The sequence below is a fragment of the Mastacembelus armatus genome, chromosome 20 (assembly GCF_900324485.2).
Source record: "Mastacembelus armatus chromosome 20, fMasArm1.2, whole genome shotgun sequence".
In the NCBI taxonomy this organism is placed as follows: Eukaryota; Metazoa; Chordata; class Actinopteri; order Synbranchiformes; family Mastacembelidae; genus Mastacembelus; species Mastacembelus armatus.
The window spans coordinates 16,690,865-16,835,043 of record NC_046652.1 but is presented as its reverse complement, the minus strand read 5'-3'; the positions used below and the strand labels follow the sequence as shown (position 1 = coordinate 16,835,043).

Genomic DNA, 144,179 nt, shown 5'->3' with positions numbered 1-144,179 from the left:
GCCCCTTTGAGTAAACACGCAGAAAGACATTTTTTTTGTAATGACCGTGGGCCACATAGAGGAAAGAGGACTGACTCAGATCCTATGGGCTCGACCCTCACAGCACTTTCAGTATGAGAGGGAGTCAAATCACATTGTGAATCTTTAGAAAAGCTGTAGTGAAAGAAATTTAATGACTTGAGTGTTCACAGATCAGTTTCTTTTTATTACTGATGTAACTGCACTTCAACCTTTGACTTGTTGAATGTACTTTAAAGTGGTCCTGTCTGTTTCTAACACCAAAGGCACACAAGCTTAACAGTTTGGGCTAGTGCTTACAGATTTATACAAGCACTCTGTGATTATGTTAGGCTTGTGATTATTTGACTATGGATGTAGATGAGAAACAGTTTTGGACTGAAGACAAACAGGATGTTTTGGACTGTTTATCGGGTGGACGGCTTTCATAGCTCCTTTCATGTCTAAACAGTCTCCTATACTGGCTTGTCGCTGAGTTCGGGTCATAAAGAGGTTATAAAACCTATTACGCTCTCAAAATCAAGTGGGCAGGCCTTCACGGACCACACCAGTTCCCATTTGACCCGTCTCTACCAGATGTCCTAAACACTTTCTAGGCTCGGTTTGAGGACTCTAACATCACCAGAGAACTGTATTTCATTTGGAAATGATAATAAAGGATCTTGGATTCCTATAGGGCAGCACATCTCAGTACAACAGCTGCATCATGAGGTGGACATCATAGAAAAAAAAACAAAAAGAATCAGTCGCTAAAATTGAAGATATGGTTAGAAAAAGGAATGAGCTAAAGATTTTACACTCAGATTGCAACAAATTCAGAATTTCCTACATCTCAGACTGAGTCTGAGTCACACTCTGAATTTAATGTAATTATATACCCAGTTATCTCTGGACTGTTATAGATATTTACAAATCAGACACAGGAAAAACATTATGGACATTTCTAGTGTAGAACAGTCTTTTCAATCTTTTCAATATCTGCAGGATGGTAAAAAGGGAACTCACTAATTATGAAAATTAAACTTTTGATCAAAAATATTTTTGGAAGAAGATGAAGATGAAAATATAGTTATTACTAACAACAGACAGTTTTAGCTGAGAGGCAGGGTGCACCCTGGGAAGATCACCAGTCTATAAACCCTCACACTTACATTCACACTTATGGGCAATTTAACCTAACCCCAAACTGTATGTCTTTGGACTGTGGGAGGGAACCAGAGTACCTGGAGAACCTATGCAGACCATCCAGTCTCCACACAGAGAGGACCAGGTTCACTCAGGTCCAAACCCAGAAGCCTTTTTGTGGCGAGGCGACAGTATTGACCACAGTGCGGGCTCTTCCTGAAACAAAGTCATTAGCCTCTAGACATCTCATCCTCTCATCATGCTGAGTGCTGTACATTCCTGCAGAGCACAGCCGCTCATCCTTTTCCCACATCCTCCTCGGGAAATCCACAGAAAGCGAGAGCAAAAAGAGCAGATCACATCGACAATTATTTCTCTGTATCTGGCTCTGAGCAAATTAGACTGAACGAGCTGGAAAACAAGTCACATCAATCCAATTAGGGTATGAGCAGCCAGTGGTACTGGGTAGCAGAGGCCACAATGTGGGCCCCTTTGTGCTGTACTGTAGATACAGTAGAGACGGAAACAGAGTCGCAGGCGAGACAAGCCTGGTGCTGATATCGGCACTAACTCAATATAGATGCTGCCTGTCTGTTTTGGCTGGCTGCTCTCACTCTGCTCTGATATGTCGCAGCTGGGTCTCACATCGATCTTAGTTTATTAATCATCTGAATCCCAAATTTAACAAGAACAAACTGCAGTGACATTTGCAGCAGCATGTTACGTCTGTGTCTGAGCATGCTCAAGAATCCCTGTCTGATATTCCCTGCTGAGTCCCCTGATGTAGTCTTGGTAAAGCCTGGGCACCCTCTGCCCCGCCGTCTCTCTCCACCATAATGTGAATAGCAGAGTAATTATAGGAAACAAGGCCCAACCACCAAACATTTTCCTAACCAGAAGATCTGGGAAACGGATTCTTAATTTGAAGAGAGAGAAGAAAATTAATGAAAGAGTGAAAGAGGGGCAGCTGAAAAGGAAGTCTGCCTCTAATTCTCAATATGTGGATTAAACAAACACTAATTCCTCTGTACCAGAGTTATGCACTTTATGTTTGTGTGTATTTGTGTGCGAATGCCTGGAAAGAAAGTCATAAAAATGAAAACATGTCCCTCTGCTCTAGGTGTCAGAGTGTCTTCTTTATTCTTAGCTCCTCTATATCAGATTGTTTTATGTGTCTCCAGCATTTTCTGTGCATGACTGTTTGTCTGCAACCAGACCTGAGAACCTGACCTCACTTAACTCACTGATTAATAAACTATACACATATACTTCCCACCACATTCACCTGGAGAAAGCTGTGTCCTTTGACTTCTCTAACCTCTGCCCTGGTCCCACTTGTTTCTGGACTGGGGTACTGGCCTACCATCTACTAATGGGAAATGGGAAAATCTTAGCCTCTACTAAAAAAATTCCCTCACCCTGCACCATAGAATATTTTTACTAGTCCCTCACTTTTCATATGCTGGTTCTGGAGAATGTGGAGAACCAGTGTATCAAACTGACCAGGGACTGTGGAGCATGTGTAAGTGTGTTTATCCACCAAAAACCTACTGCTAACGCTGGAATCTAAAAAGCTAGCACCCTTCTTTATGGGGTCATTACCCAACTCCAAGGTCATCAATGTGGCTGCTGCCTCTCTGCACCCACATTTCCTGAGTCAAGCCTGTCCACACAGTTCTGTTGATTTGGAAGTGACGAAATGTGTTTTCTGGCCTTGACTCCCAGTTTGAAACTGTAACAAAAGCAGGTTTTCCTGGGGCAGGAGACAGACCAGGGCCAGGTCTATCTTTGGAAAGAAAACCTACCTAACTCCATTCATACATGCACCAGTGAAACCTCACTATCAACCTATTGGAAACAAACACTGCTCTGTGCGTTTGTTCGCTAATGTTAAAACCTTGTGTTTTAAAAACATTAGGAAACAAATACAGCAACATTTTACTACCTTTGCACAGGAAGTTATTTATAGGACATCTTGACTGGACCGGGTCCATCGGGTGTAACCAGTTGACCCTTTATCAGGACAAGAACCACATATGGTAACTTCACTGACTCACCCACGGTGAAGTATGAGCCTGTGCAGCATGGTCATTGCATTATGATTAGAAATGTCAGCCGAAGCATTAACATACAGTTGTAGTGGTTCAAAACACGTCAGCCTGTGTCTGGACGCACAAACATACAAATACAGATAAATCATTTATGATCTGTTACGCTGAGTTCCATGTGTCTACACAAAGATCTAATAAACTTGGAGAACAACCGGTGATGGTCAGGGAGGATGGTGAAAGTGTCACACTGACACCAGGCCGAACTCTGCTCCAGCATTAAGACTGAAGTCAGTTTTCTTCTTATTAATTGTTTTTCCACAGATGACAGAAGAGAACCGGCACAATCACCAGTGTTAAATCAGAAGTGATGTGTTTACGAGGTACAGCGGCAGCGTAAGTGTAAGTGAGGGCCACCAAGTCCTAAAGCGCTCCCTCAGCCACACCCAGTGTATTTTTAAACAGTGAGGATTTTTCAGAAAGTTCCTCTCTAATGTATAATGAGGTCAGACAAATATTCAGATTTGACATCCAGTGCCCTGATCTGATAAACGCTCAAAGGAAGTTGTCTCTCCCCATTACCCCAATTTATTTTCTGAGCTGACACAGCTCAAACAACATGGCTTACTATTTCCATTTGACCACTTCATATAAACACAGATAGTAAAAAAAACAATGCTGTTTCCTGATGAGCAAGCAAATTTGCCAGTTCAACAACTATGTAATGGGCTTTAAGAAAAACAAAGAGTGCAAATGTGTGAGTCAACTATTGGCTCCAGCAGAGCCATGGACGGGAACACGCCTGTATGGATGTGAAAGTATTGCCCCATGCTCTATATCCTGTGAAAAAGTGGGGAGCAGGGTTTGATAGTTATCTGCAGTGTAGAATTACAGCTGGAGGTAGAAGGGTGTTGGAGGGTGGTGGCCGCTTTGCTTTCTTCTGTTCACAGAGGGAGCCACTGTTCCTCCAAGGGTCCATGGTTCCTGCTTTAGCAGCCTCCTTTCAACCCCCCACCCCCACCCTGCCCTGCAATGCAGCCAGTCTGCTCTAGGGAAAAAAGGAATCTACACCAGTTGCTACCTCAAACTGAGTCTCTCCACTTATCTCACACACACACACACTCACACACACACGCACGCACGCGCACGCACACCCTGGACAGATTACCAGTCTATCAGCTGACAAACACTCACCTTTACATTCACACCTACAGGACAATATGACTGAACTGGGGATGTTCACCTGTGTATTCATGTTAACTATTGACTAACTTATTTATTCTCACGTATGTGAACATGTTTTTTATTATTATACCTTGACATACTGTGTCCCTTCCTATCACAGGACCACAGGTCAGCAGGAACTGAGATAAAGGGAAGACAGTAAATTATTTACTGAGCTTCTTCTTCTGGTTATTACTCAGTGTGTGGGGAACTTGGTGGCTACAGGACTACACTCAAATGTTTTCCTGTCTCTGAGCGAGGCAAATAAAGGAACGCAAACAGGAAGTGGAAAGAAGCACGTAGTGCTTGGGAGACATTTCTCAGATGGGTCTCAGCTGGTTGGACTGGTAGGTTAAAAGGTTCAGCACATGGAGAGGATAGAGACGTCCTGATAACTTAGATGACACTAACGTGTCTTTGCTGATATGACAGCTGGACTGCCACTCGCACCGAGAACAATCCTAGTTGTTTAAAAGAGACAGTTATTGTGATGTTTGTTTTAACTGGGGCTGACTGACCCAAGCCAGTTTCTAAGGCAGACCAAGGAGCTATTCTCTTTTCCTTTTCTGTATTCTGTGTGCCATCCCGGGCTCCTAAATTAGATGCTTCAGGCTGGTTTTACTGAAGCCTGTCATCTCTTCTTGGCATTGTAGCAGACGTCAGAGCTCGTGGCCCCTGTTCTCACAGAATGAGGCGTTGCCTTCTGAGGATTCTCTCTCTCCCTATCTCTCTCACTTAAACTTTATCATTCTTTTGGTTCTGAAGCCGCAGCAGCTTTTCAGTAGATCTGTTTCAGATTGGATTTCTGCGGCTGAAGTGGACTTCCAGGATATGGTCTACACACCAAGAGATATTTTCTTTATATGACATACAAAGAACAAACCCTTGCTTTGGTATTGTTCCCATTTATAATAGCTCATCTGTCATGTCTAAGTGGTAGTTTGGAGCTGGCAGTGAAGAATGAGCTAGAAAACAAAGCGGGCAAAAGGGAACTTCCATGCTACTGTGTGAGCACGGTGATTATAACCTGTCATAAACTATAACAACAGCAAAACAACAATTAAAGTTTGTGCATAAATTAGCTGCATGCTAAAGGCTCCAGCAGGAGATTCTAGTTTTTACTCAGTGAGGCACAAAGTTATAGAGGCTGAAAAGGCAGAGGTAGAGAGCAGAGTGATAATGACGGCTGATAGAAGAACAGAAGGAACGAGGCACACGATGCAGAGGAGACGGAGTTAGAAAGCTGCGGCTAGAAAAGGAGTAGAGTGCTGGGTAAAGAAGGCGAGACAGGAACATGAGGAGGAGGTGATGGCAAACAGAAGACAGCAGGATGTTTGCTGCTACTGCCAGTCTGTAAAAGCTCCATAACACCTCCATCAGAGAGCCTTTATCTCCAGACCCCCAAACCTGATAAAGACAGCTGCTACTTTCAGACATATACTTCCCTCTCTGCAGGCATCAAACGCACAAACATGCATGGATATGGGCGTGTAAACACCACGCATCATACTGCACTGTGCCAAAACGCTCGCACTGAAGTCAAAGAAGAAGAATCACGGCCCATGCATGTATCTTCCTAACGGAACACAAGAGCCTAAGGTTTCTAAGTGTTTACAAGGTGTTGTGTGTTTCAACAAGACGCTCGTTACAGCTGTATCTTGGTATTTGGATGTTTGAAATAAAACAAAACAGGAAGGTTTGTTCATGTGGTGTGGAAAACACACCAAACATGGACGTAACCTAAACATTTCAAAAGCCATTTCCATTCTGCCCTTCCCATATTTTACACACTTGCGTCTAACACTGAGGTTTCTCATTTAGGAGCAGCTAGAAACCACCTGTGGTGAGACAGATGTTTGAATCTTTTCTTGATCTTTTCTTCATCACTGTCTCTTTCGTGTCACTCGATGAACAGGGTGCAGGAAATCCCCTGGACTGTCCTGGACTGTCCTGGATGGGACTGAACCATGTCTTTAATGAAGAACTTGACTTGACAAAAGGCCTATTTCCTGTTTACCGATGGGCAGAGAGTAACGTTAACAGTAAACACACTTCTCCTAACCCTCCCTTCCTTCCACCCTAGCCCTCCTTGCCCTCAGGCTGTTCTGGCCTCTCACAGGGATATCCTGGTTTGTCCCTGGATAGGACTGTAGTCAACAAACCCACTCCCCATAAAGACACCTCTGCATCTAAGGGATAAAGACAAGCACGTGCAGTTAAGAGTTCTTGAGCTAAAAAGCAAACACATTTATTTATTCAGGTTAGAGGATAATAAACAAGCAGGAGTCATGTGGTGGTGCAGAATGCATACTTTCATGGATTTATATTTAGCTGCCCAACCAACTCCTCCCCCTCCCGTAGTCTAACCCTAGGAAACCAAAATCCCTCAGAATGAAAATTATTGTTGGTGCTGTGTCCAGTTCTAACAGGCGTCGCTGACACAGTCTTATCACAAGGAAGAGAATAGTGGCTCACAGAAAGGGGAAGCTATGTTGTAACTGTGTTAACATCCCTGGCACAGCTCTATCGTGAGGCAGACACATTTAAGGCACAAGGAAATGAAGCATCCACATTTAACTGAAATGGATGCCAGAGCCTTTGTATCAGGTTTCAACCAGACAGTTTTATGTGTCTATGAAATGTGTTGTATTGGTTAGGAGTCCTTTTTGTACATATACAGTACTTTTAGGCATTTTAGATGTTTTAGATTCTTACCACACAATCAGACACCATCAGGTGGACAATAGGCCCACAAAGAACCCACTGGAGTCCATGAAGAACTATTTTCAGAGTCCTGCAGCAGATGGTCTGACCCCCCACAGACCCCTGATCTGGGCAGTGTGAAGTCAGTCTGGGATCACATGAAGAGACAGAAACACTGGGACAGCCTGAATCTGCAGAAGAACTGCAGCAGGTTCTCCAAGGTGCTGCAAAGTACCAGGAGAACCTGTGTGCAGGTCAAACCAGAGAGACCCGCTGCTGTTTTAAAAGGGAAGGGCTGCAGATACTGATTCAGATTCAGGTTTGGGTCCTTTACTGCACTTTGGATGAAGTTAACTGATAAATGAAAACCTATTTAAGTCATTTATGTTAAAAGCATCTCCTGTGTGTTTTCTTTCCCAGCAGTACTGAACAGGATGACAATGTCTTTTGCAGATTTCATGCCTGAGAACATTTCCATGGCTTTTTAGCTGAAACATGATCTGCTCTGCCTGGCATATGTCTTGAACCCTGACACACTAATGTGACACTGAACATGTCTTTACTTTGTTTTGTGTACATTAAAAGTATTTTCTCTGTAAGACACAAGATTAATGGTTATGGGACAGAGCGTTTAGGGCATGGGGTTTGACAAGACAATACACAGGGCTCCAAACTCTGGGGGGGGGTGTATGAAACCTGTCAGAAGTTAAAATCAGTCAAAGCTTATCAAAGGCCTGTTCCTGTATATTTCAAATGTTTCTAGTTTTATTATCGTGTTTTGTGGTTATGGCTGTAAAACTGCATTATTAATTGAAGCAGGTATAATTACACATATTTACGTTACAACTGAACAACTTCCCATCGCAGAAAAAAAAAAAAGATGAGCTGAGAAACACGTCATCAGAGACTCGGGGATGGGGTGTGGGAGGCTGATGATCTAGATGCTTTGACCATTTAACACTCACTCACTTTAACACACACTCCAGCTTTTCACCAGCAGAACCAACAGCGTGTAGTGAACTGGGAGTGGTGGTGGTGATGGCACGCTGGATGGAAGGGAAGAACTTATTACAGAGTTGAGAGAGTAGAGCCTGATGACAAGGCTGCTGAGACGTTCAGAAGATGGTTCTAACTAGAGCCTCGGTGCAGCTCCGGCCAAACCTCTCATCACCGCACCACATTTTCTAAGGCTGCATATTAGCTGTGTGTGTGTGTGCACGTGTGTGTGTGTGTCTGAGTGTGTGCTGCGGAGCGTGCAGACTTCAGTATGTGTTAAACACTTCAGAACAGTCTTTCATTAACTTGTGTTTATCTCTTATTTAAACATAAATGTGTGTTGTGCATTTATGTTTTTCAGCTCGTGTGTGTGTGTGTGTGTGTGTGTGTGTGTGTGTGTGTGTGTGTGTGTGTGTGTGAGAGTTTCACTATCCGCCAGGCACCAGAGGAAAACAACGAATTGTCCCCGATGTTGGTAAAACAACAACTTTCTATTAACCACCAGTAGCTGCTTGTTTTCATTGATGGGTGATGTTTATTCTTTACCTCATGTCTTCACAGCTCATGTTTGATGACACTTGTGTTACTGACACTATTTCACTTTCTGTCAGAGATTTACTGAATCCCAGCACAAGCTTTGTTCATCTGAAACATGTGTTTCCTTTGAATGAATGAAAACACATAAGCAGACAATTACTTTTCTATTTATAGAGCAAGGCCTGTATCAAAAAGCTTCACTCTTCAGATGCATTGGTGTTTTCCTGTTTAGTGTGGCTTGGCAAAACCAAATCAGCCATGTAATATACATTTTACAGTTTTTTGTTTTTCAGATTGATTGATTAAATGTCAAATAAAACATGAGAGTGCCTCAGATCCTAACCAGTGCTGCCACATTTGAAAACCAAACCACGATTAATATTTTATTTGCTTTAATTATGTTTTGGTTATTATTTCTTTGACAATGAGCCCTGACCCACAGGTATCAAACACAAACATTCTGCCTTCTGAACACTTTCACTTCTGAATGTTGACGGGGTCAGACTTAAAAATGTCTTCTCTCCACAGAGACAGTGAGCTCATAGCTGGGCAGATCTGCGTTATACTAGTCATTGCAAACTAAAGATGAACAGTGTGGTCAGACAACATGCATTAAGTATCTGTTGACCTGCTGAGGAAAAGCCCCTGGCAGCCAGGCTGTCTGGGGCTGAAGTTTCATTATCATCTGCTATCAAGTGTCTTCCATTGAGCCAGATGAATCACAGAATTACAAGGGAAACAGCGTATTGTTGTCTGAAGGCGTCAGTGCCTGTAATACATGTCTCTCCCTCCACCCGACCCCGCTCCCCTTTGCCTGCCCTGGTCATAAACCCAGGCAGTCTCGTCTGCGTTTCGTTCTCTCAGCCTTGTTTTATCTTATCTACCACTGGTTCTTCTGTGTCTCTCATGAGGTCTGCCCCATGCTAGAGTGAATGAATCTCCTATGATAGATCATGGGCTGCAGCGTCACACTGACACACACTGGACTGACCTCTGTGCTGGCACCCAGGCTTTAATTAAAGGCATATATCAGCACTTTTTTTTCCTTTCCTGCCAGGGTCTCCACTACATGGACTGACAGCCTCACAGTAAAATCACCAGTGTTAAAAAAACAACAACTCAGTGTTGACACTTTACGACACATGATTCCTACTTCAACCTCAAAGTGCAGCTTCAAACAGGTGTAGGTGTTAGGCCTTTGTTTTCATACGTGGGTTGGAAAAGCTGAAACTTCATTCATTCAAAAAGTTTGTTAAATCAGAAAATAAGAAACAGACTATGTGTACATGCACTGAGTGCTGTGTGTGTGAGTGTAAGCTGAGCGCCACCTATAGGCACTATACTGAAACGCAGGTGGTGCTACAGCACAAACTGATTGAACCACTGCTGCTGGAAGCTCTTTGTAAAGTTTAAGTTAGTACGACAAGTTTTCGTTGTTTTATTTTTACTCAGCCTCTTTTCTTTCTTTCTTTGTTTATTTGAATGACATTTTGCTGCATTCGGTTGTTTACAAGAGGCTCAAGAGGTTAAACAGGATTATTGTTGTTTGGTGATAACACTAGAGCGAGATCTGGGTGTCATCTGCATACCTGTGATAAGCAAGGAAGAAACTATGACACCAAAAATCTGACACCACAATAATACTGCAACCAGAGGGTGAGACATGTATTTGTTTCTAGTAGTGAGTACTATACATTGAAGTAGTAGACATACTGTACTGTGCAATTGTTTTAGGCACTTTGGATGTTTTAAATTCTTCACACACAGGTTTTAGTGAAAAGTCAGAGGAGTTTATCCCTGAGTTGAGGGAAACAGAAACCATTTAAACTCATGGTAACTGACTCTGTGAAACTAACCTGATCTCTGGCAGGTTTTCTTCCAGAAACTCTCAGTTTCTGTCTCCTCCCTCCTGCAGAAACTGTCAGACAGGCCATTTCATTATAGGGGGACACAGGAGCTCAGTCCATGACGGAGAGTCCTCAGGCAGTCTAGGCCTATAGCAGCATAACTAAGGGATGGTTCAGGGTCACCTGAGCCAGCCCCAACTATAAGGCAGGTTTTAAGTCTAGCCTTAAAAGTACAGAGGGTGTCTGCCCCCTGAACCCAGGCTGGGAGCTGGTTCCACCGTTAAATGAAAAACTAATTTTCTAATTTTTATCAAAAGCATAAATTATTGCACAGTATTGTAACAATAGTCGACAACAAATTGTACGTGCCTTTTCCTTTGAAATGGTACAGAGCAGTGAGTCATGTGACTGCTTTCGCATAAAAATATGCTTTAAGTTGTGATTATATGCACAAAACACACATGTACAGTACAGTCCTAAAACACTTAATGCACTGCATGATATACCAAAACAGAAAGGACAAATACAGAAACATGCTGCAAATAGAAATGTTTCCAGGAGCGAATGAATATAAATCTATATTTCTCACTGTCGGTCGATTTGTAGTGAAGCACTGAAGAAGTTTTCATGCTGCTATCTGCTGTTAGCTCAGTGTTAGCATGTTGATAATCATTCATATTCTCTTTCTGAAGATCGCTCTGTGATGTCAAATTGAAGTAGTTTCCTTCATCTGCATGTGTTTTGTTTATTTGCATGTGTTTTCTTGGTTTACAGCGTGTTGAGCTTACGTACAAGTGATACGTAAACTGACACATGAGCCGAAATGCAAACACTGATCAAACAAGACTTCAGTGTAAGTCAAATATTTACTCTTCTTTTAGTGTTGTTGCTCCTGAGGCATCTGTCACTGCTGAATGCTGCTATGAGATAATATCAGCTAATCGCTAACTTTATTTTACTGGTTGCTCCTGGACAGGTAAAACAGCTGCTCAGTGTTATATAGGCAAAATAGTTAGAGGATAAAAGAGTCCAAAGTACTGAGGGTCAGGTTTTCAGTTTCACATGAAAACAGTGTCAGAAAGATCTATTTGGTGAATTTGCTGTATGTACTCACATTCTGTCACCCAGCCAGTTTTGGTGTACATAAAATCTGAGCATAAAGCACAGGCTTGTCAAAGGAGGCTGGTAAATGGAGGTGCTCTGTTTCATGAACCGGGGCTGAACTTGTTTGAAATGGGTAGAAACGTTAGACAAATATGGTGCCTGAAAACCTCAGAAACGTCGTTCTTCCGCCCTTGTTTCAATCTCACCCCCTCTTCCCACCCCTGCTCGCCCACAGCCCTTCATCCTCTGCCAGTCCACAGCCTGACATTTTCCAAAGCTGCCAGGACAGGGCCCTTGGAAAGGGGGGCTCCTAAAACTAGAATTGCAGTATGCTGGAGATTTTTTCTTTCCCTGAGAATTGCCACATTGCATGGTTCAGTAAAGTCATGAGTGGGCGCCTCACTTTCCCGTTCTTTTTTTGTTTTGTTTTTGTTACTGACTTGCTTTTTTCCACTTTCCCTACTCAGTCCAGGCATTAAGACCTCAGCCAATATAGAGAGACATGTGTCTACTTTTTAAAATAGAAATTAGACAAAATCATAAATCGAAAACCGACTTCATCTTCAGATTAATTCTCATTTTTGTTCAAGCATTAAACCCAATTAAATAATGTTTTAAAATGCCATGTACATACGTAACAGTGGATATAAAGCTAAAAGTACATAATAATATGGATTGTTAAAGCTACAGTAGTATCTAGCCAAGAGAGGACACCATTGATGAAAATCAGGCAGATAAATATGGTAAATCCCTTTATTATAATCTCTAGATTATTGTTGTTGTTTGCCTTCAATGATGGTAGAAACACCCTCTTTCTCTACATAACTATTCCTCCCGTCCTCACACTGTCTCCTGACAGAGACGTCCATTTTATGTGAAACGTTTGACTTGATAAGAGGCAAACCTGAGTAATGGGACGCCTCAGAGACAACAAGGGGAAAAAGGGCAGAGGGCAATTATGACTGAGGGACTTCCATGGAGTTGCAGTGAGAAGGGAGTGTCTGTTTATAGAGAACAGAGTCAAATTGAGATAACTGTCTCTTGTCTCATATTTAATTATAAGACAAAGATGTGATTTTTCCAAGGATGTGGATCAGTCCTGCCTGAGGCCTCGTCACGTGTAAAGGATAGCATGCAATGGACTTCAGCTGTGGATGTTTAAATATGAACTTTTAGAGGAAGCAGAATTCACACGGAAAGTTAAACCATGATTACTGAGTCCTGACTGGACCACAAGTCTTTTTGATGGACTTTTGTTCAAGTGGAATCTGAAATCAAACCAGAGCTCTAGAAAAAGATGACTAACCCAATTGGGAACATAACTAGACCATATTTCTCAGAAACTGTGAACTGAATGTACTGAAATCATCTACAGTCTTTATCTTCACTCACTACAAGCTCTCTGATACCAAAATGTTCTAAAATGCCTTGGATGGCTGTTTAATATAAGTTTATTCTGTTAATCAAAGAACACAACTAGTCATCATGCATCAATGCAAAGAGGAGGCCCTCACAGCCACAATAAATAATAATCAGTTACGTGGTGGTGGTGAGGAAACTAAAAATATGCTTTAAATATTGTGGCACTACAAACAGTGGCACTAGAAACCTGCAGGATGAGAGTGATGACCCTGCACTGGCTGATCTCCAGGTTGTCATACACTTACAGATAAAAGCTCATGGCGTCTGCAGCTTCCTGACAAAAAAGTTTCAGTGACTCTAATGTTGACTTTTCCAGACAGGAGTTTGCAGCCCATATAAACAACGCCACCATTTAAGTCCAGACATGTTTCAGCCTCTTTCACCTACAGCCCCTCTGACATCGGAGATGACATGGAGAAGATAACTGCCAACAGGCTTCACATCTCAATGGATGTGCTATATACTGAGTGTGTCACCCTATAGCCCCCAGCAGCACCCAGCACCCTATAGCCCCCCCAGCACCCTATAGCCCCCCGCAGCACCCAGCACCCTATAGCCCCCCCAGCACCCTATAGCCCCTCGCAGCACCCTATAGCCCCCCGCAGCACCCAGCACCCTATAGCCCCCCCAGCACCCTATAGCCCCCCGCAGCACCCAGCACCCTATAGCCCCCCGCAGCACCCAGCACCCTATAGCCCCCCGCAGCACCCAGCACCCTATAGCCCCCCCAGCACCCTATAGCCCCTCGCAGCACCCTATAACCCCTCGCAGCCCTCCATGGATCACCACAGCACCCTATAGCCCCACCCTATAACCCCTTGCAGCACCCTGTAGCCCCTCACAGCATATCAGCGGTGGGTATCCGCTCCTGGGGTGGGTCAACTGAATGGTAGTGGGCAGTTCTCCTGGCAGCTGACCCCCCCAGACGTCCTGACTGTGGTGTATTTTATCCTTAACAGCCCATCTTTCTTGGATATGTGGAACAAATTTTCTATTGCCTTAATGAAAAGTGAGCAGACTGTTACTCAGTTTTACCATGCAGCTCTGGGGGATTCACAACTGCAGAGATCAGAAAAAATAGGCCTGACTTTACCGGTTGTTCATTATTTTATCCAGTCTAACATGTTTTTACACTTTATCTAGTTTGGCTTTACTCAAAAGAAAAAAACTGATTCCAGTAGGTTTATATTCTATGTTCTTTTAGATTGTTCTTAAAATGCAATTCTGTTTATTGTAGCTCATCGTAGTAAATCCCATTAACTGCATTGCTCCCATGTTTAAACCACAAAGCCATTTGTGTTGATTTCTTTATTCAAAATTGAATTGGCTTCACTGAGGACAGATCTCATCATGGACGTGACTGATAAACACACAACTTCAATAACGTCTCTGAGAAAACTGCACAGGACGTCAGACAGCTCCTGTAGTCACACCCTGAACACACACACACACGCGCGCGCGCGCACACACACGCACACACGCACACACACACACACACGCACGCACGCACGCGCACACACCCTCACACACACACACACACACACACACACACACACACACACACACACACACACACACTGAATGTTTGCTGTCCAATCAAAACAGTCACCATATATTTCAGAGCTCATCCTATAGTCTATAGACATTTGGAGCCAGAATGATTTTTCAGTTCAGCTTTTGTTTTCAGTGCAGAAGTTTAAAGTCATTGATTTAGGCTTCAAGTGGACACTGCCTGCCATTAGACTTGTGCTGGGACCTGGATTTACATTCACATGTACATTTTCATTCATTCTTCTCTCCAGTTTTTGTAAACAACATGCAAACGATGCAGCCAGTTTGTGGTGAAGTTCATAGAAGGGGGGTTAGTTGTTTGGACTGAGCACCACAGAGGCAGAGCAGTATGTCGTCAGCACCGTCTCACCCAGCACTGGTAATAAAGCCAACAACCAAACTTACTAATGAACCACAAATGTCCGAGCGGAGCTCCAAGAAGGGTTCCTGAGAGAATCAGCAACACGCACAACCGACCACCGCAGCCGTTCTGCTGAGGAGGAAACTAAGACAAGGAGAGTGTTTCCCAGTGGAGGAAAATCAGGATCTGTGTGTGGCTCTTCCCACACATGCTCATGAGGCATGTGTGGGATGGATTTGGAGGAAGCGTGAATGGACAGGCACATAGATAGAAGCTCAAGAGAGCTGCAATTCTTCCAAGCCAGTTGCTATCAATGCATTGGCTCATTCCTCTTCACAGGCCCGGGCCCCTGTGTTCACCACAGGAACCAAGAACAAAAAACAAAACAAGTCTGTCTGACTCCTTAACATCAGCTACATAGGATCCAAATTTGTTGTCCCCAAGCCTAAAAAAATAAAGTATAAATCTATCTAAATAAAATATCTATATATCCTTAGATCAGTTTCTGCCACCAACTGTTCCACTGATCAATGGAACTGCAGAACACTGTGTTTTGCAACACTAAAGCACTAATTTCTGTATTTCTACATGAGGCCATGCCACAGCTTTTAACTGCAGGCTGGAGGACGTACACTTACTCATATACAACAAAGCCGACTTTATTAATCTAGTCATAGGACTAGGACTAGAGACTCAGTCTAAAGCGACTCTGCAGTTTCCTTGGAGCCGTCAACGCTATTTACTAATTTACCCCAGTCATAAAAATTATCATGTTCCTTGAAGCACAGGTCGAGGTGGAGGAGTAGCTGCAATCTTCCACTCAAAAGTCACTCACTCAGTCTCTCACATCCAAACTGGAAAACACAAAAACCAGTTCTACTTGTCATTGTGTACCGTCCACCTGTCCCTTACTCAGAGTTTTTAACTGAATTCCCTGACTTCCTGTCTGATTTAGTGCTTAGATCAGATAAAGTCATTATAGTGGGAGATTTTAACATGGACAGAGATTTGTTGGGTTCTTGTAAAATGTCTTGAGACAACTGTATTGTGATTTATACAAATACATTTAATTGAATATACACTGCTGTTGTTAATATGCATTGTCCCATATAATTAAATAAATGTAATAAATAAAAAAAATAAGTGTCATGATCATTTGTTAGATAAAAAAAAATACTATAAGTGCTTAGTGTGCAGAAATGTTTGTTGTTCTGTGCCACCCTTATGAGGGCCTATTCCAGTTCATGTGCTAGATATCATCCCTTTCCTTTGCCCTTATCAACATGGTTTTCACAGCAAACATGAGCCCAGGAATGATCGACTCATTTTTTTAATTAGTTAGGGCTGCTGTGACCTTACACCGACAGTGTCCAATTAATCCTGTGTTTCAGTGAGGCCAACAAGGACTGAACTAATGGCCCTGGGCTCTGGCTCTGCATCTTCACTCCCAACACACACACAAATACACACACAAACACACACCCACCCTCACACACGCACACACACACGCACACACACACGCAGACACACACGCAGACACACACACACACAGACACACACGCACACACAAGCAGAGGCACGCAGACATACCCCACATGTGCCCTCGCCACTGCGACCCGGCAGTTTGGCACCAGTGTTCACTAGGGGGAGGGAGTCTGGGAAGAAAAGGGGGGATGGAGGCGGGAATCAGCTCAGCATAAGTGCAGTTATTCTGCCCCCTCTCTCTCTTTTGTGTTTCTGTCAGTCTATATCATGTGCTGTCACTCCCAGTTCTCCCAGTTTGTCCCTGTGGACAGATTGAAACCCACAGTCGTATGGTAAAGGGGAAGTCGGACTGCTGGAGGGTGAAGAAGAATCCCTCAGTCCAGGTGTGCAAAGCTTGTTGCATCGTACTAAAAATCAGAAAATAATTAATTTAAACATTTGTAGTATCACAGGCTGCAACATAACAAAATAGAAAGAAGTAAAGGGGGGTCTGGAGTCTTTGGACACACTGTAAATCTGCCTACAAGACCCGCAGCTCTAAACCTCAAACTAGTGAGCACAGCAACGTTATGGAATAAAGGTGTGTTACTGTTTCCTGACTATCAGTCTGAAATCAGCTGTGTCAGTAAAGAAAACAGCTGCTTATCACGTTGAACTTCATTTATTTCAACATTTTTAACAGTTTTGCTCTTTCAAATCTGTTTCAAACAGTTCATAGATTTTATTCAGGGCACACGAAAACTAAACCTGAGTGGGATTTGGAAGAATGTGTTTACTTGTTTGTAATGACAGCATTAATACTCTCATGTCCTGCAGTCTGACTCAACTAGTCTGAGTGATAGTGGAAATAGGCCATAAACAATGAGGAGCGGTAGTCTCAACCAAACCCATTCATTTTCTATTTATTTTATTTCCTGTCTGACTGTGTCGGCACAGTGGGAATAAAGGGATTGGGATAATGGAGGATTCTAGTCCCTGCATCTGTGACCACTGTGGGATCTGAGCTCAAAGAGACGGGGCCGTCTGCCAAAGGCTGATATTTAGCGGTCAGCGCTGGGATTTTATTATTGCTACACTGAGGGAGAACGTTAGGATTGATAGTTTACTGAGCATGAAGTAATTATACAAATAGGTCACTTTCATACTGACGTGTTTGTCTTTTCTCATTGTAAGGACGCTGTCACTGATGGAGTCTCTAGTCCACTGCTTTAACCTTAACTCAAACCTGGCTCCTTCTCTAAAACACAACCTAAACCCACAAACAGCCCTCTGAATTTATGAGGATGCTGAAACATGCACACACACACAGGAGGGAAACCATTTCCAGGCAGGACTATTGATTCATGCTAGTAGTTAAATGAAATGAAACCGATGCCTACTGTAAGTATTTTATTTAGTTTAAGTGCTGTTTCTGTGAACTCGGCTGCATGAACACCCACATGACTCTTTAACTACTGCTGAAGTTTTCCCCTCTCTCTGTGACTCAGACCTGGTCTTTGCAGAAGTATGAACAAAGCAGAATAGATTGCCTCCTGCATATGTGCTCCCAGATTTGATTCATATGCAGACTCTGTCAGAACAGCTGGAACCCAATCTGTGGGGAACATGTTAGAATAAAAGCAGCTTTTTAGGTAAATGCCTAATTAAAACCTGTGCATGTTCAGAATGTACGGCTGAATACATGTCACTTAATGAAATATGAGGATTTTAACATTAAAGCATGAAATGTGGACGTGTCCCACGTCTAGGAAACAACAGTATATCTCCATAACGCAGAGTCACTTAGCCTTCTTTAATAAATCTGCTTTAGCTGTGACCTGTGACCTCACAGCAGTGTATCATGAATCTCTGCTTGTTACTGTATAGACAGGCTTTTTGAGGCAACTATCATCATCAGTTTAGATACATACAGGTTTACAAACTGTACTTGTGTAGTAACAGTGATCATGTTGTGTCTTAGCAGACACATATACTTTACTGTGTCTAGCAGTGTATGTGGATTTGAGCTTCATAGCTGTGTAGTATGTGAATACTTGTGTTATGTGGGTATAAATAAGAAAATGTGGCTTCGTGATTAGTCTGATTGCAAATCAACGTCAACCAGTCCAAAGTCAACACCAAATCCAAGTCCCAACACAGGGCTCAACTCGAACTCTGGGAAATCAACACCAAGTCCCAAGTCAGGTCCCAGGTTAAGTCCAGGACCACTGTGCTGACGATAAAGTGTCACACACAGTATTTTATCTAAGCGGTCTCACGATTACAGTGTGATGTTTCTACAAACACAATCAGATGACTGCAAATTCAATAATCAGAGGCAGAACTGATTAGGCCTGATGGGATATTTAAAGGTTGATAAGGACTAAAGACTCATTAAAACAATAAGTTAAAGGTTGAGCAGATTTAGGGAAGCAGAGCTCAAGCTCGTGTGTCAGGGCATGTGCAGAATCACTAGTGTAAGCAGCACACCTGCTGTATAGAGCAGTACAGGTGGACAGGCAGGCTGAGCGATACCTGCAGTGGATTCTGGGAGGTCTGTCCTGCTGCCACACCATCACTGGTCAAGCTGACAACAGCAGGCCAAGCAGCCTGCAGGCCACTGACTGGCTGTTTGTCATTGGTGATGTAAATTACAAATATCTTGTTTTATTTTCAGTTTAGCGACTAAGGAATAATTTAGGACTGAACTTATGATTTGACGCCTGATATTTATTTCAAGTTGCAGGTAACGTTTATTGACTCTGAACTCCCAAACTAATCCTTCATGTGCGACAAGGTCTCCCACCATGTAATTACTGCTTCATCAATCTGCCAAGAAAGCAACCAAACTAAATACCAGATGTTTTAATCCTGTAGAGTTTGACTAATCCTGTTTGGTGCAGAGCCCAGCTGCAGTGTGACAGCACCTCTGCAGAGTCACAGATCTCTTTGCCTCGTGTTTTTTGCTTTTTTTTTTTTTTTCTTGGAAAATGTTTTTTCTCTTGAACATGCAATCACATTCCACGGCAGGATTAGACACATTTGCACTACTGTTTTTTCATCTTGGTTCACAGACATCAGGCTGTGGGATCTCATTGATAAAAATGTTATTGTCTGTCACTGTGGGTCTCATGTTGTCTCGGGGGCCTCTGATCCTCTGAGGATCCTGGGATGGGATGGAGGTAAAGGAGGTAATGGCAGTGAAGGGAGGCTGATATGAGAAGAAGAGGAAGACAAGGTTTGAAGACCAAATGGTGTGGCTTGCGTGGATCGCACCAGATACGATCGGGGATCTTGTGCGTCTGCCAAGTTGCTGCATCACAGAGATAGTAAATCAGGGCTGTATGAGAACCATAAGATTAGAGGAGCAAAAAAAACAAAAAAACATCCCATTCCATCTGGCAGCTGATTATACTCTTCCTCCACTTGTACTCTCCAAATCATAAATCATCAATGCAGACTAATAACTAGCACAAATCTAGGATGACCTTGGATGAAAGAGAATATGAATACAGAACAGTTGGAGAACATATATTTAAAAAAAAAAAAAAAAGTATGAGAGGGCGACTGCAGGTAGCTTCAAGGGAAACGAGTCCATATCTGATTCTTTTTGCTGGCAAACATGCTGCCAGGTTGAGGCCTGTTCTTGGGCAAGACCCGCAGAAACCATCCCTCTCCCTCTCCCTGTTATTACTTGAGGATTTTCTTGGCAGTCTGCGAGCACAGGATGCAGACCATTTGCTGCAGGAAAGTATAACCACATTGTCTGAGCTTGGACGGCCGAATTGCCTCACAACAAACTGAGTGTAAACTGAGGCTGATTATAATTTGAGCCCTAGGCCTCAGCTGATTGCAGAGGTGGGCCTGCAGCGGCTGATTCATTCCCTGGGGCCATCGGACTAAAGGCCAGTGGTGCTTATGTATCTACATTACATTACATTTCTTGTGGTGTGTGGTCAAACAAGGTAAGATCCAAAAATCAAGATCTTTTTTCGTTCCTTGCAGCTCAGCAATAAGTACATAACTCAAATGTGGTGAAAGAGAACAGCTGGCATATTGCTATGCATTATGGGTATCAGCATGTACGTTTGTTTAGAACGGCTTGTTGTTTATGTAATTGAAACAGGGGCTGTGTTTCCCCCTATAAGAGACATCACTGATGACAATAAAACCTGGCCCAGTGCTGAGAAGACATCACTATCCAGTCAGAAGCTTTGCTCTGTTCCCCCCCCCCCCGTTCTCCTGGGGGCTATTACTGTTAATCATCTCATTACTGGAGCTGGAGTAAATCCTGCAGTAGGTCCAGGGCAGACGACAGGTCAGCTGCTGAGCTCTGCAGACACGCAGCTGTCAACAGATCAAAGCTGATGCTCTCAGATGATCTGACCCCGTTTGGCTTTGATACCGTAGCACACAAAGAAGGGAAGACCTTGGCCAGCTCTCAAGGTCTGATGGTACTTTTAAACTGATACTTTTACCCTCCAGTGTCACAGTCTTGATTACACACACACACACACACACACACACACACACACTTTATGAGTTGATGTTTTGTTGGATGATGCACGTCACTTGGCTTGAAATACATTGTTCTGAAAGAGTCGGTTTATACTTTTGTTGGTGTGAAGCTTTTGAAGTCAGTACTGCAATTACAAAGACTAAACAGATTTATCAGACTGTTACTGTAAAACAGAAGCTTTAAATTCTCCTGTAAAGTTTGGGATGTATCCAATGCCAATTCAGAGGATTAAATATATGAGCTGTGCTGGTTTTATCACTCTAAGGTTGGTATTGTCTTTCTCTGTTGGTCCAGCACTTTGGTCTATAATAAAATATCTCATCAGCTGTTAGATATATTGCTCTGAGCTGTAGAGATGTTCACTGTTGCTGACGAACTACTACTACGAACTACTACTATTCCATCCGAACAAACTGTTTCCACACTGAGACCAGTTTCTTTGATAAAGTCTAACTTGTAGCTTGGTGTCTTACTACAGGTGGAACATGAATATTTGTCTAACTCATCTAATCCTGTCACCTCTATGTTGCCATTAAACTAGTACCAGACCACTAGTTGAGTATTATTATTACTGTGTTTTCCTTATTCCAGTTTAAAGACCACATATTATGGATTATGTGTTAACATATCTCACAAAGCTCTCTGAGGTCCCCAAAAGGTGTCTGTTAACCTTCCAGCTGAAATACTGCTGAGATCATACTTTCCTGCATGCCTGAAAACCATCCCTCTTCCAAACACGCTGTTATCACGGGAAACCGCAAAGTCTCACATGGACTCCGAAAAACCAGCAGAAGCACCACAGTCGCTGGAAAAGCTTGGTCCAGAAACTGACTTAGGAGAAGTTCTTTGTAAAGTCTAGCATGAGCAGAAAGACACAGAAGCAAAGACTGGGTTGGATATAACTAAACACTGGTGATGTAACAGCCAACACCTGGATTATTAAACTTCTTCTAACGTCACGTGACCAAGCAAATCTGAACACAGCGTTTCAGCACAGAAGGAAAAAGTAAAAGAGGGAAGGGGCATCTTGTCTCACATTTCGTGCATGTCTACAGACACTGAAGACCCATATTTTGGTCCAAATGTGATTAACAAGTCAATTTTATATCAATAATATGATAATAGGATAAAGGAAAACTCAGGTGGTTAATTTGATACTTTATGTACACACACAGGCACAAATGCACATTTACACACGCACGCACACACACACACACACACACACACACACACGCACGCACGCACGCACGCACGCACGCACGCACACACACACACACACACACACACACGAGAGTAGCCGTTACTGGCTGTAAAGGCTGAGGTGTCCCAGCTGCCACGGCCCGTGTTGGGGTGAAGAGGTCAGAGACATTACACACGTTTTGTAGAGAGATTGAACATGGCCAATAAGTCCCACCTGCCACCATATTTCTAAAATGACTCCATGCAGCGTCTGGCTTACATCAGACCTGACAGAAGAAACCCCAAACTACCATTTGCTGCCGAGTACATAACATACAGTAGATTTTTAGTTGCCTGTTCCTAAGAAATGACGCTGATAAAAGAAGTAGAACTGCAACAACACCAAAATACAGTATGATATAATACTTCTTATGGGTTATTGCAGTGAGGTAGTATTTATTTGATTCATTTATAATGTAAAACGACTCATTTATGCAGCTTCAGACGTAGAAACCAAGACAGTGTTTGTGAACCAGCATAGTAAGGGAACAATGGTTGTCTGGAAATCACAAACAGCATCTGAAAAGTCTTGTCCTTGGATGATGATGGTTTTGGAATATTACAATCCTGCTCGATTATTTCTACTTTGTTTGGACTATTCTGGGTTAATTTCAGAGGAGGTACATGGAAATAGCTACACATGTATGAAACAAGAAAAGCAGCTCAGGCATTTTCTAAAGAAGCTCCAGAAAAAGTTATATTTAAAATATTATAAACATACGAGTTTCAGAATATTGGACTTTAGACTGAAATGAGGTAACGAACAAGCTCGTCCCAGAACAAGTGAGGTCAAGATGCAGATCGAGATTTTACAAAAATGCAAACAAGCCTGAGCCGAGTGTTGATGGACTGTTGGAAGATGTATTTTTTGCTAAATACTTCCTGGACTGATCTTTCGACTGAACGCAGAGATGCAACTGATATTAATCTTCCAATCTCCCACCTGGCAAAAAAAAAAAAAAAAAATGTATTTTTCTGAAAACACTGGGTAAATTTGTGCATATGAGCCTCACTGATAAATTCCACAAATGCAGGAGCAGCCAAAGTGGGTGGGTCCACCCCCCTCCCTCAACAGGCTGATCCTCTTTCAGCTCTGGTTAATTTAACTGAATCACAAAACACCTCTCTCACATGTACAACCACACACAGTCGCACAGATGTAGCCGTGGCTCTTTTCACACCATATATTCAGATGTGTTCTCCTGTGGGAAGCCCGCAGCGAACGGCCCGGCTCAAAGACCCCCGGCCGTGTCGACAATAAGGGAGACTTATTGAAACAAGGCTGGCACTGAGAGCCCAGCGGTGGGGGGATTTATTTGGACAGCAGTGGGGTTCTGGCTAAACTTTGATCAATACTCATGCTTTACCTCCCCCTTTCTCTTTTTCCCCCCAACTACAGACGGGCCAGTGAACACCGCTGCCCATAGGGGGTGACCTGGTGTCCTAGCAACAGGGCCAAACCTGACTCCAGCTCCCGTTTGTGCAGAGGGCCCCTCTCTTTCATTACACTCTAAATTCATTGACCATGAAATACCTACATATAGAAAATCATTACTTTTCTGTTGTAAGGGACAGTACTTGTGAAGTAAGAGGCAGAGGTAACTCATAAGATTTATCCCACAATGCAACTTGCAGCAAGAACAAGGTCCGTTATCTTTTCTCTGCAAAGATTAGAATAAGCTTCGGACAATGAACCGACCCGTCACTGGACTGTGACCCTTATAAGTTGCTCCAAAACAATTACACAACAAATTCCACATTTCAGTAAATTACACAGATACAGTGGGTGAAACCCATCCCTTCCCTGACAGTCGACTCCTGATCTCAGGATCATGTTTTCCTTCCACACCTGTAATGTCTTAAGCTCCTCTATGTCCCAAAATGCACTGGTTTCTGTTTAGTACTCACCACATTTGTTTTATACCAGCTTCTTCTGCTTCTTCTTCTTCTCTTGCACATGTTGTTCAACTTCTGGATCAAATCCCAGAGCAGGACCTGTGGAGCACGAACAGAGCATTTTGGTCCGTTTGTGTCCGACTAGACGTGCTAGTCCAACTTACACAAGAGATGCAAGTATTTTAAGTTCAGTTCTAGTTGGACCAACACATCACATAGACATCCTGATTTACATTACCTTTAGTCAACATTTAGTCAGGTGATCAGGTGACTGCCCCTCCAGGCAATGGGTAAAAGTTTTGCTTTAATGAACAGATAATATTTCAGCATTTGCTGCACTATGGTGTTTATTGTGTGTATGTCAGCTTTTATATAATCTATAAATTAGATTACTCTGAATGTTGCACTAACTTCAAGTTTAAACAAGTTTAAAATTATTTTATTAACCTCCCACAAAAAGGCCTATGTGTAAACATGACCACTTCTCTAATGCAGATAACCCATTTCTTGGCTGTGAGGCAAAAGTAGTGGTGAGACGAAGAAGAAGAAGAAGAGAGGCATAGGTCAAAGTTAGAGCACTCCCCGAGATCCTAGTCCCAGCAACAGATGAAAGTTAGTCTAAACAATCCTGTAAAGTGCTCCTGAGGGGGGTCCCCAGGGTGACCTCCTCCACCTCTCTATGGTCTTTGTCACCCCCCCCCCCAGCATGAACAACTACAAACACTTGAGTTCACATCCATTAGGCAAATTAGCAACAGGAGGAGGTCAATGGAAGCACAGCAGTGTTAGTAGAGACTGGGAACGGTGGTGAATGGTGGGTGTGTCGCAGCCAAGAGGTTTGTTATGACATTTCAAACAGGACGGCTTGTTACAGATAGACGTCTGTGAGCTGTGTTTTGTTTGGCCCCTCTCTCTTCCCTTCCTTCTCACCGTCCTAGTCAACAGTCAGATAAACACTCTCGGGCATATAAAAGCCCAATTTAAGAGTCTAATGGAGCTAAAAGCCCAATGAAAAGAAAAAGCGAGGTAATAAATGTCAAGTTTAAATCAGCTGAACAAACAAAGATCCAAGAACAGTGCGGTTGTTTACTCACTCCTTCTTAAGTACATGAGGATGCATTTAGTTCCTTAAAAAAACCGCCTGAAAGGTTTAATTTCAGGATAAGTGTGTTTTCTTTTTCATCCTTTTTTCCATCTGGACAATCCAACCACACAAGTGCTGTTTGGGTGAGTGAACCCTGTACCTGCCCAAGCTGGCATGTTTTTAAAGGTTTTACATCAGTCACGACAAAAGTGTCACTTTACCACACTTATATTTTTCACATGGTTGGAAGAATCCACCTTAGGAAACACTGGCCTGCACACCTCACAGAGCACCTCCACACCAGCCTGAGCTATGTCCATCTGGGGCCAGAGCCTTCACACAAAAGGACACAGCCTTTGACCCCAGTAGCCAAAACAACTATTCTGTGGTGTCTGGCAGGTTCTGTCCCTGAGGACCTGAGCCTCAGTTCAGAGAAAGGAGCTCATCTCTGTCCTACAGTGGTTCTCTCCCAGTTGGGAACACCAGGAACAAAATGAATCAAAGTGGCCTCTCAGACTGGGTGTGTGGTTCATGGAAACCTGGTTATGACAGCATCAGCCTGGTTGATCCACTTCAAAGATGTAAAGATGAGCTCCTGGGCACCACTGTGTTTATTATCCCAGCACCTCTTTGGCCATTAAAACAACTTCCCATACTAAGTCTCATGTGAAGAACCTTAGCATTCAGGGCTCCACTCCACAGTAAAGACAGGCTGTGGAGGTTTTTCTGGGGAAACAAACAAACAAGGTGAAAAATTAATATCTGAGATTGAAGAGTCAACTGTGACAGGGCAGAGCTCTGAGAAATTCAAGGGTTCACATGTCAAATCTTAAATGTCGGCAGGCTTGAGTATTAAGTTCCCCTGGTTCGTAAGGAGCCAGGCCTCTGGATTTACTGAAATCAAGTTTTACTAATGGACACCATGCACCAAAGAAGACTGCAGAGTATTCCAGAGGAAGACTGGGAGTTAAGTGAATATAAAGACATTTATGCTTCATGAAGATGATTTTAAGACTATTCAGCACATTCAGTCCTTCTGCAGACTCATCCTCTTTGACTTGACACATTTAATGAACACTACAGGTGTATCACAGATGTAGCTGTGGCTCTTTTCACACCGTATATTCAGACATGCTTTTCTGTGGGCAGCCCACAGCGAACGGCTCGGCTCAAAGACCCCCGGCCGTGTCGACAATAAGGGACCAGTGGTGCCTGGAGTGACCACTCATGGCTTCTCAGTATCTGTCATGTTGAGCTATTAAAGTTTAAAATTAAAGCTGGACTCAAGCTGGCAGACAAAGAACTTTATTAATACAAGACGAGGAGGATAATTCAAACCGAGGCATTTACAGAACCAAGAAAACAAGGACCAACTAAGGAACAGGTGAGTATCCACATGGGGAGGACTGGTATGATCCAGGAGACAGGCAACCAGGAAACACAAATGACAGGGGAGAACAAACGACGAGACCAGGAACCAGGACTCACACAGAGAAAGGTGAGTAACAAACTCTGGAGACCTTCACTTACAGGACACACAGGGAAGCAGGTGAGTACAGGGATCCAGGAGGAGAAACTGAAGGCCACACAGTCAAGAGGAACCATACAAAGTCCAAAGGGAACACATGAAGGGTGGCAGGACAACTGTGATCAATGAAGGCTGTAGTGTGAGCTGATCTGGTCTAAAGGCCTAATGAGCATCAGGTGTGGCTCACCTAGTTGCCCAGCACACGCACACACACGCACGCACACACTGGGAGAGAGACAAAGGGGAGGAGAAACCAGGAAACAAAGAGCAACAAGTGAAAGCAATGAGTGAGAACATAAAGCTAAGGGAAACCAACACAGGAAATAGTACAAAATAAAAGTCCCAGACAGGAAGCAGGGCAGGGACCCTGTGCCCAATCTAGGATCTTCCTCACTGGATTTTTTCCCAGTGGTCCCAACCAGGAGAGGATCCTTGTGTGAGGGGAAATGTTCATATAGATGCCACCTCTGTTTGTGAGCCATATAAATAAAACTGTACTTATTTTCCATGAAAGCAACAGACACGAATGGAGACCTGCCACATAGTGACCAAACGATTTAACTGATAGAGACAAACTATATACTCAAAGACCGTCCTCACTAAATCAAAACATTTGAAATCACAGCAACACAGCTCTGACTTCTCTTCTCCTACAAAGTACCTACACAATGAGCACTTTCTGTGGATCAAAGCAGAGCCAGGGCTATGTGGGTTAAGGGTCGGGGGTGAGATCAAGACAAGGGGATGACAGTGCTGCTCTGAGTGTCGGAGTCGAGGCACCGCTGAGGGACAGAGCTCAGGCCTGTGTGTTCGGCACTTTGATTGTGGATTGTGTTACACTGTACACACCTCCCTCAGAGTTCAGAGAACAGGTCATTTATTTTGTGGATATAATGAATATCACTTTTCATGTGGAGCGGTACCGGGATGTTTCTGCTCCTTTTTCCACACAGGGGGAGGCTTTTCGTTTTGTCATAGGGAAACAATGAGATTCATCATTCTGCAAGTTAACGTTCGCTGCTGAAGAAACTTTTACAGTGTCAAATGTGTAAACTAGTCTGTAAAGCATGATATTAATATGATTTATCATTTCTATAAGGATGTCCGAGTATCTCCATTAAAAAGCCTCCAGTTAATCCAGAATGCTGCAGTCAGAGTCCTGACAGGAACCAGCAAGCGAGATCATATTTCTCCTATTTTAGCTTCTCTTCATTGGCTCCCTGTAAAATCCAGAACAGGATTTAAAATCCTTCTCCTCACATTCATCTTAAGAACAGGCAGAAATCACACTCACTAAGAACCACGATTACAGTGAGCTCTGAAATCATTTCTACAGTTAGAGCTAGAGCTCTATAAGGGATAGTTATAGCTTGTTATTTTTAATTAAGATTATTTTGCCCCATTTTACAGTCTACAGTTGGTTTAGTATTCAACATAAACCAAAACAGTCAACTAAAACAGTGTTGTAAGATCTATTATATGACATATTTACAGTATTTGCTGTTTAAATCTAGTGTACTCTTGTATAAAAAACAAAAAGCATTTAAAGATTTCAATCCTCTCCTTCAACCTTTAAATATTTCTTTTAATAGGCTGGACAGATTTTGCATTTCTCCTTCAGTATTTTGGCTCTTAAAAATATTAGTAGAACCAGAGAAATAGTTCTCTCTAGTTTTGTTGGAACATAAATCCATCATGCACAGCCTCACATAGACCCCGGCTGTTTGCATGCAGAGAGGAGACAATGAGCTCTGTGTTTTAAAATGTGTGTGCACGTCTCTGAAGAGTGTAAAGGAAAGTCTTCTCAGTGAGGGCATTATGAAACTGCTCATGCCTGAAGAAAAGCCAGAGCACAGCATTGTTAGGTGAGGTCACAGTCCCAGCTCAGAAAGGAGTCATGTAGAGGAGTGTGCAACACAAGGGGAGACGCATGGGGAGACATCACTGGACTCAGGATGCTGTGTGTCTTCTTGCTCGTTCCCTTTCAAAACAAACGAAATATATCACCGTGCTGCCCTTATAATATAATTTAATAAGATCTAAAGATTTTCTGACACAGCACTGGGATCAGCTGGTCATGTGACTTGGGCTCATTATTTTGTACCAAGCTGCTTAATCCAAAATCAGTGTAATTTAGATTACAAGACGAGTTAGTGCTGTAGCTTCTAAATACTTGTTTTACTTCCAGCTGTGCAGAGATGTGCATAGAAAATACAGAAAACATGCTGTATAGTTTTCTTTTCTTAGTGCACCACCCAGTGGACCTTTCCTGAATCAGATACCTCCTCTAAAGAGGGTGTTCGGTCTCTGATGTGAAAACAGAGCGAAATCCAGAATTTCTAGCAGCATAGATCTACTGTTCATTCCAGCTGCCCACAGTCCCAGCAGGCAGTAATAATTCAAAACAGCAGGGTGGTGAAAAACCCTCAGTGGTGTTTATAGATTTTAGCTAAAGGAAATAACATGAATCCTAAATTAAACCTAATCTTCCTGTGATAACAGTCACAGTAATGGCCCTGGGTCCAAATGAAGACCTCATAGTAGAAACCCCCACAAGTATGTATGGTCTCAGTGAGGTGGGAGCAGAGTGAATGCAAAAGAGAGGGGCACCACAGACCAAACTGATCTGCAAGATAAGCCAGTCAGCAGGAAGGCACCAGAGCCCTGCAGTCCCCAACAGGACAGAGCCACTATTCATTTTCCAGGAAGAAAGAAATCAGATAAAAAAGAGAGAAAGATTTGGACGGTTGGCAACTTGACTTCATTAAGAACAATGATTATATTTTTCCATCCATGCTTCAAATATAACCTGTGCATAGACAGCTCCTTTGCATTTTGTAATCAAACAAACACTGATAGAGTCAGCGCCTCTGGGCTGCAGCTGATTGCACTGGATAAAGCAGCACAGTGGCGCCACTGAGACCCAAAAACCTGTTGTCCCTACACACATCAATCATTCTCTTCATTGCCATGACCAACAGCAGGTAAACAGAGAGTAGAAGAAGAGTCTGTTTCCTTAGCACTGTCCTCTCCCACATACATTCCTAACAGTCTGTGTGATAAACGGCTTGTGACACCACATGTCAGCACAGAGTAAACATGCTGGACAGATCAGGATCTCTCACACACACACACACACACACACACACACACACACATTTAAACAGTAAATACGAGTGTACAGACACACACACACACACACAACCATATGGACGCTGGTCCAATCTATGAAGGAACATAAGGCTGTGACACAAACTCACCTCCTTTTAGTTGGTCTGTGTGACAGAAGACGTGAATCCGTTGGATGATAGTTTTTCTACATGAAACTGCACCACTGAAAGTAGCAGCAGCCACTACCAGTCGCCACAACAGCAAGAAACTACTACATCAACTAGACTGACAAATAATTTACGCCCATTATTATTGCATTACTTTAATTTTTATTCCTACAACTTGAGATTTTTAAGATTTTATTTATAAAGAAACTCACAAAAACCATCACTGCTCTTCTCTGATTTCGAGACCATACACATGAATTCATGTAACCACTGTTGTAACACTGTTGTCCATGAGGTGGCGCCATTGCTTTGCTTTGCTTTGCTGCTGTGCAGTTTTCCAGCTAACACTTTGATGACATGGTGACAAAGGTGCAAGAAATGCTCATATTTTTTTTCTCAAACTGTAACAATCCCACACTTTAAAAATACTTTATGACAATTAGAAACGCTTAATCCACATCCTGCTTAAATAAAAGTTTCTAAAATTAAATAAAATAAAATGTACTTGCAGTACTTGAGTGTATCGTGAGCGAAGGGTTGGGGAGGTCAGAAAGATAAGCTGGAGACAAACTATGGATCATTTTACAAGGTAGAACTTTAAAACTTGCTCTCAGGTGAACAGGAAGTGAGTGCAGGGACGGTGAGAAAGATGAGACGTGGTCTAATTTAATTTAATTCGTTAGAATAAAAGATAAACCAGAACAGAAGACACAGTCCTGAGGGGATCTTACAGAGCAGTTCTTAAACTTTCTGTGTCCAAGACACACAATAAGGAACCACTGCTGAGGCACAGCAGCCTCAGTGCCCACATACAGGGATTATTAGAGCTCAATAAAAAGACTTGCAGGGTTTTTCTTACCTTTGATATTTCTCAGATGAAGATTTGACAAGGTTGCTGCACCATTTTCAGCCTCACTCCAGTTATTTAGGTCCTGTGTCAGTTCGTTAGCAGACGTATCCAAACACACACTTTGACTTTACACTCTAACCAAGAGGCAGCGTGTGAATTTCACTTTCTAAATTTACATTTTATTTGGATTTGCTAATCCGAAGCTTATTATTGGGAAAGACAACATGTTTCCTAAGGAAATAACCCTGTTTTTCCAAAAGGTAATATAACATAATACTGATATTATTTAAACTGATCCAATTAGTGTATTCAATAGAGTAGTTTAGTTCAGGTCTGAACATACACAGTGATGTCCTCGCACTCAGTTTGTATCTGTTCATCTATATTTAGGGTCAGCTGGTTGACCAGAGGTAAATCAACTGCATTTTGATCAGAAGAGGAGCTTTGCAATGAGATTTGTAGGCTCCCTGATGGTCCATCTCTTTTCCAACAGGTCACAATGGCTGATGGATTCACACATAGAACAGTGACTAGTAGTCCCAACCAATCATTCCCAGTTAAACACACTGGGGTCTCCTTTTCCTGTCAGGACTCAAAAACAAAGTGTTATGAACTTTATCCTGCAAGAATCACAGAACTGTGACTCAATTGGAGTAAATTTAAAAAAATGTTGTTCATCAAGTCGATCAGCAGTTTGCATTTGGTTTACTGTCACTTTTGGCACAACACCTGGACCTTGTCCTGATCCTGGATCTTCTCCTTAACTGTGACCTCACCTGTCTCCAATAGCTATAAAAAGGCTGCATGCATGTGACAATAATCAGACGTGACAGTCCTTTTGAAAATCTGTCTCTGGTTCACTGTGTTAATCAAATCACCACAGGCTTTGTGCACCATGGCCTAAACAATGGGAGATAATAAGGTTATTATCAAAGTATTAAGGGTGGACCTTCCTCCTAACAAACACGTTCATATCTATTACATCATATATTTATAGGTGTCATTAGTCTTTGCATCAGTGAATACAAGAAATAAACATGAAATAATTATATACAAATGAGCTGAAACAAAATGTTTCATGCAGTCTTTTATTTATTAATAATCTGAAATACTGAACAATAGCACACACTTGTATCTTAGGACCTTTTTTTAATGGTCATAGCAAATTCAGACAAATATGATGCCTTCAAAAACAGCTCCCTTTCATAGTAATCTAAAAATACCTTCTATTTTAAATACGCAGCTTAACTATTGAAAATAAAATATACATTATATGAAATATAACAGTTGTTTATTGGATAGACTATATAGTACCAAATGCAGTTATATGCAAAAACATGTTCTCTCTGTGACTCCTTATGCATTTCATGCACAAAAAAAGAGGAAGAAGAAAGAGATGCTGCACGTAAAAAAGAAGTTATACATACTTCAGTATGAAAATAGAAAATATCAAAGCAAGATGTGCACCAATACTTGATAGAGAAGTTGCAGTACAAAAAGACCTATGAGAATGACCAGATAACACATTACCTGGAACACAGAGGTACAGGTACTGGGTTGGTAAGAAGACAAACCTTTGGACTGAGCTTCCACTAATAAACTCAAGTCGCAGCCACTTCCATGCAAACCTACAACCAGATCCAAGAGGTTCGGCTTCATATAGAGCTGGATCAAAAGTGACAATGTCAAAAAAACAGTTTGAACTTTGAATTTTGGTATTAAATCCAGTGAATGCTGATGTCCAATGCATAGCACAAAGTTTGGTTTGGTATGTTTTGAATTTCATGTATTGCTACCCCATAAGTGAAGTGAGTGTAAACCAATTGCCAGTTATGCCCACAATTTCTAAAGCACTGATATGTCAATGTTAAATTATTGCACACGCTCAGATACTGTGATTAGCATTGCAACAGTAAGGTTCTGTACAGCATCAATATTATTTAGTATTATTGCCAAAACACCTCCAAAAGTTTATCTTTCTTTAAAGTGAAATGAGCGAGGGTTTGGAAACTAACAATAATACATGTGCTACACACAAATTAAAGTTCTCCACAGAAACAGTGTGTGCAAGGCACACTGTGATCAACGTAGCTACATCTGTCATTTTCTGCAAGAAACACCTGAAATCACACAGAAACTAATGTGAAGAAAACTCCAAAGTTAGATATAGACTTACGCTAACGCCACAAAATATGGATCTGGGTTTCGAACACTTTAACAAAAAGACGCTTGATTATAAATTGGACATTTCAGATACATGTGACTGCTGATGCTGAGTCTGATGGCACCAGAGAACAGGGAGGGTGCAAGTGTAATCTCTGAGAATTTGAAGAGACTATCAGGTGCTCGCTGGCAATAATCTCAGCAGTGCAAATCTAACACTTGTACTAAAAGGCAGAGCTTTAAAGCAAATGTTTCAATGAGATCAGCTCTTTGAAATTAGCACTTACTTCAATCATGTTACAACTATATTGCTCTTGACTCAAACTATTCAAGGACCACAGTGTTTCTCATTGCAACCTAGGCTCTCTGAGTGTTTTCTCCATGACAGTATAAGTATAAGAATAAAGAGCTGGGACTTTCATTATTAGTAATATGCTCAAAGACTACACTTCCAAAAAAATCTTAGCTTTTCTTAACGCAGGTAAGAAAATATACATATTTGCAGTAATTCAATGTCTTAAAGTGAATTATTATATTCTTAACAAAATCTTATAACTCTTTCTTATTTACATTTGGTGTAATACTGATTGTTATGCAATACTGTTTCCTTATTTTTTCACTTACATTTCTTTTGTTTCTTGAATAGATGGACTTTTACATTCATATTGCACACTCTAACTCACAAAGGAGTCCAAGTGCAGACGGGGAATAATGACATGCATTTTTCCCAGAACAGAATAGCACAACAAAAGAAACATATCAAAAGGAGGAAGTCCACTTGCTTGAGCAAATGCTCCTTTTGAGAGGTGAAGGGAATGGAAGGATGAAGAGGTTAAAAAGGCCTGGAGAACTGGCTCCAGCTGTGCCTTTATTTGGCTGTAAAAATGCTCTAGCAGCACCAGGATAGTCAGTCAGTTTTGTGAGAAGCACAAATATTGCAGGGATCACAGCTCTCCAAGCCATGAGGTGAGATGAAAGCCTTTGTTGCTGAAAAAGCTGTTAACTTGAGAAAGACAGATTTCCACAGTGGTGAGGGCAGTGTCAGAGGTTACACTCTCTCCACTCGACTGGGGTCGTAGGAGTCTGCTGAGGAAAGAGCAAAGAAACGATGAGACGACACTCACAGTCGATAAGATACGATCTGCTCACTGTAGTGGGCATCAAGGGAAACTTTTTTCTCTCTCTCTCTTCTAAAGCCAAAGACTGGAACCAGGAGGAAACTGTTTTTTGGGATCTTCAAATAAAAAGGCTCTCTGGGCATTTTAAGCCTCATACACACAACTGAAGATACAGAACTTTGTGTTTAAACTATTTGTTGATCAAAGAGCTGCATGATTTCACCAACGTGTATGGATGAAGGGCTGCTACTGTATTATAGTTATCATGGTTCTTCTATATGTTCTTATATGTTAGGCTAAGCTAGTCATGGCCTGAGATAACATAAAGACATGAAAGTCATGTAGAAAAGCAGATCATCTTATACATAATTATATGATGCAGAATCCAAAGGACCATAATGTCTTAATTCCTTCATACCCACCTGAGACAGACAGCTTCTCCTCATCCTCTGTATTTGAGGGGGCACAGGTCTCAGTGCTGAGGCTGAGGGGGAGAGTTATTTCTCTCCTAGGAACACTGCGGGGTTTAGGAAGCAGAGGAGGTTTCTGGAGCCTAGTGCGCTGCTTTGGTTTGGGCAGCTTTTCTCCTTCTCCCTCGGTAGTTGATTCAGCTGTGCTGACAGTTTCTGCATTCGGCTCATCTCTGACCTCGTCCAAAGGCTTTTCTTTGTTGTTCTCCACAGTTTTCAGCCCCATCTCTGCTTCAGGGTCTTCTGTTCTTGACAATTCAGCATCTTCTTTGCTCCCTTCATTACCTGCTGTCTTAATCTCAGTCTTAATCTCTTTTGCCTCTTCTTGTCTTTGCTCCTCCGTACATATCTCTTCAGTCACTTCTCCTTTAGGTGTACAATCCTCATGATCTCCCAGCACGTCATGTGTTTCATGTGCATTCACATGTGCGTCTGGGCTCTCCTCCCCTTTCCTTCCGTCCTCCTCCTGTTTTTGATCCTCTTCTCCTTGTTGTCTCTCCTCAACTTCCTCCACAGCTTCTTCTGAAACCTCACTTTGCTCTCTGCCTCCATTTCTCTCCCCAGACTCCAGAGCTGCAGGACTGAAGCAGCTTATTATAGACACAGAGTCCACCTCTGTCAAATGTGCCATTCTGTTTGTGGTTGACCTGTTCACACATGTAGCAGATAACAACGTGGAAGTATTCAGCTGATCTTGGAGAGATCTGCTTAGTTTGCACGCCACACCTCGTCCCATCTTCTCGCCATTGCACATGCTCAGTGCTAGCTTCTCATCGGGAGTGGCAGGCAGGGAGAGGGGAAGCTTACTGGGTGGGAACTCAGGCAGGTCCAGTACTATCACTGACTGACTCTCAGTACCCTGGTTGTCTTCATCATCACTGTGGTTGCTACTGTGCTTATGTCTGTCACCTTTTTGACCTGGTCCTGTCCCCATGACCTCCTCTGTCTCCACCTCCTGGACAACCAGGGACTCCTCTCTGACTTCCTCACACTCTCCTATCACCTGCTGTACATCTTCACCTAAACTCAGTGGTTTCTCGGGTGTGGTGCTCTCTGTTTTGCCCTGAATGTACTCGGATTGTTTGTCATCAACCCCCAAGGCCTCAACTGGAACTGCTATGCCCAGGATTCGTGCTGCTCTCTGCTCAATGGACTCATTTTCAGGGATACCGTGTGCACATTTGACCTCATACAGGTTGCTGAGATCCTCTGCAGGTAAAGCATTGGCTTTCTCCTGAATCAGTAAGTTCTCCAGATGCTTATCTGCAATAGTTGACTCATTCTTATATGTCAGAGGCTCAGAAAGGGCATACCTCTTATTGCCATCATCATCTTCGAATGCAAAGGAAACCTCCCTAGTCAGCCTTGTTGTATATGGTCGACCTTCTTTCTGAGGTGACCTGCTGCCTTCACTCCTGCTTCTACAGATGCTCAAATTTGCATCACAACTGAAATGTAGAACATTGTCTGATATAGCTTTTCCCTTTTCATCTACTTCAGCTGGAAGCTCTTTACTTGTATTGTGCTTGAGGATACCACTACTATTTACTAGAGCTGCCCTGCTCTTCCCCCCGGACTGCAGGGACTGACCAGGTTCCTTGTGACTAAGTGGAGACAGGACTGAGAGTGAGCGTTGCACTGGCTTGCCAGCACCAGCAGGAGTCTCTGTGTATACAGTGAGTCCCACATCCCTCAGCATGGACTCCTGAGGGACTGGGATGTCCTGTCTATACAGCTGGTTTGACTGATCGTGAGGGGGTAGTGAGGAGCAGAGGCAATGGTCTCTGGGGCCTGGGTTGGGGGGTACAGAGAGCTCATTTGTTGGTGGCATGTTGTTGGAGAAAACCCTCCTCATGTCCACACAGTCCAGATTACTGGTAGAGTTCGATCTGACTTTTATTTTGGTGACTTTTTCTATGTGAATTGGTGGAAGACTTATTGCTTCCCTACCTGGTTCTGGACAAATAGGGAAATGTGCTCTGGAATTAAACTGGTCTGCTGTCTTATCCACCCCGTCAACATGATCAGTGCACTGATCCACAGTGGGTCTCTTGCTAATTGTGTCTTCCATCTCCTTATTAATGCTCTCCAGTTCACCAATGGCGTCACAGGGTCGTCGGTTCACTGGCTTTAAGAGAAACTGACCGAAGGTCACTTGCTCTCCACTCTCTGGGGGAGTGGAGCTGCTCTTTCTGGGAGAGGATCCCTGTTGGTCTCCTTTGTCCCAGGCCTTGGACGGGGAGTGTGGTTCTTGTTGTGAGCATTGCAATGGCGGCAGTTTTATCTGACTGAGGTTAAGACGAGAGAAGGCGCTGTTGCTGGAGGGATGAAGGTTTTTCTGGCCTGCCATAGGATAGCCATATGCAGTGCTACTCTCAGTCCCTACACCACTGTCTGTGGTCCTGTCTGAGGCAGACTGAACAGGCTCTTGTCCCCCAGGAGGACTCTGGGGTTCTGGACTTTTTACCACCGTCAAAGGTGAGCCAGTCTGTGTTTCCTGATTACGGTACTGGTTTCCAGGCCAGGATCCAGCATAATACGACTCTTTGTCTTCACTGGCTTGGAGTGCCCAGGCATCTATTATTTCCTTTCTTAAAGGAGCCCTCTTGTAATTCCTTAAGGAGGCTGTGCTACTTGTGTGAAAGTGAGAGTAGTGAGGTTTGATGGGCATTTCATTGACAGACTTGTTTTGAATATTCGGGCGCTCTTTGAGACCAACAGCAAATGTTTCCGTGTTAATGACAGTCAGGCTTGTCTCATTATTGTTCTGATCTGCCACTAAGTCTTTGTTAGTCGGTGTGTGAACTGGTACAGACACAAGGCAGAAGATGGTCTCACTAACCCTTCCCTTAGTATTCCTGTTGCTCTCTGACCCTAAATCTGGGACAATTTTCTTCACTTGGGTGATGGTTTCTGCAAAGACTTTGTCTGAGCTTGGCCCCTGGTGTGAAGCTGTTCTTGTTAATGGGGCTTGAAAGGTTGAAGAGAGAGATGGAGGACGTTGGTTTTTAGGATATCTGTTGCAGTTTTGGTCAGTTGCTGGGAAGTTGTCAATAATCTCTTTGTGCAAATTGTTGCGCCACCTGTTATTGTCATTGTTGAAGTTGCTAGTAGATGTCTGATTAGCATCATTGCTCACTTTGGCAGCAATGAAAGGCCCCAGTGGCGGGGGCAAAAAGGCACTGTTGTCAGATGGAGGCTCTGACACGGTAACACTGGGAAGCTCGCTGCGGATGTGGCGGATCTTGTCAGCGTCTGTCAGGGAGTTGCCACCCAGGGCTGAGGAAATATGGCGGATACGAGGGTCATCAAATGGAATATAGTGGACCCCTCCGCTGGGGTGCTCCTGGGTAGCATACACAGGGTAAAGCTGCTTCTGGCTGGACATAGTCCTCTCTCTGTGGGGATCTGGCCAGGAACCTGCAGGATGTCTGGTAAACCAGAGAGATCCATCTGAAGCCACCTGTATCTGCTGGTACATATCATCTCTGTACCTAAAAGTAGAAACACAGTTTTAACTAAGCATCAATGATTTATACAAGACATAAACTAACCAACCTAATTATACTAATGCGTAAAGGCAGTTTATTGTATATTTATTAGTATTAACAGATACTGAACAGGCAACAACAGAATAATAACTGACACGGTCTTGAATGGAAATGTTTAAGATAAAGAGATAACACTACATTACCTGTAGTCAAAAGCAATGTCGCCATATCCCTGGCGTCCCCCAGCCATTATAGGAGCTCTTTTATATGATGGTGGAGGGATATATCCCGGAGGTCGACAGTCCGGTACAAAGTAATCCAGTTGGGGATCACCTGCCTTTGATATGGGAAGTGGCGTTCTGTCTCTGGCCTGGGGAATGACTGAGTCTCGCCCTGACAACACCTCACAGCTTCCCCTGATCTGCTGGTGCATCTCATAGGAAGGAGGTCTGGGGGGTCGGGTGAAGCGAGGCTTTGGCGTCATTGACAGTTGGTTGGCACTAGCTGGCCTGCCATTCTCTGACCACCGTGGGGCCCTGTGAAGGTCATGGTATGACAGTGGTTGTCCATTGACTCTCCTGTGCAGTTCCTGACCAGACGAGGCTATGTCCACATATTGCAGACTTTCAGGCTGTAGCATCCTGGGCAGGGACTGGGATTTGGCTTTGGTCCTGGGGTGGACTACCATGCCCTCTGGTGTCCTGGCATGGACCCTCTGTTGCTCCTGCACCCAACGTTCACCTTCATTTTGTGACAGCTGGCGGCCAAAGCCCATGGCTGGATGCCATACATCTGTCCCAAGGCTCTGGCACTTCCTCTCAGTCACCATCCTCCACTGATTAAGAGACGCCTCCCTCTCTTTAGAACAAGCCTGGGGCTGGGTCTGGGTATGGTCCTGAAGCTGCGCCTGAGCTGCCCATCGCTGCCTCTCCAGAGCCGCCTTCTGACGCTCCTCTGCAGAAAACTCTTGACCTCTTGCTTGTTGAGGCACCTCCAGCGTGTCGTAACCTCCCTGTCCTCCTCCCTGGGGGTCTCTGAAACCAGTGTAATCCAGCAGCACGGTAAAATCCTGGCCTCTCCTCCTCCAGTAGGACACATCCTTTGATTGTGTTGGTTGACCCCTGATGCCAACACAGAACCTGAGCAGAAACATACACAAGTAATGGCAATGGTACCCTTCAATGAACTGTCAGGTGGCTAGACAGCATCTAAAGGCCCCTGTTCCTTTCCTAAGTTGACATGGGACAATTGCATCCAGTAATTTTTCTAACTCTTCAAAACCAACAATTTCTCAAGTATGCTCGCTTTATTCAGCAACTGGTCTCATCTGATAAGCTACACACTGAAAAATCCAAACAACGCTGTGAACACTTAAATATTTAGGCTGTCAAATAAAATACAAAAACACTGACATACACCTGTTTTTTAGGTTTATATTTCCTTTGGTGCATTTAGTTTTTTGTTTTTTTTTTTGGTGGTGTGTCTGTGAAGCTGACAATGAAAACACCACACACACACAAATCGCTGTCATAGGTCAGAGTCAATGTGGATAACATGTTTCTGTTTTCACATAAAAATTCCTGATAATATTATAAGAATCACGTCCAGAGATAGTGTGGACCCATGGGGACACAGCAGAGCTCACACAAAACGTGGACTGAAACACTGATTCAGGGAATTTGACTCCATGGAAATGCGAGGAATATTGGTGGACAAGCAGGTGAATGTTTGCTATGTGCTATGGTTGCTATGTACTATGGTCACTATGTACTATGGTTGCTATGCACTACGGTTGCTATGTGCGTCAGATTCCACTCAATGAGTGGATTCTGAGAGTCCATGAACTTATCCTGATGATATTATTCTCGCCCACAGACCATCAGGAAATGTCCCGAGGTCGTGGCGGTCTGATTGCCACTGGCTCACACCACAACACTACCTAGACTTTTTACAGGTAAGCTTTAAGGAGCAAAGTCGGCTAATATCCAGTCCATGTTCCTCAGACAATTGCGTTTTTACATGTAGCTCAGCAGGATAATGTCTGAAAGCATGTGGGTTCATAAGGGTTAATGGGCCACTCACTTTTGCTTTCAGGGTGAAACTCTAGTAAACAAGTGACTTTTTTAATGTAATAACATTTATGATCTGTTAAGACGTCATCACATATGAATATAGTTAAAGTTGGTTTCATTTTTGTTATTACATTTGTTAAGGTTTAAAGTTTGACAATAAGACATTGAAGACAGACTTCTCTATATTCTTTTGTAAAAATCTGATTAATCGATTAATCAAAAACACAATCGACCAATTAATCAATTAAATAGTTTGTCACAGCCCTACTGTGGACTGTTCCCAAGGTTCTCCAAGATGCCTACTTTGGGAACCACTGATCTAACTAACACTGTCCAATGGGTGTGTCAAGTTAGGCCTGTTTCTTATCTAGACTAAAGCTGCCAGGGGCAATAAATTTGGATTAGGGGAAACAACAAGGCTGAACAAACAGACTGAAATCACAGAACATATGTCTTCCCAATAGAATACTCTAATAGCAGTGGCAGCGTAAACACCTTAAAATGTGGATTATAAACTACTAACATTATCCAAAGTTATTTGAGTGTTTGGTATGCTCCGTCACTGGCTGGCGGCTGGAAGGGATTACATAAAAAAGTCAGCAAAATAAAATGTAATAAACAAATCTGATTAGCTTGTATGTTTGTCTCGACGCTGGAACACAGTTACAGCACACCAACAACCACAACTGATGCAAATAGTAAAATTAAAGTGCTCGTTTTTAAGGAAAAACGTATCTGCAGATATTTAATGATGTATGCATAGTGCTTCCAAAACAGTCAAAGAATGGGAAGAGGGTATACTGACAAATCTGGCAACCCATGGATATGAGACTGGGCATGCTCAGTTGAGGCACATGTTTTTCCAAATGATGTTTTGATTACAACTCTTGGGTCCCATGTGGCAGATTAAGAGTCTAGAAAACATTTCCCCACCTCCACTGAAGATTTGATTGGAGAAGTACAGAAGCAAAGTTACCCACAGGGAGAAACATAATGTGAGATGGGACTAAAACTAAAGAAATGGGTAGTTTCACTTAAAATATGACGCAAAATTCCTGACGACTTTATTTCATTAATTTCCTCCGTCAATGCAATATTGCAATAAATGACCTCATTATTAACTGATATGAACAGGCCGGTCTCATGCTATGGCTTACCCACTGTCCAATGTCAGCGACTCTCCCAGGGTGTGTGTGTCCGTTTGGCTCCGGCTCTCCCCCTCCCTTCTGGAGTGGCTCCTGTCCCGTGGTTCATTGTTGTTGTTGGAGCAGACGCTGCCGTAAGCTTGGGGCTGCCTCGTTCCGCCACTGTTCGCATAGGCCACCAAAGGTCCTCTTTCATATCCATTTAATGTCCTGGGGCCAGACCTGTTCTCCACAATTTCACGGTGTTTGCTGTAGGACGGTGGTGAGGATGAGTGAGCCTGGTGGGTCGAGGATGGGGGAGCTGGGGTCGGGGTGGAGGAGGACGTGGCATGCCTTGGCAGCTTGTATCCATGAGAGATGAGAAGGTCTTCTACGCTGTACATGGTCGCATTTGTTTATGCTGGTGTTTTTCTTTTTTTCCTCTGTGCTGTTTTAAGAGAGGAAGGTAGTTTGGTTCCTTCCTTACGTGCAGCGGCAGGATCACCAGCACAACTGGGCAGCTAAGACCATCGCTGTGAAAAAAGAAAGTGGAACAACATGAAGCAACAGGAAGAGCAACAGGAAAATCAAGGTGACGGCAAAACCATTATTCCCTCTCCACTTTTTGTTGAGAGGGAGGAAAAAAGGAAAGGACCCCTAACCAGAACTCTGACCTGCCATGACAAAACCAAGCTCATCTGCCTTCTCCAAGTCCTCTTAGCAACAACCCTCTTTCCATCTCAACCAACAATCACAGCACAGGGACGCAGTTTAATAACTCACACACTGTGTCTGAAATACTGTACATGGCAAACTATAAAGTGAGCATTAGGTGAAGAGTAAATATAATAATTCAGTCGTGTTATGCTGTTTGCATATAAAGTTACTAAACATCCATATATTGGCTGATTTAGGTAAATCCTTAATTGAAGGGCACTTGCTTTGTATCAGCACTAAATGTAGACTAAATCCATCATTGGTATCATTGGTTGAAGTAAGGATTTCCTCCTATGCCCCATCCTCCTTTCCTCTGAGGAGCTTAGTTTCCATACTCCAAATGCTGTTCTGAAATGGAAGAGCCTGTTTTATACCAAATGAAACCCCAGATTCATACAAACGGTGTGCAGGGGATTTCATTCATTCATTCCCAACACAACAACATTGTGTTTTGTTACAATCCTCTTTTGTGTGGAAAAGACTGGCTGCCTGAATTTCCCAACTAAAAAAGTGCAAATCTGCTGTATTTTTAACGACATGTCTAAATCAAAGAAATGACTAATGTGCTTATGGATAACATGTGCTGCAAACTCAGATAAAAACAAACAGAAGCACATCACAGATGGTCCTTCTCCCCCCAGACGACATCACACCAGCCCCCACGCTCTCTCTCATTAGCCGCTGTAACATCCGTTTGTATTCATTACTATGCACTGAGAGCTGTAAGATCGCTGTGTTTGAGATCAAGTGAACTTTTGTGAAGGCTGCCACTTGTTAGATGAAAACAGATGAAAGCATTTTTTTAGCTGTGTGATGGGGACCTGTGTGCCTATTGGTGTCTTTACCATCACTATGGTGCCAGGGCATGGGAGCCTGCAGGTTGACAGTTTGGTGTCACCTCCTTATTCATTGCTTAGCTGAGGTGAAGAGGAAGGGAAGCAAACTGACAGCGGGGATGGCAGACAGTGCTGGAAGAGGCTACCAATCAGCCTAATTATTCAGATTATTTCTTTTAAAAACCTGATAAACTAGATAGTCAACTCTTTTCTACGTGAACCATAAGACATATGGTTGCATATAACAGAGAAACTAAAGAGGTTCCTCACCCTGGCCTAAACACAACACAGGAGGTGTTAAAATAGCACGTCACTCACAAAAACAAATGTGGAGTTAGAAGGCTCCAGCGTAAAAACACTTCATCAAAAGAAATGAGCAACACCAGGGCATGGAATCAAAAAGAAGATAAGCTGCTTCCTAAAATATTCCACAAGAGCCGCACCTCTCCCCCACATTGTTCCCAGTCTCCTTGGCTCTACAACAATTAACCCGAGTGGGTGTGTACTTGGCTTGTTTCTGGCCTGCATCTGTTAGGACTGTGCACGCACGAAGGTTTCTCAGAGATGACAGCCCATCACATTCAGCAAATAGCAACGGTCCGCAGATTGTTTATGTATGTGACATCACTGTGTCCAGTGGATGGGCCGTCTCTCTCTTCCTGAGGAAGTGCGTCGCTATGAGAATGGAGGAGAGCCGACAGCGTCGCAAACGTTTCCAATCAGGCTCTCAGCAGGCCCATGTTTGCTCTCAGGGAAAGAAGCCAGAGCAGCAAACAGCCAAACAACCTCAGGACATATTTTACCCATCCTGCCCTCTAGAAACCACAGTGTTCTCCACTATAACTCAGAAACATGAAGTGTGGGCACATTATTTATTAAACCCAGCTCATCACATGTTGTGCAACCCATGTGCTTTCTCAGCATCCACACCCTCCTAGCACAGAGAGCAGCAACAGGAAGGGCCCGTGCATTGTGAGTCAATTAGCTCATACACTAAGGTTTAGCCAAAAAACACCCACTTACATTATTTTGTTGAGCATATCCCCTGGTAACAGTAGTTGTGCTGTTGTGAATGGTACCTACAGACAATAGCATGTGGCCTGCTTAGATATTCCTGCTGCAGTGCTTCGGTCCAAAACTTATTACAGTCAGACTCCACTGGCAGTGAAATCAAAGGCAGGATGAAACGGAGAGGGGGGTTATTATTCCTGCATTACATTCTGCTCCACTGTGGTGAGCCTCTAGTTCACTTGAGCCCTTCAAGTTCAATGCAACATCAGTGTTTCCGTCCAAAGAAAGGTTTGAGGAACAGCTGAAGAAGTGCAGAATAGCTAATAGCTCATTAATGCATAACCCAAAGCTGTACAGTGACCACGAAGACTCTGTTGAAAGTCTTAGCTCACTTTGCTGAAATGTAGCTATTTGATATCAGCACATTTTCTTCAGATGAATGTATTCAGCACTAATACATTCTGTGCAGGGCTGCAGCACAAACCAGCACCGACAATTATCATCTCACATGAAGGCAAACAGCATTAAGGAGAGGTTAGTGGACACTGCGCTGTTACAAAGTAGGCTGCAAATGAACTGAACTCTTTCCAAGCCGTGCTGTTTCTGAGCCTGCCAAACTGGTTTCATGGTAATTAGTGTCTGTCAAGGTCCAGGACTCGCTGGAGATGACAGTAGCATGGTTTATAAGCCTGGAGCACAGTGATCAAAGCGTGCTCTGGCTTCCTGCTAATCAGATGTGGACTGATGCATCTGAGTCTCACTCACTATTATAGAAGAAAGAGTAATAACCAGCCTTACATAAACATATTATAACAACACACACTTCAGGAGAAAGCTTCTTAAGCATATTTCAAACAGCAGAATTACACAGATGATACAGATGCTGCAGAGAAAGCAAAGTGCCATATAAACATGTTATCTCCGGGGTTTAATTATTTCAAACTGACAGACAGATTTGAAAGCCAAACATATGGACATCCACAGCATCCAGCCAGGACACAACGAGCATGCAGTCCATCTGACTCACTCTGATCAGCACCGAGGTAGGTGTCGGTAACTTTCACACATTTCTGTCTGGCTTCATCCAGCAGCCTCCTTCCTGCGTCACCTCTCCTCTGACATCACATGTGACATCAGGCAGGACCTCTGAGGGGATCCCTGTAACTGGGCAAACATCAGATGACTTTCAGGGCTTCGGCTGCAGCCAACCAATGGCAGAAAATCAAAGTGTCTTGACACGCTTGGTGCAGAGATAAAGCCAAAGACTTACGGCGAGCGGACGGCTCTGTAGCATCAGGGATGCACACAGAGCGCTGCTTGAAAGGGAAAGTCTAGCTCCAGGATAACTAGACTGGCTGCAACACGGAGCAGTCAGACCAGAACTCACTTGTCACAGGCAGTTTGGACAGCTCCTCAAAGACGAACTCAGTATGACCCATTTCAAAGCCATGGAGAGTCCTTCCACTGCCACTGACCAAACCCCTTCACTGCTGCTTGAGGAAACAGCTTCTGTTCTTACTGCACCCTGTCCCACCATACTCCTCCCCCCTCAGGCCGCCCCCACCAGCTCTATCGCAAGGATGCGTGAAATACCTACCACATACTGCACTTAGACCCCCCCCCACACACACACACAAACACACAGATCTTTCTTACTCCTTTCTATGAAAATATTTAGCCAGTGTGGGTCTAGGCTATACTTTGCAGTATTTTGGTTTCTGGGGTCCACAAATCCCACCCAGTCTCATTGCTTTCTGATCTATGTAAGATCTTGGCCCGAAGAAACAGATATGTACCTCCATCTTACCTTTCACAACCTCACCTGAAGTACTGAGAGTTTGACCTGTAGGGATCAAACTGGATTAACAGACCAGCACCTAAACTGAACTAATGCCAGCTGTTTATTGCAGCAACCTGATGACATCTAACTAACATCATCTTGAACAGCTCAGGTGAAATATTGGCTCTGACAGTCTCGGCCTCTAGAGGTCCCTAAGTGACAGTGACAGTTGATGTGAAAGACCTTCTGCAGCTAAGGTCATTAAGCAAAGGCAGGACTTCCATCCATCCAGCCTCACAGGGCTGTCAGACATAAAACAGAATATAACTCCACAATAAGAGTCTCCAACACACACCTGACCACAAACCAGGAGGACGGCTGCTCTGACACTGGGTCACCAACTGGAGCAGTGAGAGTCTGCATGGGGGAAGGAGAAGGGAGGTCAACAGCAGCCATCGGTGTGTAAACATGCTGCAGGTGTGACAAAGTGACAGCATGCAAACACCAAGCCAAACTTCAGACCATTTGCCAGGGCCCCTGTTGTTCAGCACAGCAGAGATACATGTCGCTATGAAAATGACTGGCACACTTGCCCCTGCAGAAACCAAACGCCAAATCCCGTTCAAACATCAGTCTATTTAAGGATTAGTGGCAGTAAAGGGACAGATCCGTACCTGTGTCAGCAGGACCTAAGACCTTACACGCCTCAGAAGATGTCCTTGGGTAAATCGGCATATGATGGACGCACTGTGCAGCCTGTGTTTCTGTGAAAACCCTGTTTTATAACTTCCTATCTCCGCACACTGTGCATGATGTACCACTGGGCAAAACCAATTCTAGCAGGATATGTGAGTCAGGATCGGAGCTGCTTGGACTAGCACAGAATGGCTGCCGAGTACAAGCCGCAGGTCTTGGCACTGGTCTGTAATCGGCATTTGTCTCGATAAAATCTTCGCTCGTAAAGGACGTTTGACGCTGCGTAATCTGGGCACAGCCAGGCTAGCGCTAGCCCGGCTAGCTCCATGAGCAAGCTTTAACCTTCAGCGGACAGGATCCGCAAACGGGGACAGCTTCAGGTTAGAAAATAAAGACGCCATCCTCAGACTCAACCACCGTGTGATTCGTGTCCTGGAAGTGCGTCGGTGCGTCGCTTCAGTCCGCTAATCCCGGGGCCAGGACGGGCAGCTGGCTGCAACTGGAGGCATCGCCTGTCTACGCCTCACAGCTGCAGCTCGCCCCCTCAGCCCTCCGTACGCAAACAGCGATAAAAACACAGAGCCCCAACAAATGTGCCTCAGTAGGTCAACCTGGACTCAGTTTTACCTGTGAAATGCGTCGTTGCGTCGCCGCCTGGTCTCCAGCGGTCACCCCCGCCGCTGCGCTGCCCGGACCGAGCTGGAGTCTGAGGGAACATCCCTCTGTGCTCAGGGATCAGGTCTCCTCACAGACACAGGCATGAAAGTCCTGGACCCACATACATTCTCATCAGTCACATCAGAAGGATTCATGTCAACATTTCAAGGCTGATTGAGCTCAGCACTGCACAATATGGGCCCCATGCCACATGTACCTTGACTTTTACAAGATGTTAGGGCCTATAATAATATATTTATATGGTTCTCCTAACTGCCTTTCACCCAAAGAGAGCTGGGAAAGGCTCCAACAGATCCAATCCATCCATCATCTCCATCCATCCATCCATCCATCATCTGTACCCACTTAGTCCTAACCAGGGTCCCAGGGATCAGCTGGAGCCTATCCCAGCTCTCTTTGGGTGAAAGGCAGGGGTCCACCCTGGACAGGTCCCCAGTCCATCACAGGGCCACATAGAGACAAACAACCTCACACACTCACACTCACTCCTATGGGCAATTTAGAGTCACCAATCAACCTGACATACATGTTTTTGGACTGTGGGAGGAAACCAGAGTACCTGGAGAAAACCCACACAAGCACAGGGAGAACATGCAGACTCCACACAGAAAGGCCCCTGATGGGTTTCAAACCAGGAACCTTCTTGCTGTGCTCTTCCAACAGATCTCTGTGACCCTAAATAAGAATAAGTGGGTATTAATAGATGGATGGTTCTCCTATGATGTTTGACAAAGCCCAGTCCACTATAAAGTTAACACAGATGTTGAATATGACTGAATCTTCATGAAAGGAGGCTGTCAGACCTCAGTCAGTGGGTCCGATCAGTGAAATACATCACAGAATACATTTTTCTTCATTATTGATCATGCTCTTAATGTGTTCCTCAGGTAAGAGCATCAAGCGTCAGCGTGACTGGGAACTATCTACCGAATATGTCTTTTCCTGTGAAGTTAACCATTGCTCCAGTTGTTGACCTAGTAGACCCTGTGGCCCGGAGCACAGGCTGAAAAGTGGCCATAATTACAGTTTTCCACTGCATGTGCAGCTCATAAGCCATGCACTGCAATCTGGTGCAGAGACGCTGACGTCACCGCTGAGTTTTCCAGTTGTGGTTTTGAGGTTGAGAGTTTCTTAGCAGCCCAGTGTGGGGTGTTGCTGTGGCCGCTCCCTAATTCCCCAGATCTCCAGTTCAGCAGCTTGACTCTGTAGGTGTGTGTGGGGTTTATGGGGATAGCTTCCTGCTCAACTAGTCATGTGAGCACTAGTGGATGGTAGTTGGATTTATTGCAGGGCAGGTGTTGGTGATTCTACTCTTTTTTTAATGATCCAGATTCTTTGTTGACTCCTCTGATTCTGTTTATTTTGCAGTGTATGTCATTAAGGGGAGACGTAAACATTTTGGATAGTTTGATATCTTGTCAGGAAAGAGATCCAAAGATTGGTACCCTCCTGTGTCCAATAAACCAGTATCTGGAGCCATTAAAGAGTCCTGAACCTACGTTTCTACAGTTAAAGCCTGATGTTGTTCCACTTTTACTACAGTGAGTTTAAGGGTCAGATCTATTTTCAAACAGACACAGCCTGTAAAAAAATGTATAGAAGTATTTTAAAAACTGCTAAAACTGTAAAATAAATTTAAATTCACATTTTACAGTTTAGCGGGCAGCATGGTGGCTGAGTGGTTAGCACTGTTGCCTCACAGCAAGAAGGTCGTGGGTTCGCATCCCGGCCTTTCTGTGTGGAGTTTGCATGTTCTCCCTGTGCTTGCGTGGGTTTACTCCGGGTACTCCGGTTTCCTCCCACAGTCCAAAAACATGCATGTCAGGTTGATTGGTGACTCTAAAAAATTGCCCGTAGGAGTGAGTGTGAGTGTGTGAGGTTGTCTGTCTTTGTGTGTCTATATGTGGCCCTGCGACAGACTGGTGACCTGTCCAGGGTGGACCCCTGCCTTCCACCCGAGAGAGAGCTGGGATAGGCTCCAGCGGATCCCCGTGACCCTGAACAGGAAAAGCGGGTATAGAAGATGGATGGATGGATGGATTTTACAGTTTAGCTTCTTTAATTTATGAATTTATTTGATGAATTTTCCATTTTCGTTGCACTTTATCTCCCCACTTGCCTCTCCACGCTGTCAGGAAAATACAAAATGTATTTTTACTTCTTAGACTGAACCCAAACTAGTCCGATTAGTCCCCAGTGGTCGTAAGACTGCAGATGTACGTCCTTATGAATTCATACAATTAGTGTTTGTGGTGCATTGTGTAAGATGCCTCTGCTGAGGTGAAGCTCACATCAAGGGCTGCCATAGAAAGAGGCTTGTTGCAGTAGCTTTAAATAGATCAGCAGTAATGGGCTTTGGGACGCTGTAATTGTACTAGTCCCCATGTAGTGAGTGTGTTTACCTTTTAAATCTTGGCATGGGGGCAGGCAGTTCCCCATCAGGGGCTATGGTGACACCTGACAAAGGAGGAGGTTTGTTAGATCATTAGAAACCTGCTGGTTTTTACTTAAAGTGGCTCCATCTGAAAAACAATAACCAGGAAGTATTTTATTCTGCTTCTAGTCCACCCGCTGATTTCAAAAGTTATCTGTTTTTCCATACAGGAAGAATGTGCTAAACTTGGCATGGCTATAATAACTAAGCATTTGTGGACCAAAATGCTCCATTTCCCATAAGAATTCATCTCCAGACCTATAATTAGGATTATTTTAGGAACATCAGAGTATCCAGTGGTCACTACATCTTTGGAATCTGTCTGGCAGAACCACAGGAGCTGCCCTGGACCCAAACAACTGCACCACAGTACAACATAAACACGAAAGTGACTATGTGTTACATTCCTCCGTCCTTCACCACTGCCCTCTGTGAATCAACAAGAGGAGCCATTGTTGTTGTTGTGTCGTGATTATGGACATGTGCTCCTCGTTCCCTGCTTGGTAACGCTGTTGTCTTGTTTCCGTAACAAACCCTCTAAAAGCATAAAAACAAAAAAATCTGATGTGTTACTAACCCGTCACATGCTGAGACAGAGAAGTGAGCTCAGTACTTCATATCCCAGACTTGGTTATCTAATCAACTCAGATTCTTCCTCTGGAAAGCTTTTATTTTTCTAGGCTCTGATTCCACAGCAAATGGTGAAAAAGCACATGCGAGTAGAGCTGGAGAATCTTCTCAGACATGACTTTAAGGTCTCTTCCCATATAAGAACTGTAATCAAACTGGCTCGACAACAAAGTAAGTGCCTAAACAGAGAGAGATGTGCCTGAACCGTAACTCAGGACAGATGTGGAAAGGGCCTGGCTGTATGAGGTCTGAGCCTCCCTGATGGTCTCACACCACCCAGGAGTGGCTGTTTGAGAGATCTATGGGACCGACCTGGGATTTCTTTTCTGTTTTTGTCCAGCCCTGGATTGTGCTTATTGTGATAAGGTAAGAGATCTGTGGGGAAGAGGGCACGCTGGCCACTCTCATCACACACAGATCAAGCCCCCTCACTTCTGAACCGAGTCTGGTGTTAATGTGAAGATTCACTTGAATCCACCTTGATGCAGGTTGAACCAGACAACTGTGTTTCTATCACGTATGGGAATCACATGAGTGATCTGTTTTTATTATTTATGGCTATAAATCAAATGTTCTGCCACCAGGACTGGATTAACATCATTTCCTGCTGCACCAAACAGGGCGCTGTCAGGCCAAACCATGTTTAACACCTTTTCTGTGAGTGGAAAACTAGCAGCAGTTTGGAGGAGTTGGACTAAATAGCTAAAAACAATACACAAACAAGTGACATGTTTCCAGACTGGTAGTAGTAGCTCAACTGAAAACATAACCAAACCATTAATAATGTTAAAAACATCCAATCTGAGATAAATGAATCAGTTGATCTGTTGCAGATGAAAATCTTTGCTAACGTTTCATCTAATCTGGCATAAGATGCTTGTCTAAAAAGAAATAACTGGTCATTCTCTATTCATAGTGGTTGGTAAATCAAGTTAATCCCAGTCCTCATTGTGCTGTGGGCAGTCCCAGGTCTGCTTAAGGAGCCTGCAGGATCACTAGACCCGACTTTTTCTGTTTTCTGAGCCAGTGTTCTGATGCAGACACTGTGGCTGATTTCATACGTCCACACTGAGGCTGCTCGTGCCAGAGATGACATCAATGGACTTTGCAGAGGTTTGATGCATTAGAAAGTCCACGCGTCTTTATAGATGAAATATCGGTGGCGAATGGTAGAGTCATGTTGATCCAATTCGCACGAGTAATCTGCAGCCAGGATTTTGAATCCTGTAGAAAACAGCCCTTAAATCATTGTGTTTGATTCGTCTCAGAACACACATGGGTGACAGATCCACTGAGTTTGTTCACACAAATAAATCACTGTTTCAGAAAATGAATCACTGAGTGTGTGACCATATTGTAGGCTCAGTGTCATGTTTGTGCTCCTCTTTGCTCATGGAAGTGTCACCGGGCTGTTAACACACAACCCCAGTGACACACACACACAATGATCGGACTAATCAAGGCTTCCCCCAGTTTCTCATGGGATCGGACCGGAGCTACATTCAGTGAGCCCGACATGGAAAACAGACGCAAGGAGGGAAAAAACCACCCAGTGTTTCCAATCTGCAAAGAGTTCTAGGTTTGCAGTATTACTGCAATTATATTATGGCAGGTCCAATTACCCATGTGAAATACAGAGAAAGTGCCTAATTCCTGGGCCGTGTGACGGCTGTGCCTCCCACATTATGAAAAAAACATAGCATGCTGTCGTTTGTTAATGAGCCCACCATTGGCCTTCAACGGGAATGAAATCTGGTGAGAACATTTGATTCCCATTTTCATTTTCATAGTCATCATCATGTTTCATCATAGGATAAAGGTGATCAGTCAACAGAGCTTGGTATTAAGCGAACAAAACGCCATAACAGAGATTCTGGACCCCCTCACTGTGGGGTCAAGACTTCAGGGGTCAAGATTAAGATTTCCTTTCATTTGTATTTTCCCACTTAGCACTTGTGCTGTTTAGCAATCTAGATAATTAGCCTATTATTTTATTGTGTTCTTATTACTAAATTATTTTAATAATTAATATAATTTAAGTAACCAACAATGGACTGAGTAAAAAGTTTAGTCTGAGTCCCAGAGATACTCAAACTTTGTTTCTTGAAAAAGCACTGCAGGTAATTTTTCTAAATGTAGGTTTTTGTTTTATTTTTCAATGCCGGGAGCAAAACACTCACAAAAGCCATTTGTTCATTGACATGACCTCTGGGCCAGCTCCTGTTCCGCTTGCTAATGCAGTCTCTCCAAGAGCTGCCTTTTCACTTGTCTTGCTGTGCATTTTTTAAATACATATATGTGTGAGAATTTAAAGTGTTTTAGCAAAGTTAAAGAACAATTCATAGCTTAGAGAAAAGCCTCCACAGCTACGATGTAATGTGATATGACCACAATATATCCACTAATATTTTCCCCATTGTAATATTTCCACGTTTTAATCTGTTTTCAATATTCAACATTTCAGGAAAAACAGACCATCTTCTGGTTTAGACTCAAAGGTTTTTGCCAAAGGTTTTTTTTTTTTGGTGCCAGTTTAATTTTTTTGGTCACTGTTTAGGTGTGTAGGGGCGGGGCTGAGAAGAGCGTGATTTCAGTACATACCGTATATTCAGCAGCATCTGATTCAAAATGTGGATCCAAAGCTCCTTTCTCCATTTGTCTATGAGATGTGGTTCACTTGCTGTTTTGAAACTCGCTGTGTATTCAGAAGCATTGCTGTTTACCAACATAACCTCGCTCTCCTCCTGCCAAAGAGATGGATGTTAGAAACTTCAGACTTTAATAACTTGCTATGAGGGTCTGGTCTTAAAAGTATGATGTTGTGATTCACTGCGACTGTAACAAGAGACAGACAGGGAACACGATGTGTGCGAAGTCTACACTGCTAAAACAAAAAACGGATTTCCAAAATACCTGAAGACAATAAACTGTTTATTGATCTAAAACCTGCAAACTTTTTATGATAACTGCAGCTCGGTGATTGTATGTAAGCAAACATTATGATTTATGGCCCCGTGCATGTCTCAGAGTCCCCGTGATGAATCACATACACCGTTCCCAGAAGACACATCGGGAGCATGATAGAGTGATTTTCTCTGCAGGAGCTGAGAGGTGTGAGAGATGGATGAGTGACAAAAGTTAACTCAAAGGGTGCGCACACACACACACACACACACACACACACACACACACACACAGAGTAGACATGGTTAGGATTCCTCAGCACGTTGCCTCCCTCTTTTGACATGTTGTGTGAGGATAAGAAACTCTCTCTTTCCACCCTTAGACCTCAGGGCAGTGACTGCTAATTTGCACAAACTCATCCAGTGACTAATTATAGTGTCAGCCTATCGGCACCCGTTCCTACATCCAGCTGTTCCCATTGTCCACTGGCCTCTGCCTATACTGACATTAGACTTTACAGTTTCTGGACCCAATGAAAAAGACCAGTCATATGCCTCTTACCTCTTACTTTATTTTCATAGATGTGGAGCTGATGGCATCAGTGCATTTAAAAATATAACTTACCTGTGTGGAATCAGGTCCTGTGATGGACTGGGGACCTGTCCAGGGTGGACCCCTGCCTTTCACCCAAAGAGAGCTGGGATAGGCTCCAGCAGATCCCTGTGACCCTGGTCAAGGAATAAGCAGGTATAGATGATGGATGGATGGATGGATGGATGGAATCATCCTGAACACATGCTGCCTGATTTGATGCAGAAATCTGAAAGAAATGGAGCCAAAGAGAAAATTAGTCTGAAAGAAATAAGCCCAGAGATACAGGACTGGAAAAGAGCGAGCGGGAGCGATGTGTCCTAAGTGAATCAGAACAATGCCATTCAGCTTTTTCAAGCACAGTTAAACATTAAATCACTTTGGGCTGGTAGAATTATGGCAGTCATCATTGAGAGGTAAAGACTGTAGGAGGTGAGCCAAGAGGATTAAAAGCATTTGTTGTTTTTCAGCATGTTGGCCCCTTTGTGCTGTCTCATTTGGTGTGATGGTGGAGGCCTGTGGTGAGAAGTTAAAGGCTCAGTCTGCGACTCTCAGTGGCCTATTCCTGCCTCATTGTGTTTGCTTCAGTGCTGCAAGCTGTGGCCTGGTGCTGGAGCCGTGTCAGCTTCATAATTCATGCATCTGACCAACTCTTCTCTCCAGCAGCTTGTGTACATGTAAACAAATGTGACAGGAGATAGAAGGAAGCCTGGGAAATAAATCTGGATGCTCCACTGTGTGGTGACCCCCCACACGATTTAGTCTGCTTCCAATCAGCAACATTCAGACCTCCTAGGACACAGCTGCATACCGCACATTATTCAACATGTTCCACTTACTCTCAGCAACTCATTTATTAACATTATCAGAAAGTGCTCGTCAGAGACTGGAGGCAGCATGCAGGGTCAGTCACAGTGCACCAGCACTAAATCATTCCTGTAGAGTTTACTCCGAACTATTAGAGCACGGCTACTGAAAGAGGATGGAGATATAGAGATGTACTACTGCCCAAGCTGCTCCAGCCTCAGGGCGAACTCCTCGCTAAATAATTGGCACATAATCCTAAATTTCTATGACTTACACAGATTGGACTGGGGGCATGAAAGGACCAAGGTACTTTCAGTGACTTCTGACAGTAAAGGGAAGATTTAACCCGCTGATCTGGGAACATCATTTCAGTTTGGGATTGTGAGATTTGAGTTAGCAACTTTCTGTTCTCAGATTCAAACATATGCGCGTGTGTGTGCTGGAAATGAATGGATGAACACAGGTTAAGAGTCTTCTGGCCATGTAGCAGGGCAGATCTGGGGGTTGATTACATACACCAACTATCCAAACAGCCACCACCTCCTCCTCCTTCTTCCTCTGTAAACAGGAGTCATTTCCAATCCAGCTGAAGCTCAGGGACAGTGGTGGGAGTCAGGGACACGAGGCGGCCAGGGAGTGTAAACGCCAGCCAAAGGGAAATGCAATCATGTACGCTATAATGAGACTCATAACTCATTGGAGTTCTCCTTGGTCTTCATTTTTAAAAAAGTTATGTTTTTTTTTTCTATCACACAAATGAGAAGCACCACCTGCCTACAGTAGAGCTTAGTATCATTGTTCCACAGAAAAACAACAGAGCCCCACACATAAGCCTCCCCACATGCCATCTATCCCCTTTGACATCCAAGAAAGACCCACAAGAACTGACTGTGCCATAAAATCTGAGGCAGGGGAGACCACCAACGCTGCAAGGCCCTTTGGAAGGCCTGTTTAGTGGTTTCTCTCCGCCGCCTTCCTACCCTCCCCAGTTAGTGGTTATTACAGACTTTTACAGCCTGGTCACATCGATCGTGCTGATGTGTGTGGAAATGAGGGAAGGTGAAAGACTATGAAAATATGAAACAAGAATCAAATTTAGATTAATCAAAGCCAAAGATTTGCTTTCATCATAAAGGCAGAAATACTTCAGGACCCCAGAACAAATGCACTGATCACTGATCTCACGTCTTCCAATAAAAAAGTCCGTTTAGATGAACGTGGCTGAATGTGGAAAACTTTCCCAAGCTCCTTGGTGCCGTATGTTTCTCACCTACACGGCACAAGAATCCCCCAGACCTGGACACTGATAAATGTGATATTTCAGCCTGTTATGATATCTGCAGCATCCTCTGGACAGCTCTCTGGTGGGAGACACACCCAGTCCATCTCAGCCAGTGGCAATTTACATTCCAGGAGATAACAGCATGGAAAATGTCTTTGTGATAGCGCTCCAAATCAGACCTGATAGCACACTACAAATACCAGACTACAAGGCAGCTTGAGTCCTTGAGTACAAGTGTAGTAGTACAGTAAAAACATCCATGTACATGCTGATTATTTCGGCCACCTGTCAGGACAGTGACATTTGGCCTAATGCACAAACTGATTTGAGGAGAGTCATGTGATCAAGCTCAAGATGACGACACGACAAAAGCATTTCTGTCCCTAACATGATCTCCTCCTGCCTGCCAGCTGCCGACCAAAACAACCTGCCTTCATGCTCTGATCTGCGGCTCAACTACTCGACTCAGAAGAAGAAGGTTTGTTGTCGCAGAGGTGGAGAGGAAAATACTTAAACAAATTGCTCTGGGACGTACAGAACTGGAGTCTTGGTTTAGCCCAAACATGAGTCCACGGAGCCAAGAATATCTCTTCAACAGGCGGCCAAGGAGTTTATCATCTCAGTAATGCTCTGTTGTGTCTCTCTGGGCATTGGCTAAAGGTCATAAAGGTCAGGGGTTAAGCTTAGCAGGGTTTCATGGGTCAGTGGTGGTGATCAGTTTGAGTGCTTGTGCAATAAGATGCTAAACTGACTGGACATTAGGAAAACAAACAGGAGCTCTTCACTAGAAACACACGTTTTTCTTCACCCTGTGCATTTGACTTATAGCACAAATAAGAGAGGAATAAACTTCAGAGCTTAACTGACCACAGACTCCACACACCCCATCACCTTCAACTTAACCTAAAACCTGTGTCTTCTTAAAGATTCCCTGCAGCTAAATGCAGAGAGTGACACACTTCTGGATTACTCCGACTCCACAGATTGCTCACACATGCTCCTGGCTGCCCGCCACATGCCTCCTCAACTCTCTTTCCCCAGCACAGGAAGCCCAGCAGACAGACGAGCGGAGCGCTGTGGTGAGGGTCTGGTAAGATAGCTACAGATCAGCAGGCCTGGTTTGAAATTAACCAGCCAAGTTCCTACTCATAACTCTGACCTTCCAAAAAAACAGCAGTCTATTAGATTACTTGTCCAACTGCAGTTCAGAGCGTTCAGGGCCAGTTTCGTGGCAAGATACAGCTCAATATGCCGAAAGCCAAAAAACTATACTGCTGATTTGGGGTATGTTAGCTTTAGATGCACCCAGAGATATTTGAGAGTTTCAGTTCTTCACTCCTCAAACCACATGCTTCCACTAAATCCTGCCATTTTTCCTGCGTCAGCTCAACTTCTCGTCTATCACATTGTTCATGAGTTAAGACGTTTGAATTTTAAAGTGCAGCCAACAGAGTCCAGTTTCTTTACTGCTTATTCATTATACATTTTTTAGAATTTTTTAAATTCCAACCCTGCACTTTATAAAACTATCCCTTACTGTTCTTTTATCCCATTGTAGATTCCCAGTCCTGGATTGTTGGGACCAAATTTAACTTCCAGAACTTGAAAATCTTACTTCTGACACACCAAAGAAGAGAAAGTTATTATCCAACCTACTGGGTACCTTATCTGCAAACTGGTAGGATGCAGAGCAAAGATGATAGAGAAACCCCCTTAGTCCTAACCAGGGTCCCAGGGACCTGCTGGAGCCTATCCCAGCTCTCTCTGGGTGAAAGGCAGGGGTCCACCCTGGACAGGTCCCCAGTCCATCACAGGGCCACATAGAGACAAACAACCTCACACACTCACACTCACTCCTATGGGCAATTTAGAGTCACCAATCAACCTGACATACATGTTTTTGGACTGTGGGAGGAAACCAGAGGACCTGGAGAAAACCCACACAAGCACAGGGAGAACATGCAAACTCCTAGTCCCCTGATGGGTTTCGAACCAGGAACATTCTTGTGAGGCAACAGAGCTAACCCCCTATACCACCGTGCTGCTCATTATTAACCACGTTTTATCTATTTTAAGAACAAAAATCTACTGACATTATATCAGTGGGAATTTTATGAGTTCAGCGATTGTCTGTGCTGTTAGTTTGTATTTGTGAGAAAGAAACATGCAGCAGTTGTTTGGTGTGTTTCTGAGCAACAATCAAGACCTATGGCACAGGCAAATAAACTAAACCAAGTCGTGGATTCACACATATCACAGTGATTACACCCACGTTTTTGTTTGTTTGTTTTGGTCTTACTGTTTAAGTCATCCAGTCTGACCGCACCACTGAAACCATCGCTTCTCAACTGGAAAGTAAGAGAAAACCCACACCACAGACAGCACCCACCCCTCCCTCCTCCAGGGACATTTAATGTGGTCACTGATATTGACTGTAGTAAGGCAGCGTCGGCCGTGTGTTTGAGTTCGCTCAGAGGACAGACTCAGTGAGCCGCCAGCTGACACAAATAACCTGAGCTGACTCCCCTTCTAGAAAAGAAGACCTGCAGTCTGTCTGGTGATTGTCCCGCTGTCTGCCTCATGTTTTGGCTGTTAGCTTTTATTTAGTCGTTTACTGTTGTCAGCCCACTCGCTCGCTCTCCCACTCTTGGGTCTGGACATCCTCAGCAGCGAGATGAGAAAAAAGATATGTTAGAAAAGAGACAGCTATTTCTTCCGTCTGTCTGTGGTACACACCCATGTTTTCATCTGCAGCACAGGGTGTTGGCCACACAGCAGGGCTCAGAGCTGTGCTCTCTCTTCGCTGACTGATACTCGCCCATTGGAACACACAGTCACTCAATTTCCCAACTAGAGAAGAGAGACGATGGCTGATAACACCACAATGAAGATCCACTTCCCGTTGGTGATATATATAGGTCAAGATAGAGAGCATCCACCGTGTGTATATTTAATACGACACAGTGAATTCTCAGTTAGAGATGCAGCTGACTTAGTCCTATTAACAGAGATTCTCTCACATTAGTGCCTGAAAAGTCTCATGTTTTATTTTCTCAACACCTATGTGCTTATTATTCAGGAGAACGGGAAACTTGTCTCTCACAGCACTGAGAACAAGAGACGTGATGCTCCCAAGTATCCAGAATATCAAAGCATTAGCATAATTACTATTTCAAGTAGAAGGGACCCAACTGCTTCCTCAGTTCTCTTCACAGTTTTCTTGCAGAAAACTTCAAAAGGCCTTCTGTCACTGTTCTTTTTATAACCCAGCAGTTAGACAAAAGGAGCATGAACCAAACCCAGGATGTTAACACAAAAACAGGCTAGGCGGTCGAAGGCAAGAGCCATGGATCTGACAAATCTGTCGGATCCATCACGCAGTCAGAGACCGGATTACTCGTAGCTCTCAGGGTTCCCAGAGGAGCATGAGCGAGATGGAAGAGGAATTGTTTTGTGGTCTTTTCTGTTTTTATGTAACGGTGGTCATTATTCTGCCAGGGCTGGAAAGCCTATTAAGATTCAGCTCATCATGGCTGAACATTTTCTGAATGAGTGAAGGAGGAAAGTGAGATAATGAACAGATTTTATTTGGGTTAAGATAAATATTCTCTGTGCCTGTGGCTGCTGTAGCACACAGGATCCAGTGAAGACTGCAGTTTTTATTCCTCCGTCACCTTCTCGACAGTAATGGTCCCTTCTCTAATTTGATGATATAGTCAAATTTTAGCTAATTGCTTCTGGACTCACTTCAGATGCAAGACTGGAAGTTTCAATGGCAGTAAAACAGCTTTACTCCTGAGCTGTCCAATCCTAAGAGACATCAACATTCCCATTTTTGGAACATTTCTCTCACTGCTTGAGATTTCTCTCCCCCTGCAATAATAGCGCCCACTGGAAATGTTGCACCATCAGCTGTTTATCTCAGGAAATCAATCCTATTATTTGCATAATGGCAGTGGATAGAAATGTACATTAATGTGCATTTCCTTTGCCAACTGTCTCAAAAAGAGTTGCAGACAGAAACAATCCACTAATAACTGCTGTCAGCTCCTGCTTATCCAACCCTGCTTCTCATCCTCCCCAGAAAAAGGGGAAGGGATGGGAAGAATAAAGGCGTTATAGTGGGTCAAGCCCAGCTGCACATGCCCCAAATGCCTATTTAATCAAAAGAAAATAAACCTGGCCAAATTCACATATTGGTGTCTGCACAAGTTCATTTGCCCTGCTGATGGGAGAATTGAAACCTGCTGTTTGAGCGTGAAGGATTCTGGCCCCTGCTACCTAAACACAGCAGAGGAAGCCACGCCTCGCGCTCGGATCCTATGTTATCTTTAAAAAAAAGCACAAATATGACTCTTGGTCCACAGACTTAATGCAAACGCTGAATAGTTTCATAGAACTGCTTTTTCTCTATATTCAATATCTCCATATCTGAAAATAACCATGTTTCTGTGCAGTAACAAATGAGCTTTCAGCACATTTTAATACAGAGAGAAAAGCCACTTTCAGGGACTCATATCTGCCTCCACATTATTCATGCACCTTCTCTTCGGGGCCATCTGTGAACCACAGAGTATCTGAGGCTGGAAGTTTTCACTGAAAATAATAATAATAATGAAATAATGTTGTCTCTTCCTGTCCTCTCCATTATTCCAGACAGGGATATCACGTTACCATAATGAAAGACTGTTGAGGAAAGGCCTGTGTCGTTTGGGCTCCCAGTCAGGTTCAATCCCTGCTCCCACTTCTGGTCTAATCTCAGTCGCTCTTTTTTCTTCTTACTCCCCTTTTTCCATCTAACAATCTCCATCCTGCTGACAGCAGAAATGCATCACACCAACATTTCCCTCCTCATAGCTTCCACACTATAATGAAGAATAAAGGTAAAGCCACTCAGCAGATAGATATTCTCTCTTATGAATCTACACAAAAACAAATGAATATTTTGTTTTCTACTTATAGACTAGATGTAGACTAGATGTAGGCCTGCAGGTGTGAATGTGAGTGTTTGTGTGTGACTGGTGACGTGTCCATGGTGTCACCTGCCTGTTGCCCAGTATCAGCTGGGACTGGCTCCAAACCCATACTGGGCTCGTGAACTGGCCTAAGTGGTATAGATGAAGGGGTTCAGTGTCGTGCATGTGTATGAGTCCACACTCTCACTCACTTCTACAGCTCCCTCCAGTTTTATGGAACATTTTAACAACTTAAGCTCATTGTTTTGTTTCTAACAGCCCACAGCTTTTCTTTCCGCCATTATTTCCAGATGCAGCTATTTTCAGTGAAAAAGGAAGAATTAGTAAATAAATAGTTTAGTGACTAGGTGGCAAATATTGCATTTATTTGTATTTAATTATTTATTTGGACAAAAACACGACTGAAAACAATGTTATGTTGTTTTTGCTAAAACATATTACCCAATCAGCTTTATACGTCTATAACACACTGTCTATAGACATTGAGCTTTTTCTACAAACAGATGTCTATGTCGAATTAAACTAATAGATTTAAAAGATCCTGTGGTCATATAAAAATATGCAAAAGAGCTTTAATAATGAAAATAAGCATTGATTTCTTTGGAGGGCAACCTAAAAAGAAAGAGTAATGCCAAGCTAAACAATGGACACTGACAGAAAGCGAATCTCCTAGAGAATGTCAGGTCAACCAGTCTATCAACCAATAAACCAGGCAGTCACCCATGTTAGTGGGCCACTGTAAATGCTCTTTAATGAGCTTAGGAGCCTGGGATCCAGGAAGCATTGCCCCTTTCCACTGTCTCTAATAAGAACATGTCCCAGGCTGACAACAGCATCATTAGCCAAATCTCCACAGGAAGCTGATAAGTTTTATTATGTAAGAGGAACCATGGCCAGTTTAATTGGAGTCAAAGAAGACTGTGGCATAAATAAGCGAGAACAGACAGAAAGCTGTGTTTTTCTCTGCCTTTTGTGTTGTTCTCCCCGGTCCTGAGGAAATCAAAGGTGGAGGCAAAGTGAGAGAACGATAAAAAAAAATGTTTGCTCCCTTTCTCTGATTGCTGCACAGCTAACCCCAGTCCTGTTGTGCTGCTGCCGGGCGTCAGGCCCAGTTTGAGATGAGGGGGTGTGAGGTATTGTCAGATGTTTTAGGAATTAGGATAACTAAGAATGAAGACCTCTGCAGCTAGTTCAGGATCCATATTTCTCCAACCTCTCAATGCAGTGCAAGAGAACAGGATCTGCACTGCAGATTTAGCAGCAGCAAAGACATATATGTGACACAGACCTGTCATATGATGACGGGAGACACAGCACTATGGACCGACCCCTCTCTTTAGACGGACAGATGCGACACTGTGTTGTGGCTGTAGCTAAACGTTGGGTCTCGTCAACAATCTACAGACACAATACTGATCTGTGTGTGGCTGCCAGCACGAGCCACTCAGGAAACACAGAGCGGTCTTTGTGGCTTCCACCCTCACGTCCAGATTGTCCTGAACTGGGCCCACTACCCTAAGTGCTTGTTTCCATCCAGCCCTTGTACCAACTCTGAAAACCTGCAGTGATTCGACATCGCCTTATCATTTTAAGTGTTTAATGCTTTTAAAGAAGTTAGCAAGTTAAACGTGCTGTTAAAAACAGTCAGGGTGAAGAGATCCACAGCCAGGCTGGACTAGAGCAGCAGGGTCCAGATTCTAAAAGGACGAATGTCTGGTTAACTAACAAATACAGTACTGAGCAGAAGTTTTAGCCACTTTAGATGTTTTAGATTCTTATCACACACCAACATCAGGTGTTTGTTTGGTCCCAGGTTCATTGTGCAGGACAACATGTCCATGAAGAACTCTTTTCAGGGACAAGAAGAACCAGGAGTCCTACAGCAGATGGTCTGATCCCCACAGACCTGATCTGACATGACAAGTCTCTCAAAGCATGTGGGCCTATTACAGGACTGATGTCCAGGAGCAGAGAGGTTTTTACAGGGACAGGTTCCTAGCCTACAGCACCTGGTACCCCAGTCCAGCCTGCTGTCCAAATACTAAGCAGGCCTGACCCTACTTCCCCCCCAAGGAGTCATAAGAACTCCTTTCTGGTCTTGCGGTCCTTAGTATTAACTGTACCATTGCTGAGCCGATTTCATTTGATATTGAGTTTCTTTCCACCACATCCCACCAACATTACCTTCGTTAGCTACGACGTGCCGCTACTGATTGAAGCAAACTGAACAAAAGGCCCTTCCAGGCCAAAGCTGGCATTAGTGGACTAGTGAGGCACTTTAGTTATGACTAATGTTCCATAAAGCTCAAATTACCCCCAAATTAAAATCATATTCATTCAACACAGATGTAAAAATCATGCTAATGCTACCAAAACAAATGTGTATAAATTTTTGATAGCAGTAGGAAACTCACATGTTAATCTAATTTTAGTTCTTCGGCTGCTTTAATGCTCTCCATCTCAAAGAGCCAAAGACCCCGGTCTTTGTGTGTCCCTGTCTCAGACTCTTCAATCAGTGTGTAGCTAACACAAGGTCCTCAATGACCACCAGTTCAAAGAGAACATGCTTCTCATAACCTTCAGTAGATGGCAGAAGGGGCTAATTTACAGATTTTGAATACAGAGTTTAGAAAAGTTTGAAGTAAGATGCAGTTTCTCCAAAGGTCTGACTTTGTGGTTTTGTGCTGTAAAATAAAACAAAGGACATTAAATTGGAAACTTTTTGCCCAACTTCTGATTTCCCTCTGTCCTGACTGTAGCTCTAATGAGTAATTTGTGATCTTTAATGGTGTTGAGATGTCGTGTAGATAGTTCTCCTTCCTTTTAACATGCCCTACTAGTCACATCTGTCTCAACAAGTCTCTGTACACCAAGAGCAGCACAAGGCTTGTTTTCAGTCTGTCTCACTTAACGTCTGCTGCTCTCTTATGCACAGACCTCCAATTTGTACTTAGTGGAACGCAGTGAGGTGAAAAAAAAACACACGAGCATTTCAGGAATTCGCCAGCTACCTACAAGTCACATCTGAAATTAATTGGGCGTGGAGCCGCAGAGGGGGAAAATACTTTCCGGAGAAGTAAAACGTGTGGAAGCTAAAGTTTGCATCGCAGGAGCAATACTGCTGAAGAAGAACAACATGTTTTTACTGAGGGATAATAAATGCTGAAGCTTTGACTGGAAAAATAATAGAAACTGCTGGGAGCCAAAGGAACCCAGAGAAGCCAGTCTGGCCTGACCATTTTGAAAATGATTATAATAAAACAAAAAGGAGTAAGAGCTAAACTCTACAGGATGCTAGCAGCTCTTGAGGCGACACACCTCGACTGATCAAAAGCATAATGTTCAGCTGTTCACATTTCCTTCCTGTTAGCATGCTAACATTTGCCATTTGGCACTAACCACAGCTTTACAGCTTAGTGTGATATCACAGGCAGTACATGCATTTGGCCATAAATCAGCTTTAGATCAAATAAAATGTTGGCCAAGGCTGATGGTGCAGTTCATACATTCATATAACATGGATATGTGTACCAAATGTTATGGCGATCCAACTAATAGTTGCTGGAGAAAGCTCAAAATGTCAACATCCTCAAAAAATAAAGCAATCTAAGAGCAATGCAACCACATGTAAACAAATCCAGTGTTCAGGTGCTGAGAAACCAGGTGGTCTAACGTTCTAGGTGTATGTACGAAATGTCAAAATGTCAGCGATCTGAGAGGGGAGACAATCTACACACAATCTAGCACAAAAGCTTCAGCTGAAGAAATACATATTTCTGAACACTGTACATTAAACTGTGTTAAAAAGTGCATGTGATGGTATAAACCCAGCACTTTGGGTTCTGTGGACTTTGTGTCCCAGGGTAAAGAAACATAGGAGAGCTTGGTGGAGCGCTGTGTTTCCATGGATTCCCACCCATGTCCTGATGGCAGGGGTACAATGGCCATGTGTCTTACATGTGACACCCATGTGACAGCTCATCTTCTGTCACAGCATGCAGTCACGTACTCAAGAGGGGCCTGATCTGGACAGTGCTGAATGCAAGTAGCTGTATCCCCGTCCAGAGTGAGTGTAGAAACCACCACGGTTGCCGACACCGAGAGGCTTCATTTTCCAGTAATTACGTGCCAGACCCCAATCGGACAGTGACGAATCCTACACCTTAGTGGTCCTATTGGTAGGTTCTGTACATCACAGGTGTTTCTACACGGTAAAACACATCATGTACAACAGTTTACCCCATGTTTCCACTGGAGACACACAGGTAATCTGCATTTCGACCCTTGCTGGGGACAATTGGTGGAACTGCAAGAGGAAGTGATTTGAGGAGTACTTTCTCCACATGGCTCACAGGTCTTTGTGAAGTTGGTGGAGGTAAGTAGAAGGAATGGCATAGTGATCTGTGAGCTTGATAAAAACCGCTGATTAGGCCTTCCCTTTAAATGTGTGCTCCTGAAGGGAAAAGTCTCTTTTGCTTGAATGCTAACAGCAAGAGGTTACTCAAAGCATTAACATTTTAGGGGCATTTTCACTCAAATGCCTGCCAAGAGCCTTTTTCCTACTTTTCCCACTCAACGTTTTTCTTCAAATGCCTTCCATGTTTTTCAAACCCTCAGGCCACATTTTTACATTTTTGCAGGCTTTGAAGGAGCAGCAGCAGCCAAGAGAAAGTCAGAAACATACTCTAGCCATCACCCTGCTCTGGACTTCTAAAGCTCTGGGCTTCCTGCATGAGGGCATCTAACATTTTGAACTTTCCACTACTTCTCCTAATGAATCTGTGCAGGTCAGTGATGGTTAGCCAAACATCACCTCAGTCACTTTCAATCTTAGGGTTTCTATCACCGAGAAACAAGCCAATAAAACCTTGTGGTTGTTAGGATGAGCTACAAAATGTGATTAACCCTGACACTGACCTGTAGCAAACCTCCAGGGGGACACAGTTCCTATTTATTTCACTGCCCCATAAACTGTTCAGTAAATGGGAGTAAGTGACATAAGAGGTCTATAAGTCTAAAAACAGTACGGCACGTTATTGACTACTAAACACAAAGACGATTCACAACGTCCCCCAAAAACTGCACTCTATAGTAAAATTACTGCAAAAACTGCAACTTGACTCATAGACAAGACATTTAAAATGCAGTAATTCTAATGTAACCATTAATGTTATCTAACTAATTATCATCATAGAAGTAATACATGTAATATAATCATCCATACACTATAGTATAAAGTAGACAGATTATTTTGGCTGGAGAGATAGCTGGTTAGCTAAAACGTCAGTGATTATGTTCATGGGGGACCCAGACACTTTTTTTTTTTTTTTTTTTAAATGTACTACTTCAGAACAGAAACTGACAACACTGGCTGGTTGATTGTCCTGTTATTTACCACAGATACTTGTTCCTTTCTCATTTCATAATAAGGGAAACTGAAGTACAGTGTCTGACAATTGTTACTTTAACATAGGAGCCTATTACACATTAGCTTTCCGGCAAAATGCTTTTGCTACTGATATACTGCAGCTGTACACAGCAAGGACGCGTTTAGTTGTAATTGCTTTAGGGAAGACTTACGATGAATGTTGGCTTCTGTTACACAGCTATAGCTGAAAAGGCTGGTCTGTGTTTTTCAGGTGAAACAGCCACAAAATGGATGTTTCACATAAGGAATTAATCAGCTACTGAGAGATAAAGCAGTAAAATGTAAAAACAACTTTAAGTTAATTACTAAATTAAGGTAAATGGGGAAAAAGCAAAAACATTTTCTCCTTAATTAACCATCTATTGGGAGACTGGAAAAGGGATACAGGCAAAAAGTAAAACATTTTGTTTTGGTGCATACCATGATACCATTTGTCAGTCTTGAGGCCTCTAACCAGCCCCAGTGTATCTGGTTGTGAAAAAATAAAAACTATACTCATGCATAGTTATGTAGTAAACAGCTTTTAGTATTTACACTGTTATTTGAATGAAAATAACCTTTAAGTCTACAGTCTGACAGTATCACCTTTAATTACAACAGCAAAAGTTTATCAACAGTAAACACCATCTTATGTTTTAATAAGATACAGTGGCACCTACAGGCCTCAGCGGCACCCTCCAGTGTTCATGGAGAGAACTACTTTCCAGTAGATGAAGGTGCTTCTGCTCCACTCACCTCCTCGCTGACACGACTAACCCAAGAGCCTCAGATCCAGTAACCGTGACAAGATGGAGTTTTTTTTTTTCCAAAGAGTCTTAGCTCTTATTAGGCTGATTTTTATTCTTCAGTGATTCTAACAAACTCTTTATTCTCTCACTTGCAGGCTCTTGTCTCCTTTTCTTGCGACTTTTGATCCCTGCAACCTGCGAGGGAAGGAGGAGAGCGGCTAGTCCCCAAGATGTGGGAGTGTCACCCCCACTGCCACCTCTGGGCGTGTTGGTTTCACTCTGCTGGAGCAGCCAGGAGCTCTCCTGACACAAAGCCACAAAGCGTTCTAGCTGTGTGGCGTTGACGTTCTTACTAACATTCAGAGATGTTTCGAACGGGTTCTGTATGTGAAGTGGTGCCACCTCTGGCTTGTTCTGCTCTTTTCCCTGCAGAGTGAGAAGAGAACAATGTTGGCAGGTGAAAACATCAGTGAGGCACATGGACGACAAATTAATCAGAAAGGTATAAAAGAAGAACAGGCAGCCTGTAGTCCACATCTAGGGTTATCAGACTATTGAGTCCCGGCTCTGCGGTGGCATCTCGACGGCACAATGTCACTCGACAGTTTAGCAGTTTACACATACTTCATCCATGTAGCTAGTTTTGTTTGTAGGAGACGTATTTATTAGTCAGGTTTGTTTTGATGAGGTGATGGACTAATTTAGATTTAAGGTTGTATCATGATCACTCCAGGATGGGTGAAGTGTTGCTTGAACCCATTTGGCTGTGGAGAGTTTCCACACCTCTCCTAGTCACCTCAACTTACCAGTTATTGTGCACGTTTTCTGCCTTGTCCGTGATCAACCACCTATGTGCATCCAAGACATGGACTCACTGCTCTCACAGTTTACTGCGAACAGCATATATGAAAAGATTCACGCACAATGCTGACACAGTGATATGAAGAGCAGCACTGTGCAGGATACGCAGTGATTTCATAAAGACTCAGTTTGAGGTGTTAAAGATGATTTGACCTTAGAACAATGGCGCAAATTATTGTTTATAATGTAGAATTTTACTGAATCGAGGTTAGTAGTTTCACTTTGAGTAGAATTAACAATGAATCTGATTTCAAATTAGTTATACGTGGATTAATTGTTAAATAATTGTGATCATCCACTTTACTGAAGATTCGGTGCATAATTCTCATACACTACGATCATGAAAACAAACTGCATGTAAATGTTCTTCCACTCACATTCACCATAACATGAAAAAGGTGCCTTAAGCCTCAGTTCATGTGCAGAAGATTATAGTCAGTTGTGTTCAAACCTCTTGTACTGAATCAAAATGAAGAGTTTGGTCCAGAACACAACAAAAAGAGTGTGCAGTTAGCGTTACTGGACTCACACTCAGGGTTGTTTTCACCAGTCATGACTGCACTGGGTTTGATGGGAGACAGGCACCAGTTGGTTGGGGATGTTTCACCTACATGTATAATATATTATGTAATAAAAACTGCTGTTACACAGACAGGCACTCAAAGGGTTAATTGTTATCTGCGATGGGTTTGTTTACCCGAATGATTATAGTTAATGACGCTAAGTGCTCACACTCTCAGCAACTTCAGCAAATGAAAGCAGCTCAGGAGAAAAACAACTTCCCACTGTGTTTTACATGAATATAGAGTTAATGTTCTACGTATGTATCTGCGAGTCGGCATGACCTTACCTTCCTGATATTTATGGACATCTTGTTGAACGCAAAAACGGCATAGAACTCAAAAAATTCACGCAGCAGTTGCTCTACAACAAGAAAAGAAAAGTTTTATTAGGTTGAAGGGCTGAAACATTATTGATCAAAATGAAGCCCTATAGCTCTAATTCTATGCTCTTATGCTCACCCAGCGTTTCTGTGTTGGTCTGGACCTGGATCTTGCTGAAGTCGCTAACAAACGTGCAGTCATTCCCTTCAATCATGCTCTTGTCCATGGGACCTTGTGGGACAGGAGGAATACAAGATAAATGACTTCCTTCACATGGCCATGACAGGCATAAACATGACCCAGGTGGAGGTGCATTAGTGTCACTATTACCTCTCCAGCTGGTGTAAGGGAGTGTACATCCTATGCTGTGCCCTTGTTACTACTCTCCTTCACCACACTGAGGCTGGTGGGTGGGTGGGTGTGTGTGTGTGTGTGTTACACAGCTGTTTAAATAGCTGCCTGCTCAGAAGAGGCAGGGTCATCAACCTTTACAGAGTGATGGCTCTTGGATTGTCCTGTAAACCCTCTGTGTGTGACGGGGGGAGAATTGCTTTTCGAAGGCAATTATCAGACAGCGAAGGTGACAGAGAGGACTATATATACACAGAGGAAGGTTTGTCCTTAAGTCACCTACAGGGCCGTAATTAAAGTCACTGGGATTCTGGAAAACAAAAAACCTGCTTTTCGTTACTTTGGTTGGTTATTTTGAAAGTCAAATCATATAAATTAGATGATAACACAAGAGGAGTTATTCATAAAAACCTAATAAAAATGAAGACCACTCCTCTTATTGAACAGAAAAACAGAACAGTCAGATGTGGATTATTAAATATCAGGTCTCTTTCATCTAAATCTCTGTTAGTAAATGATTTGGTAACTGATCACCAAATTGACTCACTCTATCTCACTGAAACTTAGTTACAGCAGGATGAATATGTCAGTCTGAATGAATCAACCAGACTTCCTGTCTGGTTTAGTGCTTAGTTCAGGTAAAGTCATTATAGTGGGAGATTTTAACATTCATGTAGATGTTGAAAATAACAGCCTCAGCACTGCATTTAATTCAATATTAGATTCAATTGGTTTCATTCAAAATGTTAATAAACCCACCCACTGTTTCAATCACACCCTTGATCTTGTTCTGATTTATGGCATCGAAATTGAACATTTAATAGTTTTTCCCAAAACCCTGTTTTGTCAGATCATTCTTTAATAACTTTTGAATTTGTACCTGCAAGGTCTCTGAGGAGGTCCAGTGTAGGGATGATGGGAGGGTTCCTCCTCTGCAGGAAGAACAGCACCATAACAGTGAGGGAAAAGTTAGTGATCCAGGCCCCGGGGATGCTGCTCGTGATGCTGTGTGTTCGGGCCCAGCAGCGAACAGTAAATACAAGGTGTCGCACCCGTGGGTCCAGCTCTCCATAAAGGTAGAGCAGCTCTGTACTCTTCATTGCCACCCTGTGAAGAAGACACATGATTTTTACTACTGCTAACCACACTGCTGTGTGTTTTGGTGAGGATACTGTTTGACTGTGAGCTTTGACTAACAAAGTGTTGTAAAAAGAATCACTGGGAAGTTTTTATTTCCCTGGATGACCATAAAAATATGATTCATCTTTACTTTTTGCAGCCAATTACTGGAGGACATGCTGTCACATGACATTGTTAGAATAAAAATGTCAATTATGGAAAACAGGCACCTAATTGAAGAAAACAATAAACAGTAATTTCCAATGCTTGTTTTTAAACTAATCACTTTTGAGATCATGTTTTCTAGAAGCTGAGAAATGGTAACTGGACTTCTAATAATTGAGCCACAATATTTCACCATCCAAGTGGCTTCTTCAGTCTGTGAAGGATCTTCTAAATAATTTCACCTGGATGACTGAGAGTCTTGATATCATGTTATCATTAAACATCATTAATGTGTTGATGGGAAATACAAACAAAATTGCCTCATCCACTGTGTCTAGAGACCCACGATTATAAAACTATTAAATCAGCACAGCTCCTGACAAAGGTTAAAACAAAAATTTATTTATGCATTTATGCATCCTCCTAATGAAATAATGTAGCATGCTAACCAAAACTGCACTGAGACCAGCTGGGCTCGTCTACATGATTGGTTTTTAAGGTACCTTAAGTTTTTACAAATCTGGAGTAACTGCATTATGCACCTTCGACATGAAACAACCCTGAAAAAGTTTTAAAACATTTGTCTTAGAATTTAACGATATAAAGGCAGGACAAGACAAAGGCATGTCCTTGTTTTTGTCTTTAAAAGTTGCTGTAGATGATGTTAATTCTGATTGTTGTGAATTTGTAAGGCTGCTGTGTTGGCCAGGTCCCCCTTAAACAAGGCAGTATACAAAAGCCACCACTAGAGAGCAGCCTTCACTTTGGCATAGTGACTGACTCAAAGGTTTCAAAGTTTCATACACATATACATATATATATATATACACACACACACACACACACACACACACAAATGTTGTTTTGTTGTTGACATTCACACACCTCAATGGCAGAAAAGTGCTGTGCTCCAAAGATCTTGGCACATGATATGAGCAAAATTCCCCTCACATCTACCCACACCAAGTGGTTTGACACCATTTCCTTTGAACCTGCAGTGCAGTTTTCAGTACATTAGCAGGCCTCTACATATTTGTGTTGATATCACCAAACACCACAGTTCCTTCAAGGTAGGAAGGAAAGAAGTGAGAAACAAGCAAGCCCCCTCTGTGGCCCTCCTCTTCATTTTCATTGTGGTTTGCCTGCAAGTGAACCATCGTAATGTTTCCTGCCAGAGTCAGGTTTCTGTTGGGGCTTTTGGTTAAAGAAACTATTCAGGACAAAACAGAAGTCGCAGTTTCACTGAAGCAAGAGGTCTGTGACCAACTCGAACTGACATTTCAGACTAGTCCACTATATGAAACTGACCCACTCATTACTCAAACCCTGCCACACCAGAGCTACGTCAAAAGCCTGTCAGACATGCACGTCTTCCCATTAAACTGGCAGCATCTAAATGTCAACTCATCAACACTGTTGGGTAAAAATATGTGAAAGGCGAGTGTGAACTGCATATAGTCTCTTTGAATATGGCGAGTGGACATATAGCCTTAAATACACAGCATGTGCACAGGGTGAATACCTGTTGTTGGCGGTGAGGTCACACTGAAATCCAGAAGGCTGGTGGGAGAATCGGACTAGGGGACATCGTGCATTGAGAATCTTCTGCACCCCAACGCATCCAGGCCCAAACTGATCCACACACTCCCCAATGACTGACAAGATGCTCTGTGTGACGGCCCGCTCCGAGTTCGCCCTTTTCGTCTGATACTCCAGGAACAGACCTGAGTTTGGCTAAAAAAAAAAAAAAAGTAGTTTTGAGATATTTAATGACTGTACACGACGCCCTTCTTGTTATTTAGTGGATTAAATCAACTTTTTTATATTTATATACATTTTATGTTTCGAAATTATCAGTGCACTTTGTATTATCACTCCAACCATCCCTCTATTGAACATTAGACAACATAAGCAGTATACAAATATCGATCGACTGGTTTATGACAAACTGCAACGGTTTTGTATGGTGGTATAAGGAGATGCTGGTGTAGCATCGGCACAAATGAAGCTTTCTGTAAAGAAATTTAATAGTCTTACAATTTTACTCAATAAATACACTTCACATCTTTATACAGCAGCCTCCACAGGAGCAACTCTAGTAATTGGCAAATATAAGAACGACTTACACCTGTTTACAACAGCATTAGTGCATGTTATCACCCATTTTATTAGAACGTACATTTATATACTGCTTACACATGTTTAACAGGGATTAAAATACAGTGTTACAACAAGTTCATTAAATATTATCTACATCAGAATTTCCTTTCAAAACCTTTAGCTGAGCTTCAGTGATTAATTCAAATCCAAACGGCAGCTGATACCCACAAGACATCTGGGTTTGCATCATTTTATGTAGAAATCTCACGCTGGTGGTTTGATGGCGGCTCTTTGTTTTCAGAAATGAACAAACACCTACTGATGATCTAGCATCTTTACCTTCTGTGCACTGATGCCGTCCAGGTCGAGAAACATGTCCAGGTCGCAGCCCAGCTTCCCAAAGCCGTTTATCGATGAGCCAAACGGCTTGATGGTGCATTCTGGAAAATAAGCAGCAGCGATGTCCTTCAGCAAAGAGCAGACCAGAAACCGCAGCCTGGAGTTCTCCTCTGTCAGCTGATAGGCTTCTGTCAGAGAGGTGATCTGTTGGTCTATCTGAGGGGACATAAGGAAGCAGGACACAGTTCAGTTCGGACTGGTTCACATATGTATACGTCTTTAAACTTAAACCCAAGTCATTCTGGGTGTGACACTCACACGTTCCTCTCTGGACAGTCTCTTTATGAGCTCATTGATAGGAATGGTGATCTGTGGTTGGCACTTCTGGCCTGGCCGCTGGTTTGGGGAGTCTGCTGAGCCAAGGTTCCTCAGTGATAGCAATCTGGATTTAAAAGGCACCGTGGATTCATGGTTGACACTGGGCATAGTGGCCGCTTCGAGTAACGAGGCAACGCTCTCACGGTTGGCAAACTCGACTACAGCGTACATGCCCTGGACAACAAAACAATAATGTCACCACCCAACATGAACGTGTGTGCAGTATAACTGTTCTCAGACATGCAGGGATCTCTGCTTACATAGCTTTCATAAAAGAAGTATTTCTTTACGTCTCCATGCCTTGATAAATACTTGAGGAACTTTTTCTCTGTTCTGGAGTGGCAGCTGATGAGAACAGATCTGTCTGCTTGTTCTTGTCTGTCCTGCTGGACGGCATAAAATGATTTGCATCCCTCCTTTTTCTCTGAGGACAGAAAATATGACAACACTTTTAATTCTTCATTCATTTATTGTCACTGCTCACATCTGTATTTACCATAAACTTTATATTAGCCATGAGAGTAGTACATTTACTCAGGTCCTTCTCTCTGAAATAGTTGATATAGTGTAAATATTTGATGAGCCCAGGCTAAAACAGAGCCAGTAAACCCGAGACAGCGTCTTCAATCTCACCGCTTTCATCGTTTCCACCACTTTCTGGATCAGCAGCAACGTTTGCTCCGACGCTCCTGTTCACCTGGACGTGGCCTTTCTCCAGGTGTTTCACCAGGATGCCGCTTCTCCTCATGTGTGACCTGCAAACTGCAGAGGACCACGCCATTGCTGCTCGAAAGAAAGACCAGACTGCGCATGCGCGCGGCTTATGGCTACGGCGGCCGACGGGGGACATTGTCTCGGTAAAAAATAAAGGCGATAAATACCTTTTCTGGGAGGTGACACCTGCTTATACGGGGCTTATAAAGGTACAGCTATAGTTTACATTTGTCTTATGGTCTCTGTTACTTGTTTATTAAAGCCACACAGCAACAACACGAAGAAGGAAAACATCATGTGGACTGTGGTGCCCCGTTTCAACACTTAGTCCACCAGGAGGGGAAAACGAAACCTAGAGCAAGTAAAGCGCTGCTACCTGACATTAAACCATCCTCCACCTACGTGCTGGCCGACTTCCCCTTTATACTTCCTCCTAAACACAGTCCGGACTCAACCAGACGCTTCACGAGAACTGCGATGGACTGTCAGGACTCCAGATAAGCTTCTACCTAAACATTAAGGCAAGTACGACGTGTTTTCCCCTTTGCTGAAACTCTTATGATGTTATCACAAATAAGCTGCTGGAATTAAAAAGTAATACCAAGGCCTTGCTATAATTATTTTATAATATGTTACATTTCTATTTTTAGCTCATCAGTGATTTTTTTAAAATGTATTTATTAGCAAATAAATGTTCTGCACTGTGACTGTTTATTTCATGTGATTCAGTCTTTCCTGGGGGGCTTCCCAGTTTTACTGTGAAACTCCCTTGGTTTGCTTGGAAAACAATCATTAAGTGCCTGTGAGAGCAAAGCATCAGTTCTTCAGTCTGTCCTGTGACACTTACATAGTTCCTGTCTGAACCAAACAGAAAGAATCTGTCAATAATGAGTTCTCCTGATGTTTTCATTTAGAGTGAACAGGCGGGTCAGACATCAAGATGAATTACAAGTACGACAATGGACTGGAACTGCTGTTGGCTCACATGAATATCGAGGATATTATCAACGCTGCAGATACTCTGTACCAGCTTGAGGAAGAGGAAGCGGGAGGCTTGTCGTTCGAGGAGGAAGGTCTCTCCCAGGAACAGATGAATGAGAATGTGGAGCCAGTCTGCGCAAGGAGGGAGCAGAAAGATTATGCTGAAGGCTTTGGAGGTGTTCGGTACGGGACAGTGATGGACCTTCTGTCTTTTGTCAACCTGCTTTCCAACATGCAGGCAGAAGCCCCTCAGCACAAGGCTCAGGAGATAGGAGTCCTGCTGAAAAAGGTGAGCGAGACTAAATGGTTTGTGCAGGACAATTTGCCTTTAATTATGTTTACATGTCGCTGTGATTAGCCTAAACAAACTTGAAGTATTTCCCAAACGTTCTTTGCAGAAGGACATGGCTGTAAAACAAGGACGCTATCAGATCAACGTGGACGTACTGCTGTTTCCATGGAAACTGACCTACAAGGATCGTGGCTCTGGCCTCGTTCCCAAGGGCTCGTTTGGGAAAGTCCATCTGGCTCAGGACACCACCACCAGGAAGAGAATGGCTTGCAAACTGGTAAGTCCTGCTCAGCAGCAACTGGAATCCAGGCTGTGCTGACTTCCCAGAACTCTGGCTCTAAGGTGCCAAATAATTCTGCTCACAAATCAACCAAACCCAGTGTGTTTGCGATAATGTCAGCATGACATTTGGCTTGTTTACCCTTTATGCAAAAGAGGAAGAGCATGTTTAAAAGAAGAACAAGATTTTTTCTAACAAACTTACACAAATGACGACTGCAAGGATGGAAATTACTTACAACTCATTTCTTACAAGTCCTGGATGATTGAAGCTTTACCTCATATCTGCACAAAGAGCGTACAGAATAGATCAGCTATAACATGCTAATGACTGAACTTTTAAAATACAGGCAGCTATATTTTATTCATTTGTTAGTTAGGGCTATAGCTGTTCCCCCACTTTTAGTAGTTCAAGCTCCACTAATACCAATGCAATGTTTTTATGCTAAATTTGAAGCTACTGCTTAGATGCAGCCAAGCACCAACCTTAAACATCTAGACCTCACTCCTCGGCCTCTACAAAAATCAAAGTGTAAACTAAAGTCTCCAATGGTAAACTCACACTGGCAGTGGGGAGGAAGGATCTCCTGTATGGTTCAGTCCTGCAGCTGCTTCTCTGCTCCATCAGGATGTTGTGAAGGGGATGGTCAGTGTGTTCCAGGATGGACTCTACCTTTGTCTGTGAGCGTCTCTCCACCACAGCCTCCAGTGGGTCCAGCCTCGTTCCGGTCACTAAACCAGCTGCTTAAATAGAGGGGAGACGAGTGTCTGAGGCTAAGAGTATAGTATAGTTATAGTATATTCTGTAGTATTAGCATTTTAGACCAAACAGTTTCAAGGATTCACTACTACAAACTATCTAATCGAGGAATGGACTCGAGATTAACACTTCCAATAGGAACACTGAAGTAACACAAACTGGCTGATGTTGCCTCGAAAAGTTTCATGTTTTGGCTTTGATCCCTCAAGATCTTTCTGAATTTTCTTCGTTGTCTCGTCACCCTCGCAGGTCCCCATGGAGAACTTCAAAGCAGCTGATGTGGAGTTTCAGGCCCGGTTTCAACATGAGAACATAGCTGAATTTTATGGCGCCCTGCTATGGGACCGGAACATCCACCTGTTCATGGAAGCCGGAGAGGGAGGCTCAGTACTTGAGAAGCTGGACAGTTGTGGGCCCATGAGGGAATTTGAGATTATTTGGGTGACCAAACACGTCCTGCGGGGTCTAGAGTACCTGCACTCTCAGAATGTCATCCATCATGACATTAAACGTAAGAACAAACTATTTTAGTGCATTGGACTAAGCTGGTTCTCACATTTGCTCCACATTCACTGGCCTTCACTGCAAAAACAGTGCACTCCAGTTTACCACGTCTAAGAAACCACAAAGTAGTCCTAAATATATTAAGTACCAAGCCCACAGAGCAAAGCATACACAGTAAAAATACAGTACACAGTAGCTTCTGTGACGGAAAAGGCTACAACAGCTATAAATGACATCTTTTTTCTTTTTTTAGCCAGCAATATTGTTCTGATGTCAGACAAGGCAGTGCTGGTGGACTTTGGCCTGACAGTACAGATGACAGAGGATATATACATTCCCAGAGACCTGAGAGGGACAGAGGTAAGACAATAAGCCAAAGTCTTATAAGCTTGAACAATCTGATCCTTGTAAAACATCCAATTTCATTTTCAATATATAAATTTAAAAATACAAAGATTAGATAATTCCATTTTCTAAAACAGTATTTTTCATTTGTCAGGTTAAAGTGCAAAACTATAGTCATATTCCTGCAGATCTCACATCCTATAGACCTAAATACCATTTTGACAGATTACTGTTCAAGACAAATAGCTTCCTGTTGCACAAGTTTTGAATGCAGGACCTTTAGTTGCGTAGCTTACGGCAATACATATTGCAATTTCTTCCACAACTCCTTCACCCCCACCCTCTTTCTGAAAATGGGTGTGTATTTACTTGAAAAGATCTGGACTGAGACCAGACTTCTCTTAAATACCTGTCAGCCCTTACAGGGCAATTAGCGGACGCACTGATGCTTAGCTGTCCCAGTACAGATGTTTTGATCAGCACTTTGATCATTTTAACTTTTTGCACTACAATAGCTTCACACTGCACTGCTCATCACACACAGCACGAGTCTAAAAGTTAGGTTGTTTGTTTCACCAGAAAAACACCCCATCCCCCAGTAAATGGGCCCATTATTGCAAAAAGGGTATTTCCTCTTTGTTGCTTTAAAATGAATACAAGAAGAGCCACTTTTTCTTCTATTACATTAAGGTCCCATTATATCTATTTAATGTAATGTTACCCTTCTCTCATTCAGATGTACATGAGTCCAGAGCTGGTTCTGTGTCGAGGACATAACACCAAGACAGACATCTACAGCCTGGGCACCACCATCATACACATGCAGACTGGAAGCCCCCCCTGGGTCCGCAGATATCCACGTACTGCCTACCCCTCTTACCTTTACATTGTAAGTCTTTGTCTGTATTTTTTATAAGCCTTGCTCGCAGGAGTGGTAATGTCCATTTGTTCCAAACAAATGCTAATGTTGCTCTGTCTTCTACATTTAGTAGGCAGCTCTTTGTCACGTCGCCCTGGTAAAGGGGCCACTGTCAGTATTGTGTTTACAGCTTCCACTGCCTCCAAGTGCTCACTGTAGGTTCACTATGCTAACATGCTAAAACACTAATTATAGTAATAAAAGATATATGAAAACTTAAAAAGACATTATATAGAGACTGGTAGGACATAAAGCTGTTAAAACAACATGTTATTTTTTGTTTAGATATAATATGTCTTTGAAGACTTCTCTATGAGGGGAAGATGGCCTCCACATATATGGAACAAAGCATTTTCCATTTGTTGCTGCCTTTTTTATGATGTACTCTCCGTTCCGTCACTTACTTCACTACGACTGATATGTCTTAAAGCAAGATTGGCCCCTTAGCATTTATCCATCTGAGAGTCTGGTTTTCCACACATCCTGTATCTTGCTGCCTTTTAAAAAGTGAAACTTTACATTTTTTAGGTTTTCAATTCTAGATTATCACGAGGCAAAAAGGCCATATTTGTCTGTTGATACCCTGTGACCTATGGCCCACTTAGTCAGTCACTACTTCTGTTTCTGTCTCAAGGTTTTCCATGACATGGGTTGTGTGATTACAAGAAATCCTGTTACTATTTTTGGATGATTATCGGTTCTATTGGTTTAAACACTTAGCAGTTTTACCAGGAAATAGCTGTCATGGAAAAGTTATATTACTCAGCTCTACTGGTTGAGCTTTGCAATTTTTACTCATTTCGTTTGTGCCAAGCTGGATGATTTCTACATGGTGGGTTGTTTTGTCATTATTTAGATGCCTTGATTGTGTTTTTAACTTCTGCTTTTTGCATCTGATAGTCCACTTTTTGAACTGCAGTTTTGGCTTCTCTCTGTCCCTCAACAGATTCACAAGCAAGCACCCCCTCTGGAGGACATAGCAGAGGACTGCAGCTTGGTCATGCGCTCCTTCCTGCAGCGAGCACTGGAGAGGAATCCTGCTTCGCGGAGCTCAGCATGTGAGCTGCTGAAAGACGAGGCCATCAACCCACCCAAGGAGGACCAGCCCCGCTGCTGGAGCCTTGACTCAGCAATGGAAGAGGCTACTCTCACAATGATACAGCAACAGAGTCAGCACCACGACACCACACAGGGTGAGGACCTTGTACTGGGTTTGAAGGCTAAATACGTTATTGCTATGCACTATTTGTAGTTACAGTTTTTTTTTTTCTTCAGCAGAATCGTCTCTGTACTCTGAAGACTCTGGTCACATGAAGAGGAAAGGCTCGTTGTACATTGACCTGGGGGCCTTGTCTGGGTACTGTAAATTGGTGACAGGACCCCCTGCCTCAGAATATGGCTAAGACCAGACCACATCATGCCATTTTTGTGTCAATAAGGCAATTGAGAATTTACTTTTAGCCTATAATTTACTTCATGTATGAAGATGAATCCAGAGTCAAACAATGGCCGATGTATTGACAGATGTGGAGTCTGAAGGCAGCAGGGACGAAGCTCCTGCAGTAGCTCCTTCACACACATCACAGGTTTAGCAGCCTGTAGCTGAACGTGCTGCTCAGAGCACTCAGGGTGGGAGGTGTTGTTCATGATCCCCAACGTCCTCCACCAAGTCTGCAGATCAGCCCAGAACAGAGCTGGCTTTGTTTATCAGTTTATCTAGTCTGCTGCTGTGATACACTGCTCCAGCAGACCTGCATTTAAAATGACTGATGCCATCACAGAGTCATGAAAGAGTTTGAGGAGTTACTGCCCACTCCAAAGGATCTTGGTGTCCTGAGCATGTAAAGTCAACTCTGTCCTTTTGTATACAGGGCAGTGATGTCTGTCCAATCCAATTTATTATTTATGTATAGGCCCAGGTATTTACATGTCTGCACAGTTTCCGCGTTTCCCTGGATGGTCACTGGTTTTGTCTGGACATGTTTATTCCTGTTAAAATCCACCAGCAAATCTTTGGTCTCATTGTTATTGAGCTGGAGGCCATTCTGCTAACGCCACTGAGCAAAGTCCTGGATAAAAGATCTGTATTCATCCTCGTTTCCATCAGTGATGCAACTCTATCAGAAAATTTCTGCGGGCGACACTGTGCTGAGTTGTTTGCAAACTCTAAAAGTACAGAGGATTGGAGCCAGGAGAGTCCACTGTGTACTACAGAACACCTTATCTGACACACAACCCTTTAGTCTCTCATACTGTGGTCTGTTGGTGAGATGGTCCATAGTCCAGGAGACCAGACTGTGGCCCACCTCTGCCCACTTCATTCCAAATAATTAAGCCAAACAGACATGAACATGAATCAGATCACCTGTAATGAAGTGAACTATCTTAACGTTGCAGGACAGTAGTTGGGTATAAATATTTCCATCATTCCATTTTTTCAGTGTGGTAACTTTCACTATAATAAATTAAATGTATGCTGTTTTGGGGATCATGCTGTTTTCATGAAATCATGTATGCTTTGTAAACTTAAATGAGCTCTGGTTCTTTATGGACTTCCATCTTGTTCATTCCTGTGGAATCTTAACAGCATCATGCTGTCCAAATGAAGCATGTGTGGACATCTGATTCATGTTATGTACATCCTGTGAGATGATTGATTGATTGATTGATTGATTGCTTTCCATAAAATTAAGCATATGCAATAAAAAGCAACATGTAACTACCATATTGTGGTATTTCATTTGTCTTAATTTAAACTAATTATTATGGATTAGCCACCTCATAAAAACATTCATTTTATCAGTATGTTTCACATTCACTTAGTTGGTTACTAACTGGTACTAGTGGCAATGTTGTCCAACTAGTTCCAAATAAAGCCTGGACCAAAGTCCAAACTAGTCCGCGTTTTTGTTGGACTAGTTGCTTTCTGTACAACACTACTAAGAATGAAGTCTTCCTAGTTAACTTTAGTGCTGCCAAAACTATGACAAGTTTACTACTCAAACATGAGGTTGGGTCACAAGTTAACTAGTGACCTGAGATTGTTTGTACTAACTAGTTAACTAGTGGGAGCCGGAATACAGACTAGTTAACAATTTAAAGCCTCTTTAACCTTAATTGTTAACTAGTGAAGTTAAAACCACCCACTAGTTCTAGTAGTGACTGACATAACTAGTAACTAGTTAATTGTTCAATGGCCCATCCGTGAGCCCGAAACTATTTCCAAATATTGTAGGTCTAAGTTGGATAAAGTCCGACAAACTATCTCAAACTATTGAAAGCAGAAATTCTCAGGATTCAAATGGTCTCAGGTAATAATGGTATTTTAGGACTGAATTATCACAACTTGAACAGTTCCTTAATGTTTAAGAGTACAAGCACATCAAGAAGGTAATTCTTACCTTTGCTGATGTGCACAGATCCACACAAGGACTGAAACACCAAGTGTTGCATATCATTTTTTTCCTAAGAGTCCAGGGAACAAACTGCCTCCAAGTTTTTAGTCCAAAAGACGTCCAGACAGACGGTGTATCTACATTCTGCAGACTCCTGTGAACAAAATAAACCCACAACCAAACATGGCCGTCAGGTTTTAGACCTTCAGTCAGTACGAAAACCAATGACAGTCACAGCTCACACGCAAAACCCACCGAGGGGGCAGAACAACTTCTAATGACAGTAAAATCAGCCAATCGTAGTTTGTCAATGACGATTGACATATGTCGTAGCCAATGAAATAACGTTTCCAACGATGTGACGCATTGTTGACGGTTGGGCGGAGATTTAAACCCCCCGCGTTCTGACAGAACCGTTGCCCTGAACGCTGGTGACGCACAGGGAGCGCAGAGGACGCAGCGTACAGGAGAACGCTGTACGAGTCATAGTTCACCTGCAAACGTCATGACGTCACTCATAGAAACGTCACATCGCTATATGGGACGTCTTGATTGACGTCAGTGATGATGACTCAGCAGAAGAAGATAATTTCTATTTCTATCAACTTCATATAGGATTTTAAAAATATAATTTCTGTGCTAAATGTAATTGAATAAACACTGGACTTGGATGTGTCTAGTATCTAGACTATCTAGTAACTATTTCATTTCAACTGTACTGTCAAACCCATCTTCAAGGAGTGTTATTCATTACATAATTTACATGCTAAATGCCATTAATATTCTTTGAATGGCTCTGTATCCATCCAGTGGGGGGCAGTATAGCATCAATTTTAATAGACTGAAGACACAGATGCTCATTTATGGTGAGTCACAACAGATGTCATTAACAGATGGCTCTTTCAGGATAAACACACTGTGTTGTACACACAAATGGCTTCATGTTATGTATTGATCCTTTATTTATCAGTGGAAATCCAACTGAGGTAGCAGAACTGTCTAACAAACAGCGAACAGAGCCCTGCTGCATGTGACAGTGATACAGATTCAAAGGAGAAGAAATAAAGGATCAGAAAAATAAGGAAGAAACAAATCTCCATTTAAGGTTTATATCAATGTGGCAATGGCCAGTCTTCTTGTTATTTTCTATACAGACTAAACCAACGTGTATTCTTTGGCTGTGCGTTATAAAAGTGTCCAATAAATGTCTGTTGCATTTTCTTACCATGTGTTTCATGGTTGCTGTTCTTGCTGAGACAGTTTGTGATTTGCCTCAACAGAAACAGTGACTTTCTTCATGCCCATTAAAACAGAACAGAAGGAATGAAAAGTGTATGTACTTATCTTCAGCTCTGAGAATATAGAAGACAACTGATAGTGAGACTTTGGGATTTAGGATCCAGTTTCCTGGAAAACAGGTGCTGTCGTTCTTTTTGTCCCATTACACTAGTGGAGCCAGCACCTGTCAACATGTGAAAGACACAGAAATACACATATTGTCAAACCAGTGGACTGAAGGTGAGATGGTTAACTAGGACATAGTTACAACACATTTCCAGTTTTAAAATTCCTGTGATCAGTTTTAAGCTTTAATTGGTTGGACCTGGTTATTGGCCAATATCTATATTATCATATCTGCCTGTATGTAGTTTTCACAGAAAAGCATCATCAGCAGATTTACTGATCATTTATTTTAAATAAATACATAATATGTATAATTATAATCTATTATTATACTTATGACCTTATAAGACGCACATTTCAGGAAGTAAGTACGCAGTAGTATTATGTATCTGAGAAGTCATCGTTTTAACCAGACTGAGGTTTTGTTTTTTAAAACAGATTTGTACAAATAAAAATCAAAGTGGAGTTTAACGTTCTCAGCTGAGCAGGAATGCCCTTTGTCTGCCTCGTTGTTTGGGAGTTTTTAAAGGTGGGGTCGACCATGGGTGTTGCAGCTGTGCACGGCTGTCAAAGGGCTCTGATGTCATGTAATGGGACTCCTCAGGGATGCAGGAATGGACAGATGAGAGAAGACTGGGTTGCTGAAACTAGATCCCTGTCACTCACTGTGATTGGCTGGTCTCAGTCTGTTAGTTTGGCTAATGTGGGTTAATTTGGAGCCACCTGCCACATGGCATCCTGCACTTACAGCAAAGTAAACAGAAAGAAATGAACTGGCTCATGCATGTGGAGGAAGGAGGATGACGGAGGAAGGAACGTGGCCGACAGATGCAGTGACTTAATGCCACTTGATAGCTCATGACTGGGGGAACGTGACGGCACTCCCAGTTTTATGGGACTGGTCTGGACTGTTTCGTTGGAGTCCTTCCTAGAGGAACAGCTGAATGATGTCATGCAGTTCACACAAAAATTCAGCTGTAGGCTTGGAGTTGATGTGTTGTTCTAGTTTGCACTACAGTTTTGAATTTTTTAGTGGGATACTGGGTAATTAGGAAGGAGCGCGAAGCAAAGGAGGGTGCAGTTTCCTAATAAGAGCCTGGAGCAGGGAGCAGACATATGTTTGTTGCATGGAACGTGAGATGTAAGACTGATGGATGTTCTTTCGGGGTTCTCAGTTTGCCAGTAAACCGACCTCCCAGAGCACATGGCTGTGCAGATGTGTGTTTGTCTTCTACATGCATGTTCCATCTGCACAAATCAATGTCTGGCTTCACTTTTAATGGATGGAATCAGGTTTTTCCCTCGTTCCTGATGCTCCAAGAGGAGCCTGTTAGCATTTGAAGCCTTCTTCCTACAGCATGAGAACCTAAATATGGAAACAGTGATTGGAAATTGTTTAGACAACCTGAAATGGTTTATCTTGGGGCTGTGCAGAACTTGCAGATCAAAGCAGAGGAAACATGAATCATAGAGGGTTGAAATAAACCCTTTGCCTGTCTTCCTTTTGACACTGGCACAAATAAGAGTGTTAAGGGAAACAAAGAGAAAGAAGCAAAGACATGCGAGAAGAGGCTTCTTCTCTGGTAGTAACGTCTTTGTTTGATCATAGTGTATTTGACATCATGTTGCATATAAATCATCTCATATTAATAGAAAATTGCGCAAAATTGGATTGTAAACACCAGAGCCACAAAGAAAAAGCTGTGGGAAAGTAACAAAGCTCCTGAATGATCACTGTTCTTGTTAAATACATCACCTCTCAGTGTTTTCTTCCTTATTTCCTTCTCCCCTTCACATAAAAAACAACTCCGCAGCATCTGTAACAGTTTCTGGCTCCTTAGCTCAGCAACACCTTGTCCACGGTCTAAAGAGCAATGGGCCAGGAACAAGCATCCAGATACAACAGATTAAAAACTGCTCAACAGGAACATTGATGGCTCACAGACAGTCCTCACTGGCCAAACCTGATCTAGCATCACATATTAATTTGTGCCATTTGAATCGAAAACGAGGGCAGAAAATGATGAGAATGACCATGAGGTGAAAGCTGCTCCACTGCTCCCCCCCTCGCCCCTGTAACCCCCAGCTTGTTAAACCTTTCCAGTGGGGATCCCAGTTTCATCCTTGTTTTTATTTTTCACTTCATTGTCCCTTTCCTGTCCTCTTTGTCCGTCAAACAAACAGGAGAAGCTGACTCACCAGTTTCAGGGAATATGCACTGATGTCATCCTGACGCCAGAGCAGTGCAGTAAACACGGACGTATCAGGCCTCGGACTCTTGGCAGTGCAGGTGGAAGGTGATGTCAGCGAGGGATAAAATCATAATGTGAGCACATCTTCCAGCGTATGATGTTGACGATGCACAGTTGAACTATTTTCCACCCGTTGCATAAACAAGGTGAAGTTTGGGAATATATGATTTGATTTCGATACAGATGATCGGTAATCGCAGGTTAGTCGTCTTCACGGTGGGGAAGCTGCAGAGCAAAGGGGAGCTTAGATTTTAGAAAAGTCCTTTTATAAACGTGTGTTTTTGTGCAATATCTCCTAAACATAGCACAGTCCTACTGTAAAAATGAGTGTTGCCTAATGCAGCTGGGATCATTTGTATTGAATCAGTCAGATTTGAAGCTGCAGTTGGTGGAGACAAAAAAATCAAATAACTGAAGAGTCTATGTGGTACTCCCCTTTTGGGGTGGACAAAACAATGACTCAGAATTGATCCTAATGCTGCATTACTGCTGAAACTCTCCAGAAATAAGGAATAAAACATGTATCAACTCAAAAATCCCCAAATAATGATAGAGTTAAAGGAACAGTTCAGGATATTGAAGAATATTGAAGATTATCTTAATGTGCATGAGAATAAATCTTCTGTTCTCCACCTGACCCTGAATGTCTCCATTGGGAAGGTCACTGCTGTAAAATATATGGACAAACTGCAGAAGACACAGAAATACTTCCTTGCCGTGCTGTGGTAAACACACACACACACACACACACACACACGCACGCACACACACACACACACACACTCACACACACTTTCTGCTTTGTTACAGCTGTGTGTGTGTGTGTGTGTGTGTGTGTGTGTTCAGGGTGTGGTTACAGGAGCTGTCTGACGTCATAAAGTTCCCAGAGACGTCCCCTCCCCTTCATCAAGAACTGCTGGATGTTTTCCATCCAGTCTTTCCTCCCCAGTGTTGGACTGCACACAGCTGTGAATCAACCTGCTGTGGTTTGGACGCACGGTTGTTTTGTTGCCGCCACGACTGTAAACTGTAGCCTGTGTGACATCTGGTCCAAGATTACTTTGCTGGTTCTCTTGACTTATCACTGCTGTTAGTGTTTTATATCGTTCCCTCCTGTTTTTTTTGCTAAACTTGGAAACATCTCAGCTATTTCGGCACATTTTGCAGCTAGATTTGTCTTTTCCCTCTAAACCTCTCTACATCCCTAACCCCGCCACGTGGCTCTGACACGGCATCTGACACGAGGAGCAGAAGATGTGACTGGGCAAACCCAGGGTCAGTACAGGAACTGGACCAGTGCCCCAGTATCCCTGCTTTTGTCCCAGTCCTTTTCCTAAAAGGCCTAATAAGTGAAGGGTCATGGCAAACAAGGATAAACAGTTAGTTAGTGATCATTATTGAGGCCATTGCAACAACTTTAAGGCTTTAAACTCCTTGTTATAAACAACTTGACATTTACAGACACTGGTCTGAGAACAACCTACAATCCAGTACAAAAAAAAAAGTATGAGAAAGTTAGAGGATCCATGAGCTAAACTTTTTTTACTTTAACTTCTCTTTTACTCGTGCTGTGACAGCCTGTTTAATCTCTGAAAACAATACACCTCAAACAGAGAAGCACAACCTAAGAGCATAGAAGAAGAACAATACATGGCACCGTCAGCTACGTCCAAACGTCTGAGCCCAAACTTGGCTAAACAGACAATTCAGTTGCAGTGGGCGGCTGGTTGAACATCAAACATCACAAAGGTAGAGTAAAGAGGATATATGCCTGTGTCTGTATGAGGAGTGAATTGGGATTTTAATCCATTTATGTATGTACCTCCTCCAAAGAAGATCCCCTGAATGTAAGATGAGTAATAAGCTAAAGGAGCCACATCCAGGCTTTACCTTAATCCCACACAGTCTCATTTCTGTCACTAATCTGACAGATTTACGCCCCTTTAATTACCTGAATAGGCCACCCTCAACATTTTCCCCTCATGGAGAATCCCATTTAAAATGTTTATGTTGCAGCACCGTTTCTTCATGGTTTCTGAGAGCACATTATCTGACAAGACTGAAATTATAGTGAGATGTTACCTTAAGTAACAGAAAAGCCCTTTGAAATTTCCCCCCAACTCAATCCTAAAAAGTTTCTTTGATACCGTTATTCCACCATGATCTCAGAATACTACACTGTACTGTACTGTACTATAGTCTAATAACTATTAATTATGACTTTGTGCCTAGTGATGCATTCAGCAAAACAAACTTCCTTTCTGTGTCCACAGCAGGGAGGCTGTGGTCCCATAATGCACTGCGCTGATCCCTGAGGGTTTCAACACGGGGCCTCGTCATGTTGAGCTGTGACGTGAGGTCCCTCTGGCTCGTCGGGCTGCATTTGGAAATGCTCTAGTTTCTGACGTGTGTCTGTGAGAGTGAATTCAGAAACTGTGACCACTGGCTTGTCTGCTGTGGCTTCTATTGAATATATTTGAAAGGACTGACTGATTCTTTCTTTCCCCTCTCACCTGTAAACACTGTACCACTGTACCACTCATGGATGTGGACTGAGGCGACTCAGGTGTGGGCTGGAGCCTCCAGATCATGACCCTGGGCTGGAGACTTCCTGTGTCTTGGTATTGATGCCTGCTGGGACCATAGTCTGTCAACATTGCTATATGGGGAATCCAGGAAACATGGAGGGACAGGTGAGTACCTACGACTGGACCAGGAACCACGATACACCAGGAAGCAGGCGAGTTGACTGTACAAGGAACAGGAATCCAGGAAACACATGGGAAGGAGCCAGGAGGAGGAACTGATGACCACACAGAGAGCAGGAAACACGCAAGGCTTGATGAAGTCAGAGGAAACTCAGAGACAAGTCAATGCACAGGGAGAAGTGAGACGACTGTGATCCAAAAAGGGGGACGTACAATCCAAGAAGGAGAAGATGTGAGTCTTAAATAGTGCTCCACCTAATGAGCAGGAGAGAGACCAAACGCAGGTGAAAGCAATCAAAGATAACAAGACATAAAACTAACAGGGACTAACAGGAAATAATTTCAGATTAAGAGTCCCAGAACAGGAAGCCAGGACACGGATCCTGACAGAAACTTATGGTGACGTTAGTTTATCATTTGGTCAATTAGTCCTCTAGTCCACTCTGATCCAGACTTAAAATCACTCAGCTTCTATTGATCACACTGACAATGTATTTGTACAGTCACTCATGTTACCCTGAGGATAAACCCTGCTCACCAGTGTCACCAGTATGTTTGGATGGTTCTGGCCATTGCCCCTGGACCAAAGCAGCAAACTAACAATCAGATGTCCCTGATGTTTAACTGCCCTGGTCTTACACTCTGATCCCAGTCTGTGGGTTGTGTAACTGGTCTTGTGTTGTAATATTGAAATGTTTTGCTCTGATTTGTGCAAATGGCTAAATGCTGATGTGTGATTTCCCAGGAGGCCATGGGCTGCACGTGTTTGCAGAGAAGGAGGAGGGCTTATAAAACCCATCAGGGCCAGTTAAGTCCAGGACTTCTTTTTTTTTTCTGCAGATGCCTGGTAGGCTGCAGTTGGTATTGAACACCTCCTTCCTCTGGGGTGTGACTTATTAAAATCACTCAGACAAAAAATATGTGAACTGCTGGAAACTCTATTGCCTGAACCAATCCGTCTCATGCGTCAGCAGATCTACAGTTTTCCTCTCATAAGCTCTGTGACACCTGAGCATTTACTCCAGCAGCTGAAAACACAGAGTCTGAAGGATGTTTGTGCAGCTCTGGCTCAGGGGGAGCACTGAAAGGCTCCAGCTGTGAGCACCATCAGGATCATTCATCCAGAGTCCAGGGTGAGCAACTGTCCCACCTTCTCTTCCATCCCTCACGTCCATCCTGCCTGTATAAATCCTTCTTCCTTCACTGTACTGAGCAGGCAGACAGAACGCTGAGCCTTCCGGCTTCCTTCTCTAATATATTTCTCTCTACAGTACGCTGCAGATTTTTCACTTATCATCAGAGAAGATAGTTTGGAAGAAAGGAAATAAATCAGATGTTTGAGACAAGGTCTGAAAAATGTGATTCGTGTAAATGCTACTAAAGATGATTGGAAGCAGATCAGAGGCAGAGTCTCCACTGAGGGGAAAGGCCTGGAGACAAGACGGAGGTGAGGCTGTGGACAAGATCTTTTCATTTTCATGCACACACAGATTTACCACATAATCCATGATCCTTCCCATCATTCCAGACGATTCCAGAGAAGCACTTCATTTACTTTAGTTACCAGCATCACTTTGATTATTTGCACTTGCACCATGTGCTTTGAGGCAGATTTTAATCCACATGAATCAGATTCACTGAACCGTTATAATCATTCTACTCGTCACAATGATGACGACTGATGAAGTTTTAAAAACTGCCTCTCTCTCTCTAGCACTGACTGTGCCACTGGGTCGAGATGTTTAAATGAACATATCTTCTGCTTTAGTGAAGACATAACAATGTTTGTCCCAGAGAAAACCTTGGTTTGTGAATTGAGTTAGTCAGTGTGTCACTTCAGGTCCCAACTGCACTCACCTCAGATCTCTGCTAATGGTCCTAGATGCTCATGCTAATAGCCACTAACAGTAAGAACCCAATGAGAACCTAAACTAGGAGCTTTGAGAGCAGCTGGTCTTCATGTAAAGACCCGCCTACTGGTTGTAAAACTCAGTGAAAGCAGAAAACCTTTCTCTGACATCCAGGGTTTAATGTGATTTAAGTGAATAATTAATTAGGTCAGTATATATATATATATATATATATATATATCTGTGTATATGTTTATGTGAGAGGTGAGTTACACTGCTCAGTAAATGGCATTAGCATCCAGTTATCCAGCCACATTTCCTGACGCTGACTCCAGAGAAATGCTCTCTGTCTCATTTGAGTTCTGCCACACACAGAATCTGATGTGAGAGGAAAGGAATGAGGACAGGCCAAAATAAAATCAACATATTTCAAGGTGTCAAGGTGATCCACACTTCATTTTGTTTGCCTTAAAAAAAAAAAAACACACACACACACACAGGAAATGACAGATCCAGAGTCTCTGGAGTCAGCGTACTGAGACTCAGAGTCTTGCACTGGAACAGATGGCAGGAGTCCCCAGGGGTGAGGAGCGCCTACCTCACTGAACACTAGCAGATCTTGACCATCTGCACCAAAAGGCAATAAGCAGCATCCCCAGAGTGGATCCCCCATCAAAGGGACACGCAAAGGGACACTATCCATCAACTTCATGGGAGACTGACCTGTCTCGGGTCTGTGGTTCATCCTGAAATATCTCTAAGTACACACTGTAAACATACACTGTGTACAGCTTCGTAAAGCAATGAGGCTCAAACCTGGAGCATATCAACTAACATTCTGACACTTCCCCCAAACAGGATTTTGAAATGAATCTTGGGTCTTAAAAGGATTTTTTGACAAATTGAAGACCCTGGTGTTCGTAACAGGACACAGGGTTGGAGCTTAGAAAGTATTTGTCATTATAAAGTTCTATTTTTTAAGCCCCATTACCTGAGATCTCTGGACTATTATAATCAGATTATTATCTTTATGTGCACGTTTTAAAAATATGTCTAAACATGGTTGAAATTGAAAATGTATCATATGAGACCCTGATATTGATTAGACGTGCATTGAGAAGCCCATGGACACCAGAAATGTGTCTTTTAATCCGTTTCTTTCTCAGGACACTGACTCAGCACTGAATCTGAATCCCAACCAGCCAACACAGCAGATTGTTGCAGTGATATGCACCTGTTTCTCCTCCTCAGGTGTCTCCTTCTCTGCTCCATTTGGAACCACAGCCCGGCTTGGATCAATGCCTTTCTCTAGCCGCTCATCATCAATTATTCACTTGATCAGCCCTGCTGCTCATTAGATGACTAATCTGGGAGAGTGAGGAGAGACAGGATGCTTCAAAACCTGAGACCCAGATGCAGCAGGGAAGGTAAAGACAGATCATGTCTCCAGATTGAGAAAGATGAAAATTCGTAGCTATGGAATTACTGATTTGTACATCTAAGCCCCGACATCCAGCAGGGAATGTAAATGTTTGATGAAACCATAGACTCAATTTGATGAATGTGCACACATATCACCAACATAATGCATGTTGCTTATGGATGGGCAGCAGCAGAGCATGCATGAGACAGTGGAGGAGTGCAGCTGCACATTATACTCCACAGAAACAACCTCTGGTCAGTGTGGGTCACATTTTTACTGCCCTGTAAATATCCTCCAGTGACACCAGTATCGTTATTCCATGTCTCATTGCGTGTTGTTCAAGAGTCTTGTTCCCACCCTGCTTAGCCTGATCCTCACAGTCACATGAAAGACAGAAAGCACAGGCCGTACATTTCTTCTGGCATATGCAGATCAACATGTCGAACAGGGGGTGTAACTCAAAGGCCCAGAGAAGGATGCAACAAGGGAAAGAACAAGAGAAAGATCCAGAAACAAACTCCAGTTCTCCTTCCTCCCCACTGATCATGAACAAGCAGGGGGTATCTTTCATCTCCCCTGTCCCCCTGAGAGCCACAGGGAGGTGGGAGTGCAGTGTGGCTGCTGTGGTACGCATTTGCTCTGATTAAAAGGAAATATGCATCACTGTATAGCACGTTTCTTTTCATCTGGAGCTGAGATGTAGTGAGATGCTGGAGAGGGTCCACACTGTGCACTGATGAAGCAGCTTCATCTGGGTTTCACCAGAGCTGAAAGATATCTGAAGTTCCTCTCACTTAAAACCTTTGAGCTTTTCTAAAGAGGTTGAGGACTTGATGCAGACCTACACAGTGTATAGTGGTTTGTGTGTTTGGCATCAGGACTGCAGTGGTTTGAATCCTGCACCAGGCTAACAAACATCCAAGCAGCTCCTCTCTTTCTGCTTTCAGGAGTTGCAAAACTTCTTGACCTGTTTGTGGACACACAAACATACAGGTGAAACAAAGACACAGTGTCCTCATCCACTCGTCTGCCTCAAAAACACACTTCACACCGTCATTGTTTCCACAGTGGACGAGCCATATATGTCTGCAGGGTGTCAGCTGTGTACATGGTTTGTTTCTGTATTTCAACACAAATAAAGAGGCACGTTCAGTTTATCTTTTGTATTATGGCAAAATGATTCAATTACTGTCCAGTTTTCACTCTGACATATGACCAAATACCTGCAGACTCATGCTGTTAGCATGACTGTCCTAGCCTGAGCTGCACTTTGTGCTCAGCAAACACTAAATATTGATCAATCTGCTACTAGCATGGCTGTAGAAAACAGTGATGGTCATTCTAGCCCCTCTTTCATGTTTGAAACAGCATTTTGTTATTACCTTATATTTTTGCCTCCTGTTAAAAAAGTGTTTTTCACTTTGTGTGGCTCAGATACTTTGGTCTGGAGCCATAGTTAGAACACAATGACACATGACTTAATATTCCAGCATTATATCACCTTACTCATCCTGCAGCTGCCTGGAGCATCCCTGTTCTAATAAAACAGTCCCAACGTCCTCAACAAAGCAAACCTTTATTCTCAAAAACACCAGGTTCTTCAGATACATAGTCATGACCACAAACACTTTTGTTTTTCTCGACACATTATCCACATATTAATGTGACACATCATATGAACTAATGTGGGATGTTTCACTTGTGCTGACAGTCATTTATGAGGAAGTGACACTTTCGCTCTTAATTCTGTCACTTCTGGTTTGTGTGTTGAGGGACAGTCAGACCTGTAGATTACTGAGTCAGTGCGATACGTACAGTAAACCTCAGTGCTTCGCCTCCGTTCACCACGTCAGACACATGACGTCAGCTCTACATGGCTTTTGCTGCAAGCGTTGGCAGTGATATACTCATGTCGTTTCTCCCCTCCACCGTGACAGAACAAAGCAACTGGTTCACTAGTTACTCTATGTAAATATATATATATATATGTATGTTTTCTTCTCAATATCTATATATTATCTATAGAATAAGTCTATATAGTATATACTTTTGGTGGTTTATAAAACATTCAGGTACATTCAACTGACCCTGTGATATTTTTTCTTCATCTGAAATCAAAATCACAGACAAAAGTTAACAGAGCTACCTATTATGGCCTCTCAACAAAGAAACAAGATGTTAAGTAAACATAACAAATATCTGATGATTCAGCAATCACAAGCATAGATATACTAAAATACCTCTATATTACTCTACAGTATAAAATAGCATCATTTTCTTCTGGGTGCAGTCAATGCCACAGGCGTGTACATGAACAGGTAGGCGTATTGACTACATAAACAGTATCCTGTCAGTGGTTAAAAAGCTTAAATACAAGTCTTTTACAATCACTAGTTGGAACAGACCCTTGGCATACCACAGAATACACATATATGCATTAATCAACAAGTCAAAGAAATCAAACTTGGCCTGCAGAGGACCGTACTTACGATAAGCCACATTATGCATTAACAGCATTGTTCTTTCAGGAGGCCACAAGGACGTCACTTCGGTGGTGGTTAGGAAAGTGTTCCTTCATGGGTTCAGGTTGACGGACAGAACCGTAATACTACACTCCAACACAGTGGAGGTGAAAACAAAAAGTAGTTTGTGGAGGTCACAGCATGTAAAAATAGGATTTTATAAACTGAACTGCCTTTTTGTCAAGTAATGGCTTAGGGGTTAACACGCCAACCATGAGTGGACACGTCGCTGAGGATGTTTGTTGTATCTCTCTCCGATAAAGATATGCCATGCCGACAAATGCAATGTTTCATTAATTCAGAGGCAAACATTTCAGTGCAGATGTGTGAGAGGACTGAACAAATAAAACGAATTATCTGCACGTCTAGATTTGACAAGAACTAAGTGTTTTCTTTATAAATGACCCTTTTAATAACATTTAAATAAGCAGTAGAAAAAATAAAATAGGTAATCTCCAATATGATATTAAATACATACCTACAAAAACAGAGTGCAATCAAAACGAAACATGACATAGCATTTTTTCATAAAACCAGATTCTCTGACCTAGAAAGAATATCCTTTATGAATTACAGCACACACACTCACACACACACACACACACACACACAGACTCACACACACACACGCGCACACACTCACACACACACACACTCACACACACACACACACACAAAACAATTTTCAAAATTAGTGTAATGTTCCTTTTCCTTTTTCCTCTTTTGGACCAGATCAAATGCCTCAGCTGGTGAAAGATGAAAATAGACATAAGAGAGACTTTCCATCCCTGTGCTGCCGATTGTTAGAACCAAGTGTGTATGAGGAGGACTCATGGCGAAGGACTCCGTGTCCATCCATGTTCATCCATGTCCAGCTGGCTAGTGTGGACTTGGAGCAGGAGTGTCCAGTTCCCCATCTGCCTCACAGTCTTCAAGCCTGGGGAAGGAGCTCAGGGCCTCCCAAAGCAGGTTAGGTTGTTGACAGCGGTGGTGACTCCTCCAGTGCTCCAGAACCTTGTCTTTAGTGTCCAGTACCTCACTGCACAGCACACAGTTAAAGGACACACCTGCCGCGAGGACACCCAGCCCTCTACCCCTACAGGGCAAAGACACGGCCCTGTTGTCCTTCCCTTTCCTTCCATGATGGTGGGACAGAATGTGCATCTTAAGCTTAGAGAACGAACAGAACTCCTCGTCACAGCTGCCACACTTGACCAGGTTGCGTTTCTCGTTGAGCTGCCACCAATAGTGGGCTGCGTGCTTCACAAGCTCATTTTCAGCCCGGCGGCCACCAGGCAGCTTTTGTCCATTGTGAAGTTGAACGTTGATCTCTTCCTCATGCACATAAATCAAGTGCATCTTCATGTCAGCAAAGGTGGGAGTGACTGCCTGGCAGCGACCACATTTAATTTGCAGCTCCACTGGGTCTTCATGATCCTGATCATCTGGTGGATCTGGGGAGTTGTCCCTTGTAAGACAAAGAAAGACAAATTCTTACAGAGTTTACTGTCTTGTTCTAACTTTAGCCATTTAATCTTTATATGTTGGAATACGTGCACTGCACTAACTATGAGACAATGGTCGTAACTAAACTAGATGATAATCTTACCCCTCAACAGACACGTCATCCTCATGATGGATAACGGATGGCTCCACGGTCAGCAGAACCTTGTGGACCTCTCTGAGGTGACTGAAGTAAACTCCTACATATCCAAAGGCCTTCTCGCAGAACTCACAACACAGCGATCGACGTGGGTGTATCTCTGAGTGGTGAAGCTTCATGTGGGTGCTCAGGCTGCCAGAGTGAGCATAGGCTTTGCGGCATACTGGGCAGATGTAGGGCCGACTGTTGGTGTGACTCTTCATATGACTCTGTAGATGATGCTTGTACTGGAAACAGCGGCTGCAGGTGGGACAGTGGTGGAGTGTTCGGCTGCCTATGAAGATTCTGGGATGGGAGGCACCTCTCAGGTGAAAAGCTACTGGCGTTGGTTGAGGAGGACAGTCTAGGGCTTTGGACGTAGTAGTGGTGGTGGTGGGGAGCTGATGACCAAGTTTGTGTTCCTGATCTTGGCCATCTGCAGTACTGGCAGGTAAATTAACCAGTTGGGGAACTGTTTCCATAACCAACATGGGCTTGGGTCTTATGCTCCGGTACTTCTTTGAAATATCAACTTCCTTTTTTGAGCTTGTACCAACTGCCAGGGGTTTCTCAGGGACCCTTCTACGGAAAAATGACAAGGACCTCTTTTTCCGGGCCTCAAAAGCCAATATGTCTTCCATCGTCTTTCTTTTCCTGCCCCTCTTTTTGCCAGGTGGCTTCTGGAGAGTCCCCAGCACAGGCATGGACTTGGATGGGTTTGTTGTGTGGTTGTCACCGAAGGCTTCAGCTGTCTTGAGAGCCTTGGATGTAAGATCTGAGGAATCGATGAGTGCTGTTTGGTTAGAGAAACCCTTCTTGTCCAAAGACAAACTGCTGAGCTTGGTCGGTGGGATGAGGGTGTTTTTCATCTTAGAGTAAGGCAGGATGGGTAGTTTGCCTTTAGGAGGGGATGGGATAATCTGGACTGCTTTGCTGAAGAAGGCTGGAGACAGTACAGTGATGCTACTCTGGGGCTGGGTTGCAGTGGGCTTAGAGTGGCACAGCCTCACTGTAGTCTTACTTTCCTCTGGGAATTTGCCTGTGGAGCTTTTGACAGCGGGAGGAGGGTATTGGAGGTTCTGGATAAGGCCAGCTGTAGCAGATCGTTCAGAGCCATCTGGCACTTGATCCATCTGAGAGGCGGGATACAAAACAGCATTGTCTTGGAGCAGAGCAGCAACAGAGATGTCAGAAGAGGCTGCATCAATCACAATTACCTGCTCCGAAGGTTCTTCTTTGGTCACTGTGGTTTTCTTTGTGTGCTTGGACTCCTGTTGCTTCTTCTTCAGAGGTGTTGACTCTCCACCTACCACTGACTTGTTCTGTGTTGCCACAGCGACCTTGGGGGCCATTTTTGTCCTAGCAACTAGTTGTGGTGATTTGACCTTGTCGGTGGTCTCCTTGCTCCTCACTGGCTGGTATCTGGGAATGGGCAACTTGAGGTTTTTTTGGACTGACTGGGTTTGTTGCTGTGGCGTCTGAGAGGAGACAGAAGGGGGCAGTGCCACCAAGGAGAAAGTGCCATCCTGACCTGCTATTTGCATGAGTGCATAGTTTTGGGAGGGCACAATGATGGACTTGGGGCTAGAGGTGGTGGTGGCCTCAGGGATGGCAGGAGTGTGGCAGGACAGGACCGCAGGGGAGGGGGTGGGCACCACAGACGGGGCCTTAGGGGCAATGCTCCGGAACTGAAGGCTCTTCATCGGACTTTACTGGCTTTACTGGATATTGAACTGAAACACAAACACACACACATTTATATTAATTGTGCACTGACACTAGATATTCCACATTAACAGTAACTGTATTATTGCAGTCTACACATTGTAATAATGATGCATCTGCTATTATTACTATTAATAAACACAATGACAGTAATTAGACAGAATCAGATACAATTTCTGATTGAAAAAAAAAAAAAAAGACTAAGGACAAATTTCCAAACTTTGATTTGGACCATGGTCCATGCTGGAGCTCTGTGAGGGCTCCTTGGGGTAAAAACCTCCATAATAATCAGCGTAAGGTTCAAAGTGTGCAAGCTGGAAGTGTTTCTGTATGAACAGATGATGCCCCTAGCACACTTCACCTCCATAAACCCCTCCTCTGTGTGGATTGTTGAAGTCAGTTTGACTGTAACTTTGGCTTAAAGGAGAATGGAATAAAACTGTGGGGTGTCTGTTTCTCTGGGCATAACATGGGGCTACAGAAAGTAGGAGGAAGGGGTAGAGTCAATGCTTGGAGATTAAATCTATCATGTGAAAGTTTATAGCTGGACACAGAGTAGAAAGAAAGTGTGTGGTGTGTCTCAACAGCTGGGGAAGGGGGCTCTAAAGGCCAGTAATCCATTTGTCACAGATGATTCAGCAGATGTCACATGATGCCAGGTCACTACACACAAAATCAAGTTTATCTTTGCTACATCTGTTTGTCTCATTTTACAGAGAAAAGTAAAAAGTGACTGGAGCAACATGATCAGGCTGTCCTCTCTGAAATGTATTACTTGGAGACACGTGACGTCTAAAGAAACTCAGTCCTCTTGATATTAAATAACAAAACCACATTCAATTCTTCAGCAGCTTCATCTAATTTGTGCTTTCTCAGGTTTTACAATGTAGTTTTGCTTTCATTTGTGTTTGCTGTTATATAATATAATGTTGGAAGGCTAAATGGTAGATGGACATGAAGTTTCATGTGGTTACAGACCAAAGACCTTCGACTCCTCAAAATGACTTGAGGTTAACGTTTCTCTTTTAACCCAGAAAGTGACTTAACAACCTCTGCACTATCAAACACACAGTTTTGTTTGCATGTTCTACAAACAGCTGCTAGAGATTTCACTTTTAAAGTCTTCAAACATTTTATTAAGTTTTTAAATATTTTTCCAAAAAAAATAGCAATGAAATTTCATTAGTTTTGAAAGACGAGGATTATACAGTTCAGGCCTTAAAACCGGGACAAACTCTGACCTGACTGAGTGGGGGGTGAAAACACAAATTCTATGGAGCCAGAATAGTGACAGGTAAATTCTGGCTCTAAAAAAGAAACTTTGAATCTAAAATAGAAACCTTGGCTCTAAAAAATAACACTTGGCACTGAAAACAGAACTGGAACTGTAAAATAAAACACTGAAATTAAAGGATTTGTGCTGGAAAAAAAACAACCTTTTGCATTGTAAAAATAATTCATACTGAAAAATCTTAGTTTTTGTTAACGTAAGCTTTTTCAATGCCAATGTTATTTTTTTCAGTTTGGGATTCTGTCACTGTTTTTGCATGAAGCAGAAGGCTTTGGGCTGTCTTTACTGCATGTTCTGCATATAATTTGCATATTAAGGATCAAACTGTACAGCTCATACCTCACTATTCAGTTTAAAAACATTTTTTTAGTGCTGAAGTTTAACTGTCACTGTTCTGGCTCCATAATATGGTACCTCAACATGGGGTAGGATCTGTGATAGTTTGTAGGCACCAAGTTGGAGGTCCAGGGAGTACTCAACTAGCATGGGCATCAGTCCGTCTTGTAGCGTCATGCTATACCTTCAGGAAGTCGTTTCATTGGCACTAACCCTGTCCTGCAGCAAGACAACAACCCCGGACACTAGTCCAAGTTGTGCAAAAGGATAGTGTGCAATCAATAATCATATTTATATTTCTCAGTCATAGAACTTCTTCAGGACAAATTGGATTGTAGGGTTTGGAGCTTGCAGCCAACAAATGCAAAACAATGTCTCCAGACAGCCTGGGAAGACATCCCAGCAAAATACCCAGAAAAACTCACAGTGAGAAATGGTCAGAATTTGTCAAGTTCCAAATCCAAGGTTGGATATTTTCAAGAATCAAAGATCCAATGACCAATGATCAATAAATTTAATGTTTGGACTTGTTTTCCTAATCCAAATAAACCCTCTTTAAATAGCTTTATTCTCACTATAATTCTCCCATTTTGATTTTTCCAAAACAATGAATGAATGAATTGATATATTAATTAGTAAAAATGTTTTCATTTCTGGGTTATTGTGGACATGGACAAACATTAATTAGTTTAATCTATAACAGTAAAGTCTGAGGGTCAATTCACCCACACAAGACTGGGCTGCATGGCTAAGAGGATATTTGCGTTAGCTGCTATTTCACTAACATTACATCCAGCTGGAGCCTTGATTCAGATGGGGAACAGCACAGCAGAGATATGCAAGAAGAGGTCAAAGATGCTACTCAATCTGCTGACGAACTTTAAATGCCGGCCACTTTAATCTGACTGGTGTTGCCGGTCAGGGCTGGGGTGACACAAAAACGTGATTTCTGGAGAGAGTGTGAGAGACTGGGTTAAAAAGAGAAGAAAAAAGGGTGGGGTTGACTCACAAAGACAGATCATCAGATAAAGCCAGAGGGGTGAGAGGTGAGGATCTCCTATTTATGCTGGAAACAGGTCAGGGTTGAGGTATTACCTGCACAAACTGCACAACCTACACACACACAAACACACACCCTTTGATTCCTTATAGGGACTTTACTTTGACTTAAACTCACTCCCTGCAGACTTAACACTTACTGCTTGAACCTTTAGTGTAACCTAAAACCAACTTTGACCCTAAAATTCAATGATTTCCATAGTGGGCAGCGTTCAATACTATACCTACTGTTAAGTCAGTATTTCTTCAAGCATGAAGATTATGTCACTGTGTGAAATGTCATAGAATAAACATACAATATGTGCAAATTATGGTCAAAGCTAACCGAGCCTGTTTTTTCAACATGACATGTGTCAGCTTCTTTGGGAGGCAGTTCATTTTTTTCTGCTGAACTGTTTGAAGAAAGTGGAGCAGGGGGCAGAGTTGTGCGAGGTTTATTATCTCCCTTGTAGGTAAGAGCAACTCTCATCTGGGAATCAAAGATAGAGCCTGGAGATTGAGGGTATCTGGAATGAGGTGTATGTATGTGTGTGTGTGTGTGCATGTGTGTGTATGTGGGAGGCTGGACAAAAACCCAGCAGAGGCCAAGCTCCCCCAGGCTTTAGCCTAGATGAAAGGCCAGGATCTGGGCTAGATAAGACGGCAGACCATGGGGGGTTGGTGCCAGCCAGCTGTGAGAAGCCATGTCCAGCGGCCATCTTTCAGTACCCTCCTCTCTTTCTCTACCATACACACAAACACAGCACGTGGGATTAGAGAACGTGAGAGAACGGTTGTTAAAAACACACTTTTTTCTATTACAACATAACACACAAGCACTTTGTAGGTCGTACTGTCCAGAAAGATATTACATCAAACTACTGGAAACTTCAAAGTGCCTAGCTGCTAACAGCTCATGTGTGTTCTCTACATGTGTGTGCTGTATGAGTGTTCTTAGGTTCTGGAGTGGAGGCTGTTACAAGAAAATGAAATTAGTATTTGCAGAGTTCCTGGTTTCATCTCAGAGCTATACTGAGTGAGAGAGCCAAGGAGTCGACACACTTTGGTAGTGTCCAGCTGCTCCTTTTACCTTTTCACCAGGAGACAAAGCTGCTGTGAGAGAGAACGTTACAGAACCATATGGTATTCATGGCATGTGCACAAACACACACAACCATATGTCATCCACTGTCACCGGCCCAAATCAATGCAAGGGAGAAATCCATTCCAATTAGGATACCACCACTCTGCCCTGCATGTGGATATGGATGAATCAATACAGAAAACCCACTGCTAACCTGCTGTTCTGCTTGGTTTATCCTTCTTTCTGATGGGTTGCAAGGGTTGCAAATATTAACACATACTGTAGATGATAAGTTCTTGATATGTGCTTATGATATCTCATTTCATTTAATTCAATTCAATTCAATTTTATTTGTATAGCGCCAAATCACAATACAAATCATCTCAAGGCACTTTACAAAAACTAAAACTAAAAACCCAACAATTCCCTTATGAGCAAGCACTTGGCGACAGTGGAGAGGAAAAAACTCCCTTTAACGGAAGAAAAAACCTCCAGCAGAACCAGGCTCAGTTTGGGCGGCCATCTGCCTCGACCGGTTAGGGTGAGTGGATAGAGCAGAGAGAAAAGAACAGCAACAATAAACAACAAATAGACACGGCAAGTTGGTGGGACCAGTAACTGCACATCAGCGATAAACAGCTCCAGGACCAGGGACACCTGCAGAAGGTACAGAGAGAGAGAGAGAGAGAGGGAGGGAGGGAGAGAGCACAAACTAGGGGAGAGAGAGAGCACAAGGTTAGTAACATTCAATGGTGGAATATACATGAGGTGGGAGAGAAGGGGGGGGGGGTAGGGTAGGGGAGCTCAGTGCACCGATGGTCCTCGGGCAGTCTAGGCCTATAGCAGCATAACTAACTAAGGGATGGTTCAGGGTTGCCTGAAGCCAGCCCTAACTATATGCTTTGTCAAAGAGGAAGGTTTTAAGTCTAGCCTTAAAAGTACAGAGAGTGTCTGCCTCCTGAACCCAGGCTGAGAGCTGGTTCCACAGGAACTACTACTGTCATTTATTTCTTCTTGAGTATATTGGTGCATGTATAACAATAATAGTGCTATGTGCACACAGATGACCTGGCTGCTGGCTCAGAGCTGAGTGGTGTGGATGTGAAGATCACGACAATGTGTTTGTGCATGTGTATAAAGGTGTGTGCTCAGCTCTCCAGTATTAACATCCCTCCTAAGGCAGCTGACACTGTGTCAGCCACCTAGGTTTTGCTCAACACTAAACCTTTATCTGACCTTTCCCTTTGCTGTGACATTTGGAGCCTTCTGAATAGGTCAAGCAGGACTAAAGAGTAAGGGGGAAATGTCAGGAAGATGGAGGACCAAAAGAAGAAAAGTGGAGAATGATGAGTGGTGTCAAAAGTCAGCACAAGGTGTTTAGGGACATGCAACAGTAGTTTGTAGTACAATGCAACAGTACTTTGCATTTGAATAAAGAAACTTTGTCTAAATATCTGGTATCCTGTCTGTCTTTTAATGTCTGTTAGCTGCAGGTGTTTCTTTTTACTTAAAATTCATCAAGATACGTCATTTGGCATGAGTGAAATTTTACATGCAGCTATATTGGCCTCCACCTCAATTTAAAATAGAAAACAACATAGAACACCTGTTACTTTGCAGATGATTCAAAGGAAAGAGATGATGATGATGATGATTACAACAATTTTTAATTTGATTTATTGGTGTCATTTTATGGTTTGATTAGGTTGTTAAAGTATAGGGGTCACAAAATCTACCAAATGCCCCTATAAGTCAGATTTGTTTATACTGCACATTAAAAAACAGCGAAGGTTAACCAAAGTGCTGTTACATTCAAAGAATATGAGACATGATAACATAACCCTGCAACCCTGGATGTTCCAGGATAAGTGGTAATTGATGAAAATTTGCAAATTAGAATAACACAATTTGGGATGATGGGAGTTTTTTTCTCTCTTTAAGCATAATATTGACACAATCAAAGGATCTAATGAATGGTATAACAGTAACTTTACAGAACAGTATAAATGACACCGTTTAATCAATAAACATCCAGGTGGTGTTTTTCCAGTTGGTCGCCCAGTAAGAAACACAAGCCCAAACAAAGACTATTCCACCTGCATTAAAGAAGATGGACAAAATGAACTGTGGGAGACCTAACAGACCTGTTGCAAATACCAAATCATAGAAATTTGTCATGGTGTGTAAAAGAATGTGCTGACTAGTGCAAAAGACATGCATTTGACCACAAGGCCTTTTATGCTCGAGACAAAGTGCTTGTTGGATTATCTAACACATAACTACATCCATCACTTTGAGTCCAACCCAAAGGATGAGACCTTTTTTCCAACAGCTTGGTCTAGGACCCATCCATAGTAATGTTCTCCATCCCTACTTGGAGCCACGTTGTGCCTGCACTGGTTTACATAAACTCACAAGTATAAAACCTCTGCAGACACACAAATACTATCACAGATGAGCATTGAAAAGAATTTTAGTTTATGTTGGCCTGCCAAAGAAATGTGATGCCACTACTACATCAACTGGAACACTAAGAAAATATCTGCCGTCCACCATAAAGATCAATCTTCGCCTTAGGAGAACTTTAATGGGGCTGGAAGTACGAATGAATGCTGCCAGGTTCCTAAATTTATGCAGCTCTGATGAAACACTGGAAAACACAGAGAGGAGTTCTTTATGTCTCACTTTCTCAACTTTCTAACACTAATTTATTACCCACTGCATCTGATATGAGAATTCTCATAGCTCTTTGATTCTCTGAATTATTTCTCCCTCTTTCCTGTTCGCAGTCTTCCCCCTCTCTCTTCTGATTCCCAGCTTTCTCTGCCGCCCTTATCCCGACCGTTTCTTTCAGTCTCATCTCCCCCTCCTGTCGGTGTCTGGGTAAATAAACTGTGTTGTGTGTGAAGCTAATTAGAGCAGGTTCAGGGACGTGACAAGCCCAGAGACAGATAAACAGCAAGGTGGGAAGAGAGATCAGATGTAGGGGATGGTGGTGGAGGTAACCCACCCAAAGGGCGACACTACACAGATGCAAACACACCAGACAAGTGTGGTTTTAGCTCTCAGCCCAACTCAGGATGGCTTTGAAGCAAAGGGCCATATAGTGAGACAGAAGACTTTGAAGGCGGTACCATAAAGTGAAGCAGAGACGGGGACATGTGGTAGAGCTTCATCCATGATGAGAGGAAAAAGGAATGTTAAACATGCGTCATTAATGATGGCTAGTTCTAAAGACCCAGCACAAGTTCAAAAGCTTATGTAGATGAACCCAACGTTTCTCCTGCAGAGGTGAGCCTGGGTATCTGAAAGCAGGTCAACGTAAAGCAGGTTGTTCTTATATCACTGTGACATGATCCTCTCAAAGATGAGCCCAAAATAGACAAATTACAAATGTCTACCCTGTTGTCACATGTTTTTTGTGTAACACAGTACATCTGAAACACGTTGCATCTAATCCTTTCAAATTACAGTGGAAAAGCAAAGCAGAACCAACCACACTGGGAAGCTCCAGGTTATGAATCAGTAAGTTTGTGTATTGGAAAACCGTCTCTATTGAGCAGTGCTGGAATTTAGTTTTAGAAACTCTACAAAGCAGAAGGAGAAGAGTGTCTCCTTTGGCTGTGCATTACAGTCAACAAAGGATACTCACTTCTATCGCCCTTAAGTCTTCACTTTGAACATAAAACATACAAAGGTTTATGTGACCTGATCAACTTCATGAGCAACATGCCCTTTATTTATAGTCTTCTATTCTTAACATGGACTTGGTATAAGCAATGTAAACAATATTAATAATAATAATAATAATAATAATAATGATATTAATAATAAAACTGCTTTGAGAGGAAAATTAAACTGTGGATATATTTCAGAAGTCAGTATTCAGAGAACTAAACTTACATTTTGCTTCTGAAAACTTCTCACTTCATTCACAGACTCATGACTTTGACATATGAGTCAGTCTTGTTTATACCTCTATTGTGTTTATTACAAGAGGGGTTATTTGCGTTTTTAAAAATAAAAGCCAATATTTCTGTCATTTGATTACAGAAACTCTATGCTCCCAGAGGTGTTCAACTGGTTTTACTTAGTATTATTGTCAAGAACTATAAACTGAAAATCAAATTATATAAAAAATACTCTCTGGTAGGATCAAACCTGGTCTTGAACATTAATAATCACTGATGCAGATATAAGTACTATTGACTCTGTCGGGGGGGGGGGATTTTACAACAGGAGGGGACATCTAAAGAAAAATGGTGAAATGGACAGTAGCATCTACCTTACCAGGATATAAATCTAACAGACCATATAGACACCACCTTTATTGTTAATCAGAAATCTAATGTTGCCTGACTGGTAATGATAAATGCAGGGAAACCCTCTCTTACAAGAAGTAGTGTCATGTTAGGTCCAGCAGAATCTCTGATGGAGAGACAGAGCTATATTTATAATGAGGTCAGAATGAGCTGTGGGATTTCACTCAGCTGGGAGATACACACACACACACACACACACACACACACACACACACACACACACACACGCACGCACGCACATACACACACATAGAGGAACTGAGGTAATGATGTACTGCACCTACTGTAAGAGGAGCCTCTCCACAGGGGGAAGAGGAGGAAGGTGAGGACATAGAGGGGTATATAGGGAAACCACAGTAAGGAAGAGGATCTTGGTGATAACCCAGCTGGTCAAAACGTTAGTGTTTCCTGTCCCACACAGGAAGTGGTGCTTAATTACTTTTACTACAGAAAAAAACACTTCACTCAATATTTTAATCTCATTCCTCCAAGTGCAATAGGCTGTTTTTCTATTTCAGGTTATCATTTTTTCTGTCTCATGACACTTTATAGTTACTCTTTGTAGTGCTATATATAGTATCAAGTACCTTTTAGTGTTTTCATGCTTAAGGTTTTTTAAAGTTGTCTGCACGTTCCCTCTGCATGAGATCAATAAAGTCAAACTCATCATAAAGTTCAGCTAAAAACTCTTTACTAAAATGAGGATTTCCTCCTCCTCAGTAACTGTTTATCCACAGTCCCCCCTCCAAGACATCAAAATTTAATCCTTTAGAATAAACTCAATCACATCTAGTGTGGAGAGATCTGTAAATATTCATATCAATAAAGAAAGAAAGAAAACAAACTTGTCACCAGTGTTAGTTTCTTGGGACAGTACATGCACAGATGGCAGGACACTAATAATAAAGAACAGAAGGCTGTATAATAATGACAATAATGCTACACAGTTTTAATATTGTATAATAATCTCTTGGTTTGCAATATTATAAACTTTATATAGAGATATAACTGTTTTGTGTTTGAGCAGTTTGATAAAATAGTAATGGCTTCTTCTCATATATTCATCAGAGGGTAACCACCCATTTATTCCACAAATCCCTAGAGGCTGTCTGAACCAGGTGAGGGGTCTCTCATCTAATCGGTCTGCATCAAGGTTTAAACACTACCATGGTGCAACAACAGAGTACATTCAGCAGCGACATTATTCATACTTTATCATGACCCTCTGCACGGCCTGCTTCACACACACACACACACACACAGAACCACACACCATGTATACGCTCTCTATGTCGTTCAATCCCTTGCTCTCTCTAAATGCCTGTCGCTTTGGCCTTCCATTAAGTCAAGCGTGCGCTCATTTAGCCAACAGTGTCTTGGCAGTTGGGGACGCAGGGTGCCCACTCAGTCAGATCCAGCCATATTAAATAAATAAGGAGCACTCTTCTGTGTAAATTATTCATTTAACACGCCTTATCCTCTTCCAACAACCTTGTTAGAGCAGCTCAGGAGTGGAGACGGTGAGAGTGGGGGCAAACAAGGGAAAGCAGAGAAAAAGGCAGACACCACAGCTCATGTGCAACTCAGCAGAACCTGTGGTGCATCTCTAAGCTCTCTGGGCATTCAGTCGTACGGGGGCTAATTCAGCCTGACACCTCCTTTGTTTCAAATGGAAAAGAGCTGCATACACACAGCTACGCATTTACATTCACGCACACTTGAAAACACACTGACATGCACAAACGTAGAGGGAAAGAGCACAGCAGAGGAAATTTAGTGCATATTCATAGAATAATCATTCTAGTTGTCCGGATAAATTATGGAGAAGTGGGAGACCAGGACACGCAATGTTGGAATACCAAAGCATTTTTTTTTTGTTTGCTGCTTCAAATGAAATCAGAGCACCCAGCAAGTCATCCTCTCTAAAATGCTGATACTAACGAGCCAGGATGGAGGCAGAAAGAAAGTGCTTATGAACAAAACTGCTGTTCAGGCTGTTTACCTCTTGGACAAATACAGAGAAAATCTAAGATTTGCAAATGTTTAAATACTGAACATAATATTAAGGGGAGGAGTCTTCATTTTCATAACTACAACTCAGAAAGCAAACTACATGGGAAATAAAAAACAACTTTGTGTTCCTGAATGCCTCAAACATCAGGCTAGACTGATTTAGGTCTGCACTGACTGCCAGATCGGCTAAGATTTCCATACACCAGGCAAATAACCAAAACATATAGTCTGAGGATCAACCTACCACAACCCAAATCTGCTCTTTCTGTCTAGTCCAAAATCCTAGAGTAGGAGGAGGTTGTGGTTATGTCAACTCTGACAGGGTTCATTAACCACTCCAAGCTCAGAATTGAAGCTAACAGGCTCTGGACCGTGCAATGGTTGGCTAGACCCGAGTAACACATGGACCAGTGTGTGTGTGTGTGTGTGTGTGTGTGTGTGTGCATCAGCTGAGAGTTAATTGCAAAACACTCTTTTATTTCTAAATGACCCCTCAGGATCACTGTACATTACAGAAGCTCTGAAACAGAATAGACCAAGGTATGTACTACTTATTTTCCTTTTATTTTGGGTGCTGCTGTTGTAACTACAGTAACATAATGACCAAAATAATAAAAATGTTTCTCAAGTAGCAAAGGAAAAAAATACAGTTTTTTACTTACTGATTCAATCATTGATTCATTCCATTCACCATAGAGTTATATTCAGAAAAATCAGAAAGCTAATAGTACAGCTGGGGACCTGCAGTGCAATTAATGAATTAACGTATTAATCTGCACTTTATTTTTAAATTACACAATTTTTCTGTCTATGGATTGTAAAAATATCATCTAACAAATACATGATTTCCTCCTTTTATCAGAACAACAGCCCAAAATCCAAAAGTTATACAGTCAAATATTGTACAAGATAAAGAAAACCAAAAGAACGTTATGAGATGCTAACAGAGTGAAGGTATTAAACTGTTTTCTGAAGTTTCCAAATGCTACATTAATCAATCTGCTGTATAATCTAACTGTCGTTGTGAATAGAGAAAATTCAGGCCTTACAGCAGGGAAAAACTGTAAAAAAATAGTAAAATAGATCATGTAAAAACTTAAATAAATAATAATGATGAAGTGAGTCAAGTCAGTGTCAGTCTGTATAAACATGAGTCCAACATGAGTCAAACAATGACACATTTAATGAATTTTATAGTCTGGTCCCACTGACCACTGCATTAAATATGACTGATGCCATCACTGACTCATGAAACAGTTTGAGTAGTTACTGTCTACTCCAAAGGATCTTATTGTCAATATACAGTTCATATGAAGTGGTGATGGGGAGAACAGATACATTCCTTCAAGGACTGCTTAAGAACTCAAAAACTACCTTAAAAACATGCCCAGTTCTCTAAAGTCTCCTCAAGAGTTTATTACCTCCATTCTGTCGGTTCTATTTTATTTCAAATGTAAGAAAAGTTCTTTATGATATTTATAACAAGATATTTTTCAGTCCCTGAGCAGAAAGGGAAGGACAAAACGGTGAGGTGCCCCACAGCTGCAGCACTGCAACCTAATATAGTCCCAGACCAAATGAAAAGCTGTCGTCTCTTTTCCAGGCTGGGGCAGGAAAATTACAGCCCTGCTCTCTCTACTCTAGCATTAAACCTCAATTAGTGCACAACTGCGCAATGATGTCAGCAGCGAAGGCCCAAAGAGTGCTGGTTATAAGGAGTAAAGCACTATACCTGACACTCGTCAGGTCTCAATAGCCGAGAAAAGTTTTACATTCAGTCCATATGATGTGAGATGAGACGTGATGCTCTTAGGTCTGAAAAACAAAAATAGGGAAAAACTTGTCGTCTGGTTTCCCAAGACTTTCTCTGTATGTAGAGAAACGTTTATCTGTTTTAACTTGGGACATGTTTTCATAATTGTATTAAACAGTGTGATGGTACACAACTCTGTTGTAGTGCTATAAAATAGTACAACACCTATAGAAATACACTGACTGCTGCTAATAATATCCAAGCTAAGCACTTGTTTGTTTACAGCTCATCTCATCCCATGACAGCTTGTGTTTCCTGCTCCAGGAGAAGGCACTAAAGTGCGGACTTTAATGAGCACAATCATCAGAACCATAAGAACTGGACCAAACTACTGAAATACGACACTGGTTTTAATAAACAGTCTGTTTCGCTGCACAGCTCCAAACCTCCTCTCACCTGTTCAACTAAGTTAATGACCACAAGTCCCCTTCAACATGAAGAGACAGGTCACTGCCAAGTCTTCCAAGAGTCAGTCATGCTATAGATTGTTAGTACCACCCGGTAAATTCACAAAAACACTTCTGCTGTCTCTCACAGGTGCAGTAAAATGAAGAAACAGAAATTGTTTTTAGAAGCCAAGCTCTGACAAACATTTTCAGCAGGGTTAGGGGCACTGAGGGGGGAGGATGAGATCAAAAGACTCCAAGTTCCTGGTGAGCAGATCCAAGGGCCAAGTGCCTCCCTTTTTAAATTGATCCCACTGAGACCCCCAAAGTTCCCTCACAGGGCTCAGAAAAGCGATACAAATCTGGCCCTGTGGATCTGATGAGAAACTGGGAAGGGAGAAGGCAAAGACAGTTTCAGGGGGAGACAGAAAGAACAGAGAGAAACTGTAGGAGCAGAGAGCCAGTTAGGGCAGATTAAAGAACTGGTGGTTCATTCTCCGGTGGTGCATCCAGGTATCGTTGTGTGCCAGCAAAGAAGTAGAGCAGGCAGGACTGGTGCTATCAGTTGTCAAACCAGTACCACACATCTGATGAAGAAATCAATCACAGATATTTTTTTACTGTGTCCAGGTACTGGCAGCTGAACGGTTGGATCGGCCCATGCTGGCTCAGGATCAGACCGTGGTTGGGGCCAGTATTGTTATCGACAGCATGTTAGAGCCTCAAAGCAACAAGCACTATCTGAGCAACCCAGAGACCCTACAGTCTGCCAAGTCACCAACAGGAGGACATGAACACACACAATAAAGCGCTCTCTATCTGCATCCTTTCCAATTTCATGAGTTTATTTTACGCTACAGTATAAAATCCTTATCATCAGGATTCCACAGTCATCAAACGAGGAATATTCAACAACAAATTCACTCCTGTGCAATCAAATGTCACGACCGGATTTCTTTTCACTCACTTTCTCCAGAAATCCAACCGTAGCCAAAATCCTTTCCACCCTAGTAAGACTCAGTCTCTTTCAAATGATAAAAAAATGAATACTGCATTGTACTACTTTTACACTGATTTACAACTTTAGTTACAGCTGGCTCAACTGAATCAGTATTAACTCACATTATAGGGGATTTTTCTCTCTAATTTAGAATAAATTATTGATTAAGTGAAAGATTTCACTTATCCATGAAGTGATGATAAGAACAAGAAGAAGAAGAAGAAGAAGAGTACCCCAGGGGGAAATTCAATTACAGCAGTTTTTTTTTGGTTTAATTTTTTTTTTTAAGTCTTCCATGTTTAGCCTTATCACATCTAATCAACCACACAACAGCTTGAATATAGAACCAGGCTGAATTGGATTATTATATTTATACCGTATCAGTCATGGTGTGACTCTAATTTACATCCTGTGGATTAAATGATGTGAGTAACAACTGATGTCCAGTTATTGCTGAGGACAGACTGAGTAAACTGTCTACATGTACATTTGTCAGAACATGGTTCTTGCAAATAGCCAAAAATCAAACAATCACACTAAATCATCCACGTTTCATGATGTGACAAAACATCATATATCTGTCCAATCCTGTGAAGGCCAAAGTATATGAGCGATATCATTTTCAACATCAATCCATGAGCCTTACATCCCACTAATCTGTCACCAATATGCTCCAACTGCCTACTGAAGAGGTTCACATTATGATTTTCATCACTGGCAGCTCACCTCATCTCACTCCAAGTGTGCATGATGAAAAACACCTTGGAAAAACCAGGTCTCACAGCATGAACTAGACCAGGAAGGAAGCTTAGGGCTTACTGCCAACCAGCGAGGTGATCCAATTTGTTCTTTTTACCACCCCTCACCACAAAACCCACACAACCTGGCACAGGTTGCCATCTGCCCACCATTTAAAGGGGGCACATTTTAGCAATGGGAACAACACAGGAAAGAGTGTAGGACAACATAAACAGGCTCTCATGCATGGGGTGAATAAGACCAAAGTACAAATGCCATATTACAGGTAATGAAGACCTAGTAGGAGACAGTGGTGCATTTCTCTTTCTGGGTAGTTTGGGAGCACATAGAAGAAAATATAAAATAAACCAAAGACAGTCGTGCAATATCTTCTATGGGTGATGCCACCAAGACCCTTCACATTACTGACAGAGTTGGAGAAAAACAGACAGCAATAAACCTTAAACCTCTAACAGCACATGAGGAATGAATGGCATTGTGTTAATTGGTCTCGTCTATGGAGCTTTTCTGGTGCTGACGTCTCTTCAACACGAGGTTAGTACCTGTTTGGCTTCCTCTTCAGTTGTTTGTGAGCTGCAGGGCCTGGAAATGGTTAAGCCTGGGAGGCCATTTAGCTTAGGCCTTCCAGGGCTAAATTATAGTGTGGCTTCTCCCACCTCTATACAAACATGTTAGCTTAATGTGGATCTAGTTTGTTTTTTGACTGCACTGACAAAATAATGACTCATCTGTCAATCATGTGTCTCAGGTAGGAGGTGAGTGCATTAGAGGTGTGGAAGGAAAAATAAAAAGCTTGTTAAACCTCAATATACAGAATTATCTGTTGGAAAAGCATGTTCCTAAAAGCTACTAATCCATATTTATTAAATCCATTACAGTTTTAAAAGTGTCTACATGCTGTTTGGAATCAAGATTTCAGCTTGAATTCAACCTTAGTTCACACGAACTACTGTTTCAAATGAACCATCACTGGGAAAACACGGCTTGCCACAGCCTTACACCAGCTGAACAGAACACAATGAAGAACAGTTTCCCATCAGATGGTTTCCTGCACCTCAAGTCCCCAAACCAGATAAGATAAGGGTACAAGGCTAGGTAAAAATAGCAGCAATAAAAACAAAGCACTAACAAGGTACAATCAATAACATTATAATTAAAATAAGATAGACCTATAAGAAAGAATAAAAGTATAAGTAAGTCAACTTTTCGAGCTTCTGGTTGTATTTGAAAAAAGATCTGAGCACTGGGATCCACTGATTGATACAAAACATGTCAAGAGACAGTTGTAGAGCTTAGTGGTCAACAGGGCCACACCAATCAATAACTAATAAAGACACCCTTAAAGCAGGGACAAACCAATCTGGCAACAAAGCTCAGCTGCTGCGTCGCCACACCCCGACTTCGTCTTGACCAAAAACCAGCACTCAAACACACCAACACTACAGCCAGCAGCCTACTAGCACATGTTCTGTGCCTGCGTAAAAGGAAATGTCTTTCCATACCAGCAGGTGGTAGCAGTATGCATTCGTCATGCAAAAAGGGACAGTGGGACCCCTATAGAAAATCCCTGGCCTTACCCAGTCAGCACAGTAGGTGAGAGCAGTGGATTTAATCCCTGCCACTGTGTCCACTATATGAAAGTATAGACATCAAACTGGAAATCATCTCCATCATACAGAGGGTATTTTTGCAGTGATCATGAAACTTAGGACACTGTTGATGTTTGTTAATTATTATTCATTTCAGAGGAATGTGATAACAATACGGTGCAGCTGTAGGAAGACTGCAGCAGGTCCTTGGAGTGGCATTATGTAGTGAAATTCACTGAAGCTGAAATATGTATAGCAAATGCATTATGAACAGTACTTCAGATGACGCAAAGAGGGCTTTAACTGGCTTGGTCTTTCCAACAGATGGCCCCTGTGAGGAGGAGGAGTCTGGATAATTTAAACTTTTTAAGAATGGAAAAGAATTTCTTTCTGATGGTATATACAAATGTATAGACAAGTGATTCTGCTCCTAATTACTTTGATAATGAGGTTTTATTCACTGGGAGAAGCCTTGCCCTATCCAAAGCCCTCTGCGTTGCTCAGGAGGCTCCTCAGAAGCTCTTAAAACCCTTTTTCTCATTTTAAAGTTCTAGCCTAGCACTGGTGACACTGACTTGCTGAAGGTGGGCCTGTTGACACAAATGTCAGAAAACCTTAATAGAGCTCGGGCTCTCCAGTCCTGCTGTCTGAGGAAAGCAGGGCAGATCAGACCTCTCCACGGATTATGTTTACAGTTCTCTGATGAAAGAAGAACAGCCAGTGCAATATTTGCATTGTCCTTTTGCTTACAGGACAGAAATTGCTCCTCGCTCCAGGTGCCACGACTTGGCAGATCAAGGGAACATTTAGCTAATCCCAGAAGAAAAACATAGTAGAGAGAATAGATCTGGAGTATAGCTCCAAATGACTTTAATGCACTGTCAGGTCGACATTACTGTGTGAAAATAGTAATATGAGTCTAGCTTGGAGCAGATAAACAAGGCGGCAGTTTGGGCAAAAACCTAATGTGTTCACATCAAGGTAAGACATCTAGTTATAACTGTGTAGTGGCATACTGTATAAACACTATTATTTGATAGAAGTTCACTAGATATTATTATTCATCACACTAAATAGCAAGAGTTCTTCCAAAGCATTAACAAACAACATACCTCTCACCTGCTCCAGAGATGTAAGGCCAACCTCGAAAATCTTAAAAACTTCAAATATGTCTGACCCAAACTGCAATAAATACAAAATAAAATAGAAATTAGACATGCAGTGATAAAATAATTAGTTAACCAAAAACCAAATATTTGCTGGTTCCAAATTTTTCTCAAATTCAAGTATTTAATGGTTGACTTCAACTGAAGAGCTAATGGCTTTGGGCTGTTGGTCTGCTCTTCTGCATTGCAGTCACCCGCGGTATAGCCCTATAGCACATTCCATAGAAGCATAGGCTACTCAATGTACCGTATTTCCTGGACTATAAGTGGCAGCAGAATATTAGTGACTTTGAGCAAAAACAGCCTTGTTGAAGAGAAAAGAACATCTAGAAGTCTCTTGGCTGTATAAGTCCCATTTCTAATGATCCTAATTCTAGTCTAAATGAGCCTGTGAAGAACGTGGACTAGACAGAACAACAAGCAGTGCATGTGCAAGTGCATGATGAAATTCATTCATCTGTGTCAAAGAACGTTCAACAACTGCACCAACATCAGGGAGAAGGTGAAGCAGCGTCTCCTCCTCCTCTCTCAGGTTGTCTGAATGTCAACACTCAGTCCAAACTGGGTTTCATTTTCATTTCATTTTTCACTTGTGTTACACTAGGAGCTGCCTTACCTTAACCTTGTCCTAAAAACCCATTATTATAATGTAAGTCCTATTTAACATTGGCGTGGCAAATAAAAGTGCGCCATGAGAAAAGTGTGACAAAGTAAAATGCTTATACAGAAACAGGAAAAAATAAACAGTGAGCCCTGTTGTTTTGTCTGACAGCCCTATTGGCCCTCAGGCTCAGGAGCCATTTCTCCCTCTACAAACATCTGTGCTCCAACCCCAGATGTCTCATCACTGTAAAACAAGCAGAGAGATGAGCAACATGCAAGCCACTGGCCCACAACGCTGCCTCCAGTTCAATTAGAAAGGATTAGCCAAGCCTGAGTGGGTCTTTCTGTGCTGCAAAATGCTGCCTTGCCATATGTCAGACCTAAATAAATTACCGACAAGCTGAAAGCTTAGCAATAGCAGAAAGGGAGTTCTAGTTCCACTAGAGTGCACAACAGGCCCAATAGAAGCAGAACGCTGTAGCTTCTATAAAACTTTACACCCTATGAAAGAGCATGGCCAGAGACATGGTTATACACCTTCTTTCACACTCTCATAAATTAGAGCTACAGTTCCTCAGTAGATTTAGAAGTTTTACTCAGCATGCATTAATCAAGCAATAAAGCCAAGAGAGTAAAATCTCTGCAGTGCTATTCTTTGGCTGAGCCAACGGGACCCACCCTTTCTTAAGGCATGTTCTGTAGGGAAACCAACCTTAACAGAATAGAAATGCTCTCATGCCACTGCCTGCATGACTCACTTTTATGTGAGGATGGTGGTGTGGGGTTTAACAAGACCTTTTACTGGTCAAGGGAACTGACATTACATAACCATAAAACAAGGGGGTCCACAAATCACCAGTTAACTTGTGATGCAAGGAAGCACTCGGCTTGTGTTTGAGGTTGCAAGGGTAAAGATTAATGACAAAAAACACTTATCTGTCCTGCCGTCAAATGAAAGAAGCCTATATGCTGAAGTTTTCTTCACCACACATGGAACTGAAAATACAGCTCTAAAACTACCGCTAACACTGATACCCACTGCTCACTTCTCTGCATCATTTTCCAGGGACTCTGTCCCACAGCTGGAGCAGCTCCACTGACCAGGGGCGTCTGTGGTTGAACTGTACTAGTCCACAGGTCCGGAGAAGGCGGTAGTGAGCGGGCAGGCAGGCTCCGCTGTGACTGACTTGGGGCACCCGTGCATGGGGAAGAACTGAGTAATGGCAGGGTAACTTGATCCAGAGTTGGGAGGGAATGGGTGCAACCCTGACACCTAAATCACAGCTGTGGGATGGAAAGAGGGAGAACACAAAGTGGCTGAGGAGACAGCAAGTGGGAGAAGCAGAGAAAGGAGCAGCGGGGGTGGGAGGAACAACAGTATATTTGGGAAGCGTCCAAATGACAGGGAATAAACTGAATGCCTGCGCTGGTTTTACTGTATGTGTCACTTCACTGCTAAGGTGGGGACCTCAAAGGAATGACAAGGCACAGGGTTTGGCTTCAAACGGTCTCAGAAATCTGTTCTATTTATTTCAGTGTCTAATGTAGCTCCAACAGCTTCATAAGCTAATAATCTTATACTGTATCTGCCCTACACTAATTCCAAGAAACACTTAATGTCTAACAGCTTATAATATTATTCAAGTTCAAATAAAACAAAATCTGCAAAAAAATATAAATAAAGTAAATACACAACCAGTGTATGGTATCCAGTCTCTCCATCATTTACACCACAACGCAGTTGTAATTCTTCATATTTAAAGGTGCAGTGATTCATTTCTTTTCAGCCAGTAGACTCAAAATAAGCTCACACCATAAACTGCCCCTAACTGCCCTCCCATCACATCCATCCTGATTAAAATCACTTAAATTTATGATCTAATCCTTCTAAGCTAAGCTAAGCTATAAAATGCTGAAATTTAATTTTAATTTAATTTAATTTACTGATTAGTCATTTCAAATTTCCTAAGAGACACCAAGTCTGGAAAGATCGTGTAGTGCTTTAAACACAATATTAGTTGTTTAGTTTAAAATCAATTCAGGGAGCCGGTGGAGTGACAGGGGTAATGTCGGGTTGACCACGAGCAACAGGTATGTAAATCCTGTTGCCAGGAGTCACTGTACAGCACATATGAATATTAAAGTCACAACAGATAAGTAGTTTATCAAAGTAAAAATTCATTCAAATGACACTTGCTCTGAGCAAAGCTCCTCTACATCATCATGGTAAATAAACTCTTAATTTAGCAATCAAATAGGGCACTATGGTCATGACTGATGCTGCACAAAGCCTGAAGATCAGAGTTCATTAATGCAGTATGCTTACTTTATAAAAGCCTTTAATGAAGTCTGTCTAAAAAGATCTGATCTAACCTTTTGGAAGAGGCTTGTGATCCACCATAAAAGCATTATTAATGTGCGTGTGCATATGGTGATATAGTCTATTATCATTAACCTTGTATGATGTTAACAACAAATTTCTCCCACACAAACAATAAATAAAAAGGTGTGCTACATGTGGAACGTAGGCAGGTACTACCCTAACGCTCCATATAACAGGAAAGTATGTGTCAGCTGCCTGCAGTCCTACTAATCCTGTAAATGTCAGTCATTAGGCTTCAGATGTCATTTTCATTAACTTTTCTTGGAAACAAGAGTCAGAGCAAGACCAACAATTTAGCAGAGAAAGAAATGTTCACCAGACTATTACTGAACCACAACCCACTCTTTCCATCCACAATATGGTCTCCATTCATTATTCAGACTAAAGATGCACTTTCCTTGTTCTTTAACTCTTCACTTTGATGTCCCTGAGCAGCATTTAACAAACAGCAACCGTATCGGCTGCTTATAATGGAGGTAACTAAAGAAATCTTTAAAAGACTACTGTTTTAATCAATTAAGCTAAGAAGCTAGATGGACTAGAACTTAATGTTTTCGACCAAAATTTACATAAGAGGTTTCTCTCACACAATGCATGTTTTGAATTTTAATTCAGTTTTCTAGTGCCTATAGTGAACCCATAATGTAGTGGAGCCATAGCTGAAAATGTAGGCCAAGCCTTAAAGCAAGCTTCGACTCAGAAAAACAAATCGGTAACAACCACAAAATGAACAGGCTGCAAGCTAATGTTTTGAGAATATCTGGTTGGATGACTGTATTTCCATACCAACAACTTTTGAAAACGCTTTCAGCTTATTTGCTACTCAACTGCTTAGACTGGTACTTCAAAGCCTGGTAATGAGTGGCGCCTAAATGCCAAAATCTTGTTTGTGTGTGTGTTATAGTAACATGATCTTGGTTATGATTGAGCGGAAATGTTAGACAAGCATCTCAGTTTCCTCTGCCTGCTTCTGCCCACCCCATCTAGCCACATGTGGAACCACGCTGGAACGTCTGTCCAGCCAAAGTAAATGTTCTAGTCATTTGCATGGCATGTGTTTACACTGGATGGCAGCCGATTACTCATATTCTTGTCATAAATATCATCCAGTGTAATTCTTTTCTAATCACTGTATGCAATGAACCTTAAATGTGAGACATTTCACACAGTGAACAGTAACATAAAGGAGCCGTTCACACAGATATTCTGCTGAGAGGACGTTCTTCACACTGACTCATCTACTATGCAGTGAGCTGTTGTGTAACTGCAAAAAATGTGAATAATAAAATCTGTAGTCTAACCCATTTTTCAAGTGACCTGCACTTGAAATGACTTGCTCATCCCTGAGTTAACAAAACCCCCTACCCACTCACGTTATGCAAGAAATAAACCCACCCTTCATACTGAAGTTGGTAACATAAACATAGGAGATGGTTCCTTGAAGAGTTATGGCATCTTAATTGCAAATAGTGACCTGTCAAATAAAAGGGCACACAATAAGTAGGTAGTTATGAGCCTCCAGTTGGCCAAAATTGTTTTAATATGGAGCTTATTTAATGTTAATGACAGAAGGCGCTATATAAACGTTATATTCTCCTTTGGAACGCAGGAGCTGAGTGTCCCTAACTGTCTGATACTTAAAAAAAAAAAAAGTCTAACATATTGGCCATAATCGGCATCATATATCGGCCAACAGCTGCCCTGATTTCTAAGAACCTGTATCAGATTTGGCTACTGAAAAACACATCTGCTCAACATTTGTGGATTCTCAAATACCAACTTGCACATTGTGCCAATCTCAGATTTTGGTTCATGTTCTCTTAAAACCTTTTGTCAATGATATAATTAAATAAATGCAGCTCTCTGTTCCAGAATGAGATGCCTCCAGTCCTTAGACAGCAGTAGCATGTTTGGCTTTTATCCAGACAAGTCTGGAAAGAAAAAGGTTTAGAACCTGATGATTCATTACAAACATGTTATGCATTATCAGTAAACTGAATACACTGACTGGATACAGTGGATTGAACACAAGCTACCTGCAGTTTTTTTTAATATGGTGAGCCCAGTCAAGCACCATTTGACATAGGATTTGTTTGACCCCTTTGTAACCAGCTCTTTTAAATATGCAAAGAAAATGTTAATGCTGAAAAAAGTGACACATTTCTCATATTGACAATATATTTTTTTTATTGCATGTAGTGTTTAATACTAAGAAAAACACTGTAACACCAAATCATAGTTTGACAGAAAAATGTATTTGACATAAAACAGCATGTGAAATTCTTATTCAGCTGTCCCTGGATCCCTCTGCCAGACAACTGAGGACTGATGCTTTCATGAACACAACAGACAGCTAGCCAGTCTCTGAGGCTGGACATATAAAGGACGATCATCTAAGCAAAAGTTGGTGGATGTCCTTTTGCTTCTTCTTCAGTGGTCTTCAAATGTCCCGTGTAGTTGCTGTGGTCTCCGTCATTCATTATGAATACAGCTCTGCCTCACTCTCCACGATGTAGGCCTGTTGATGGACATATGAACAAGGTGTTCAACATGTGTTTTAAATTTAGAAGTCTCAGTATAATTATCATGTATTTCATGTAGACTGCAGTACTTACACAGGAGTAAATATTTAGTTGCTGTAGTTTATCACATACAGTATAACAGAAATATCTTTCATTATAGCTGCATTGGTCTTAACTTAAGGTAAGTTCAGGATTTTTTTCAAGCTGGTGGAGCCAATTCCAGCTCAAATAACACAGACATATATGACCTTACTGGCACAGTTGAAGCTTCACTTCAGCCTGAGACAAACTTGTGCATTTTAGCTCTCATTTCTTTTTTACATTTATACTCATTCTCATGGATATATTGGCAAACTGTAAGGAAGCTTGAAAAATCTCAAACCAATCTGTAGAGACTAAGTCTAAACTTAAAGCTACTGAGTATCAAGCAACACCTGCCACCCGGGTAAACGTTCCTACCTATATTACATCTAAACCAAACACAAAGATGACGGCCACTGGACACACCAATGACTCTCCCTAGTGGCTACGTGCCTCCTGGGGAGGAACAAAAACTTATTTTTACACACAAAAAAAGATATGATTAGGTTTAGGGGGAAACACTACATGGTGAGACAAGCAGAGACAACCCCATTAAAACCCCTTGTGTCTCACACAGACACCAAAGTCCGTAGTCATCTGTATGAGACATAAAAGACCCTTTATGATATTAAAAAAAAGGTACTTGACAAAGCGTCAGTATTTGACGTGGTGGGAATGAGAAGGAGCTCCTCTTGCAGCGAGAACAAGTATTCAAACAATGTGAGACGTGGTGTACCTTTCTCCATCTTCTCTTTGTGTACAGGTTGTGAGGTTTAAACTATTCAAGTGATAGAGCTGGTCTTTCCTTCCTAAGAACATGGTTGAGAGTAAGTGGTTCCAGGTTGTTGGGATCATCAGATACTTTGCTGATAGCCCAATCATGAACTTTGCACATGACAGTATGAAGTCCTTTGTCATCCATTGCTGCTGAAAAACTAAATGTGAGAATCCTTCTCACCTTGTGGATTATACATCTGCATCTGCTTATGACTCGTATGTGAGAGCTTCCATTATTTCTCCCTCTGCTTCCATAAAGGTGGTGCCATTGTCTGACTAACTTTACACAAGTCCATATATCTGAATCCAGAGTTAGCCACTTCCACATAGACTGCGTGGCAAACATGATTATCACTCCATAGCACTTGGCTTGAAGGAAGTCTTCGCTCCTATAGATGTATTTATCTACTGGAGTTTCTCCAAAACTTACAAACCACCATTGGGAAGATCTAGTGGCTCCTCTGACTGAAGAAATCCTGTTAGATAGGGGTGAAAGTGCCTTTCCATGTTCTTGACATACCAAAGTGGTACCAATCTAAAATATTCAATCTTGCCACTGGAGCTGCAACTCCTTATGCATGAGGTTAACATGTAGAGCAAGAACTACAGCAGTCAGCTGTAGGCAAGGAATCATAATAGCAGCTAATGGTGTATCTCTGGCTTTGCCCAAAAGGAACACAACACATGGATGATACTTTGGTTTTTCTGCATCCTATGATAATTAACACCTCCACGTTTCACTGGCATTTGAAAAATTGTGAAGCTGCACAACTATAGCGTATCCAACATCGAAAACTTTGTCTCTATCAACCTAGCCCGGTTGAGAGAAAAAAAAAAAAAAAAAAAAAAGCTTGGCTGGTTGGTTCACCTACCAGATACTGTTGCAAGTGTATCAAAAAAATAATTTCAGAACCAGGTGGGTTTCGATCAAAAGTTTATTATGCAAAGCAGCATGATTTCAGTAAGCTTAGAAGACCATACATCGTGCTCGACACTAACACCTGCATCTTGAAATAAATCCCCACACACAACTGGAGTCCAATAGGTCTCTCAACAGGAAACTTGTTTCAGTTTGGGACTGTTGCTGGTAAAACACATGAGCAGCTTTTTGAAAGTCAAACTGTCATCTGCCATTTTTCTCAAAGTGAAGTGGAAAAAGAAGTAGTAGCAACAAAGACCAGCTATAGTGTCGCTAAATGTTGCTTCATCTGGGCCAAAGGTGGCACAAGGTAGCTAGATAGATACTTTATTGATCCATTAAGGGGCATTGGTAAACTCTCCATATGACAGGAGTCTGCTTAAGTGGAAGCCCTATACTGTGGGTACACCATTGCTTACCATTTTACACAGCTCTCACTAACCACAAATGGGTTTCAGCTACTTCTAATGTAGAATATGCCTGGAAGGAAGATGGAAATGGTACTGGTGTTTTCACTGACATTGGTATTTCAGTTGTGGAAGAATAAAGAAGGAGGCAGGTACTCAAGTAAGAACGCAAAAAAAAAAAAAAAAATTTTAAATGATGAAATCATGGGTATTACACTGATCTGGTAAATTGACCAGCGAAATAGGTTGGTCTCTCTCACCAATGGATCCACAGGCACTGATGGTCAGACTAGTGTGGGGAAATAGCACAAAGGCTAAGGTGACAGACACTCACCGACATTGACTGACAGCATGGGATGTCATGGGTTTCTGTCAAATCTCCCTCAGGGCCTTTTAATAAGTAAAGAAGATGTCTTCTGTCATCTCGATTTGATGAAAAATTGCTGATATGGCTGTGACAGGTTCCTGCCTGACTCCCAGTAATTCACAAGTGACGTTAGGACCTTCCAGGAGCAGCGGTTTCTGCTGAATGCTTCCAATTGGTGTTGTCACATTAAAAGGACCATTAATGATCCAAATGTTTTATGGAATAGGGTCCACCCCTGCAGCTATTAATGGCTTACAAAGTTATAGTATTCTAGGAGTGTTGCTTCCAGTTAACATTAGCTTCAAGCTGGGCACATATACCTTTGACAAGTAAGATCACTTTGCTAAATCTCTTGCTGTCACAACGATGTCTGCATTCACCGCCATTTTGAGATCTCCTCAAGAGTCTTTAGAAGAGGTTGGCTTCAAGACAAGACTTCCAAGCCTGACAGGGAATAAACTGGTGCAACCTTTTCCTGTCCCATGGTTTGCAAGAGAGAATGGATCTGTCTGTCGGCTAGTTTCAAGAGGCGCTGAACAAAAGGTAGCTGAAGTTCCAGGATTTAGACATGAATATTGTACTGTACTGTATTATGCAATCTCCTTCATTAGACTTGACTTTGGCTGGTAGAACAGAGGAGACATCAATCCCTTGTGGCCCCTGTATGACCAAAACTTTAGCAGTAGAGCTTAACACTGCAGACCCATGATTGGCCCAAACTACCCTTAAGGTTTTCAGAGTTCTCTGTAGACTTCAGAGATGCAATGGTGGCTGCAAATTTGTTTTCTTTTGGGTTATGATTTGAGCCTATTAATCGTTTGAACTGGCCATGATCAGGATCTGTATGTTGGCAGCTACATACCTTTTCCTTTGGCTACCATCTTGAGAGTCTGTTTTAAGTAGTACAAGCAATCACCACTGCTGGCATTTTCTCTACAGATTCTTTAACAAAGGACTAAGGATTGTCCTAAATACGGGCAATGATGATACACGTTGTTGAACAACTGCTACTGGTATTTCATTTTGCCAGCACATGTAGGGGCATTTGTCTTCAGGTAGTCTTTTGTTTGTGAGTTGAGCACTGATCATGAAAGATTTCAAAAAAATGTGATGATATGCCCCCTGGAGATTTGTCATTTGAAGCAGAATCAGTCCACTGTTTTGGTCTAACTGTAAACTGCTGACAAGCCCCCTCAGGCATCGGAACAGTTCTCTGCTGACCCTGACAAATCCTTATTTTGCTATGTTTTACTTTAAATTACAGACTTGCACTTGTGTGCCCTTGGACTTCGGATATGACAAGTTGCTGCTTTTTCTTGTTTTCTCCAGTATTGTATTTATATTGTATATTGTATTTAGCAATGGCTGCACTCAGCATAGCTTACCTTTTGAGTAGTTTGCTAATGTTATTTCATTGCATCCTTTTCTTTTAAAGCTGCTACACAAACAAGCACAAAATGGACCATCATCAACCTCATCATAAAATGCAGAAAGTTCAAGACACTCACTTTGTCACCTCAGAGATAAATTCATCAGTAGACATAACCTTTACTTTGAACAAAGTATTTTCCCTTTCTTTTTTATCACATAGTAACATACACCCCAAAGAATCATGAACACCTTTCCCTTTATCACACAGTATAAAGTCATCAAGAGCACATTGTATATGTGATATTCTTCTTTGTATTAATGGAAATTTTCAGTCATCAGACTGGCCTTATTTAGTTTGGCTGTGTCCAGTTTCTCAGCAAATGCCTTGCCAGTTAATATCACAGCATGTTTTCCTTCCTCAGTGCTGCTAGTAATGCGATTTGACTGTACAATGCCCTCGGCAGAGCCCGTCCAGTTTCGCGCACATCCTGTGCCTCATGTGGCATGCTCAATCACAATAATAAGTCACCCAAGTCAATTTTTTGCCTTTTTTGGCCACCAGTGCATTGGAATTATGCCCCACTTGTGTGTGCAGACAAACTTATATGGCCATTCATAATTGGTAGCATAACACATACCTGACATTGGTGCCATGGGATAATCCTGATGAATGAGCACACTCCTTTGCCAGGAGTTAAAGAGCGGTCCCCGTGGTCCTCTCGTTGATGGATAGCATTGGTCATCATGAAGAAACATGCTGGAAGTTCCCAGTCATCATTAATGAGTGTTCTGATTTTTTTCGCTGACAACTGGATGCTACAGCTGGGCACAAGTGGTTGCACAATAAACACTGTAGACGTGACCGGCATCTACAGTGTAAGTCCGGAAACTACAGCAACTGGCATCTATTGCCAAAAATGTAATAAAACTGTTTATCATCATGGTATTGATTTTCTGTATAGCAGCTAAACTAAAACTTAAAGCTACTGAGCAGCTGCATTGATAGGGAGGTAAATAACATGCTGAGCACTGCACCACATAATCTACTAACGCCTCGTAAAATGACAGAGAGAAATTTTCACTACTCTTGACTTAGGTGCAATATTTATTGTTCCCCTTTCACTATGTCTTTGGCATTTTCACTACTAGAATCTGTAACCTAGTCTCTAATTCATCCATAAAACGATCAGTTTCACCATTACAAGTAGCAAATACACAGTATGACATAAAGCAGAAGTACACTAGTTACAGAGAAAACTAATAGCCAATTACTCAATAAAACAACAGGTGTTAGCTCACAAAACATCTAGCTCAGCATGTATGTCATGTTTTTAAATTCTTCCAGGCAGATATATTGAATTACAGTGATAATGTTTCTGCGATGGGCCAATTGTTAAGCCTTTTGACTTGATTCCCTTTACACCACTGATCCTTGGGTCATACAGTTCTGTTCTTAATGGGAAAATGTGTCACAAAAGCAAGAAAGCCCCAATTTCTGTTAGACTTTGGCTTCACTTTTGCATATTGGCTGGAACTGGTGACACGTTCATGCTTTTACTTACTCTTTTACTTTTACTAGAACCAGAGCATGAGAGCAGAGCGTGAGGGGAACACAAATGGGAAGATTTTGGACAGAGCACAGAGTGGCTTTTTAAAAAAAAAAAAAAAAAAAAAGACGGAGCATTTCCCTATGGCCTGGTATTTTTCTCAAGTACTGCTCATACCACAACCTGAAAGGTTATACAGACTTTTCCAGTCAAAATAACTTGATAATTGTTACAAGGAAAAAAATCTGGTTGATTCATTGATTACACCTATTTTTTATGTCATACTGCTTGTTGTACAGGACTAGCTGTGAATCAATGATTCCTATTTGTAAAAAAGTAGTTCTTTAGTTCTTTGGGGTGTAAGTGGAGTAGTGAGAATTTCTTTGCTCACTCTGGATCCAACTTAACTTTAATGTTCACAGAAGTGACACTATTCCTAAATTATTATTACCTTAAACCATTACATTAATTTAATCTTGTTATTTTTTAGTATGCAGCCTTCAAAAGCCTTCCCACCACTGCCAGTTTAAATGAATGAAAGTCAAACTTAAAGACATGCTGTACCTTCAGGGTTAGCTCCACCAGGAGGTTATTGGCAGATACAGGTAAAGGCTTAATTAGGAATTTAAAGGTCTGCAATTTTAAAACATTCATTAATGTCAAATTTAAATTAGTGTTTACAAGGGGTGTGATGAGATCTCATGATATAAATTAGGGTTGCATCAAGCTTATGATTTTAATAATCAATTGGTCAATTATGTTTTTGATTAATCAGGTTTTTACACAAGAAGATAGAGAGGCTTCAGCCCCGGGTATTTGGATCTCAGCCCTGAACATATTCGGTCCTGTCAAACGTTAACACTAGGTTCACTTTAAGACCATGGACCAATCTCGGAGCAAAGAGCAAAGAGGAACAACTAATTACAGCATCAGAATGAGAGGTAATAATTTAGTGTGGTCTGAGCCGGTGACAAACAGACCATCAGGAGCACCGGGGCATTTCTCTATGGCCTGTTCGTGTTTCAGAGTCAGAGTCAGAGAAATACTGTCTGCTCAGTAAGATGCTCAAGTTATTGACCTGCAAAGCATAAACATTTTGCTGAATGACCGACTATCTGACCACATAACAGAAAAACTAGCAGAAGACGGCTCCACCACTATCCACATAACATAATGTTAAATCGTGGAAAATGTGACTTTCACTCTTTTGCCATTTTCGTCTCTGCAGCTGCTCATCGAGTCACTGTGTGCTGCCGCAAACATCTACATCACCAGACCTAACTAATCAATAAATACATTCTTTGCCAACTATTTTGATAACCGAATTTTATCAATTTTATTGATTACTTGTTGCAGTCCTAATTAAAATGTCACAATATTTCACCTTGTCAAGTGAAAGGCTGTCTTGCAATATACATAACAGCACAGTCAGTCAAAGGTTTTAGCTGGGCACATGTTTACTTGTGCATTGGAAACATTTTGTGAAGATCCTGCAGGGAAAAGGGCAATATAGATTCCAAGCCTCTGACAAAAACATTTTTCTGGTTCGTGCAGAACTGGTGAATAAAATCCTTTGAAAGACATACCACAATTAAAAAAAAAAATGTATTTCTGATTAGTTTTTTTCCCCTTACAAAACAGTATTAGCCTATTAGATGGTTATTGTCTGTTCATAATGTGCTGAGACTATTGTAATATTATTTAGGACAGAAAGAACAAGTGTGTATGTGTTTTCGTTTAACATTAAACACATTCAGAAAATGATCTTAAACTAATATTCTTTTTTTAAACAGATGTCAGTGTGTATTTTCATTTTTGGTAACCTGTATTTTTTTGGGTCTTAAATTCCACTTGAGGTGGTATTAAAAAAAAAAAAGATCTTAAAAAGTCATAAATTGACTGATTGTTCTTTTACTGCATGATAGTTCATACTCAAAAAGTTGAACTGAACTGACATTCAATACAAGATTAGCTAAAACATTTCCAGATGCACCTGTATGGTTTTGCACTTTGCGATTTCCAGTCAAATAAAAGAACTGTTTTTAATAATATATTTTGTTATTGAATATTTCTTAATTAGTTTTAGATTTTTGTTTGACACACAAAAGAGAACTGCTTGGAAAGGTAGAATATCCTTTTTGTAAAGCAAACATCCCAGCGTTAACTATAAAATATTATGGTATTAACTATAAAAGTAAAGCTGTTGCTGAAAAGAAAATCCTGTTATTAGTCAATTTTCCATATAAGACCTAAGATGTGGGGTTTGCTGACCTTCACTGCATTTTTCTATGACAAAAACTGGCTGGGCTAGTGAAAATAATAAATTGTTTTATCTGGAAAGAAAAAACCCAGGAACACTCTCTGGAACATACTGATTACCACAGTGGGAGTGATTTTAAGATCCAATGAGATGGCTTTGACTGGAGGGGATTTTTCTCTTACACATCTTCACCAAAATCCATCATCATTTCATCACAGCTGCATATATTTCTAATTTTAACACCTCAGGGCCAATAAAATATCACAAAATAACCAAATGAAATCACGTTCTCAAAGCTGACCAAACAATGATGGACAAACCTTACTGTGAGTATTTTGTGTGCTTTTTTTAAAACTGTCATTCAGCTACAAAAACATCAATTCAGAACCAATACAGCTGGATCAGGGAGTGCTGTGCTGAATCAGGCCCTGACCTCTGACCTTCCCATGGAGGTGTATAAGAAATATAAATAGAAACAGAAACAAAGCAAATACTTACTGAGATTGACACAGAACTATGCTATGGCTTATGGGGTTTGATAAAGTACAGTACTCACTACTTTAGAGACAACAGGGTGTATAACAGCACAACAAGTACACTAACAAGTCCATTTAAAGGGGTCAGTACCAGCACTGATACACTAAGTGCACCAAACTGATCCATGAGTTTTGACACAGTTTTCTATAATTGCGTCAATGGGAGACATGAGACATGACATGTCGAGGTCACCACTGCCCTAAAGCAAGTGCAGGTTATGCTGTAGAACTGCATGGGGCATATTGTTTGTAGTTTACATGCAAAGCTGCATATTATACTGTGCAAAAACCCTTAAGAAACTCAGAGAACCCTTAACTATATAAGGAGAAAAAACAGTCCACTGTTACTTTAACAAATGAAAGTCTGTCAAAGACTCTGAGAGGTTTCTTTAAGTGCACTTGCGAGAAGCATTACATGGGATGAGAGCAGCTTTCATGAGGACCATGCAAGAAAAGAGTTACCTCTGACACAGAGATTATTCATAATAATAGAATAATTAAGTTCATTAGAGTTACTAGACTCTGAAATCACTAATTAACACCACCTTTTTATTGGAGCCCACATCCGTGCTCCCAGAGTTCAAATAGCAGACACATCTCAAATTCAGCCGTCCTGAGGAGACCACAGGACTCAAGCCTTCACGACTGGAGCGGGTTAAAGAAACCACCACTGATAGAGACCAAGAAGGGCCAAGAGACACAAGGAAAGGACTTTGGACCAGTGGAAATGTGTTCTAGGTGTGATAAGTCCAAAATTAGGATTTTTGGTTCCAACTGCTGTGTCTTTATGACAGACGGAGAAGGCAAATGCACAGTACCTGCATTTGTGATGGCTGGTGGTGCTTTACTCGGGACACTGTTGGTAATTTATTTAGAATCCGAGGTACATTAAACCAGCATGCTCACCATCCCATCTGATTTGTGCTTAGTGCAACCATCAGGTCTTTTTTCAACAGGAGTAAGACCAAACATACCCCTCCAGGCCAAGACACACACATCTGGTTAGAACTCTGTTTACAATAGTTCAACAAGGCCTAGAACATTAAACGCATCTCTAGGTGACAAGTCTGAATACACATACTGTGAGGTTATAACTTTGTCCAACTCTTTCATGACAAATTGAATTATACAAACAAAATCAACAGCTGTAACTGTGCATCTTTAAGGTAACCTCCTCTTATCCACCCATTCGTTCACTAAACAAGGACTGAGAAACAGAAGAAGAAACAACTTTGCTGACATCTGTAACTGTACTTAGTGCAGCACACACCTGCACAGGTGCACGACCAGCACTGATGACGTTAAGGAGGATGATAAAATAGTTCATTTCTGCACATCTTTGATATTATGCTTTAGTGCGTGTTAGAGCAGGGAACCCCATAATGTTATTGATCCAGTATTTCTAATGCACAGCTGCAGAGCTAGCTTCAGGCCTGCTCTGCGTTAGCCAACACTGCACAGACTATATGACGGCTACACGTATCTGTCCGCCGTGTGCTGCACTTTCAGGCCACTTCTACACTTTGTGCAGACTGTTTCTGAGTGTGAAGCAGCTTTTCAGTCAGTAAAGACCAGACCGGAGCCACAGATATTCCTGCTGCATCTGAAAGCTACCATGAAAACACTGCAGACGAGCGTCACTTGGCTTCATTTGCGCTGCGTAAAAGCGCCGTGCCGGGTTAAATTGTTGGATCAACTTTAAACATGTCTCACCTGGACGCCTGGTTATGTGGAGGGAAGCGCCTTAATGCTACAGACAACCTCGTTTGTCGTAAATACCTGATAAAACCATCGGCCCCTGTAACAGTTTGTCTCCAGCCATTTTGAGCCAAACCGTCAACTTGACTAAGCGCATAGAGTAGGGGTGTGTGTTTGTGTGTGATCGACTTATTTATTAACGACACTCGTCAGGGTAGGCCTACAAAAAAATAAGAGCTCAGTATGTTACTTGTTTCTGTTTTCTCCTGATAATCTGTGTTTCGCGTGGGTGAAGAAACAATCTGATGTAGTTGATCATTTCCAGTAACACCCCCCCCCCCCTTCAAGGCAAAAATGGTACAGCTCGACAAACTCCGGGGACTTACGTCGCTCAGCAGAGCTGTGCAGGAAATTAGACATTGTCATTACAGCCATGTACAACACCTAGTTCAGAATCCGAATAAACGGAACAGTCCATTTATTCGGCATTTGGACTATTCAACCTACAGCTTTATACAGCGACGGACTCACAAGTGCCCCCACAGGTGTGCAGAACCAACAGCATGCCCTCTGGTCTGCACACTCCAACAAAGTTCCTGTGATCAGTCCCTGCAGTAAAGCAAACAATGTAAGTGCTCAGTGTCTGTACAAACATAACACAGTTCTGTAATGGCTGACTTAAGCTGGGCGCATTTTGTACGATTTTGGCCCTGATTAGGTCGTCTGAGACAAATTTGAAATCCTAACAGAGTCCTATAATCCAAGGGTGTCCAATCCTGGTCCTCAAGGGCCACTGCCCTGCTTGTTTTCCAACTATCCCTGCCCTACCCACTGCTGATTACCTGGATCAGGTGTGTTCAGTCCATTAGAATCTGGAAGATACCATCTCAGATGAGGGTGGAAGTGAGGGAAGACAAAGTGAAATTGTATCCCCCAACTTCTGATTGGCTGAACACACCTGCTGAACACCTGAAAATAAAACCTGTAGTCTTTGATCGTTGGTTTGACATTTTCAGTTTTTCCCCTGATGAAATTCTGGCAGTGTCAGAAGATTTCAGACACTTTCCTGCAGCGTGACTTCTCCCACGGCGACTCCACCGATTAGTCTTTTATTATTACAGCTTTAAAATTCATTTTCCCTTGCTCATAAGGGATTAGTTGGGTTCTATGTGTAAAAATGTTGGTGAGAATAAAAACTGAGTTGGTAATCCACAGGACCAGATAGAGGACTTGTCATTAAAGGTGTCTTAACTAGCTCTACTACCACTACCACTCTACAACTCACATGTTGTTTATCCGAGCTTTTGTAAAATGCAGGTCATAAATTAGCCCTGCCTGCCAACTAGTGAAGATAAAGATAAAACTAAAACCAAAGAAGAGCTCCTGGTGGCCAGACGTCTTTATGCAGAGAGAGTGGGACAAATAAAAAGCAAAAACCTGGGTTTGGCTTTTTGAGACGGAAAGTGTTAAAAGCAGTCAAGGACCATTCCCTTTAAAACAAGCATTGGGGAGTGGCCTATAGTGTGAGTCTCAGTCAGGCTCCCAGGAATGGTGCTAGACTGTGAAGCAAATTTGGCCTAGCAGCAAAACCACGTTAATATCCAACATCCACATTCATCACATGATGCACACTAGCCCAGAAGGTATTTTCCCCATAGAGAATCACTGCAAAAAGGAACAGATGTAAAACGTTGGAATACATTTGCCTCACACACCCCATGAAACGACCCACTGGTTCCAACAATATATGAAAAGTCTAGAAGAGCCGTAGGATATTTTTATTTTATCCCATTCATGTGTGTGGAGAGCCGACCAGAAGTCAGTCAGGTTGACCCTGAGTCCCAGCTGGACACAAGTGCTTGTGCTTCATGGGCCCAAAACTGTGGAAGCATGTGGAACATTTTATTGCTGATGTCCAGAAACATGAAGTATTTAGTTGGAATATGCAACACTGAGCAACTATCAAATGATTGAACTGGACAGCATGTGTGTGATCCAACATCCAGTTCTCCTGAATCCATCCATGGTCACAAAAGACCAGGGGTGCCCAGTAGCGTTGCTCCTGGAGGGCCTCTGCCCTACCCTGTTGTGTCAATCAGTACATTCTGGAAAAAGTAAAAGTATGAAGTAGCATCAAATAAGTACCCCAGAAGTATTTGAGTAGTCCAATAACTGAATCTAGAACTGTGGTAAACAGCTCCCCACGAATGTTCCCTGTGTTTTAGGTGCAATGATCCCAACAACATTTTATTCCTACTGCAGTAATAAAAGAGAGCATAATAATTATTTCCAGGTCTTAATGGTATTAATTTTACACCTTGTGTATATGAATACAGTTTTGTTTCATGCTGACACTTCCAAGGATATGTATTTTCAAATTAATTCTTATGAAGGTATGAGTATTTATCTCTGTAAGAAATTAAAAAGATCCCAGCATATTATTTAATTTAAATGTGACAGAGGAGTGAGGGGTAACAAGTAGGGAGCATCATGGGAAAATGGCATTTTCTGGTCAAATTTAGATGTAGATTTGAATGTTCTGTCGAATCCTCTGACCACTGCCTAAGGTCTTTTAGTATCAGTGTGGCTTAGCCCTCTTTTTTTGTGCTGAGACTGAGTGGGTCTGTGTTGGCTCCCATTTCCTTCAGACACATGACTGGCTGAAATCTCATGCTATCGCAGTGACTGGATTGGTGCAAATACCATGAAATCATGTCGTTATAACAGCAACATGAGGGAAATTCCTATCAATAACTGAAACCACGGTAAACAGCAGGGCTGACACTCCCCCACATGACAGACATACACCAGAAAGCCTCTCATAGTAGCACTGCTAGCTCAATTACAACACAGCTATTCACACAGTCAATCTCTCAAAGCCAATAAACATGCTCATGGCAACTGTGATGTCTCAGTGACTCCCTACAACATGAATGCTGTTGGAAAAATCCCATGGACATATGCCAACAACGCTGTGTGATTATGTGGACAAATGAAAACATTGTGTAGCTTTATTGTGTATCTACCATTTAAAGTTAATAAGACCAAATATTAATCATGCCCAAAATATATTAGTGAAATATAATATATATCAGCTATGACATCCCTAAACACATGCATTTAGACATACATGTCAACTAACACACACTCAACACTTCTGCTGGTGTTTCTTGCAAAGAAGCATGGTGCTGTTAGTTTTGTAATTTGAGTTACTGGCGGCTACACATGTCCTGATTTGTCAACCACTGTCAGGCGTCACTGTATAGTCTGTGTCAGGTGGCAATGCTCTCTGTCTTTGTGTCTTTTGGTTGTATGTGGATGATAGACAGGAACAGACAGAAAAACATGTACTCAGTTAGAAGCTATTTAAGGTCCGTCTGTATCTTTCTGTCTGTTTCACACAAACATAGAAGCAGCAGCATTGACAGAAGCTTTGAGAACAAAGACGTGTAAACAGGACCTTCAATACACGTCACTGCTGTTTTTGTGAGAGGATCTGTTTTGGGCTGATAGTGCTTGACGAGTAATATCAATATTTTTTATCTCCCAAAACAGGATATGAAAGAGAGCTTTCTTTTTCTGTAACCCTTGATGAAACACTGAGGTACCACTCTATGGATTTGTATTTTATGTCTGTAAATTTGATGAAATCCTCAGGTATCACTCCAAAACATATGGTTAAACATTTATCATAATATTCCTTTTTTTTTTCAGTAGCATGTGTGAGACTATGTCTTCAGCTCTGTATGAGCTAGAAGCTTTTATTAACAACACATAGAAGTCTTAACTATAGCAAAAAGTAGCTGTGGCATCCCTGCTTTGTGATCAATACAAGGATCTTTAGCTCAGGGCCAAATAGAATTAAGAATTGCTTTAGGATAATGACAGTATCGACCAGCACTCAATAAAGTGTTTCAATGTGGCAGGTTAATTCCCTTCTATCAAGGTGTACAAGGAGCCAGTCTGAGTCAGATTTGATGGTGAAAGTAAATTTTCTGCAGCACGGTGCCACTGTGGCATGATGCACTGCAACTTTCCCCTAGATTACACATCCATTTTAACTTGTTAAAATGCACCACCCCACATGTAGTACACTTGAAAATTTAGATATGCTTGGGTCTATACTACTCTCAGTCTTTATACAATCATGACAAATTATACATAATTTGAAAACTCAACTATAAATAGTTTTATAATAGGCACTGTAAATACTTTTATTTCTGTTGGGGGTCATATTCTGTGTATGTATACATATATACACAAGCCTGAAAAATGCATGCCCAAATTGAACCAGCAGTTGTGCTTACATTTTAAGGGTTATATCAATGACCTTGGTATCACTGAAAAGGAAACACTTTCTGGTTTAATGTGAAAAAAAAAATCAGACTCTGGCGATGTCATACATTACTAAACATACACAGACACAAACTTGGTAAAAAATGTTGGACTTATACTCGCCTAATTTTTTGTGTTTTTGACTAAAAAGCTCTAAATACAGGATGTTCTGGTGAATACTGAATAGTGACAAACTGGATTGAGAGTCACACCTGTTACTCTGTACAGGTCCAAATTTCCTACCTTGGCCTTGCTCTTCTCTTACTCCTTCCTCTGGTTGATCCAGTTTACCTTCTCTGGGTCAAACCCACAGCTCTGCCTGTTGACTCTAATCTATGGGGGATGACTGACTGTTTACCAGCTGCTCTGGGCAGATCTGAACAGTAGAAACACATAGAAAAACAGCTACACTGACTGGGAACACATGTAAATAAACCTGCATACTTGTAGGTACATAGTTGTCCAATAGTCTTGAGGTCTGAGTGAATATTTCAGAGAACAGAGGTGAATTTACCATCAACAGAAAACCAGGAGCACAGAAAGAAGCCGTTAGCTACATTAGCATTAGCGTTAGCAGTTCCTTTTCATAAATAATATCAAAGAAAAAACCAACCATGCTGACATAAATAAAAATATAGAGATTCAGGTATTCACCGATCTAATTCAGCCTCTAATCCTCCTTCAGAACAGCCTTATTCTGCCACAAGCCGACGCTAGCGTCGTTAGCCTGGACAGTAACTGTTAGCTGGACAGTGTCTATTGATTGTGCTGAGTCATCTTCACAGACGTCAATCAAGACGTCCCATATGGCGATGTATAGACGTTTCTCTGGGTGACGCTGCGTCCTCTGCGCTCCCTGTGCGTCACTAGCGTTGTCAGGGCAACGGTCCTATCAGAACGCGGGAGCTACGTCTACAGTGCGTCTCGTCGTTAGAAACGTTATTTCATTGGCTACAGTATATGTCAATCATTATTGACAAACAATATGATTGGGTGATTCTACTGTCATTAGACTTTATTACGTCCCCTGGGCGGGTCTTACCTGTGAGTTGTGACTGTCATTGGTTTTCGTACTGACTGACTGTTTAAAACCTGACGGCCGAGTTTGGTTGTGGGTTTATTTTGTTCGCAGGAGTCTGAAGAATGTTTATATACCGTCTGGTTGTGGTAAATAAATGGCGAGAACTATTGGAGAACAAACGGAATTAAAACTTTTTAATGAGGACTGAAAAGTGAAGGATGGGTTTATGTCTTTTATGTTTTTTTCGGACTAAAAACGCGGAGGCAGTTTGTTCAGTGGACTAACGTTACTACGGAAACATTGATATACAACAATTTCATTCCATGTGTGGATTAGTGCACATCAGCAAAGGTAAGAATTACCGTCTTGATGTGTTCCTACTCTTGTTAAACATCTGAGGAACTGTTTAAGCAGTGACAAGCCTATTCTTTTCAAATGATATATAGTTTGTTGGACTTTATTCAGATTAGGCTGACAATATTTGGAAATACATTTGGAAATACAGTTTGCGGCCCACGGACAGGCCATGGGGCTTTAACTTAAAGATCCTGTTAAACTTTATAACCAGTTTATTTTGCATCTCAAAACAAGTCGTTTTAATGACACAAAGACTTATAGAGAAAAACAAAGTAAGTAATAAAAGTTGTTGCCTCCTGTTATTGGACTGGAATAAAAGTTGAATGAACGGATGATAAATAATCTTTTCTTCAATTTACAGATACATTTCTAAGCCACATTTCTTGTAGCATATCCCCTTTGTAAATAAAAGTAATTTATTTTGCTTGTTATGTGAGGTTTGCTGATGTTTGGAGATGAAAATGTTTTCAGATGAAATATTCATTTTTTTAGTTGGCTTAATTATGTATGTGTCCACTGTCAAGTCAAAAACTGCTGCTCCTGTGAGGGATGTTTCAAGCAAACCTCTTTGCCATGGGCAGAGAATACATTACCTCCTTATTAAAGGGACTGCCTGGATTACTCTCATATGCAACCTCATGGAAATATTAAATGAAGCATCTGCACACTTCAGTGGAGGCTGAATAAATACAAGTGCATCTTTGTTTGTACCTTATAATGCAAAGGTTGGCCTGATTATCATGTTTGACTTATTTGCTGCATCATTCTTTGTTTAAGCAAAAAACTCTTTTCATATAAAACTTCAAATGTGCAGGTTCTTTTTTTATATTTAAAAAATATTCCAGCAGTGATATAATAAATTGGTGATCTGGATTATGAGTAGATGATAAAGGTGCTTGCAGTATAATAAGCTGGACATAATGAAAGTCATGTGTGTGGTCATAGTCAGGAATCTGCAAGTCAAGTATCAAATCCTTGGAATTACTCAAATGAAGTGTGTGATGAGAAGTTATGTTATTACAATAAACATGAAGCCACAGCTTGCAGTTGGTTTTGTTCAACAGTTAAAATCTAACAGTCTGTTGCCTTTACATTATGATCTTTGTTTAGATTATATAGACATAACATTAATTGGTGAGATTTAGAGAGGCTCATAGGTGGATTTGTTACCCTTGAATACAGGCTGGCTGATAAATGTTTCCTTAATTTGTGTAAATTTAAAACCAGTAAGTGGTTTTTGTTATATGCAGGACTTAATTCTCGATGAATTAAGATGAGCTGTTTCAAACTTGTTTTCAATATTCGTGGTAAGCAAGGCTGTGTCTTAAATGAAATGAAATGAAACCCAGCTATCCTGGCTCTGTCTGGCTGTTTTAATTGGTACAAAGACAGAAAAAGGTAAAAATGACAATTTGTGGTTTATACTCCTTGACAAGTTCTGTGACTTTTTATAAGTTAAAATTATCTGGAAACATCAAAGTGACGCCAACTAAAACACCCAAAAAAACAAAACAAAACAAAAAAAAAAACTAAAACTGAGCTAAATGTGAGAGTAGTATTGATTGTCTCAAGAAAAAAAAAAACCAAATGAACATATTTCAAGAAATGTTGAAAGATCCCTTTAGACAAGTAATTGCAGGGTACAATGAGCGAAGAAGGAAAAGTATGGAAAATGTGAGCCTCATGCAATATAACCAGGCAAAAAGAAAGTACAGATGACACAATGTTTTTTTTAATTCTTCTTGGATTTTCTGGCTGTGTCCAGTGTACGCGTGTTCGAGTATTTGTGCACATGTATTTTTATGCTTAACCACCTCCTGGCTATGTTGCACTTTGGACTTTTTCTCCTCTTCAAACTTTAAAGTCCTTTGGCCCTCTTGTACTCTCCAAAGTTGAATAATATGGAAATGAAACACTAGTCTATTGCCACGTTCAGGTTTGTTCAGTTGACACATAGAGTTTTGATGTTCTTCATATGTTTCTAACAGGAACTTTTGTTGCTCTCCTGGCTTACAACTTTGGATGCGTATTTAAGAGTTAAACAGGGTTGAACGGTTAGGTTACAATGCATGTGTTGAAATCTCCTCAAATCTGTCTAATTTTGTGTGTAGAACTTATAACTTGAGTTGTTGTAGGCTTACAGAGTGATATTGATAACATGTTGTATACATAATATTGCCAGAAAAAGCCTTAGAAAAATCAACATGTTTGTTTCCTAACCCATACTGGCTGTAATGTTATCATTGCAGCCATATCCTGTCTGGGAATTCCAGTTTGTGGCTCCCTTTTTGCTCCTAAAACGTACCAGTAGCCTGCCACCTTTGCAGCACCGCTCTCCAGCTCTTATAAAAATGTGGGTGGCCACAGTTGTATCCTGAAGTGGCCACATGGATGCTGAGCTATCACATTACATTAAGCCACCAGTCCAAGTCCCATGGCAGTCCTCCCTTAATAAAAAACTGTTTCACAGTGCAAGTTGCTCATGGCTCTGAAGACGATCTGTTTGACAACCAGAGCTTAATATGGAGAAGTTGAGTAAAAGTGACACCATAGTAATTGGCTGACATTTTGGATGTTCATTTATAGTATTCTGCTGTTATTCATGTACAGAGTAAGATGTTCTGTGAGTGTGTGGGGGGAATGGAGTAGGAGTATGTGGTATTCATATCCATGCAGTGAAAACAGCATAGGGCTGTCATAGATTTAAACAAGCAGAACATATAAAACCCACACAGTATTCACTAATTGAGCCAAACCATTTTATCTATTTAACAAAATTTAAGACGTTTCCTTGTAATGGAAGTGTGATTTGTAGGTTCATATCCTCACACAGGAAAATGGTACATACTAATTGAGTATTAAAAGTCACATAATATTCATCATTTAAAGGTGAATTAAAATATATTTGGGAGCTGTAGTTGGCCAAATGAAATTTTGGCAGAGTGGGGAGGAACATCAGCAGAAAATGTAAAAATAAAAACATCTGCTTGTAGAGTAAAAATATGTCCACCCATCTACCTCCACTGAGCATAAGTGGAGATGAATAGAACTTGAATTTAATTTTACACAGTGTTGTAAAATGACTTATATTTAGAGCTGCACTCAATGTCTTATCTAAAGAGCATATCAGATGACTATAAAGGAGTCATGCTTTATAATGATCCCACAAAACTAATTATCGACTGCAGTTTTTGTTTTTTATTTTTTTAAATATTTTTTTTAGGTGGTTGTTTTGCTTTTCTGGCTCACAAACTCTGTTCTTGTAAACCTCATGTCTAGCCATAGGGAGCTGTTTTTCTCATTAATCTACACTCAGTACCACATAATGACTAAGTGAAAACAGAGTTATTATTAGCTTTTGCTAGCGCACTCAGCACATCTAGCCTTGCTGTGATTATGTTGGTGGGATGTTTTCTCCTTGTGCAGCTATGCCCACATGGTCAATATGGTATAAAGTAGTTCAATTGAACTTTTGACAGTGAAGCCATGTAGCCTGGCCACCCAGACCCACTCCTTTCTTAGCGAAAGACTGTGGGTCTGGACCCCAGGCCTTAGGGAGCCTTGACCTCCTATACTGCATTTCCAACATCATCTTGTCTCTACAATACACCTCAGCTCATATTTTACCACAGACTGGTTTCCACTGTGAGAGGTTATGTCTCCAGAAATAACAGAGTTTTAGATCTTCACAGAGTGCACAAACTCTGCTCCAACTGCAAGGACAAATGAACAGTGAAATGCATCAGGCGCTCCAATAAATACAGAATAAATTTAAACTGGCCAGAGGATGGCTGTCTCCTTTAGACAGTCACAAAAAGAAGGAGAAGACTGGGGCAAGCCTGAGTGGAGCCCTGAGGTTGTGATGGTGTATTTGTGTCTATGTGCATGCATGTGCGAGGATAACTCCATGCCAAGTCTACCTAGCCAAAACAAGTATATATCTTGGCCTGCAGAGAAGACAGGCAATGTTACATTTACCCACAGGTCAGGAGCGCCCAGTCCCATAGCCACCCACCCCTGTGCAATCATGGGAGTGGGAGACTTTTTTTCTGTAACTCTAACAATCAGAACGTCCTTCGCCCCACAGCATGCCAGTACCCCTATAGTAGTTATCAACTAATCCTAAATGTGGACCCATGAAGTGAAAAAAGAAAGAGGAATAGAAAATAAAATAGGCATTGCTCCAGATGACGTTAAATAAAGATCTGCCTACCTGACAACAGTCTGACAAAGTAGCCTGATTATGTCTTTTGGACTGTTTATAAGGGCACACTTATTGTTTTTAGTCATACAATGATAATGTAACATAAGTATAAATTGGAGAATCATGTATTTCTCAAATGTTGAAACACCAATGATTAACATGTTAGTTAGAAGTTTTCCTTAAGAAATCATGTCCTCTTTTGTTTTTTTTTTAAGGTTGAACTGTAAGAATCATTTGATTGATTCTTCTCTGGTTTTGCGTTTTGCTACTGCCCTTGTCAATACTGGCAGGATGAAGCAGTACCTGGAGCCCAGTCAGTTTGCTCAGGTAGTCCAGTTACTCCAAGATGGCACATCTGCAGTCACAAGAAGGTTTGCTGTGTCTCGATTAGCACTCGCCAGAGAACACCAAAAATGGCAGGTCAGCCATTGACACCATGTTCACAGATGAGAGCAGGTTAAAACTGAGCACATGTGACAGGAGGCAGGAGACACCATGGTAAATGTGTGTTCCCTTAATATTTTTGAGCACTATATATTTTAGGACCAATGCAGTATTGTTTAGGTAAAAATAGGCCTTGATTGGTGGATATAGTAATCCAAGTAATGCAAGAATGATGGCAGGCTCAGATAGAATTAGGGCAGAGGCCAAAGAGCCAAAAGGCAGGAGATCTCAGACAGATGGCCCAGATACTGGGGAGTCAGCAAACTGAAGACATTGAGAGGGTGAACCAGGCAGGAGGCAAAAGTTTGCTCTTGGGAAGCTGCTCTACGGGGAGATCCAAAGCCTGAGGTGCACTGACTGGAGGGGCATCAGCTGGAGTGGTGAGGATGACAGCCACAGGGGTGCTGGCTGGAGAGAGCTGACTGTGGAGTGGGACCTGGAGCCAGAGTGGCATCAGTGGCCAACATATAAACAGGCCTGTCTAGTGCTGATTCAGAAATGGACTTGAGACATGGTGCTGGCGTGAACCAGGGGGTGTGTTGTTAGACAAAGGGATGGGGCTTGTGTTCACAGAAGGTCTAGAGCCTATGTCTGCAGGAGGACTAGGCCTGGGGCCCTGGTTTGCAGGAGTCCTGTGGAGGCCGTCGTTAGTGGAGATGTGCTCTTTGAGGCCACAGCTCAGGAATAGACACAGAACAGAAGTGAGCAGGCCTGGAAATAGGTCTGATGGTTAACAAATCTAGTGCTAATTTATAGCTGGAGAACAGACTCTGGACTAGGTTAGTGAGTTGCAGACTGGTGAGTTAGTGGCTGCTGGTTAGTTGACTCTAAACAGGCTGGAGGCAGCTAGCAGAGTCAGTACTAGCTGCATGACAGCGGACTGGCTGACAAAATCTTTCTCTTAGATACATCGTTTAGAAGAATAAACATAATTTATAGATGATCCACAGGTACTGGCAGAAATGACTCGCAGTTGCAAGGAAAAAATAATATTGTTTCAGTTTCCTGCATTTCTGCATAAATTTGTCATGAAATGTGATTTGATCTTCACTTTGCAAGAAAAAAGTCATGATTCTTGGTTTGACACATAAATGAATCCTAAAATGTAATCTGATCTGTTCCAAAGTCACAAATATCAAGAAACACACAATTTCTAAGCTGATAAAACCCATCATGAACGTTCATTCAGGGCTCTGTATTGAACATGCTCTCCTTCTGTTGAGGTTCTGACTTCTTCATACTGTTTGATGGATGAACTGTCTTTTATTTAAATCGGTTCTTCTCGGGTGAACTCAGCCATAAATGAAATGCAGTCACTAGTCTCCTTTAAAGATAACACAGAGTGTCTTCTCTCCAGTAACCTTTATACCTGAGGTGGACGTGAGAAACTTTATGGGAGTATCTACAGATAAACTGTGTTTTGCATATACGACCTTGAAGACACCAGTGTGTGTCTGTTGTGTCTAAATGTTACCTAAGTTCATGAATGAAAACACCGTACCCTTCATTTTTCCATCACTGTTTATGTTTACTCTGTTTATTTCAATATCTCGTTCTCCCTCTGCCAATGTCTTGCTTTCCATGAGTGATGAACTGTTTCACCTGTCTTTACACACACACACACACACACACACACACACACAGCATCTCTGTCCATAATCGGTGCAATGCAGGCAGCTGTCTGTCCCCTCTGAGCTTCGGTCTAACTGCAGCTGTGGTAGAACAGAGGTCTGTGATGTGCGTGCCAACACGTTTATTTAGAAAGAAAATGTGCTGCACCATGTCAATATTAAAGATTCGTTAAACATAAAACACAAAAAAACTCCTCGTCCAGCACCCCTCCAGTCAGTGGCACCCTAGGTGACCACCTGTATGGTCTATGCATCAAAATGACCCCATGAATGACCACATGAGAGCTGCTCACATCCTCACAACTTCCAGCTTCTGACTGAGGTGTGATCCAGGTAATCCACGGTGGGTAGGGCAGAGATATTTGCCTGACCTCACATGCGTGTTTTTGGACTGTAGGAGGAAGCAGCAGTACGCAGAGAAAACCCACACAGGCAACGGGAGAAGGTGCAATCACCCTCTTGCAGTGATGCAACAGTGTTTATCGCTGGTTCACTTTGCCTTATGGCTCAAGAACCCAGAAACACTACACTTCCCAAGATGCAATTTTAATGGCAGCTTTGGTTCTACGATGGTCGGCTTTCCACCTAGCCAACATGTTTTGCATGTGACCAACTAGCATGTCAGCAAATTCCTGCCTAAGAACAAAATCTGCAGAGGAACACAGAGGAAGCCAGTTGATAATACTTTGACTTGAAGGAGGAAAACAGAGATTGACATCTTGACCTCAAAACACTGTACTGATGGATTTCAAAATCTGACGGTATGACCTCAGCAAATATTTGTTTTAGGAGTATCCCTGACTGACTGGATCCCACAGGAGAGCTGAGAACATTTAATAAAAAAAATCTGTTCATGTTCTCCAAGTCAAACTACTAAAAGAAACTAAATTTATAGATTAAAAACTGGTCTTCCCTTTAACCTCTGCTCATTCTCGGAGCTGTTTCTGTGCTGTGACTTCACTTAGGGTCTCTGAATCGATCTTTTTCCTTCTCCACAGTATCGGTTGCATTGTAGGCCACAGCTGAGCAATTTTAGTGTGTGCGTGCGTATATGTGTGTGTCTTTTAACTGGATAGCAGCCTTGATTGCAGCCGAGCAGAGTGCCATGGTGGTGATAGTGTTGTGTGGGGGTGGGTGGTCTGTGCAAAGGAGAGGAGGAGGATCTCACGTTTAGCTGGCATCTCTTGGGGGAGATTAAACAGTTTAGTTGTTGCTGTGTTGCTCCATCTCACTGTAGCTGCCTCCAGCTTGTCCTCTGTGTTTGGAGCTGGGCAGGGTGAACCTTTTTCCGTTGTCCTCCCTTTGTACTTTCTGTTCCTCTCCTCTGTTCTCATTTCCTCTGCTCACTTGTTCCGTCCATCTCGCCTGCTTCTATCATTCAGCTCTTTCCTTTTCCCCTGGTTCTGTTTTACACTCTCCTGCCCTCTCCCTTTTTTCATCCCTCTGACCCTTACGCATTAAGCTAATTCTCTTAGCACTTGCCAGATGGCACAGAGCTAGTGGGGTGTTGGCTGGATGTACAGGACAGAGATGCCCCCCCCCCTCAGTTGCACACCAGCCCCCGTTTCCACACTAACAAATGCTTCGGTTCAATTGTCCCACTGAGCTGATCCCCTGGTCTTGCATGGAGCACCGTGGAGCTCAAGCACTACTTCCATTAATCTCTTAAACGATCCTGGATCCTGGAGGATCAATACTCATTTTCAGGGAGCAGCATGATCCCTTAATGTAGTGGAGGATGGCTGCTTAGCCCCCCCCCCCCCCCCCCCCCCCCCCCCCCCCCGTCTGATTCTCAGTTTTAACTCCCCAAAGGAAGAGCAGGAGTCAGCCTTTCATACCATGACCAATTCTAGTTAAGGCAATCTCTAGCTCTTATTGCTGATATCACTATTTAGATTATTATTATGACAATAAGTGCTTCTGTCTTTATCGACTGAGGTTATTCGTTTTAGTGTGAGGTGATCAGATTAGGTGAGTGTCTAATAACTGACTTCTCTCACCTGCATTTATTCAACTCACAGGTCATCAGGAAACCTGAATGTGCTTAGCATCAGTCAGTTTAATACACTTTTGCCAGAGAAAATACATCAACCTGTTTTACCCAGTCGCTCCGAAAGAACTCGGAGACGTTTTCATATTTGTAGTGGCCTTATGACTGTTATTCTTTCTTTTCCATAGACACCTAAAATGTCTTCATGTTAATAGCAGTGTGATCCAAGGAAAATGAGAAGGATCGAACTTTCCATTGGATAACAGGCGTCCCATTTTTCCAGGCTTGATGTGCAGGGACTGCCGCTACAGTTGTAGGGTTAGATGGGTGTCTCATCATCGATCTGTGCCTGCTGCTTCGTGGCCTTTCTCATCTTTGAAGTCAGAGAGACGGTCTGGACGCCCTCCTCTTACCCACCTGGTGCACGTTTGTGCTAAAGCTATTCTTCTTTGCCTCTGAGCAGCCTGCCCTGGGACCTGGACTCTCCTCTGCTACTGAATTATTCACCCCAAAGATCTGCCATCCTGTCTACATGAGCTGTCACAGATATGTGAAGTTTGTTACCATAACCCTGCAAACACAGGCAGATTTAGATAAAGGGTATACACTTGTGACATACAATGATTAAATCCTGAAAGTATAATCCAACTGGAGCCAAAACTGGGTTACACAATTCAGCTGCACCAACAGAATGAGCAGTGACATCTGAGATACCTCAAACCAGGCACCAGAAACCTCATAGTCCTCAAGAACAGCCATGGCCTCACAGCAACTGCTGCTCCTCTGACCTGCAGTTGTCATGTCATGGGACGTCAAGCTTCAGTTTATTAACTTCCTCTTTTCTGATGCTGCAGGTTTCTAGAAGAATTCAGTCCAATATGTTTGGGTTTAGGTGTGACTGGCTGTAGTGGGAACCTGAGGATTGGGTTTTTTTGTTTTGGGTTTTTTTTTTTTTTATTGGGGGGGGCATGTCTTGTTCCTGTTTAATCCAGCACAGTGAGCTTGAGTCAGGAGAACAGCAGGGTCCTTCTTTAGGTGGAAGATTCAATCACTGATGGCAGTCTCATGACCTCTGCCCCTCCCTGACACACATGCTCAGTCTGCTGAGCTGGTGTCCTACTGTGCTTTACACACACACACACACACACACACACACACACACACACACACACACACACACACACTTAGCTTCATGGTAAATGTCATATTTAGAAGTGCAGTAATTAATTTTCAAGTATTGCCTCAGCAGAAGAGGGTTAATTTAATCAATGATATAGTTAATTGAAA

At 42.2% G+C, this 144,179-nt stretch overlaps 4 protein-coding genes across 17 annotated transcripts; 1 reads left to right on the top strand and 3 right to left on the bottom strand.

The window, feature by feature from the left end:
* Positions 1-31,885: 31,885 nt before the first annotated feature.
* Positions 31,886-52,694, bottom strand: jcada (junctional cadherin 5 associated a). Of its 5 annotated transcripts, XM_026292592.1 has the most exons (8): positions 52,616-52,694; positions 49,353-49,407; positions 46,900-47,040; positions 45,932-45,993; positions 41,266-41,765; positions 38,240-39,175; positions 34,498-38,039; positions 31,886-34,043 (listed from the first exon to the last, which is right to left on the bottom strand). In XM_026292592.1, exons 5-8 carry the CDS (start codon positions 41,634-41,636, stop codon positions 34,006-34,008), a joined length of 4,887 nt encoding a protein of 1,628 aa, XP_026148377.1. In that variant the 5' UTR covers positions 41,637-41,765; positions 45,932-45,993; positions 46,900-47,040; positions 49,353-49,407; positions 52,616-52,694; the 3' UTR covers positions 31,886-34,005. The 5 variants fall into 5 exon arrangements, with proteins under 5 accessions (XP_026148377.1, XP_026148375.1, XP_026148379.1 ...); XM_026292590.1 differs by lacking the exon at positions 45,932-45,993; XM_026292594.1 differs by lacking the exon at positions 45,932-45,993 and having other exon boundaries at positions 31,886-34,040; positions 52,616-52,693.
* Positions 52,695-66,558: 13,864 nt separating this feature from the next.
* mtpap (mitochondrial poly(A) polymerase) lies at positions 66,559-73,770 on the bottom strand. Its single transcript, XM_026292201.2, has 9 exons — positions 73,561-73,770; positions 73,188-73,351; positions 72,868-73,101; positions 72,550-72,765; positions 71,633-71,844; positions 69,707-69,933; positions 68,614-68,706; positions 68,442-68,515; positions 66,559-67,156 (listed from the first exon to the last, which is right to left on the bottom strand). The coding sequence occupies exons 1-9, from the start codon at positions 73,706-73,708 to the stop codon at positions 66,818-66,820; spliced, it is 1,707 nt and encodes a 568-aa protein (XP_026147986.2). The 5' UTR covers positions 73,709-73,770; the 3' UTR covers positions 66,559-66,817.
* An 80-nt stretch (positions 73,771-73,850) lies between these two features.
* On the top strand, positions 73,851-80,446 carry map3k8 (mitogen-activated protein kinase kinase kinase 8). Of its 2 annotated transcripts, none has more exons than XM_026292202.2 (8): positions 73,851-74,162; positions 74,556-74,911; positions 75,021-75,191; positions 76,203-76,464; positions 76,711-76,817; positions 77,539-77,691; positions 78,668-78,914; positions 78,997-80,446. In XM_026292202.2, exons 2-8 carry the CDS (start codon positions 74,582-74,584, stop codon positions 79,122-79,124), a joined length of 1,398 nt encoding a protein of 465 aa, XP_026147987.1. In that variant the 5' UTR covers positions 73,851-74,162; positions 74,556-74,581; the 3' UTR covers positions 79,125-80,446. The 2 variants fall into 2 exon arrangements, with proteins under 2 accessions (XP_026147987.1, XP_026147988.1); XM_026292203.2 differs by having other exon boundaries at positions 73,861-74,162; positions 79,000-80,446.
* Positions 80,447-92,329: 11,883 nt separating this feature from the next.
* znf438 (zinc finger protein 438) lies at positions 92,330-129,053 on the bottom strand. Of its 9 annotated transcripts, XM_026291811.1 has the most exons (5): positions 128,926-129,045; positions 115,089-115,326; positions 113,393-113,455; positions 94,885-96,650; positions 92,330-94,743 (listed from the first exon to the last, which is right to left on the bottom strand). In XM_026291811.1, exons 4-5 carry the CDS (start codon positions 96,618-96,620, stop codon positions 94,155-94,157), a joined length of 2,325 nt encoding a protein of 774 aa, XP_026147596.1. In that variant the 5' UTR covers positions 96,621-96,650; positions 113,393-113,455; positions 115,089-115,326; positions 128,926-129,045; the 3' UTR covers positions 92,330-94,154. The 9 variants fall into 9 exon arrangements, 8 of the variants coding, with proteins under 8 accessions (XP_026147596.1, XP_026147601.1, XP_026147594.1 ...); XM_026291816.1 differs by lacking the exons at positions 113,393-113,455; positions 115,089-115,326 and having other exon boundaries at positions 94,885-96,050; positions 96,135-96,650; positions 128,926-129,046; XM_026291809.1 differs by lacking the exon at positions 115,089-115,326 and having other exon boundaries at positions 113,386-113,455; positions 128,926-129,039.
* Positions 129,054-144,179: the final 15,126 nt, after the last annotated feature.

What these genes read in the sequence shown, in the direction of transcription:
- map3k8 (XM_026292202.2), top strand. Translation starts at nt 74,582, where the DNA reads ATGAATTACAAGTACGACAATGGACTGGAACTGCTGTTGGCTCACATG. An exon ending in TAGGAGTCCTGCTGAAAAAG is followed by an intron (nt 74,912 to 75,020) that starts GTGAGCGAGACT and finishes CGTTCTTTGCAG; the next exon opens with AAGGACATGGCTGTAAAACA. An exon ending in CATCCATCATGACATTAAAC is followed by an intron (nt 76,465 to 76,710) that starts GTAAGAACAAAC and finishes TTCTTTTTTTAG; the next exon opens with CCAGCAATATTGTTCTGATG.
- znf438 (XM_026291808.1), bottom strand. Translation starts at nt 96,620, where the DNA reads ATGAAGAGCCTTCAGTTCCGGAGCATTGCCCCTAAGGCCCCGTCTGTG. An exon ending in GATGACGTGTCTGTTGAGGG is followed by an intron (nt 94,744 to 94,884) that starts GTAAGATTATCA and finishes TTGTCTTACAAG; the next exon opens with GGACAACTCCCCAGATCCAC.
- mtpap (XM_026292201.2), bottom strand. Translation starts at nt 73,708, where the DNA reads ATGGCGTGGTCCTCTGCAGTTTGCAGGTCACACATGAGGAGAAGCGGC. An exon ending in GACCTCACCGCCAACAACAG is followed by an intron (nt 69,934 to 71,632) that starts GTATTCACCCTG and finishes TCTTCTTCACAG; the next exon opens with GGTGGCAATGAAGAGTACAG. An exon ending in CCTCCTCAGAGACCTTGCAG is followed by an intron (nt 68,707 to 69,706) that starts GTACAAATTCAA and finishes CTGTCCCACAAG; the next exon opens with GTCCCATGGACAAGAGCATG.
- jcada (XM_026292592.1), bottom strand. Translation starts at nt 41,636, where the DNA reads ATGTACAGCGTAGAAGACCTTCTCATCTCTCATGGATACAAGCTGCCA. An exon ending in GACATTGCTTTTGACTACAG is followed by an intron (nt 38,040 to 38,239) that starts GTAATGTAGTGT and finishes TTCTACTTTTAG; the next exon opens with GTACAGAGATGATATGTACC. An exon ending in GGAGAAGCTGTCTGTCTCAG is followed by an intron (nt 34,044 to 34,497) that starts GTGGGTATGAAG and finishes CTCTTTCCTCAG; the next exon opens with CAGACTCCTACGACCCCAGT.